This window comes from Canis lupus, chromosome 12 (assembly GCF_048164855.1).
Source record: "Canis lupus baileyi chromosome 12, mCanLup2.hap1, whole genome shotgun sequence".
Classification (NCBI taxonomy): Eukaryota; Metazoa; Chordata; class Mammalia; order Carnivora; family Canidae; genus Canis; species Canis lupus.
This window is the reverse complement of record NC_132849.1, coordinates 25,550,721-25,675,686: the sequence shown is the minus strand read 5'-3', so window position 1 is coordinate 25,675,686 and position 124,966 is coordinate 25,550,721. Positions and strand designations below refer to the sequence as shown.

General features: G+C 48.6%; 5 protein-coding genes and 1 long non-coding RNA gene across 14 annotated transcripts; 1 reads left to right on the top strand and 5 right to left on the bottom strand.

Annotated features, from left to right (window-relative positions):
- Positions 1–20,334: 20,334 nt before the first annotated feature.
- LOC140600678 (antimicrobial peptide NK-lysin-like) lies at positions 20,335–24,184 on the bottom strand. The gene is made up of 5 exons (XM_072768906.1): positions 24,014–24,184; positions 23,380–23,486; positions 22,838–22,921; positions 21,571–21,739; positions 20,335–20,505 (listed from the first exon to the last, which is right to left on the bottom strand). The coding sequence occupies exons 1-4, from the start codon at positions 24,063–24,065 to the stop codon at positions 21,575–21,577; spliced, it is 408 nt and encodes a 135-aa protein (XP_072625007.1). The 5' UTR covers positions 24,066–24,184; the 3' UTR covers positions 20,335–20,505; positions 21,571–21,574.
- Positions 24,185–32,310: 8,126 nt separating this feature from the next.
- On the bottom strand, positions 32,311–36,189 carry LOC140600677 (antimicrobial peptide NK-lysin-like). The gene is made up of 5 exons (XM_072768905.1): positions 36,026–36,189; positions 35,381–35,487; positions 34,840–34,923; positions 33,542–33,710; positions 32,311–32,480 (listed from the first exon to the last, which is right to left on the bottom strand). Exons 1-5 carry the CDS (start codon positions 36,075–36,077, stop codon positions 32,398–32,400), a joined length of 495 nt encoding a protein of 164 aa, XP_072625006.1. The 5' UTR covers positions 36,078–36,189; the 3' UTR covers positions 32,311–32,397.
- An 8,367-nt stretch (positions 36,190–44,556) lies between these two features.
- LOC140600676 (uncharacterized) lies at positions 44,557–45,947 on the bottom strand. Its single transcript, XR_012003849.1, has 2 exons — positions 45,790–45,947; positions 44,557–44,726 (listed from the first exon to the last, which is right to left on the bottom strand). It is a non-coding gene; the product is annotated as an uncharacterized lncRNA (long non-coding RNA).
- An 8,655-nt stretch (positions 45,948–54,602) lies between these two features.
- LOC140600675 (prosaposin-like) lies at positions 54,603–71,352 on the bottom strand. Of its 2 annotated transcripts, XM_072768902.1 has the most exons (8): positions 71,121–71,350; positions 70,497–70,603; positions 69,900–69,983; positions 68,587–68,755; positions 59,015–59,121; positions 58,472–58,555; positions 57,164–57,331; positions 54,606–56,235 (listed from the first exon to the last, which is right to left on the bottom strand). In XM_072768902.1, exons 1-8 carry the CDS (start codon positions 71,170–71,172, stop codon positions 56,119–56,121), a joined length of 888 nt encoding a protein of 295 aa, XP_072625003.1. In that variant the 5' UTR covers positions 71,173–71,350; the 3' UTR covers positions 54,606–56,118. The 2 variants fall into 2 exon arrangements, with proteins under 2 accessions (XP_072625004.1, XP_072625003.1); XM_072768903.1 differs by lacking the exon at positions 69,900–69,983 and having other exon boundaries at positions 54,603–56,235; positions 71,121–71,352.
- A 9,790-nt stretch (positions 71,353–81,142) lies between these two features.
- SFTPB (surfactant protein B) lies at positions 81,143–124,536 on the top strand. Of its 7 annotated transcripts, none has more exons than XM_072770053.1 (11): positions 81,143–81,248; positions 115,338–115,465; positions 115,824–115,895; positions 116,280–116,405; positions 117,028–117,177; positions 117,431–117,520; positions 119,617–119,800; positions 119,972–120,123; positions 120,998–121,078; positions 121,587–121,671; positions 124,059–124,536. In XM_072770053.1, exons 1-10 carry the CDS (start codon positions 81,185–81,187, stop codon positions 121,647–121,649), a joined length of 1,110 nt encoding a protein of 369 aa, XP_072626154.1. In that variant the 5' UTR covers positions 81,143–81,184; the 3' UTR covers positions 121,650–121,671; positions 124,059–124,536. The 7 variants fall into 7 exon arrangements, with proteins under 7 accessions (XP_072626154.1, XP_072626155.1, XP_072626152.1 ...); XM_072770054.1 differs by lacking the exon at positions 124,059–124,536 and adding an exon at positions 122,657–123,956 and having other exon boundaries at positions 119,686–119,800; XM_072770051.1 differs by lacking the exon at positions 124,059–124,536 and adding an exon at positions 123,535–123,956.
- On the bottom strand, positions 94,805–98,655 carry GNLY (granulysin). Of its 2 annotated transcripts, none has more exons than XM_072770061.1 (5): positions 98,387–98,655; positions 97,776–97,906; positions 97,192–97,275; positions 95,907–96,075; positions 94,805–94,974 (listed from the first exon to the last, which is right to left on the bottom strand). In XM_072770061.1, the coding sequence occupies exons 1-5, from the start codon at positions 98,436–98,438 to the stop codon at positions 94,892–94,894; spliced, it is 519 nt and encodes a 172-aa protein (XP_072626162.1). In that variant the 5' UTR covers positions 98,439–98,655; the 3' UTR covers positions 94,805–94,891. The 2 variants fall into 2 exon arrangements, with proteins under 2 accessions (XP_072626162.1, XP_072626163.1); XM_072770062.1 differs by having other exon boundaries at positions 97,776–97,882; positions 98,387–98,632.
- Positions 124,537–124,966: the final 430 nt, after the last annotated feature.

Here is a 124,966-nt window from a genome sequence, read left to right as displayed (position 1 = left end):
CATTGGCTTCCCCAGGGCCCAGCTCTTTTCTGACTGAATCTGAGATGTCTGTTGTCACTTCTGGTCCTGGGTATTCTGCAAGCTTGCCCAGCTCACCCCCAGACCTCACAGCTGGTCTGGCCACCTAAACTGCTGCCCTCACCCCACGAACACCCCCTCCTCCTCTAATAAGGGAGGACCCTGGCGGATTCAGCTATAAGCTTCACTGGCCACTTGCTCCCAGCAGGGCTCCCAGAATCCCTTCTCTCAGAGCTTCTCAGAAGCCTAGGAGGAAGGACATAAATCAGGCACCTGGGGAGGGTGGAGAAGAGTCGACAGAGGTAAGTGGCTGTTCTTTTGAATAGGACAGGACAGGGTGGGCACCTGGTAGCTCCCCACTAATCAGATGACAGTAGGCAGAGGAGATACAGGAATTAGGAAAGAATGAAAGATGGAGTGATGATGATGATGATGATGATGATGATTTTAGAAATATGCTTTGCCTTTTTGGGCCATTCAATAGCCCAAGTGAAAGCTGTTGGAATGTCCTCAACTCCCTGCAGGCCCTGAACAGCCCAAATGTGGAGAGCATGTTGAGGTCCCATGCACATGGGTCCGTGAGAATAGTACACAACTCACAACACCAAATGCAGACGCATCACAGACCTCCAAGCACTCCCCTTCAGGTCATTTTCTCCCCTCATACTCCGGGGCTTCGGGCCAAAGTCTTCAAGATGCAGAATGGCTTCTGTTTCCTGACCTGCCCTGACCCTAGCTTCAGGATCTCTCTGCTGTCTGGCTCTGAGCTCCAGCCTCCTCTCACCCCCAGCCTTGTGTTCCCACTGACTCTCTTCCTACTCTCCAGCCCAGCGCTGACCCACACAGAGAACTCAGCTGCTGCCTCCCCGGATTCCCCCCAAGGACAAGGCCGTAGACTTCACAGGAGGCCTAGAGGTGACCAGAGGAGTTCCACCTCACACCAACATCAGATAGGATGAAATGTCAGGCACAGGGATTCTTAAAAGTTCCTCTATTGCTCTTCCCCCACCCTTCTCAGTCCCAGCCCTGCTTTGTGAGCTCTGCTAAAATGAAGGTCATCTACTCTAGCTTGTGAGCATCAGCAGAACAAAGACCAGCCAGACACCTTGAAGTTTCCACTGTGCTTTCTCTACTTTCCATTAGCCTCTATAAATAATAAAGGATTGGTATAGAGAATGGTTTCCCTGCCACCCCTGTGTCATCCTCCCTTAGATGGAAAATTCAAGTGTACTTTGTATACCCTTAATTCTTTTCCCCCACTCTACTAGAGTTGGTGCTTGAAGTGTCTATAACTGACTCTGAACAATATTTTAGGGTGGTTGTGTGTATTTGTTATCAACTGCTGTATAACAAATTATCCCAAACTTAGCTGCTTAAAACAATAAATGTTTATTATCTCATCATCTCTATGGGTCAGGAACTGAGTGACTTAGTGGGATGGTTCTGGTTCAGGGATTCCCATGAGGTTGCAGTCAAGATGTTGGGGGGAACTATGGTCATCCAAGGACTTGCCTGGAGCTAGGAAATCTGCTTCTGAGATGGCATCCTCAGAAAGCTGCTGGCAGGAGACCACAGGCCTCAGAGTCATCACATGGCCTTTCCCTAAGGCTGCTTGAGTGTCCTCATGGATGTGTCCCCTAACTTGCCCCGGAGCAAGTGATCCAAAAGACCGAGCACTTATGATCTAGTTTCAGAAATCACAACTGTCAGTCCCTTCATATTCTACTCATTGGTAATGAATCACTAAGTCTAGTCCACACTCAAAGAGAAGGGAACTAAGCTTCCTCATTTGGAGAGAGGAATATCAAGGAATTTGTGGGTGTATTTTTAAATCGCCAAAATGTGAAAAGAATACAGGATGAAGAGTCAAAATGTTTATGCTTTAATTCTATTTCTAAAGTGCTTCAGGACAGGGCACTTGGGTGGCTCAGTGGTTGAGCATCTGCCTTTGGCTCAGGACATGATCCTGGGGTCCTGGGATTGAGTCCCACATCGGGATCCCCACAGGGAGCCTGCTTCTCCCTCTGCCCATGTTTCTGCCTCTCTCTGTGTGTCTCTCATGAATAAATAAATAAAATCCTTTAAAAAAATAAAATAAAATGCTGAGAGACTTAGGGGCACCTGGGTGGCTCAGTCAGTTAAGCATCTTACTCTTGGTTTTGGCTCAGGTCATGATCTCAGGGTTGTGAGATTGAGCCCTCTGACAGGCTCTATACTCAGAGGGGAGTCTGCTGGAGATTCTCTCTCTCCCTCTGCTCCTCTTGTCTCTCTTTATCTCTCTCTCTCTCACACACACACACACACACATACACACACAGAGATAGATGATAGATAGATAGATAGATAGATAGATAGATAGATGATAGATAGATAGATGATAGATAGATAGATAGATAGATGATAGATAGATAGATAGATGATAGATAGATAGATAGATAGATAGATAGATAGATAGATGATAGATAGATAGATAGATAGATGATAGATAGATAGATGATAGATAGATAGATAGATAGATGATAGATAGATAGATAGATGATAGATAGATAGATAGATGATAGATAGATAGATAGATAGATAGATAGATAGATAGATGATAGATAGATAGATAGATAGATAGATAGATAGATAGATAGATGATAGATAGATAGATAAAATAAATCTTTAAATGATGAGGGGCTTAAGCACATCCCTTCACCTTTCTGGATCTGTTTCCCCATCTGCAAAGTAAGAAGAATGACCTTAATGACCATTAAGGTTTCATATTCAGTTAGTATGTGTCTCAATGTTCCAGTACCCAGGACCCTGGGCCTTGACCCCAGAGCTCAGGCAGCCTCCATCTCCTCCCAGCAAGCTTCCATGGCCCAGGTCCTAGATGCAGCTGCCACCCATCAGCTCCCAAGTCATCCCTGAGTTCATCAGCACCTGTAGGGTGGGAACCAGGCATCAGTAGGTTTTTACAGCTCCCCAGTGATTCCACGTGTGCAGCCACAGTTGAAAACCACTGCTCTAACTGGAGGAGCTCCTCACACAGAGAATCTTTCAACAAATAAAATAACATTGAAGGTGACTAATTAGTGATCTGCCCTTTCCTTTGATGTCTATGTAGTTTAAGGGTCTTACATGGCCCAGAGGACAGGTACTTCCTTTTCAGTTACTTGTATTTGGGGTCTGATTTCTCTAAGAGGCTGTTTTACTCTGTGTCACTTCAGAGAAATAGAGAAGTTCAGAAAATTAGAGAAGTTTAGAAAAATTTTTCACAGTCAGTATAGGACTCTATAGAACTGTTTCCCTTGTTCAGAGTTTCTCATCATGGTATTGTTTCTGTGGGAAAATTGATCCAATTTTTATCTTTTTTACTTACACCACCTTTTCCTAGAATATAACCTGCTATAAGTTTAAACAATGCCTGCCTTTTTTTAAAACTTGTGTATGTGCATGTGTGGGTGTGAGAAAAGTCAACATTCTCCAAGACAGGGCAGAGCCCAGTGCTGAGAGACATGCAGGATTTGGAACACCCTGGTAAGAGACACCGCTAAAAGGCTGCAGGTGCAGGGCTTAGGTAGGTACGAGAAGCAGTCAGTAGGACTCTTCTGATTCCTGACTTAGTGTCTTCCCCCATATGTGCTCCACCTCAGGTAAGCTGCTGTACAACACAGCCATCTGTCCCAATTTGCCTAGGACTGAAGAGTTTCCTGGGATATAGGACTTCCAGTACTAAAATTGGGAAAGTTCCAGAAAACCAGGACAGCTGGTCACCTTCCAAGGGTTGTGTACCTATGGGCACCACTTCCATCTTTCAATACTACTAGAAGCTTCTGATACACAGGATGATCCAAAGGCCTCCCAACTTGGTGAATGCCTGCTGACAGCCTGAATGCCTAGTGGAGATGGATTCAGAGCTGCCCTGATAAGAGATTAGGTGGCTTCACTGACAGAAATAAGGGTAGAAACAGAACCCCTCTGCCCCATGAGGTCCTTAGATGCCATTTTGCAGAGCCCAAGGTCCAGGTAGTGGAGCAAGATCTGTCACATTGACTTCCATTAGCCATCCTCAAATATCTCAGTGCCTGTCATGGAGAAGGGGGGATGACCTGTTGTCTGTCCTGAGACCAGTGATTTGAAGCCCGTAGATGCACTTGGGAATCACCTGGGGAGTTTATAGCCCACCCCCAGAGATTCTGATTTCAGTGGTCTGGGTTTGGGCCCAGGTTCGCACACACATAGACATTTCTTGACCTTTCCCCACTGATTTCTTTCTGAGCAGAAAATGTATTGCTCTTAAACTTCTCTAAATCTGTCTCTGAGGTGATCTGGAGCAAAAATGCCTTTAGGTGAAATCAGAACTTTTTGCTATATCAATGGCAATCAGATTATAGATTCCCTTCAAGGGAAATTCTAACTTAACCACTCTTCATTGTGAGAAAATTGTCCAGTTCACAGGTGTAGATGCATGGTCTAGATTCCCATTTCTTCCCAGCTTTGTGTTGAGCTTCTACTCACCTGGAGCCCCAGCGGGGAGGTTTCCTTGGTGTTGCCCCCCACCCCATCCTCCACTTCCGGCTCTGCCTGACCTCCTGGCCCCCATATTTCCCTTGTTTTTATGTTTCCCATCTGGGATGCAAGAACTCTCCCCTGCCATGGCTCCTCAGAAGTGGAGGGCTTCCACTTTGCTATTTTGAACCTCCTTCACCTGGCCAAGCCCAGTGGATGGGGTATGAATCTCTGGCCAGCCTCATCCAACAACTCCCTCTCTCTCCCTAGGATCTAGGGCTTACCCACAGGGTCTCTGAGGAGCTAACTTCGTGTACTATATCTGGAAGGTCATGAGTGTCAGAGTGAGGTTGCCAGATGGGAAAAAACCATTTGAGGCTGAAGCAGCAATGATCACAGTGGGAGACCAGGTCTGCAGACACAACAAAGACCCAGGTGACCAGACGGCCCAGGTGAGGAGGGCTGAGGCACCAACCTGGAACCTGACTTCGTTCTGCAATTTTCCTGGTTCCCATTCTCATCCTCCTAGTACCCCTCACATTCTGTGAGATCTTTCCCCTAATTTCCTCTTTAGCTAAACTAGCATTAATAGATTTCTTTTTTCTAAGATTTTATTTATTTATTCATGAGAGACACACAGAGAAAGGCAGAGACACAGGCAGAAGGAGAAGCAGGCTCCCTGCAGGGAGCCCGATGCGGGACTCCATCCCGGGACCCCAGGATCATGACCGGAGATAAAGGCAGATGCTCAACCACTGAGCCACCCAGGTGCCCCAGCATTAATAGATTTCTATCACTTGTCACCAACCAACCCCTGGGAGAGTCACCAATGTCCATTGCTCCTCATAGACACTTTCTTGAAATATAAGTCTGGGCCTTTCCTGCTCCAATAAGATCCCCTGAGCCCATTACTCTTCGGGCTCCCTTTCGAGTCCACAGGGGGCTGGCTCCCACCTCCCGTGTGAGGCCTTTTCCCCAGGAGTTAGAGGAGTGATAGCCTTTTCATGAATTCAGCCTTCCTCACTGAGGCTTCTGCAGAGCCCTGGGTAGGGTCCTTGCTCATATCTCCAGTTCCCATAGTCCAGGCCTCAACTCCTCCATTGTCCTCTACCTAGACACATTTTCGAACACACTTCAGTGGAACACTTTTGAAAAGAGAGTAAACAGTGGTTTCCTCATGTTCCTGTCAGGCTTTGTTGTCCAAGATAAAGAGTCTTAAACTGGAGAGCTCCTCCACTTCCCCACACTGCCTTCCCCGGCTCTCAGTTCTACATGGCCCTGAGGGTGCGGGGGTTGCTGCTTAGGATTGCCGGCTAGGCTTTCAGCATCTGCCTCTGTTGTCTCCCTCAGCCCTACTCTAACACTGGAGTGAGAACCAAAGCTGAGTGACAGACCCCGGCAGTCAGGGTCCCCAGCAGAGCAGTCTTGATGCTAGCGGCACTCTTACCCTCTACTCCGCCCTGTGTCCTCCTGCCACAGCCCCGGTCAGACTCCCAGGGCAGCATCCTCAGCTCCGTCACCACTTTGTCCCAACTAGGTCCCAGGGACCTGGCTTCTCCTCTTCTAGGATGTAGTGTGGGCCTCAGGGGAGAGCTAGAACAATGCAGGGCCCCTTATCAACAGCTAATCCCATCCTGGCCGGCTCCTGGACTTCCCTTCTCAGAAATGCCAACTCTTATTTTAACACATGGCCTGTTCACTTCTGAGTCACCTCAGCCCTAATTGTGTGCAGCCAGAGCAGCGACAATCCCTCCCCAACACCTCAGCCAAGCTCTTCCGCAGAACTAAAAGCAAACACCTTCAAGTCCATCCGGAACAGGCCTGGCTTCCTTCTGCCTGGTCACGAGCTCCTGGCGCCACAAAACGCAAGAGCCGGAAGACACCCTAGAAATCACCAGACCCCACTCCCTTGTTCACGTCTAGGTTCACCAAAGCTGAGGGACAGAGTCCTGCTCAAGGTCACACAGCAAGGTCAAAACTCCTGGTCTATTCCTTTACTTCCATAACTTCTTAGAAGACACGAGGAAGGAAAATCTGGGGAGGCTGTGGCTAATTCAAGTTTGTTTTCTGTTTACATTTCCATTCTATACTTGCTCAGAAGAAATGCTTGGTCCACCTCGGGGGTCAGCACTGGGGTCCCATTTGGCAGCAGAAGCAGTCTCAAGCACTCCAGGTATCAAGGATGACTTTGCCTAGAAGAGGGAATATCAGGATATCATGAGTCAGAACCTCCAAGTGTCCCAGTTGTGGCACTTAACAGGAGAAAGTGTGCAATGGCTGGATAAATGGCTAATAATAAAAGAGTTGGTATCATGGGGGAAGTCCACATGCCACTGCATGTGCCTTATCCAACCATATCTACAACCCCAGAAAAATGAGAGCCAGGTCCCCCAGGGGCCCTGCAGGTGCTTTATCATCACTGATCTTCCATCCTGAGACTCGGTGAGAAGGATTTACACCAAACCCAAAAGGTATTGGAGGCTAATCCCCAGGTAACTTTCCTATTAGTACCCCACAACTCAGCCCCTCACCCATTGTACATTCTCTTTCATCATAACATGATCTCTGGAGGCAGTCTGGCTGGGTATATGGAATAGACCCTTCCTCCAGCATTTGGAACACTGCCTGGCATGTGATCACTTAGCTACAATATGATCATCATAACTATTTCAAGCCCTCAGCAGATATGATCTGCTTCCTCTAGCCTCTTAAGTGTAACACCTATGGGCCAGCATTGTGAAAGCAGGAAGAGTAAGTCCTGTAGTCCTCAAGCTCAAGCTGGGTGCAGTTCTGGGGACATCTGTGAAATGTCAGAACATAAACCAAGAGCTGTGGTCAGGATATTCCAGAACTGGAATGGAAGATTTGGCCAGTCTGATGAGTGTTCTATAATTTAGCTGAAACACCTAATGAATATTTACGTATGTGTTCCTCAGTATTTGCCCAAATATTTCCCTTCTTTGTACTTCTGGGTTGTAACAAATATAGAAGTCAAACAGAGATTTTCATCTGACAGAATAAGAGACCAAAAACCAGAGAATTTGGGTTCTGGCCTGGGGGTTTCAAACTTTTGGTCAGCTAAAACTTGATTCACCTTATAATGCTTTCTCAAAAGCATTTTTTAAGCTGTATGTACTCCATTGCACACTTATTTTTTATTTTTTTGTTTTGAGATCTTAGACTTTAAAACATTGCAAAAAGAGTACAAAAATTCATATATACTCTTCACCTAGCTTCCCTAATAGCATCTTATATAGTCACAGTATCATGATCAAAACCAGGATATGAACACTGATACAACAGTGTTAACTTCTTTTCAAACCTCATTCCTACTTTTTCCATTGTCCCACCAGTGTACTTCTGTTCCAAGATAGTTCAACCTAGCATCTCACACAGTGTAGATCATGTCTCCTGGGTCTCCTCCAGCCTGAGACAGTCCCTTGGTCTTTGTCTTCCATGAGTGCAACATTTTTGGCCCATTATTTTGTAGGATGTCCCTCATTTTGGGTGTACCTGGTGTTTTTCCATCATTAGACCAAGGTTATACATTTTGGGCATGGACGTCACAAAAGGAATGTTGTGCCCTCCAGTTCTTCGTGAAGCATGCCAGAGTTACATGCAGCTGATACATCTCATTCTTGGTGAGAGGAATTTTGACCGCTTGGATACAGTGGTGCCTATCAGATTCATTCACTGCAAAATCACTATTTTTCCTCTTGCAATGAAGTAAGTATCTTGTGGGGAGAGAGCTTGAAACCATGAGCATGTCTTGTTTCTTGTCACACTTTTACCCACTAATTTTAGTATTCATCGATTGTTCTTGCCTGAGACAATTATTACCATAATGTCAGCCAAATGGTGGTTTCCTATTTCCAACATTCTTCTACCTTTATTAATTGGAATTATACCATAAGGAAGAGCTTTATTTATTTATTTATGCAATTACTTATTTCTACCAACATTATATTTGGTCATGGATATTTGCTTCATTCTATGAGTTATAATCTACTACTATCATTATTTATTTTGTCACTAAATTTGTCTCAGTTTTGGCCATTAGGAGCCCCTTCAGTGTGGCTTTTATGTCCTTTTGTAATGTATTCATTGTTTCTGAGCACTTTTTCTAGTTTTCCAAGCTCCTTTATATTATTCCTGCTCCAGCCCTAGAATTAGCCATGTCTCCAAGGACCCTTGATTCCTTGTTTCAGAGAATGGTACTTAGAAACCAAGATCAAGGAGCGAGTATGCTCATAGCTACTTCAGCAACATCATTTCCAGTTCCTCTCACAGGACAAAGCTAGGAAATACACATCCATATGCACATGTACACATACACCTGTATCTATTTCTAGTTCTGCGTCTCAGCCTCTGTGTGTATAAAGTCATGAGTTCACACGGATTCCTCTGCCTCCAAACCAACACCACCAGACACATTCTAATCTCCTTTTCTATTTTACTTACTCCGTTTCAACAGTGAAAAACCTGGCTCTCACTATCCATCACACATTTACTTTTTTCCCTAATTGTGAAATACACTTGAAATATTTTCAGAATCCATAATGCCTTTTCTTTTGAGTTTGTGTAATTTCAGCCAAATCATGAAATGCTCATGATGCAAGTTTTGGGGAAAGGGGAAGCAATGCAGCCTAATGCTTAATTGAGTGAGCTCTGGAAGCAGGAAATTATTTATTTCTCTGAATCTCTCCTTATGTATAAACTAGAGATAATAACAGTATCTAGCTCACAGGCTTACATTGAGAATAAAAGAGTTAATGTATGTGAAGTGCTTAGTACCCAGAAAGCCCTGGATAAATAGTAATTTTATTAGCTATTAATTAGGAAATAAAGAAATTTTTCCACTGATATCTAATGGTTTTTATGAAATGTTGACCCATGATGCCAGTTGATATGAGGGAAACAAGAAAGAGATTGGACACTTTCAGGTTTGTCGAAATACTTTTCATACTATTGTGGTGAAAGTTAATTTTCCTCCAGCAGATGGCAGCACTTGTACCATAGCCTGTGAGCAGGGTCTTGGTAATAAAGTCATCTCAGTAGATGACCTGAGCCTGCTGAAGACAGGAAGCAAGTTCTGAATTGACAGCTTCAGACAAAATGTGAAAAGTCATCCACAACTTTTAAAAAAGCAAATTAAAAATTCCCCAAGTCGAAGCCCACTTGTGAAGAACCGGCAGGGAATTCAAACAAGCTTGCTCAAACCTGCTACAGGCCACAGGGCACCTCCTTGCCCACATGGGTATCACCCAGACCCACCAGGCCTCCAAATGCCATCTCTGGAGTGATGTTTAGGATGGGGGGCAAACTGGACAGGACTTACTGAAGGTTCTACAGCCTGGAAAAAAGCTGGAACATATTCTTAGGACCCTGCCCCTGTCTGGGGTCCCAGGGACTTACAGAGGGATATGAACCCTCACGTGTACCCCCATCACCTGGGGCTAGAGAAATGAGAGTCTGGAACTGAGGCAAGAAACATAGACATACCTGACCTCGCCAAAGAAGAACTGGAGAGGACAGTGGGACCCCACAGTGGAATCTGGTGGCTGTCCAACCACAGAAGACATTCAGACTCAGGAAACCAAAGTGGCTACATGGAGTCACCGTCTCTTGTTGCTAACATGACCAATCCTGCTCCTTTGAGTGGCAGGAGAGGGCAAGATATGGCCTGGGCTCTAATTCTAGAGCTACCAATTCCTATCTATGGGCCTTGACCAAGTTGTTTTCCCTCTCTATGCCTTAGTTTCCTTATCTGGAAACTTTGCAGGCCTTTCAGGTTTTCACGAGGACTACATGAGAGAATACTGTAAAGCATCTAGAGTGGGGCCCAGCAGATAGATAATGTGTAACAAAAGTTAGCTTTTATTTTTATTACCACAAGTATTCTTGTTATTATTTACATTTCTGTTAACCGCTTCCTTCTGGTTTCTGGTCCTCCATAATTCCTGCTTGCTTGCTTATAGCCATCATGGCTGTCCCAGCCCCAAGACTAACTTTTGGCAGTCTCCTCCCTCTGGGTCTGTTAGGTCCAATTCCAGAGCCAGCTCTCTGATGGGTCCAGCACATTACTGTGCTCCACGTGCCAGGCTAGGCCCCACCTATGTGGGTGGACCCCTCCCTGGTCCAGTCAGATTTGGCTGAAGGGGATGGAAGTTACAAAGCCATTGAGGACAACCAGCATTGTGGCAAGGGTCTCTCCCCAAAGAGTAGACTACCAGAGTAAAGTCTTAACCTACCGATAAAATGTTTTCCAAGACATATACATGCCATTGTGAATAAAATATAAATTCATTTAAAGGTATTATTGAACATAGTAATTTTCTTAATTATTAATATTACTAATAATATCATTTCTATTTTATACAATATTATTTTATCAATATGTTACATATTTGCTATTGTAATACATATTAATTAATTATTATTACTAAAGATGTAAAACCTACCATGTGGTCTCTGTAAAATGTTTTAATTGTAAAGAGTTCTTATCTTCAAAAATTTGAGATACAATCCCCCTATAGTGCACTGGGCTACTTCAAGTCCAGTTTCTTTCTTTCTTTTTTTTTTTTTAAGATTTTACTTATCTATTCATGAGAGAGAGAGAGGCAGAGACACCGGCAGAGGGAGAAGCAGGCTCCATGCAGGAAGCCCAACGTGGGACTCCATCCCAGGTCTCCAGGATCACGCCCTGGGCTGAAGGCGGCGCTAAACTGCTGAGCCACCTGGGCTGCCCTCAAGTGCACTTTCAAAGCATCTGAATGAGCCTCAGATCCCTGGAACAGTGCACACTCCCATCCTGCCCCCTCTCCGGAGGTCCCACCAGCCTGGAGTCCATACCCCTCCACCCCTGCCCATGAGCACTCAGCCTGTAGTGCCTGGGTTGAACTGAAGACAGAGTCACTGCCTGGTGCACTGATTTTTAGAGCACCTATAGGTGTTTTCCTTGAACATCATCTCCACTCTCAGAAAAAGCATTTCTTTGGGTGGATGACCTGGTGGTAGATGAGGGGCATCCAATGATTCTGAGGACACAGTAGCTGGTCCTTAGGAGGACACTCTAGCAGTCATGGCATCTAAGGCAGAAACATAAGACAAGCATGTAGGATGAATCTTGATCTGCAGGACAGGAGCCCACCTTTATGCTCGGGGTTCCAGGAATTGGGGTACAAGGTAGTAGCCCAACTATTAGAACAGGGACTGAGTCTACAGCAAGGCAAGTTGATGGCTCCAACTTCTCTCTGGGGTACAGCTTACAGAGGAGAATTGTCTTATGAATTATAGACAATTACAATTCTGTTCACCTCATCATCTGCCTAAAAATTTTTACCGGCTGCCCAGAACCTTATAGGTAATGCCTCTACCTCTCGGCACAAATCTAGGCATACATGTAAATTTTCTCAACAGAGCATCACTGGAGTCTTATAAGGCAAGATTGTTGGTTTTCTGCATCAGATAAGGAAGCCAGAGGCAGAGCAGCTGGCCAAGATGGACACTTATAACAGTAGCAGCAGAATGAAACTCATGCATGTCTGGGGGCTTGAGCTGTGCCCCAGGCCACAGGCTGAGGCTCTAGCCATTTGGATGGACCCCTTCACAGGCCAAGACTGGACCCTGAGGAGGCCTAAGAACTTCATGGGACTCTGTCCCCTGAGGGTGTTGCTAGAGAGGAACATGGGCCCCCCAGACAGTATTCCTACTGCTGGAAGAAGGTTCTCTCTGAGGCTTGGTTACTGACTAAAAGTGGCATGAGGGAACTCTCTGAAGTGATAGAATTATTTATTCTGTGCTTCACAGGGATGGTGGATACTTAGTACAGACATTGTCAAAACTCAACCTAACAGAGCACTTAGACAAGCTTTTTAAAAAATTTAATTTTTATTTAGTTGTTTATTTAAAAAGTAATCTCTGCCCCACGTGGAGCTTGAATTCACAACCCCGAGATCAAGAGTCACACCATCCACCAAATGAGCTGACCAGGCACCCCAAAGCTTTTTTTTTTTAAATAAATCACCCACAAATTCTGGGACTTCAGCTCTAAGTAGTAACACATCCTTGCAGTCCCTCAACTTAAACCTTCACTCATGTTGTGCCACAGAGCACCAAGGTTGAGAGCATTGCCCCCAGGATAGGAACCATCTCCTGCTGGTTCACAGATGGCACTCAGGATGTCTGTTGAGTAAACTCCAAGGTTCTCAGCCAGATTATATAGGAAAACACATCTTACTTAAGGGCAGTCAAACCTTAGAACCAGGAATATGTGGTTTTTTATTCCTGTTAGTGACGTGTTTTCCTATTTGGCAGTACCACAGGCATAGCACCTATCTGTCCTTATAAAGTAGGCTGGACATTTGACATGGTTTGGCCATATACCATCTACTCCTCTTTTTAACATAACTCTAATTTCCTTTAGGGTATTATCTGGCACCTACCATGTACAGTTTTGGTGGACAGTAATTCACCCAAGGATCCATTCCCCCTACTTCACTAGCCACAAAGGTCATTCAGATCTTCTGCTGCCTGACTTCTCTTTCATGACCTTAGAACAACAACCAAATGCAGATATCTGATCCAAGCTTGACCAATTGGACTCTTTCCTAGGAATTTGGCTTTGTAGCAAAAAACACAAGGGCAGAGGAATGGAAGTTCCTTTGTCCCAGTGATTGTCCTGGGCAAGACCATGGTGCTGTCCCTATTTCCAAGACCCTCTGAGCTGCATGGCTCCTGTCTTTAAGCTTGGTTCTAGGCCACTACTTCCACCCTGTGGCATCCATCGTTGTCCAATCACTTCCCAGTTCTTAAATTAGCCTGAATCAGTTTTGATTGCTTACCATCAATGAACTCATCTGCTTCACCAGTTCATCCTAAAGAATTCCCCATTTCTCCTCTGTAGGGAAGTCCAATGTGGGACCCTTCTACCCTGAGGGAATAAACTTCCCATGATTCTTAATGAAAAGAGAAGAGGAAGAAGAGGGGGAGGAGGAAGGGGGAGGGGGAAAAGTTGTTTATATAATTAGCTAAACCTAGCCATCTGCCACCTGGCAACATCTGATCAGAACATGGAAAACCAGGGATCCCTGGGTGGCGCAGCGGTTTAGCACCTGCCTTTGGCCCAGGGCGCGATCCTGGAGACCCGGGATCGAATCCCACGTCAGGCTCCCGGTGCATGGAGCCTGCTTCTCCCTCTGCCTGTGTCTCTGCCTCTCTCTCTCTCTGTGTGTGTGTGACTATCATAAATAAATAAAAATTAAAAAGATTATGTTAAAAAAAAAAAGAAAAGAAAACAGAACATGGAAAACCAAGTTTACCTGAGAAAGTTTTGCCATCTATTATGAAAGGGATGGGAGGGGTAAAATTTCAAGTGTTTATTCAACACACAAGAAAAGCCAATGATTACTCTCTATTGTATCATTCCTCGGATTTGTGTTGGCAACAGTGCAGGGTCAAGCTCACAGCATCAGAGGAGGGAAGAAATGATCAACTTGGTCCATTTTGGTTTCCTGTCCCTAACCATTTCCAATTGTATCAGAGCCTTCCAGTCTTGCTGTCCCTGAAGGACACATGTCCTGTTTACTTACTGTGATGGACATTTATTCTAAGTTATAAGGTGTTAAAAAACAAAATTCAACCAAGTAAATTAAAAAGATCTTATTGGCTTTACCAAAATATGGAAAGATCCCAGATGTCCATCAGCAGATGAATGGATAAAGAAGATGTGGTATGTATATATAATGGAATATTACTCAGCATCAAAAAGAATGAAATCTCGCCATTTGCAATGACATGGATGGAACTAGGGGATATTATGCTAAGCGAGATAAGTCAATCAGAGAAAGATAAATACTATATGATTTCACTCATATGTGGAAATTAAGAATTAAAACGGATGAACAGAGGGGAAGGGAAGGAAAAAGAAAAGAAGATAAAAATTGAGAGGGAAGCAAACCATAAGAGACTCTTAACTATAGCAAACAAACAGGGTTACTGGAAGGGAAGTGGGGGAGGAAGGAGTAACTGGGTGATGACATTAAGGCAGGCACTTGGTGTGATGAGCACTGAGTGTTATATGCAACTGATGAATCACTAAATTATATCTTTGAAACTAATTTTTTTAAAAAAAGATCTTATTCAACAATTCATGAATGAGACAGCAGCAGCATCCCAGCTGGCAGACAGGAAGAACCTCCAAAGATGTGTACGAAATAAAAGATTTGTATAGGTAGAAGGGGGCAGGACAAGGAAGTTACTAGGAAAGAGTGGATTGGTTTAGGCAAGGTCACATTCCTTTGGGAGATGGCAGAGGTCTGTGAGGCAGATGCCTTCTGTAGTGCTGACCAGCTAATGCCAGATTGACTGGTTTAAGTTTCCATTCCTGGGAGAGATTGAAACTGGAATTAAGTTAGGTATTAAGTTTTGGTTTGGTGATGTGGGCCTGCTGTCTCTTTTTTAACAAATGGAACCCAAACCCCTAACCCTTGAAGAAAGGCAGGATTGTGTGGAAGTACAGACCCAACTGCCTAGGTTCAAATCTCGAATTTGTCAAGGCTATGGGACCTTCCACATGTCCTTTAATCTCTCCATGCTTCAGTCTCCACATTTGTAAAACTGGATCCTGGGTGAATATGTGGGAAGCACCTAGAGTTGGCACCTAGAATTGGAAACATTACCCTGCATTACTGTGATCCTGACCTTGCCACAGTATGGCAAAAACCAACCTCTATGCACTGCAGCAGATATATGCAACTCAAAGACAGAGATTGGGATAAAGAGGAACACTAGCTATATTGCTTTGCCAGGCAAAGGAGGCTGCAGCAGGTTATAGCCTTCAAAACTGCAAGCCTACCTGGAGAACTCAGTTGAGAGGAATTAATAGGGCAATACAGGATCTAACTGGTTTTGAAAGGAATTGTGTACATGCTGCCAGCCTCCTTAGTCATATCTTTAAGGTGGTACCAGGTTCATGAAACAAAAGGCTAATTAATAAGGGAGGAGGAGAGATTTACAGAGGAGAAAAAGAAGGTGACTTAGTTTAAAATCAAACTTCATGGGCGCCTGGGTGGCTCAATCGGTTAAGTGTCCACCTTTGGCTGAGATCACAATCGAGTCCCACATCAGGCTCCCTGCTCAGTGAGGAGTCTGCTTCTCTCTCCTCCCTGCTCATGCTCTCTGTCACTTTTGCTCTCTCTCTCTCAAATAAATAAATAAAATCTTTTTAAAAATTTAAAATCAAATCAAATCAAGCTTCACTGAAGCATTAGTGCAGCTATTTTGGCTTCTGTTCAACTTTATGCTTTTAAGTGGTTTTGATAGCATCAGGCCACTTAACAGTAAGCAACCAACTGAAGCTGTATGACCTGCCTTCTATGGTTCATCTGCAGTTACACTTGTCAAAAGAAAACATTCAAGGCGGTTTCACATCTGGCATAAATAGTATGAAATGCTCCGTGGACCCATGACCCAGAGAAAACAGTGAAAATTATTTTTAAAGCAACCATCTAGATTTTCTGGAATCTGACTAAGTGCATAGAGCAAATGAAGAAAGGTTTATTACAGAAAATCTACTAAAACTCAGGAAGAACTACATGGAGTCTGTGGTATTTGAACCAGGACCCTCACCTACTCCCTCCCCTTGCAGCTCAGCAAGATGGAAACCCCACTCTTGTCTGGTACAGACAAGAACTCAGGCTTCCCTCTTCTCCCAGATCCCAGCCATAACGCTATCTTCCCAGTAGAGACAAACTCAAGCACTTGCCATCATGCCCCCAGCTACCTGTTGCTGAGACTAAGTCTCAGGTGAGGGTAGCTAAGAGGTGGGAGCTGTCTTCTCAGACCCTACTGGTAGGATGGATGCTGTGTTGAGCGTGGCAGGGCTGAGAATACGGGACCCACTTTCCTCTTGGATAGCTCATGCGCAAGGAATTCCCACCAGGACATGCAAGCCGAGGAGGCCTGGGGTTGCAGCCTCCTGATCCATGAGCATTCAGATGCTGGAATCGGGGTGTCACTCAGAGATAAACACATCACTGTGAGACAGGAAAACTGAAGGGACCCCGTGAAAGACTCTTTTGCTACCTCTTCTTGCTAGAACCTAAACTGCCTCACTATACATGCCTTATGGGACAGGTAATGCACGTCCTCCTCATAAAGGTCAAAGATTTAATGATATCTTTGGAGTCTTCCAGCACAATAGATGACATCTAAGAAATGACCAAGTCATCATATTCAAGGCATAAGAGACTTAGGGAGAATACCTAAACACTCCTCTTTATTTTGATGAGTTCCTAGATGCCTGAGAAGCCAGTATACCAAATCATCATCCTCCATAAAAACTCCAGACCCCAAGAAAAGACAAGGTTCATGCTCCTTTCTTTCTGAGTCTTTAAGATGCTCTGTCTTCAATAAACTCTACTTTTACTTCCTCTCAGCTTGAGATTGATATCCATCCTGCATGAAGCCAAGGACTCTCTTGGCTGGTCCTGCAGGACCTGCTCTGGGGTCTCAGACCCAGCCAGCCTGCATCAATTGTCCCCACCACCAATACAGAGCCTTGACTCTAAGATTTCCTCCAGGAGGAAGAAACAACGTAAACAGAGGACTCTAAACTCCTCCCGAAAAAACAAACAAACAAACAAACAAAACAAGGTGACTTCATTTGCAACAGATTGTAGAGAGTTGCAAGCTTCAGAGCTCTTAAAAACAGTGGAGGTTACAATGAAAGACATTTGTTAGGAGATTGATGGATTTATTTAAAATACAGACTAAATGTAAGCAGGTTAATTTACTGGAGAGAAATGGGGAAAGAGGAGACTCTGAAGGGGCCTCCGAGGGTAAAAACCTCGAAAACCACAAGCACTATCCCTACAAAGAAACTTTGATTTGATTGAATATCACCACAAGGAATTTATTCCCTGAGGCATGTTGAAAACAGTAATCAGTCATGAATCTGTGGAGCTTATCAATTTGATTTTGTTAGAGAAAGAGACAGAGGGCCTTACCCCAAACATCCCTAAGCAATAGTAACTGTGGGCATCCTCAAGGCAGTCCCCCTGGAGGTGTACCATCAGAGGCCTCCTCTGAGAGGCAGTGCTGGGCTTCCACAAAAATTAATTCTGCAGGCCCTAAACAAGTAAACTGGAAAATAACTGTGTTCTATAGTTTTTAGAGTATAGATCCTTTACCTCCTTGGTTAGGTTTATTCCTAGGTATCTTATGCTTTTGGGTGCAATTGTAAATGGGATTGACTCCTTAATTTCTCTTTCTTCAGTCTCATTGTTAGTGTATAGAAATGCCACTGACTTCTGGGCATTGATTTTGTATCCTGCCACACTGCCAAATTGCTGTATGAGTTGTAGCAATCTTGGAGTGGAGGCTTTGACCATCCACTGGAAAAAAAGACAGTCTCTTCAATAAATGGTGCTGGGAAAATTGGACATCCACATGCAGAAGAATGAAACTAGACCACTCTCTTGCACCATACACAAAGATAAACTCAAAATGGAGGAAAGATCTAAATGTGAGACAAGAGTCCATCAAAATCCTAGAGGAGAACACAGGCAACACCCTTTTTGAACTCGGCCACAGTAACTTCTTGGAAGATACATCCACGAAGGCAAAGGAAACAAAAGCAAAAATGAACTATTGGGACTTCATCAAGATAAGAAGCTTTTGCACAGTGAAGGATACAGTCAACAAAACTAAAAGACAACCTACAGAATGGGAGAAGATATTTGCAAATGACCTATCAGATAAAGGGCTAGTTTCCAAGATCTATAAAGAACTTATTAAACTCAACAGCAAAGAAACAAACAATCCAATCATGAAATGGGCAAAAGACATGAAGAGAAATCTCACAGAGGAAGACATAGACATGGCCAACATGCACATGAGAAAATGCTCCACATCACTGGCCATCAGGGAAATACAAATCAAAACCACAATGAGATACCACCTCACACCAGTGAGAATGGGGAAAATTAACAAGGCAGGAAACCACAAATGTTGGAGAGGATGCGGAGAAAAGGGAACCTTCTTACACTGTTGGTGGGAATGTGAACTGGTGCAGCCACTCTGGAAAACTGTGTGGAGGTTCCTCAAAGAGTTAAAAATAGACCTGCCCTACGACCCAGCAATTGCACTTTGGGGATTTACCCCAAAGATAGAGATGCAGTGAAATGCCGGGACACCTGCACCCCGATGTTTCTAGCAGCAATGTCCACAATAGCCAAACTGTGGACGGAGCCTCGGTGTCCATCGAAAGATGAATGGATAAAGAAGCTGTGGTCTATGTATACAATGGAATATTCCTCAGCCATTAGAAACGACAAATACCCACCATTTGCTTCAACATGGATGGAACTGGAAGGTATTATGCTGAGTGAAGTAAGTCAATCGGAGAAGGACAAACATTATATGTTCTCATTCATTTGGGGAATATAAATAATAGTGAAAGGGAATAGAGGGGAAAGGAGAAGAAATGGGTGGGAAATATCAGAAAGGGAGACACAACATGGAAGACTCCTAACTCTGGGAAACGAACTAGGGGTGGTGGAAGGGGAGGAGGGCGGGGGGTGGGGGTGAATGGGTGACGGGCACTGAGGGGGGCACTTGACGGGATGAAGCACTGGATGTCATTCTGTATGTTGGCAAATTGAACACCAATAAAAAATAAATTTATTATTTAAAAAAAAAGCACACCCTTCCTCATTCTCTCCAAGTCCAACATCTAAATATCTATTACTGTTCATGGATTCTACGTTACACAATGAGGGACAACCTACTGTTGTCCTTACCCATTTTAATACTCCATTTGCCCCAGATTTCACCATTGAGAGTCTCTTTGAACTGTTATTGGGTTGAATCTTGGTGGATGCACCATTGCTTTTGGTGATGGCCAATATTCACTCCCTCTCTAGTTACCATCCCTTTCCAGGTACCATGTCCATTCTCCCCTGAGTGACTGAGGAGGATAAACCCCGCTTCCGCACCAGAGGTGTGTCCTGACTTGGCTCATGCTATCCTGTCGCCCAGGCCCTGGGAACCGGGGGATGGATTCCAAATAGGTTGCCTGGCCCACTCCAGTCAGTGCGAACAGAGATGTCTAATGGGGCTTCTGGAAAAGAAGCCTCCATTCTCCTCACTGGGAGCAGGTAAAACATAGAATCAGCAAACACTCTCTTTCTGTCTGGATGACACAGTATAAAATGACAAGTGTGATGAGGCCATTGCTGCTGCCCAGATGGAAGCTAGCCTGAGATCAATCTCACTATACAGAGGTGGGAGGAATGTAGACAATAGCAGAGATAACAGGACTGAAGCCTGGTGACGCTACTCATTTCTGGATCATCCTGTGCCTGAAGCCAGCTATGGACTGCTTAATGATTTCAACCAATAAATTGTCTTATTCATTTAAGCCTGAAGGACCTAAGATTTCTCTTGCTTCCCAAGCAAAACAATCCTAAATATTAAACTTCCCAAAGCAGCAACCGAAGCAAAGAATGCATTTCAGCTCCTTAGGACCAAGAGCCCTCTTAACTACAAGCCTCTTGTTCTCCCCCGCTGGTCTGAGAGCTTCTGGGGTATATTCACTGTGTCCCCGGCTCTGAGAGGAGTGTGTATCTCTACTGAGGGCATCATAAGCATCTCATGTATATGTGGAAAACCTGCAAACGTTGTATTGTCCACCGCTACTTCCTCAGCTTCTACAACAGAGTGTGGGACTTGCAATAAACATTCACTGAGGGAGTGCATAAGTCACCCAAGCCTGTCTCCGAGCCCCTCCCCTCCAATCCCCCAAAGGAACAGAAGCTGTGGCCAAAAGCTTGCAAGACATTTTATTCTCCTGCCAGGGGACGACACTGCAGGGAGCTAGCTGAGAGAAACCGGAGGGTCAGTCCTGGATTTAGGAAGGCAGGAGCTGGCGGTGCCTGCTGGAGACTCTGTGCTTCTCCCCGGGGTGGAGTAAGGTCCCAGCTCCTTGCACACCTGGAGTGGGGAGAAGAAACAGCTGTGGCAGGTGTGGGGTCCCTGCAAATGTGCACTACAGCCACCTGCCCCTGCTGATCACACCCAGAGTTACATCCTGGAACCCAGTCAGGAGCCTGAGGGGGTTAGGGGTTCTGGAGATGGAAATCACACGCTCCAGTGACAGGAAGTGGTGGGGACCTCACATTACAAGGTGACCCCAGATCTGCCAGCATCAAGTCCCAAAGCTTCAGTCAAGGCAAGACTGGCTGCCAGAGCCACTCAGGGGCCCTTCTCCGCCCCCAGTCCCACCACCCTGGCCTGATCTGTGGGTGCAGCCTGGGCAGCCCTGGAGGGAGAGGCTGCAGAGCCCTCCCTGCCAGCGGGGTTCCCGAGCCCAGCTCTCAGGCCCCGGGTGTCCTGGGCTAGATGGTGCCTGGTTCCTGTTCCCAGGAACCGCTGCTGGGCTGGGGACAGGAGTCAGTCAGGGCTCTGTCGTCTATGCCTAGCCCAGTCTGAGGCCACTTCCTTGGTGGTAACCTCCTTACGCATAATCATCTCACTCAAGCGTTACTCAAAATAAGAAATCAGGATTATTATCCCCTTCACAGGTAGAGACGCTCAAGTTCACAGGCGTTAAGCTACTTGCTCAAGTGCATGGCTGACCAGGGATGGAGCCCTGATGTCACCCAGGGTTGCCTGGGAGAAAACCCAAATCCCTTGGGGCACCTGGCTGGCTCAGTGACTCACCTGGGCCTCTGGCTCTCAGGATTGTGAGTTGAAACCCCACGATGGATGTAGAGATTACTTAACATTTTTTTTTAATTAAAAAATTTTAAAAGCCCAGATTCTTCATGAGTATTTTGCAACCTTTTTGTTACAGCCCACCTGCCCAACTTCTCCAGACTGCCACACAGTGGGGGGAGGAATGTGTCACAACAAGGGCGCTAGGAGGGACATGTAGGAGTTGCTTATGAACTTCTCTATGACAGATGTATTTCCATGTTTTTACACCATGTTGCATATAATTGAGGATGAGATCTGGACCTTCTAGGAAGGGGTCCCTGCTGTTACCTCTGTACTCACCTACTTAAGATTTGCACATCCTGAGTGTCACACAGATATCACTGTAGGGATAACCATTCAGGATAAACTGGGCAATGCCATTCAAAATTCCGGTGATGATTTTTTGGCAGACATTTTCCACCGCTGGAATCTTTGAGCACACCGCTGTTGCAGCCTTCTGAATGGCTTCCTGAAGCAGCAACAGCACCATGACCAGAGACAAGAATTAGCTGTGCTCTGCCCCAACCACCCCCACAGATCCCAGCAGCTACTGTCCCTGGGCACCTCAAACCGTGGGCATGCTGGGAGGAGGCCCTGGTGCCACGTGTCCATGGAAGCAGAGGCTGGAGAGAGCAGGATCGGCCCTCATTCCCAGGCCCAAAGCCCTGATGCAGGCCTGGCCAGGATGGGCTCAGGAGACAAGGACAGTTGGCTCTGTCCTGTGTCAGTCCCTAGTGCATCATCACCCCAGGCCCACTGTCTTGTGTGTGGAGCACAGTGCCCACTGCTGCTAGACCCACAGTCAAGTTTGCCTACAGAGTCTCCTGGGTCCCAGGCCTGGCAGGGCTCAGGCTCAGGTGTGGTGAGGAAGGCTAGGAGAGAGACCTTGAAGCCTTGGCACGTTCCATTTTGCAGTATCGTCTACTGCAATCGCAGAGTAGAAGGCTACAGCTGAGTTCCCAGGGTTGAGGGTGGGCCCTGCAGCACCCAGAAGCTGAGCAGGGTCAGGGAACAGAGGAGAAGGAGGGAGGGAGGGTGAAACGAGGCTTCCTGGGAGGAACACATCCACTTGTTCAGCACTTGCTCAGGGCCAGATGGGGAGCTCAGCACATCCCACCCCTCAGCTCAGGAAGTGGTTGGGGGATTAATATCTATCCCATTGCACAGAGAAGGAAACTGAGGCTCAGAAAGCATTAGCACTTGGCCCAGGCATGCAGCTAGAGGTGACACATCTGGGGTTCATCAACCCTGACCCAGATGCCCTTGGATCCAGCCTCATAGGCTCTCCCGTGGGCACATGCAGTACGACCACAGGGGAAAGGTTCCTACCTCTCCTGACTACAAGTTTCCTTTGAGAATGAAAGAGAAAGCATCCTTGCCTGCTCCCAGAGCATCCCAATTTCAAATGATTCTCTGTAGTCCCTCCCCAGACACAGGAGGGGACCTCAGATGCCCTGTTGAGAAGGTCTGGCCCAAACAGGGATCAGCTTCTCCCCAGGTGCCAGCCCCCAGCCCCTACTACCACCCCAGATGGACGTGCAGATGGTTCCTCAAATCTGAAGATCACCTGAATCTTCGACGGTCCCACGCAAGTCCTCAGCCAACTAATGATCTTTCGACAAAAATTACATTGGTTGAACCGCGGGTCACCCTGTCAGAAAAAGAAGATCCTCAGAGTGGTCTCTCAGAAATCCCTAGAATCCTGAGCAGAGATTCAGAAAGGAGCCCTTGCATCCTCCTAGGCCACCACGATGACCAATGATCTTTCTGTCCTTTAGGGTTAGGACCAGCTAGCTGCCTGGCCCGAGCTCACCTTCTTGGTGGGCTTAGCGGGGTGACGCACCCAGAACCTGTTCCACACCCAGTGCACCTTCTCCATTCCAACACCTGCCCCCCTTGTGTTCTCTGCTCAGACCCCAGAGGGGCCTCTCAGGGGAGGGCCCAGACAGACCAAGGTAGCCCCCCTGAGCCAGGCACAAGTGCGCACAAGAGCAGCCTCTTCAGCCCACTGCTCTGTCCCCCGCACCCCCCCAAAAGAGATGTGCAGCTATCGCCTGGTGCTCCCTGGATGCAGAAAACGAGGAGGTGAGCAGGGAGCCAGCAAAGAACCTGGGCAGCCTCCTGGGCCAGTCTCCTGAAGAACTGCTCTTCCTGACAAATGTCGGCCGTGGACAGGTCATCATGGTCCTCAGGGATCAGACCAGAATAGGTCAGACCTGCAAAGACACAGCATCAGCATCTGTCCACACGTGGAAGAGGAGGGGAAGTCAGAACTCCTGGCTGCTGGGGAGCCCAGGAGGTGGCCAGAGCCCCGGACAGGAGTGGGGCTTGGAGAGGGGCCCAGGAGGCCTGTCCTCACACTGCCCTGGGGCTGCCTTGACCCAGGATCTGTGAAAAGACATGCTCTTAAGACCTTTCTGGAAACAGGAAGAGAAGATAATATCTCTCCAACATTACCATCTGTACAAAACTATCTGTCTACCAGTGCCTCTATCTCTATTCTCTCTCTCTGTCTCTCAAAACACACACACACAAACACACACACACACACACAAACATGCGTGCAAATTTTCAGAATGCACTAAAATGAAAAAAATCTCATCCCTTCCCAAGCTTGTCTTTCTTTCCCTCTTGCCTTCCGCAAAGACTTCATATTAGGTGATCAAGTCCAAATCACTCTCCAGAACTGTCCCAACCCTCAGCTAAAGAGGAGCTGCCAGGATCACGTAGGGAATGTCCTTACCTGGGGTGACCAGGAGCACTGAGGCGAGGAGCAGGAGGGCCCAGGAGGTCATGGTGAGGCAGCTGCTGACACACCCTCAAACCCCCTTAATGCAGGCAGGACACCTCCCATCTGAACTGCCAGCTCCTGCTCCTCTTCTAGGCCACCTCCCCAGGTCCCTGGGTTTACCACAAACACCACCAGTTTGTGTAGAAGTGGGGGGAGGAGAGGCTCCACACTATCTCTCTTCCCTCCCCCCACACAGAGCTTTCCTAGCTGAGTGCAAGGTGGCTGGAGGGCACAGCTCCCATGATGCCCCCACCCTGCCCCGGATGTGGTCATGGAAGAGCCATCCTTGCACCTGAGGGCTCAGGGAACACCTCTACCATGAGCTCCCATCCTCCCCTCCCCCCCCCAATTCCAAGACGTCTGTGCAGGTGTCCCTCCCCCAGCCATCCCCATTTCCCTGCTCTCCCCCAGCCATTTCAGCCCAGTAGCTCTAGCAGACTCCACCAGATTTAAAGACAGGTGCTTGGGGCAGATGCTGACAGCTCCTCCCAGCCCTGCCTTCTAGGGTGGGGGACACCCAGCATGAGCTCAAGGACTCCCTGTGTCCCCAGCCCCTCACCAGCCTGCTGGCCAGCATCGTGGAGGCAGGCTCTTCCCTCAGAGCCACCTTCAGCCCCGCCTGTCAGGGCCCTGGGCCACAGGGAGACACAGCCCGTGGGAAGGAGGAGAGTCCCGGCCAGGGGTCTAGGCCCAGCTCCCGGGCCCCTGACTCCCCATCTGTGCACCACGGTCACGGCCCTCATCCGTAATAACCGTGGCGGCTGCCCACTTAACAGCCAGTATCAGATAAGTAAGAGACCATCGTTTAGGGTAAGTCGGTCCCAGACATTGTGCAGAACATCCTCCTGCTACGGCGTGTGCCCTCCTTACCTGACACCCACATTCAACTGGGCATCCCCTCATTTGTGTGGCGCCTTCACCCACCTCCTTCATGCCTCAGACCAGGACACTGGGTGCAGATAGCGGGGGACCTGACCTGTGCTACCAGGCATGCGGGGGACACTGCGGGCACCAGAACTCGCCTCCCAACTCTTTTGGGGTCTTCCCCCCCGGCTGCTGAGATGGCACAGCCACCCAAGCAGGAACAGCTGACAGGGTTCCCTCACAGCCCCAGCCCTGCATCCCCCTCATTGTGGCTCTGAGGACTGCACCCCTTGCCCCTGCCTCGGAAACCCATCGTGGGCTGACAACCTTGTTCTTTAAATCACTCTACTTTCCTGAGCCTAATCAGAGCAATGCTCTCCACTCAGCTTCTGCTGAGAAGGGAAGAGGTTGGGGTCCCAGGCAAGCCGGCCTCTGACAAGCTGAGGCTCTAGAACAAGGGTCACCGTCTCTTGGAGCTTCAGTTCTTTTTTTATAAAATCGTATAGTGTCTCCTGTTCAAAGGGCTCCCATGTGGCACGTCTTTGTGCATGTGGAAGCTTTACAGCCTGTGCTATGCTGGCAGAGGGAGGATGGTGTTAGGGCATCCTTCCCCAAGGTGGCTTCTGTGAGTGCTGCTCCTGTGGGAGGGTAACTGGTGCTGTGCCGGGGAGTGGAAAGTGAGATTTCTGTGCTCAGGAGGAAATGCCAGGCTCAGAAAGTGCCACAGCCCTCCTCCCCATGGGACTCCTCAGCACCCTCAACATGGTAACATGTCTTACCCTATTATTAGCATCAGAAACGCAAAAATGAACATTATGACCACTCTTACAGGGAAGATAACTTTTATATTACGAACAATTGTATGCCAATAAATTAGAGAACTTACATTGAAATGGACACATCCCTAGAAGGATACAAACTACTGAAACTGGATGAAAAGAATGCAAAATTCAAATAGACCTATAATAAGGAAAGAGATGGATTTGTAATGCAAACTCTACCCACAAAGAAAAGCTCCAGGCCAGATGTCTTCACAGATTTATTCTACCAGAAATTGAGCAAAGAATTAATACCAGTTCTTCCCGCACTCCTCCAAAAAGACATGCCCTATGTTAATACAAAAAAGAAAACTCAAAAACACAAAGACCAATATTTCCCAGGGTCCTGAATCGAGCCCCTCTTTGAACTCCACACTTCGGTGGGAGTCTGTTTGAAGAATCTCTCCCTCCCCCTCTACCCCTTCCCAGCTTGTTTGCTCTTTAGTGCTCTCTCTCTCTCTCTCTCTCTCTCACTCTCAAATAAAGAAAGAAAGAAATCTTTTTAAAAAGAAAGCAATGGACTGAAGATATGAATAGACACTTTTCCAAGGAAGACATCCTTGGAAAGGATGAAAGAACACTCAACACCACTCCTATTCAGGGAGATACAAACCAAAACCACAAGGAGATATCACCTCACACCAGTCAGAATGGCTAAAATTAGCAACACAGGAAACGACAGGTGTTGGAGAGGATGCAGAGAAAGGGGAGCCCTCTTGCAAAGTAGGTAGGAATGAAAACTGGTGCAGTCACTCTGGAAAACACCATGGAGGTTCCTCAAAAGGTTCAAACTAAAACTTCCCTACAACCAGCAATTGCACTACTAGGTGTTTACCCAAAGAATACGAAAACACAGATTGGAAGGGGTACATGCACCCCAATGTTCATAGCAGCATTATCAACAAATAGACAACCTATGGGAAGAGCCCAAATGTACATTGACAGATGAATGGATAAAGAAGATGTGGTATAGGGGCACCTGGGTGGCTACTGGTGGAGTGACCCCTTTGGTTCAGATCCTGGTCCTGGAATCCTGAGATCAAAAGTCCCATCAAGCTCCCTGCAGGGAGGTTGATTCTCCCTCTGCCTGGTTTCCTTCTGCCTATGTCTCTGCCTCGTTCTGGAGTCTCTTATGAACAAATAAATAAAATCTACTAAACAACAAAAAAAGGAAGATGTCATAGATATACACGATGTAATACTACTCACTCATTAAAAATCTGAGTAATTCACAACCATGTGGATGGACTAGAGAGTATTATGCTAAGTGAAATAAGTCAGCCAGGAAAAGACAAATACCATATGATTTCACTCATATGTGAGATTTAAGAAACAAACAGATGAACAAAAGGGGGGAAGGAAGATAAAAGAGAAATGGATAAAAACGATGAAAAAAAAAGAAATAAACCATGGGAGATTATTACAAATAGAGATAAAAATGACAAGAGATGGAGGAAGGTGGGTGGGGGATGGGCCAGATGGGTGTTGTGTATTAAAGAGGGCACTTGTTGTGATGAGCACTGGGTATTAAATGTAAGTGATGAATCATGGAATTCTACTCCTGAAACCAGCATTGCACTGGTTCTGGTAACTAACTAGAGTTTAAATAAAAATTTTGGGGAAAGGGTATCATAAGAACACTTTCCACTCATAAGAACATCCAAACATGTGGACCACTTTGGAGAATTTTGCCCTCCTGCTAACTGTCTTCTACAATACCATACGTAAGAAGGTGTTCACTAAAGGAATCGAGATTCTTCAACAAATGGTGCTGGGAAAACTGGAGAACCCATACTACAGATTGAAAGTAGACCATTACCTTCCACCATACATGAAAAGTCAATAGAACTGGATTAAACTTTTACATGGAAGACCAAAAATTATAATATCATTAGACTAAAGCATTAGGGGAAGCCGAATGACATTGGACTTGGCAATGATTTCTTCGGTATGACTTCAAGAAATGCAGCAAAATGGACAAAACTTTCATCAAACGTAAGAATTTGAGGTATCCAGTGACATAGTCGGAGGTGAAAGGCGATTTATGGAAGGGTAAAAATATTTACAAATCATTCCCTAATAATGGGTTAATACCCAGAACACACAAAGAACTGTTAAAACTCAGCAACAAATTGCTCTAGTAAAAAGTGACAAAGGACTTTGAATAGACGCTCTCCCTACAAAATATACAAATGACTAACAAGCATATGAAAAGATGCTCCTCATCAATAATTGTTAGGGAAATGCAAGGCAAAACCACAATGAGATAGCACCCCATTCCCTGTAACCTGGCTCTTATCAAAAAACAGAAAATTACAAGTGTTAGTGAAGATGTGGAGAAAGTGTGCACTGTTGTTGTAAAATCATGAAACCGCTATGTAAAGCAATATGGTGGTTCCTCAAAATATTAAAGGTAAAACCACCACAAGAGCCAGAAAACCCACTTAAGGCGTTTTATACAAAAGAATGGTTTTCCACGTCCATGTTCTTAGTAGCACTATCCACAATAGCCAGGAGGAGAAAGCCCCCAAATGTCCATGGACAGAGAAATGGATAAATAAAAGGCAACATAAGTGTATATATGTTATTAACCTTAAAAAGATAAAATCCTGGGGATCCCTGCGTGGCTCAGCGGTTTGGCACCTGCCTTAGGCCCAGGGCATGATCCTGGAGTCCCGGGATCGAGTCCCACATCGGGCTCCCTGCATGGAGCCTGCTTCTCCCTCTGCCTGTGTCTCTCCCTCTCTCTTATGAATAAATAAATAAAACATTTAAAAAAGAAAAAAAGATAAAATCCGGTTGAATGTCAGAACATGGATAGACTATGAGAGCATTAACCTGAGTGAAATTAGCCAAATACAAATAGGCAAATAATGTATGATTTCACTTATATGAGATGTCTAGGAAATCAAATTATTAGAAACATCAAATAGAATGTTGGTTCCCAGGCTATGGGTCATAGAAACGGAGAGTCATGGCTTAACAATGAGAATGGAGCCTCAGCTCTGTGGATAAAAACTCCTAGATGCCTGTGTTACAAGAGTGAGAATATACTCAACACTGCTGAGTGGACATTTAAACATCATTAAAATTGTAAATTTTGTGTAGTGTGTTTTTTACATGTAAAGAATAGTGATCCCTGATAAAGGAGGTAGTTGGGCTCACGACTCAGTCACCCAAGCACTTTACCTTGATGTAAGCAGCAGACCTCTCTGTGCAACACAAGTGTCTACGCATACTTCCTACCTCATCACCCAAAACACAATGAAAACATGTATTCATGCGATATCATTTAATAAAATTGATAATTTTTCCTTCTTGTACAAACAGAGGGGATTTAGGGTGCTAGACTTATTTCATGTGACATTACCAGTATTAGGTAGATTGCCAGTTGATTGAGGGAAGTGTCTCCTTCAGGTGTTCCCTAGCCTGACACCAAGATGTAACACAGAGCAGGGACTCTGTCCAGAGGCCTGTGAGAAGCCACTGGAAGGTGAGGAGATGTGGTTTGTAGTTTGGAAAGAGCCTGGGGATGCCCTGTACAGAAGGGACCCAGGAGCAAAGGCAGAAGGAAGTCTGAAGATGTCCAAAGAGGGATGCAGAGCCTGGCCAGGGCTAAGCTGGTTTGCACTAGGATGAGGCTACTCCAAATTGCCAGGAGGGGGGGGGTCATCATTCGCCCCAGCTGGGGTCAGAGAACTAGGAAGTGGCCAGGAGGGAGGGATGTCACATGACACCAGCTAGAGGCCTGGGTTGCCCAGGTGTGTCAAGAGGAAAGTTAGAGAACTGAGAAGGGCCTGGGGGAGAGAGGGTACCCCAGAGGAGTCTGTATTAGGACTCAAGTGCACCCATGCTCATCCTGACAGGTGACCAGAGTTGGCTTGTGCCCTGCCCTTTACTAGCTGTTACCCCTAAGACTGAGGCCACCTTCTTCTGCTCCCACCTTTAGAAGTCCCTGCTCACCCTCCATCGTGCCCTGGACCCTTCCTCTCCCTTCCCAAGGCCTCCCCTGTGGCTATTCCTTGGGTCTCTCCTACACTGTGGGCCTCGGACCTCTCCCGGGACCATTGTCATCCATGTGGACACACACCTTACACACAGACCCCACCTCTACTCTCACATGGCCTGTAGCTCTGCCCCACTTGGCTCCAACTCTTGACAGGAGCCCCCTCCTAAAGCCATCCCCGCCTGCTGACATCACCCTTTCAATCCCAGTGCACATGGCTGTTGTGCACTGAAACCATCTGACTAAGGTCCCCAAGGCCCAAAAGCACCCAAATCCAGGGACCGAATTTCCTCTGTCTTCTTCTTTCTTACTATCTCAGTGACCCTGGACAAGCCCAGCCATTCCCTAGAGCCTGAAACATTTGGTTCTCTTGGCTCCTTAGCCCCATGTCTGGTTTCCCCTGTGCCACTGGCTGCCTCTCCACAATCTCCTTGGTGCTTTGCTCCTCCTCCACCACCACCAGCCGCCACAGGTTGACTAGCCCCTCCTGTCCTCAGACAGGAATGTTCTCCTTCTGCACTGTCTCCCTGCCCTTCACACCCAGTTCAAGGACTTCAAATTGGGCTTGGCCCAGACACCCCCTCCCCATCCACCGACCTGCATAGGGAATAGACACAGTCTTAGGGTCAAAGAAGAACCCTTCCTCATTCTCTCCAAGTCCACCCATCTAAGTGTCTTTCCCCCTTAGTACATATCACACCACCCATCCAGGTGCTAAGGCCAAATTACTACAAGTCTTTTCTCTTTATTTTTAAATCATGTCAGATTTCTGGAAAACTTGTAAGACTAGAACAAACAGCTCCCGTTCACCTTAACCAGATTCCCCCACTGGTAACATTTTACTACACGTATGTGCTGTGCTGTCTCGTCCTGGTGTTTCTGAGTGTACATGTTACCATTCTGCTAACTCACTGGCAGTGCATTGCGGACGTGATGCCCCACGACCCCCTAATACTTTAGCGTGTGTTTCCTTACAAGAAGGACGCTGTCAATCATAGGGTGGCACTGCCATCCACATCAGGACGCTACCATTAGCACAATATTATCATCCCAGGCTGCAGTGAGTTTCCCAGATCACACCAGCCGTGTCTTTTGCAGTCTTGATACACGCCAGGCTCATCTGTTACAATTACATCAAGCATCTTCCTAGTTTTCTTTGAATCGGAAGAGATGCTCCATCCCTTCTCCTCTTTCATGATCTTGGCATTTTGAAGAGTACAGACCAGCTGCTGTGCGGAAAGTCACTGTGGGTTTGTCTGATGTTCCTCAAGATTAGTGCATGGGCAGGGGAGGGGGCAGAAAACATTAATCACCTGTCTGCCATGTCTCCACTGTCACCCTAACTAATAATGCCATTTAGTAAGTAATTCCCATCTAGTAAATCTTTGTGGGAATACAGTTTGCAACTTTGACTACATTTATTATGTGGTATTTTGAGGTAACACTTTCCTTTTTCCCTTATTAATTATGATTATTTATATCTATATGGTTCTTGGATTCTACGTTACACAATGAGGGACAACATACTGTTGTCCTTACCCATTTAAATACTCTACTTGCCCCAGATTTCACCATTGAGAGTCTCCTTGAACTGCTATTGGGTTGAATCTTGGTGGATGCACCATTGCTTTTGGTGATGGCCAATATTCACTCCCTCTCTAGTTACCATCCCTTTCCAGGTACCATGTCCATTCTCCCCTGAGTGACTGAGGAGGATAAACCCCGCTTCCGCACCAGGGGTGTGTCCTGACTTGGCTCATGCTATCCTGTCGCCCAGGCCCTGGGAACCGGGGGATGGATTCCAAATAGGTTGCCTGGCCTACTCCAGTCAGTGCGAACAGAGATGTCTAATGGGGCTTCTGGAAAAGAAGCCTCCATTCTCCTCACTGGGAGCAGGTAAAACATAGAATCAGCAAACACTCTCTTTCTGTCTGGATGACACAGTATAAAATGACAAGTGTGATGAGGCCATTGCTGCTGCCCAGATGGAAGCTAGCCTGAGATCAATCTCACTATACAGAGGTGGGAGGAATGTAGACAATAGCAGAGATAACAGGACTGAAGCCTGGTGACGCTACTCATTTCTGGATCATCCTGTGCCTGAAGCCAGCTATGGACTGCTTAATGATTTCAACCAATAAATTGTCTTATTCATTTAAGCCTGAAGGACCTAAGATTTCTCTTGCTTCCCAAGCAAAACAATCCTAAATATTAAACTTCCCAAAGCAGCAACCGAAGCAAAGAATGCATTTCAGCTCCTTAGGACCAAGAGCCCTCTTAACTACAAGCCTCTTGTTCTCCCCCGCTGGTCTGAGAGCTTCTGGGGTATATTCACTGTGTCCCCGGCTCTGAGAGGAGTGTGTATCTCTACTGAGGGCATCATAAGCATCTCAAGTATATGTGGAAAACCTGCAAACGTTGTCTTGTCCACCGCTACATCCTCAGCTTCTACAACAGAGTGTGGGACATGCAATAAACATTCACTGAGGGAGTGCATAAGTCACCCAAGCCTGTCTCCGAGCCCCTCCCCTCCAATCCCCCAAAGGAACAGAAGCTGTGGCCAAAAGCTTGCAAGACATTTTATTCTCCTGCCAGGGGACGACACTGCAGGGAGCTAGCTGAGAGAAACTGGAGGGTCCGTCCTGGATTTAGGAAGGCAGGAGCTGGCGGTGCCTGCTGGAGACTCTGTGCTTCTCCCCGGGGTGGAGTAAGGTCCCAGCTCCTTGGACACCTGGAGTGGGGAGAAGAAACAGCTGTGGCAGGTGTGGGGTCCCTGCAAATGTGCACTACAGCCACCTGCCCCTGCTGATCACACCCAGAGTTACATCCTGGAACCCAGTCAGGAGCCTGAGGGGATTTGGGGTTCTGGAGATGGAAATCACAGCCTCCAGTGACAGGAAGTGGTGGGGACCTCGCATTACGAGGTGACCCCAGATCTGCCAGCATCAAGTCCCAAAGCCTCAGTCAAGGCAAGACTGGCTGCCAGAGCCACTCAGGGCCCTTCTCCGCCCCCAGTCCCACCACCCTGGCCTGATCTGTGGGCACAGCCTGGGCAGCCCTGGAGGGAGAGGCTGCAGAGCCCTCCCTGCCAGCGGGGTTCCCGAGCCCAGCTCTCGGGCCCCGGGTGTCCTGGGCTAGATGGTGCCTGGTTCCTGTTCCCAGGAACCGCTGCTGGGCTGGGGACAGGAGTCAGTCAGGGCTCTGTCGTCTATGCCTAGCCCAGTCTGAGGCCACTTCCTTGGTGGTAACCTCCTTACGCATAATCATCTCACTCAAGCCTTACTCAAAATAAGAAATCAGGATTATTATCCCCTTCACAGTAGGGACGCTCAAGTTCACAGGCGTTAAGCTACTTGCTCAAGTGCATGGCTGACCAGGGATGGAGCCTGATGTCACCCAGGGTTGCCTGGGAGAAAACCCAAATCCCTTGGGGCACCTGGCTGGCTCAGTGACTCACCTGGGCCTCTGGCTCTCAGGATTGTGAGTTGAAACCCCACGATGGATGTAGAGATTACTTAACATTTTCTTTTAAGTAAAAAATTTTAAAAGCCCAGATTCTTCATGAGTATTTCGCAACCTTTTTGTTATAGTCCACCTGCCCAAATTCTCCAGACTGCCACACAGTAGGGGGAGGAATGTGTCAAACAAGGGCGCTAGGAGGGACATGTATGAGTAGCGTATGAACTTGTCTATGACAGATGTATTTCCATGTTTTTACACCATGTTGCATATAATTGGGGATGAGATCTGGACCCTCCAGGAAGGGGTTCCTGCTGTTACCTCTGTACTCACCTACTTGATGTCTGCACAACCTGAAGGTCACACAGATATCCCTGGAGGGATCACTATTCAGGAAAAACTGGGCAACACTACACAAAACTCTGGTGAGGATATCTTTGCAGACTTTTTCCACCGCTGGAATCTTTGAGCACACCGCTGTTGTAGCCTTCTGAATGGCTTCCTGAAGCAGCAACAGCACCATGACGAGAAACAAGAATTAGCTGTGCTCTGCCCCAACCACCCCCACAGATCCCAGCAGCTCCTGGCCCTGGGACCCTCTGACTGTGGGCTTGCTGGGAGGAGGCTCTGGTGCCAGGTGGCCATGGAAGCAGAGGCTGGAGAGACCGGGATGGGCCCTCATGCCCAGTCCCAAGGCCCTGATCCGAGCCTGGCCAGGAGGGGCTCAGGAGACAAGGACAGTTGGCTCTGTCCTGTGTCAGTCCCTAGTGCATCATCACCCCAGGCCCACTGTCTTGTATGTGGAGTACAGTGCCCTCTGCTGCTACCCCACAATCAGGTTCTGCCTACAGAGCCTCCTGGGTCCCAGGGCTGGCAGGGCTCAGGCTCAGGTGCGGCGGGGAAGGTTAGGAGAGAGAGCTTTGAGCCTTGGCACATTCCATTTTGCAGTATCGTCTACTGCAATCGCAGGAGAGAGGCTACAGCTGAGTGCCCAGGGCTGAGGGTGGGCCCTGCAGCACCCAGAAGCTGAGCAGGGTCAGGGAACAGAGGAGAGGGAGGGAGGGAGGGAGGGTGAAACCAGGCTTCCTGGGAGGAACACATACACTTGTTCAGCACTTGCTCAGGACCAGATGGGAAACTCAGCTCATCCCACCCCTCAGCTCCTTCCAAAGGATTAAGGAAGTGGTTGGGGGATTAATATCTATCCCATTGCACAGAGAAGGCAACTGAGGCTCAGAAAGCTCAGAAACTGAGGCTCAGAAACTTGGCCCAGGCATGCAGCTAGAGGTGACACATCTGGGGTTCATCAACCCTGACCCAGATGCCCTTGGATCCAGCCTCATAGGCTCTCCCGTGGGCACATGCAGTACGACCACAGGAGAAAGATTCCTACCTCTCCTGGCTACAAGTTTCCTTTGACAATGAAAGAGAAAACATTCTTGCCTGCTCCCAGAACATCCCAATTTCAAATGGTTCTCTGTAGTCCCTCCCCAGACACAGGAGGGGACCTCAGATACCCTGTTGAGAAGGTCTGGCCCAAACAGGGATCAGCTTCTCCTCAGGGTCCTGCCCCCAGCCCCTACTTTGACCCCAGATGCACGTGCAGTTGGTTCCGCAAATCTGAAGATCACCTGAATCTGGGACGGTCCCACGCAAGTCCTCAGCCAAGTCATTATCATTCGACAAATATCACATTGGTTGAACTGCTGGTCGCCCTGTCAGAAAAAGAAGATCCCCAAAGTGGTTTCTCAGAAATCCCTAGAATCCTGAGCAGAGATTCAGAAAGGAGCCCTTGCATCCTCCTAGGCCACCACGATGACCAATGATCTCTGTCCTTTAGGGCCTAGGACCAGCTAGCTGCCTGGCCCGAGCTCACCTTCCTGGTGGGCTTAGCGGGGTGACCCACCCAGAGCCTGTCCCACACCCACTGCACCTTCTCCATTCCAACACCTGCCCCCCTTGTGTTCTCTGCTCAGACCCCAGAGGGGCCTCTCAGGGGAGGGCCCAGACAGACCAAGGTAGCCCCCCTGAGCCAGGCACAAGTGCGCACAAGAGCAGCGTCTTCAGCCCACTGCTCTGTCCCCCCCACCCCCCCGAAAGAGATGTGCAGCTATCGCCTGGTGCTCCCTGGATGCAGAAAACGAGGAGGTGAGCAGGGAGCCAGCAAAGAACCTGGGCAGCCTCCTGGGCCAGTCTCCTGAAGAACTGCTCTTCCTGACAAATGTCGGCCGTGGACAGGTCATCATGGTCCTCAGGGATCAGACCAGAATAGGTCAGACCTGCAAAGACACAGCATCAGCATCTGTCCACACGTGGAAGAGGAGGGGAAGTCAGAACTCCTGGCTGCTGGGGAGCCCAGGAGGTGGCCAGAGCCCCGGACAGGAGTGGGGCTTGGAGAGGGGCCCAGGAGGCCTGTCCTCACACTGCCCTGGGGCTGCCTTGACCCAGGATCTGTGAAAAGACATGCTCTTAAGACCTTTCTGGAAACAGGAAGAGAAGATAATATCTCTCCAACATTACCATCTGTACAAAACTTTCTGTCTACCAGTGCCTCTATCTCTATTCTCTCTCTCTGTCTCTCAAAACACACACACACAAACACACACACACACACACACACACACACACAAACATGCGTGCAAATTTTCAGAATGCACTAAAATGAAAAAAATCTCATCCCTTCCAAGCTTGTCTTTCTTTCCCTCTTGCCTTCCGCAAAGACTTCATATTAGGTGATCAAGTCCAAATCACTCTCCAGAACTGTCCCAACCCTCAGCTAAAGAGATGCTGCCAGGATTACATAGGGAATGTCCTTACCTGGGGTGGCCAGGAGCACCGAGGCGAGGAGCAGGAGGGCCCAGGAGGCCATGGCAAGGCAGCTGCTGATACACCCTCACAACCCCTTTATGCAGGCTGGACACCTCGCATCTGACCTTGCCGGCTCCTGCTCCTCTTGTAGGCCACCTCCCAGGTCCTTGGTTTACCACAAATGCCACCAGTTTGTGTAGAAGTGGGGGGAGGAGAGGCTCCACACTATCTCTCTTCCCTCCCCCCACACAGAGCTTTCCTAGCTGAGTGCAAGGTGGCTGGAGGGCACAGCTGCCATGATGCCCCCACCCTGCCCCGGATGTGGTCATGGAAGAGCCATCCAGCACCTGAGGGCTCAGGGAGGCACCTCAGCCACGAGCTCCCATTCCCCCACTCCTTCCCCCACCTCCCAGGGGTCTGTGCAGGTGTCCCTCCCCAGCCATCCCCATTTCCCTGCTCTCCCCCAGCCATTTCAGCCCAGTAGCTCTAGCAGACTCCACCAGACTTAGAGACAGGTGCTTGGGGCAGATGCTGGCAGCTCCTCCCAGCCCTGCCTTCTCGGGTGGGGGACACCCAGCATGAGCTCAAGGACTCCCTGTGTCCCCAGCCCCTCACCAGCCTGTTGGCCAGCATCGTGGAGGCAGGCTCTTCCCTCAGAGCCACCTTCAGCCCCGCCTGTCAGGGCCCTGGGCCACAGGGAGACACAGCCCGTGGGAAGGAGGTGAGTCCCGGCCAGGGGTCTAGGCCCAGCTCCCGGGCCCCTGACTCCCCATCTGTGCACCACGGTCACGGCCCTCATCCGTAATAACCGTGGCGGCTGCCCACTTAACAGCCAGTATCAGATAAGTAAGAGACCATCGTTTAGGGTAAGTCGGTCCCAGACATTGTGCAGAACATCCTCCTGCTACGGCGTGTGCCCTCCTTACCTGACACCCACATTCGACTGGGCATCCCCTCATTTGTGTGGCGCCTTCACCCACCTCCTTCATGCCTCAGACCAGGACACTGGGTGCAGATAGCAGGGGACCTGACCTCTGCCACCAGGCCCGCGGGGGACACTGCGAGCACCAGAACGCGCTTCCCACCTCCTATTGGGTCTTTCCCCGCCAGCTGCTGAGATGGCACAGCCACCCAGGCAGGACCAGCTGACACCCAGCCCTGCATCCTCCTCAGTGTGTCTCTGACGACTACACCCCCTGCCACCTGCGCGGGAATCCCATCGTGGGCCTACAGCCTTGTTCTCTAAATCACTCTACTTTCCTGAACCTATTCAGAGCCATGCTCTCCACTCAGCTTCTGCTGAAAAGGGAAGAGGGTGGGATCTCAAGTAAGCAGGCCTCTGTAAAACTGGGGGCCCTATAGCAATGGTCTCTGTTCTTGAAACCTCATTTCCCTTTCTAGCAAATGGATAATAGTGTCTCCTTCATATAGGGCTCCCATGTGGCATGTCTTTGTGCATGAAGAGCCCATAAGCTTGTGCTGTGCTAGCAGAGGGGAGCTGCTGGCTGGGACAGCCAAGGTGGCCTCTGTGAGTGCTGCTCCTGTGGGAGGGTAACTGTGCCAGGGTGAGTGGAGGGAGTGGGTTATGTGCTCAGGAGGAAATGCCAGGCTCAGAAGGTGCCACAGGCCTCCTCCCCATGGGACTCCTCAGCACCGTTAACATGGTAACGTGTTTTACCCTATTATTAGCTTCAGAAACACAAAAATGAACATTATGACCATTCTTAGGGGAAGATAACTCTTTTATTACGGATAATTGTATGCCAATAAATTAAAGAATTTCCATTGAAATGGACACATCTCTAGAAGGATACAAACTACTGAAACAGAAGGAAAAGAATGCAAAATTCAAATGGACCAATAATAAGGAAAGAGATGGAACTTGTTTTGTTTTGTTTTTTTAAAGATTTTATTTATTTATTCATGAGAGACACAGAGAGAGAGAGAGGCAGAGACACAGACAAAGGGAGAAGCAGGCTCCATGTAGGGAGCCCGATGTGGGACTTATTCCCGGTCTCCAGGTTCATGCCCTGGGCTAAAGGCAGTGCTAAACCCCTGAGCCTCCAAGGCTGCCCAAGAGATGGAATTTGTAATGCAAACTCTACCCGCAAAGAAAACCTCAAGGCCAGATACCTTCACAGATTAATTCTACCAAAAATTGAGCAAAGAATTAATACCAGTTCTTCCCACACTCTTCCAAAAAGACATGCCCTATATTAATACAAAAAAGAAAACTCAAAAACACAAAGACCAATATTTCCCAGGGTCCTGGATCGAGCCCCTCTTTGAACTCCACACTTCGGTGGGAGTCTGTTTGAAGAATCTCTCCCTCCCCCTCTACCCCTTCCCGGCTTGTTTGCTCTTTAGTGCTCTCTCTCTCTCTCTCTCTCACTCTCACTCTCAAATAAAGAAAGAAAGAAATCTTTTTAAAAAGAAAGCAATGGACTGAAGATATGAATAGACACTTTTCCAAGGAAGACATCCTTGGAAAGGATGAAAGAACACTCAACACCACTCCTATTCAGGGAGATACAAACCAAAACCACAAGGAGATATCACCTCACACCAGTCAGAATGGCTAAAATTAGCAACACAGGAAACGACAGGTGTTGGAGAGGATGCAGAGAAAGGGGAGCCCTCTTGCAAAGTAGGTGGGAATGAAAACTGGTGCAGTCACTCTGGAAAACACCATGGAGGTTCCTCAAAAGGTTCAAACTAGAACTTACCTACAACCAGCAATTGCAGTAGTGGTGTTTACCCAAAGAATACGAAAACACAGATTGGAAGGGGTACATGCACCCCAATGTTCATAGCAGCATTATCAACAAATAGACAACCTATGGGAAGAGCCCAAATGTACATTGACAGATGAATGGATAAAGAAGATGTGGTATAGGGGCACCTGGGTGGCTACTGGTGGAGTGACCCCTTTGGTTCAGATCCTGGTCCTGGAATCCTGAGATCAAAAGTCCCATCAAGCTCCCTGCAGGGAGGTTGATTCTCCCTCTGCCTGGTTTCCCTCTGCCTATGTCTCTGCCTCGTTCTGGAGTCTCTTATGAACAAATAAATAAAATCTACTAAACAACAAAAAAAGGAAGATGTCATAGATATACACGATGTAATACTACTCACTCATTAAAAATCTGAGTAATTCACAACCATGTGGATGGAGCTAGAGGGTATTATGCTAAGTGAAATAAGTCAGTCAAGGAAAGACAAATACCATATGATTTCAGTCATATGTGAGATTTAAGAAACAAACAGATGAGCAAAGGGCGGGAGAAGGAAGATAAAAGAGAAATGGAAACAAACTAAAGGGAAAAAAAGGAAACAAACCATAGGAGACTATTAAATGCAGATATCTCTATTTATCTCTATTAAATAGAGATAAAAATGACAAGGGATGGAGGAAGGTGGGTGGGGGATGGGCCAGATGGGTGTTGTGTATTAAAGAGGGCACTTGTTGTGATGAGCACTGGGTATTAAATGTAAGTGATGAATCACGGAATTCTACTCCTGAAACCAGCATTGCACTGGTTCTGGTAACTAACTAGAGTTTAAATAAAAATTTTGGGGAAAGGGTATCATACCCTTTCCACTCATAAGAACATCCAAACACGTGGACCACTTTGGAGAAACTTTGCCCTCCTGCTAACTGTCTTCTACAATACCATACGTAAGAAGGTGTTCACTAAAGGAATCGAGATTCTTCAACAAATGGTGCTGGGAAAACTGGAGAACCCATACTACAGATTGAAAGTAGACCATTACCTTCCACCATACATGAAAAGTCAATAGAACTGGATTAAACTTTTACATGGAAGACCAAAAATTATAATATCATTAGACTAAAGCATTAGGGGAAGCCGAATGACATTGGACTTGGCAATGATTTCTTCGGTATGACTTCAAGAAATGCAGCAAAATGGACAAAACTTTCATCAAACGTAAGAATTTGAGGTATCCAGTGACATAGTCGGAGGTGAAAGGCGATTTATGGAAGGGTAAAAATATTTACAAATCATTCCCTAATAATGGGTTAATACCCAGAACACACAAAGAACTGTTAAAACTCAGCAACAAATTGCTCAAGTAAAAAGTGACAAAGGACTTTGAACAGACGCTCTCCCTACAAAATATACAAATGACTAACAAGCATATGAAAAGATGCTCCTCATCAATAATTGTTAGGGAAATGCAAGGCAAAACCACAATGAGGTAGCACCCCATTCCCTGTAACCTGGCTCTTATCAAAAAACAGAAAATTACAAGTGTTAGTGAAGATGTGGAGAAAGTGTGCACTGTTGTTGTAAAATCATGAAACCGCTATGTAAAGCAATTTGGTGGTTCCTCAAAATATTAAAGGTAAAGCCACCACAAGAGCCAGAAAACCCACTTAAGGCGTTTATACAAAAGAATGAAAGCAGGGTCATGAAAAGGTTTTCCACGTCCATGTTCTTAGTAGCACTATCCATAATAGCCAGGAGGAGAAAGCCCCCAAATGTCCATGGACAGAGGAACGGATAAATAAAAGGCAACATAAGTGTATATATGTTATTAACCTTAAAAAGATAAAATCCTGGGGATCCCTGCGTGGCTCAGCGGTTTGGCACCTGCCTTAGGCCCAGGGCATGATCCTGGAGTCCCGGGATCGAGTCCCACATCGGGCTCCCTGCATGGAGCCTGCTTCTCCCTCTGCCTGTGTCTCTCCCTCTCTCTTATGAATAAATAAATAAAACATTTAAAAAAGAAAAAAAGATAAAATCCGGTTGAATGTCAGAACATGGATAGACTATGAGAGCATTAACCTGAGTGAAATTAGCCAAATACAAATAGGCAAATAGTGTATGATTTCACTTATATGAGATGTCTAGGAAATCAAATTATTAGAAACATCAAATAGAATGTTGGTTCCCAGGCTATGGGTCATAGAAACGGAGAGTCATGGCTTAACAATGAGAATGGAGCCTCAGCTCTGTGGATAAAAACTCCTAGATGTCTGTGTTACAAGAGTGAGAATATACTCAACACTGCTGAGTGGACATTTAAACATCATTAAAATTGTAAATTTTGTGTAGTGTGTTTTTTACATGTAAAGAATAGTGATCCCTGATAAAGGAGGTAGTTGGGCTCACGACTCAGTCACCCAAGCACTTTACCTTGATGTAAGCAGCAGACCTCTCTGTGCAACACAAGTGTCTACGCATACTTCCTACCTCATCACCCAAAACACAATGAAAACATGTATTCATGCGATATCATTTAATAAAATTGATAATTTTTCCTTCTTGTACAAACAGAGGGGATTTAGGGTGCTAGACATCTTCATGTGACATTACTAGTATTTGGTAGATTGCCAGTTGCTTGAGGGAAGTGTCTCCTTCAGGTGTTCCCTAGCCTGACACCAAGATGTAACACAGAGCTGGGACTCTGTCCAGAGGCCTGTGAGAAGCCACTGGAAGGTGAGGAGATGTGGTTTGTAGTTTGGAAAGAGCCTGGGGATGCCCTGTACAGAAGGGACCCAGGAGCAAAGGCAGAAGGAAGTCTGAAGATGTCCAAAGAGGGATGCAGAGCCTGGCCAGGGCTAAGCTGGTTTGCACTAGGATGAGGCTACTCCAAATTGCCAGGAAGGGGGGGTCATCATTCGCCCCAGCTGGGGTCAGAGAACTAGGAAGTGGCCAGGAGGGAGGGATGTCACATGACACCAGCTAGAGGCCTGGGTTGCCCAGGTGTGTCAAGAGGAAAAGTTAGAGAACTGAGAAGGGCCTGGGGGAGAGAGGGTACCCCAGAGGAGTCTGTATTAGGACTCAAGTGCACCCATGCTCGTCCTGACAGGTGACCAGAGTTGGCTTGTGCCCTGCCCTTTACTAGCTGTTACCCCTAAGACTGAGGCCACCTTCTTCTGCTCCCACCTTTAGAAGTCCCTGCTCACCCTCCATCGTGCCCTGGACCCTTCCTCTCCCTTCCCAAGGCCTCCCCTGTGGCTATTCCTTGGGTCTCTCCTACACTGTGGGCCTCGGACCTCTCCCGGGACCATTGTCATCCATGGTGACATACACCTTACACACAGACCCCACCTCTACTCTCACATGGCCTGTAGCTCTGCCCCACTTGGCTCCAACTCTTGACAGGAGCCCCCTCCTAAAGCCATCCCCGCCTGCTGACATCACCCTTTCAATCCCAGTGCACATGGCTGTTGTGCACTGAAACCATCTGACTAAGATCCCCAAGGCCCAAAAGCACCCAAATCCAGGGACCGAATTTCCTCTGTCTTCTTCTTTCTTACTATCTCAGTGACCCTGGACAAGCTCAGCCATTCCCTAGAGCCTGAAACATTTGGTTCTCTTGGCTCCTTAGCCCCATGTCTGGTTTCCCCTGTGCCACTGGCTGCCTCTCCACAATCTCCTTGGTGCTTTGCTCCTCCTCCACCACCACCAGCCGCCACAGGTTGACTAGCCCCTCCTGTCCTCAGACAGGAATGTTCTCCTTCTGCACTGTCTCCCTGCCCTTCACACCCAGTTCAAGGACTTCAAATTGGGCTTGGCCCAGACACCCCCTCCCCATCCACCGACCTGCATAGGGAATAGACACAGTCTTAGGGTCAAAGAAGAACCCTTCCTCATTCTCTCCAAGTCCACCCATCTAAGTGTCTTTCCCCCTTAGTACATATCACACCACCCATCCAGGTGCTAAGGCCAAATTACTACAAGTCTTTTCTCTTTATTTTTAAATCATGTCAGATTTCTGGAAAACTTGTAAGACTAGAACAAACAGCTCCCGTTCACCTTAACCAGATTCCCCCACTGGTAACATTTTACTACACGTATGTGCTGTGCTGTCTTGTCCTGGTGTTTCTGAGTGTACATGTTACCATTCTTCTAACTCACTGGCAGTGCATTGCGGACGTGATGCCCCACGACCCCCTAATACTTTAGCGTGTGTTTCCTTACAAGAAGGACGCTGTCAATCATAGGGTGGCACGGCCACCCACATCAGGACGCTACCATTGGCACAATATTATCATCCCAGGCTGCAGTGAGTTTCCCAGATCACACCAGCCGTGTCTTTTGCAGTCTTGATACACGCCAGGCTCATCTGTTACAATTACATCAAGCATCTTCCTAGTTTTCTTTGAATCGGAAGAGATGCTCCATCCCTTCTCCTCTTTCATGATCTTGGCATTTTAAAGACTACAGACCAGCTGCTGTGAGGAAAGTCACTGTGGGTTTGTCTGATGTTCCTCAAGATTAGTGCATGGGCAGGGGAGGGGACAGAAAACATTAATCACCTGTCTGCCATGTCTCCACTGTCACCCTAACTAATAATGCCATTTAGTAAGTAATTCCCATCTAGTAAATCTTTGTGAGAATACAGTTGCAACTTTGACTACATTTATTATGTGGTATTTTGAGGTAACACTTTCCTTTTTCCCTTATTAATTATGATTATTTATATCTATATGGTTCTTGGATTATACGTTACACAATGAGTAAAACCTACTGTTGTCCTTACCCATTTTAATACTCCACTTGCCCCAGATTTCACCATTGAGAGTCTCCTTGAACTGCTATTGGGTTGAATCTTGGTGGATGCACCATTGCTTTTGGTGATGGCCAATATTCACTCCCTCTCTAGTTACCATCCCTTTCCAGGTACCATGTCCATTCTCCCCTGAGTGACTGAGGAGGATAAACCCCGCTTCCGCACCAGAGGTGTGTCCTGACTTGGCTCATGCTATCCTGTCGCCCAGGCCCTGGGAACCGAGGGATGGATTCCAAATAGGTTGCCTGGCCTACTCCAGTCAGTGCGAACAGAGATGTCTAATGGGGCTTCTGGAAAAGAAGCCTCCATTCTCCTCACTGGGAGCAGGTAAAACATAGAATCAGCAAACACTCTCTTTCTGTCTGGATGACACAGTATAAAATGACAAGTGTGGACCTGATGAGGCCATTGCTGCTGCCCAGATGGAAGCTAGCCTGAGATCAATCTCACTATACAGAGGTGGGAGGAATGTAGACAATAGCAGAGATAACAGGACTGAAGCCTGGTGACGCTACTCATTTCTGGATCATCCTGTGCCTGAAGCCAGCTATGGACTGCTTAATGATTTCAACCAATAAATTGTCTTATTCATTTAAGCCTGAAGGACCTAAGATTTCTCTTGCTTCCCAAGCAAAACAATCCTAAATATTAAACTTCCCAAAGCAGCAACCGAAGCAAAGAATGCATTTCAGCTCCTTAGGACCAAGAGCCCTCTTAACTACAAGCCTCTTGTTCTCCCCCGCTGGTCTGAGAGCTTCTGGGGTATATTCACTGTGTCCCCGGCTCTGAGAGGAGTGTGTATCTCTACTGAGGGCATCATAAGCATCTCATGTATATGTGGAAAACCTGCAAACATTGTCTTGTCCACCGCTACTTCCTCAGCTTCTACAACAGAGTGTGGGACATGCAATAAACATTCACTGAGGGAGTGCATAAGTCACCCAAGCCTGTCTCCGAGCCCCTCCCCTCCAATCCCCCAAAGGAACAGAAGCTGTGGCCAAAAGCTTGCAAGACATTTTATTCTCCTGCCAGGGGACGACACTGCAGGGAGCTAGCTGAGAGAAACTGGAGGGTCCGTCCTGGATTTAGGAAGGCAGGAGCTGGCGGTGCCTGCTGGAGACTCTGTGCTTCTCCCCGGGGTGGAGTAAGGTCCCAGCTCCTTGGTCACCTGGAGTGGGGAGAAGAAACAGCTGTGGCAGGTGTGGGGTCCCTGCAAATGTGCACTACAGCCACCTGCCCCTGCTGATCACACCCAGAGTTACATCCTGGAACCCAGTCAGGAGCCTGAGGGGGTTTGGGGTTCTGGAGATAGAAATCACAGCCTCCAGTGACAGGAAGTGGTGGGGACCTCGCATTACGAGGTGACCCCAGATCTGCCAGCATCAAGTCCCAAAGCTTCAGTCAAGGCAAGACTGGCTGCCAGAGCCACTCAGGGGCCCTTCTCCGCCCCCAGTCCCACCACCCTGGCCTGATCTGTGGGTGCAGCCTGGGCAGCCCTGGAGGGAGAGGCTGCAGAGCCCTCCCTGCCAGCGGGGTTCCCGAGCCCAGCTCTCGGGCCCCGGGTGTCCTGGGCTAGATGGTGCCTGGTTCCTGTTCCCAGGAACCGCTGCTGGGCTGGGGACAGGAGTCAGTCAGGGCTCTGTCGTCTATGCCTAGCCCAGTCTGAGGCCACTTCCTTGGTGGTAACCTCCTTACGCATAATCATCTCACTCAAGCCTTACTCAAAATAAGAAATCAGGATTATTATCCCCTTCACAGGTAGAGACGCTCAAGTTCACAGGCGTTAAGCTACTTGCTCAAGTGCATGGCTGACCAGGGATGGAGCCTGATGTCACCCAGGGTTGCCTGGGAGAAAACCCAAATCCCTTGGGGCACCTGGCTGGCTCAGTGACTCACCTGGGCCTCTGGCTCTCAGGATTGTGAGTTGAAACCCCACGATGGATGTAGAGATTACTTAACATTTTCTTTTAAGTAAAAAATTTTAAAAGCCCAGATTCTTCATGAGTATTTCGCAACCTTTTTGTTATAGTCCACCTGCCCAACTTCTCCAGACTGCCACACAGTAGGGGGAGGAATGTGTCAAACAAGGGCGCTAGGAGGGACATGTATGAGTAGCTTATGAACTTCTCTATGACAGATGTATTTCCATGTTTTTACACCATGTTGCATATAATTGGGGATGAGATCTGGACCCTCCAGGAAGGGGTTCCTGCTGTTACCTCTGTACTCACCTACTTGATGTCTGCACAACCTGAAGGTCACACAGATATCCCTGGAGGGATCACTATTCAGGAAAAACTGGGCAACACTATACAAAAATCTGATGAGGATATCTTTGCAGACTTTTTCCACTGCTGGAAAATTTGAGCACACCGCTGTTGTAGCCTTCCGAATGGCCTCCTGAAGCAGCAACAGCACCATGACGAGAAACAAGAATTAGCTGTGCTCTGCCCCAACCACCCCCACAGATCTCAGCAGCTCCTGGCCCTGGGACCCTCTGACTGTGGGCTTGCTAGGAGGAGGCTCTGGTGCCAGGTGGCCATGGAAGCAGAGGCTGGAGAGACCGGGATGGGCCCTCATGCCCAGTCCCAAGGCCCTGATCCAAGCCTGGCCAGGAGGGGCTCAGGAGACAAGGACAGTTGGCTCTGTCCTGTGTCAGTCCCTAGTGCATCATCACCCCAGGCCCACTGTCTTGTATGTGGAGCACAGTGCCCCACTGCTGCTACCCCACAATCAGGTTCTGCCTACAGAGCCTCCTGGGTCCCAGGGCTGGCAGGGCTCAGGCTCAGGTGGGGTGGGGAAGGTTAGGAGAGAGAGCTGGGAGCCTTGGCACATTCCATTTTGCAGTATCGTCTACTGCAATCGCAGGAGAGAGGCTACAGCTGAGTGCCCAGGGCTGAGGGTGGGCCCTGCAGCACCCAGAAGCTGAGCAGGGTCAGGGTACAGAGGAGAAGGAGGGAGGGAGGGAGGGAGGGAGGGAGGGTGAAACGAGGCTTCCTGGGAGGAACACATCCACTTGTTCAGCACTTGCTCAGGGCCAGATGGGAAACTCAGCTCATCCCACCCCTCAGCTCCTTCCAAAGGATTAAGGAAGTGGTTGGGGGATTAATATCTATCCCATTGCACAGAGAAGGCAACTGAGGCTCAGAAAGCTCAGAAACTGAGGCTCAGAAACTTGGCCCAGGCATGCAGCTAGAGGTGACACATCTGGGGTTCATCAACCCTGACCCAGATGCCCTTGGATCCAGCCTCATAGGCTCTCCCGTGGGCATGTGCAGTACGACCACAGGAGAAAGGTTCCTACCTCTCTTGGCTACAAGTTTTCTTTGACAATGAAAGAGAAAGCATCCTTGCCTGCTCCCAGAACATCCCAATTTCAAATTTCAATTTTCAAATGATTCTCTGTAGTCCCTCCCCAGACACAGGAGGGGACCTCAGATACCCTGTTGAGAAGGTCTGGCCCAAACAGGGATCAGCTTCTCCTCAGGGTCCTGCCCCCAGCCCCTACTTTGACCCCAGATGCACGTGCAGTTGGTTCCGCAAATCTGAAGATCACCTGAATCTGGGACGGTCCCACGCAAGTCCTCAGCCAAGTCATTATCATTCGACAAATATCACATCCATTGAACTGCGGGTCACCCTGTCAGAAAAAGATCCCCAAAGTGGTTTCTCAGAAATCCCTAGAATCCTGAGCAGAGATTCAGAAAGGAGCCCTTGCATCCTCCTAGGCCACCACGATGACCAATGATCTTTCTGTCCTTTAGGGTTAGGACCAGCTAGCTGCCGGGCCTGAGCTCACCTTCCTGGTGGGCTTAGCGGGATGACGCACCCAGAACCTGTCCCACACCCACTGCACCTTCTCCATTCCAACACCTGCCCACCTTGTGTTCTCTGCTCAGACCCCAGAGGTGCCTCTCAGGGGAGGGCCCAGACAGACCAAGGTAGCCCCCCTGAGCCAGGCACAAGTGCGCACAAGAGCAGCCTCTTCAGCCCACTGCTCTGACCCCCATCGCCCCGAAAGAGATGTGCAGCTATCGCCTGGTGCTCCCTGGATGCAGAAAACGAGGAGGGGCTCCGGAGGTGAGCAGGGAGCCAGCAAAGAACCTGGGCAGCCTCCTGGGCCAGTCTCCTGAAGAACTGCTCTTCCTGACAAATGTCGGCCGTGGACAGGTCATCATGGTCCTCAGGGATCAGACCAGAATAGGTCAGACCTGCAAAGACACAGCATCAGCATCTGTCCACACGTGGAAGAGGAGGGGAAGTCAGAACTCCTGGCTGCTGGGGAGCCCAGGAGGTGGCCAGAGCCTCGGACAGGAGTGGGGCTTGGAGAGGGGCCCAGGAGGCCTGTCCTCACACTGCCCTGGGGCTGCCTTGACCCAGGATCTGTGAAAAGACAATGCTCTTAAGACCTTTCTGGAAACGGGAAAAGAAGATAATATCTCTCCAACGTTACCATCTGTACAAACTTTTCTGTCTACCAGTGCCTCTATCTCTATTCTCTCTGTCACTCTCTCTCTCTCAAAACACACAAACACACACAGACAAACACACACACACACAAACAAGCGTGCAAATTTTCAGAATGCACTAAAATGAAAAAAATCTCATCCCTTCCCAAGCTTGTCTTTCTTTCCGTCTTACCTTCCGTTAAGACTTCATATTAGGTGATCAAGTCCAAATCACTCTCCAGAACTGTCCCAACCCTCAGCTAAAGAGGAGCTGCAAAGATCACATGGGGAATGTCCTTACCTGGGGTGGCCAGGAGCACCGAGGCGAGGAGCAGGAGAGCCCAGGAGGTCATGGTGAGGCAGCAGCTGATACACCCTCACAACCCCTTTATGCAGGCTGGACACCTTGCATCTGACCTTGCCAGCTCCTGCTCCTCTTCTAGGCCACCTCCCAGGTCCCTGGGTTTACCACAAATGCCACCAGTTTGTGGAGAAGTGGGGGGAGGAGAGGCTCCACACTATCTCTCTTCCCTCCCCCCACACAGAGCTTTCCTAGCTGAGTGCAAGGTGGCTGGAGGGCACAGCTGCCATGATGCCCCCACCCTGCCCCGGATGTGGTCATGGAAGAGCCATCCAGCACCTGAGGGCTCAGGGAGGCACCTCAGCCACGAGCTCCCATTCCCCCACTCCTTCCCCCACCTCCCAGGGGTCTGTGCAGGTGTCCCTCCCCAGCCATCCCCATTTCCCTGCTCTCCCCCAGCCATTTCAGCCCAGTAGCTCTAGCAGACTCCACCAGACTTAGAGACAGGTGCTTGGGGCAGATGCTGGCAGCTCCTCCCAGCCCTGCCTTCTCGGGTGGGGGACACCCAGCATGAGCTCAAGGACTCCCTGTGTCCCCAGCCCCTCACCAGCCTGCTGGCCAGCATCGTGGAGGCAGGCTCTTCCCTCAGAGCCACCTTCAGCCCCGCCTGTCAGGGCCCTGGGCCACAGGGAGACACAGCCCGTGGGAAGGAGGTGAGTCCTGGCCAGGGGTCGAGGCCCAGCTCCCGGGCCCCTGACTCCCCATCTGTGCACCAAGGTCACGGCCCTCATCCGTAATAACCGTGGCGGCTGCCCACTTAACAGCCAGTATCAGATAAGTAAGAGACCATCGTTTAGGGTAAGTCGGTCCCAGACATTGTGCAGAACATCCTCCTGCTACGGCGTGACCCTCCTTACCTGACACCCACATTCAACTGGGCATCCCCTCTTTTGTGTGGCGCCTTCATCCACCTCCTTCATGCCTCAGACCAGGACACTGGGTGCAGGTAGCAGGGGACCTGACCTCTGCCACCAGGCCTGCGGGGGACACTGCGAGCACCAGAACGCGCCTCCCACCTCCTATTGGGTCTTTCCCCCTCAGCTGCTGAGATGGCACAGCCACCCAGGCAGGACCAGCTGACACCCAGCCCTGCATCCTCCTCAGTGTGTCTCTGACGACTGCACCCCCTGCCACCTGCCCGGGAATCCCATCGTGGGCCTACAGCCTTGTACTCTAAATCACTCTACTTTCCTGAACCCATTCAGAGCAATGCCCTCCACTCAGCCTCTGCTGAGAAGGGAAGAGGGTGGGGTCCCAGGCAAGCAGGCCTCTGACAAGCTGGGGGCTCTAGGGCAAGGGTCTCCATCTCTTGGAGCTTCAGTTTCTTTTCTATCAAAAGGGTAGAGTGCCATTTGTTCATAGGGCTCCCCTGTGGGGTGTCTTTGTTCATGAAGAAGCTTTACAGGCTCATGTGAGCACTGCTCCTGTGCGAGGGTAACAAGTGCTTTGGGGGGGGGGCGGGGAGTGAGGGGCTTCCTGTGCTCAGGAAGGTGCCAGGCTAGGAAGGTGTCCTAGATCTCCTCCCCATGGGACTCCTACGCAACCCTAACATTTGAATGTTCTTACCCAATTATTAGCATCAGAAACAACAGAATGGACATTATGACTGATCTTCCAGGAAGAATAATGGTTATACTGTGAAAATGCTAATAAATTGGACAACTAATGTTGAAATGGACATATCCCTATAAAGACACAAACTGCGAAATAGACCAAAAAGAATGGAAAATCCATACGGACCTATAATAAGTAAAGCCATGGAATTAATAATGCAAACTCTACCCACAAAGAACGGCCCAGGCCAGATATCTTCACAGATGAATTCTACCAAACATCAAAAAAAGAATTAATATCTCTTCTTCCCAAACTCTTCCAAAAACTGGAATAGGATGCCCTATAGTCAATACCAGAAAAAGGTAACCCAAGAGTACCAATATCCTATCAATATGGTTGCAGTAATCCTCGACAAAATCCTCACCAATGTAGAACATATAAAAAGAATTGTACACCGTAACCAAGTAGAATTTTTCAGGAATGCAAGATTATTTAACACCTAAAATTCATTCATGTGATTCACTATAGCAATAGAACAAAACATAAAAACCACATGATCCTCTCCATGGACACAAAAGCATCATTTGATAAAACTCAACATCCATTCACATTAAAACACTCACCAACTAGAAATGAAAGGGAAATCCTGCAACCTAATAAATTGCATCTATGTAATCCCCCAGCTGACATCATACATCTTGATGACAAACTAAATACTTTCCAACAAAGACCAGGAGCAAGACATGGATGCCTGCTGTCTCCACACCTATTCAGTATTGCACTAATGATACTAGCCAGGAAAATTAAGAAACAAAATGACAAAATACATCCATGAGCAAGGAAGATGTATGCCTATCTCCATTGGCAGATAACATCTCCTGTGTAGGTAAATACTAAAGGATTAAACAAAAAAAATGAATCCATTCTAAGGTGTATCTAGACGCCATAGACCTCCATTATCAAATGATTCAAAGGTGCAATACTAGATTTTACTAGATCAAAATTCATGCATGGATGGAACTAGGTATTTACCGTTTTTTATGTGAGTAAACTTGATCAGTCTCAGTGGCAGGCTGTTTTGTGTAATTATTGTAAAATCTCTGTAAAAGCATGCTAGGAGGCTGTTCTTAAAAAGTTTCATAACATTTCCACTTGTAAGAACATCCAAACATGTGGACCACTTTTGAGAAACCGCTCTTGTGCTAACCATCTTCTATAAGATCATATGTAAGAAGATGCTCACTAAATGGGATTAAAACTCTTAAACAAATGGTGCTGGCAAAATGGAGAGCCCATGGAAAACACTGAAGGTAGACCTTACTTTCCACCATATACGAAAAGTCACTAGAAATGGATTCAACACCTACGTGTAAGACCCAAAACTACAATATCATTAGACTAAAACGTAAGGAAAAGCTGCATGACATTGGACTTGGCAATAATATCTTTCTGCCCGTTATAGCAAAATGAAAATGCAGCAAAATGGAAAATTTGAATTTCATCAAACATAAGAATATATGCATCCAATGACACAGGCGGAAGTGACTAGCGATTTTTGGAAGGGTAAAAATATTTACAAATCATTCTCTAATACTGGGCTACATTCCAGGATAATCAACAACAAACATCAAATCACTCAATTTAAAAAAGTGAAAAGGACTTTCAATACACTCTCCCTTCAAGATATAGCAATGGCTAAGAAGCATATGAAAAGTTGCTCCTCATCAATAATTGTTAGGGAAACGCAAGGCAAAACCACAATGAGGTAGCACCCCATTCCTGATAACTGGGCTCTTATCAAAAACAAAAAAACAAAAAAAAAATTACAAGAGTTGCTGAAGATGTGGAGAAAGTGTGCACTGTTGTTGTAATATCATAAAACCACTATGTAAAGTAATATGGTGGTTCCTCAAAAAATTAATAATAGGCTACTACATGCTCCAGCAAGCCCACTTCTGGATATTTATTCACAATATGAGAAAAGAGAATCTCAAAGAGGTGTTCACACGCTCAGGATCATAGCAGTCCTATTCACAATAGCCAAGAGGTGAAAGCAACCCGAATGTCGATGGACACATGATGGATAAATAAAATGCATTATAAATATATGTGTGTGTGTGTGTGTGTGTGTTATTAATCTTAAAAAGATAAAATCCTGTTGAATGTCAGAACATGCATAGACTTTGAGGACATTAAACTGAGTGAAATAAGCCAGTCACAAGTAGGCAAATACTGTATGATTCCATTTCAATGAGTAGTCTAGAGGTGTCAAATTTTGGAAACATCAAAAAGAATGGTGGTTTCCAGGCTTTGGGTCAAGGGAAAAATGAGAGTCATGGCTAAACAGTGAGTGTAGAGTCTCAGTTCTGTAGGTTAAAAGTCCTGAATGTCTGTGTCACAACAGTGAGAATATACTCAACACCGCTGAGTGGACATTTAAATATTATTAAAATTGTAAAGCATGTGTTGTGTGTATTTTACAATGTAAAGAACAGCGATCCCTGATAAAGGAGGTAGTAGAGCTCACAACTCAATCACCCAAGCGCTTTTCCTTGAGATAAGCAACAGACCTCTCTGTGCAACACAAGTGCCTAGGATACTCCTATCTCGTCACGCAGAACACCATGAGGACATGTTCTCAGGACACACAATATAATATTTATAAGTACTTTTTGTTTTATCTTCAAACAGAATTTGGGGTGCTAGACATCTTCATGTGACATTACTAGTATTTGGTAGATTGTCAGTTGCTTGAGGGAAGTGTCTTCCTTCAGGTGTTCCCTAGCCTGACACCAGGATGTAACACAGAGCTGGGACTCTGTCCAGAGGTCTGTGAGGTGCCACTGGAAGGTGAGGAGATGTGGTTTGTAGTTTGGAAAGAGCCCGGGGCTGCCCTGTACAGAAGGGACCTGGGAGCAGAGGCAGAAGGAAGTCTGAAGACGCCCAAGGAGATGGTTGCAGAGCCTGGCCAGGGCTAAGCTGCTTTGCACTAGGATGAGGCTACTCCAAATTGCCAGGAGGGGGCGGTCATCATTTGCCCCAGCTGGGGTCAAGGAACTAGGAAGTGGCCAGGAGGGAGGGATGTCACATGACACCAGCTGGAAGCCTGGGTTGCCCAGGTGGGTCACAGAGGAAATGTTAGAGAATTGAGAAGGTCCTGGGGGAGAGAGGGTACCCCAGAGTTCTCTGTAATAGGACTCAAGTGCACGCATGCTCGTCCTGACAGGTGACCAGAGCTGGCTTGCGCCCTGCCCTTTACTAGCTGTTACCCCTAAGACTGAGGCCACCTTCTTCTGCTCCCACCTTTAGAAGTCACTGCTCACCCTCCATCGTGCCCTGGACCCTTCCTCTCCCTTTCCAAGGCCTCCCCTGAGGCTGTTCCTCGGGTCTGTCCTACACTGTGGGCCTCGGACCTTTCCCGGGACCATTGTCATCCACGTGGACACACACCTTACACACAGACCCCACCTCTACTCTCACATGGCCTGCAGCTCTGCCCCACTTGGCTCCAACTCTTGACAGGAACCCCCTCCTAAAGCCATCCCTGCCTGCTGACATCACACCCTTCAATCCCAGTGCACATGGCTGTTGTGCACTGAAACCATCTGACTAAGGTCCCCGAGGCCCAAAAGCACCCAAATCCAGGGACCGAATTTCCTCTGTCTTCTTCTTTTGTACTATCCCAGTGACCCTGGACAAGCTCAGCCATTCCCTAGAGCCTGAAACATTGGGTTCTCTTGGCTCCTTAGCCCCATGTCTGGTTTCCCCTGTGCCACTGGCTGCCTCTCCACAATCTCCTTGGTGCTTTGCTCCTCCTCCACCACCACCAGCCGCCACAGGTTGACTAGCCCCTCCTGTCCTCAGACAGGAATGTTCTCCTTCTGCACTGTCTCCCTGCCCTTCACACCCAGTTCAAGGACTTCAAATTGGGCTTGGCCCAGACACCCCCTCCCCATCCACCGACCTGCATAGGGAATAGACACAGTCTTAGGGTCAAAGAAGAACCCTTCCTCATTCTCTCCAAGTCCACCCATCTAAGTGTCTTTCCCCCTTAGTACATATCACACCACCCATCCAGGTGCTAAGGCCAAATTACTACAAGTCTTTTCTCTTTATTTTTAAATCATGTCAGATTTCTGGAAAACTTGTAAGACTAGAACACACAGCTCCCGTTCACCTTAACCAGATTCCCCCACTGGTAACATTTTACTACACGTATGTGCTGTGCTGTCTTGTCCTGGTGTTTCTGAGTGTACATGTTACCATTCTGCTAACTCACTGGCAGTGCATTGCGGACGTGATGCCCCACGACCCCCTAATACTTTCATAAGTAAGGAAGCATGTGTTTCTTTACCCGAAGGACGCTGTCATTCTTAAGGTGGCACTGCCATACACATCAGGACACTACCATTGGCACAACATTATCATCTCAGACTGAAGAGAGAGTCCCAGATTACACCAACCATGTCCCTTGCAGTCTGGATACACACCAGGCTCATCTGTTACAATCACACCCAGTATCTGCTTAGTTTCCTTCTATCTGGAACAGATCCTTCATCTCTTCTTGTCTTTCATAATCTTGCATTTTGAAGAGTACAGACCAGCTCCTGTGCTGAAAGTCAATTTGGGTTTCTCCAATGTTCCTCAGGATTTGTGTATTTGGGTCAGGAGGGGTAAAAAACACTCACCACCTGCCAGGTCTCTCTACTGTCATCTTAACTAATCACTATTTTAGTAATTAATTGCAGGGTGGTATTTGTGGGAATATAGATTGCAATTGTGTCTACATTCATATTTGGCATTGTACAGTAATATAACACCTTCCCCTTTCCCTTATTTTCTTTTTAAAGTTTTATTTATTTATTCACAAGACACACAGAGAAAGAGGCAGATACATAGGCAGAGGGAGAAGCAGGCTCCATGCAGGGAGCCCGATGCAGGACTCGATCCCGGACTCCAGGATCATGCCCTCGACCAAAGGCAGATGCTCAACCGCTGAGCCACCCAGGCAACCCCCTTTCCCTTATTGATTTATTTATCTCTACATGATCACGGATTCTACTTTACACAATAGATGAGAATCTACTACTGTCTTATCCATTTTAATACTCCACTTGCCCCAGATTTCACCATTGAGCATCTCTTTGAACTGCTTATTAGGTTGAATCCTGGTGGATGCACCAGTGCTCTTGGTGATGGCGAGCATGAATTCCCCTCTTTTCAGTAACAATCTCCTCCCAGATTTTCATGTCCACTCTTACCCAAGTGACTGTAAGATATAAATTCGGCCTCAGCACCTGGGATGTGCTCTAAATGGCTCAGGCTAATCTGCGTATCTCATGCCCACAGAACAAAAGATTGATTGCAGCACGGCACCTGCCTATTCAGGCCATAAAAACCCAATTAATGTTTGATGAAGTTTCTTGGGAAAGAAGTTTCCATTCATCTTCAAGGGAAGTGCTGGAAGAGAGGCCACCAAAGAACTCTCTTTCCCTCTGGATGACATAGTATAAAATGTCAAGAATGGACCTGATGGGGCCATTGCTGCTGCCCAGATGGATGCCTCAGAAGGAAGCTAGCCGGAGATCAATCTCACTATACAGCTGTGGGAGGACCTGAGAGAATGGTAGAGAAACAGGACTGGAGCTCTGGTGACAGTACTCATTTCTGGATAATTCTGTGCCTGAAGCTATCTATGGACTGTTTAATGATTTCATCCAATAACTTGCCTTATTCATTTAGGCCAGAATGACCTAAGATTTCTGTTGCTTCTAAGCAAAACAATCTTAAATAATACACTCCCCAAAATACCAACAGAAGCAAAAGATCGGTTTCTGCTCCTTAGGAACAAGAGCACTCTTAACTACAACTCTGTGGTTCTTTCCGCTGGTCTCAGAGCTCCTGGGGTATATTCACTGTACACTCCCGGCTCTTAGAAGATTGTGTGTCTCTAGTGAGGGCTTCATAGGCATTTCATGACTTTATGTGGAAGAGCTGCTAAGGTTGTCTTGTCCACTACATCCCCAGCTTCTACAAAAGAGTGTGGGACATACAATAAACATTCATTGAGTGAGTGCATAAGTCATCCAAGCCTGTTTTTGAGACCCTCCACTCAAATCCCGCAAAAGAAACAGAAGCTGTGGCCAAAAGCTTGCAAGAGATTTTATTCTCCTGCCAGGGGACAGCACTGCAAGGAGCTAGCTGAGAGAAACTGGAGGGTCTGTCCTGGATTTAGGAAGGCAGGAGCTGGCGGTGCCTGCTGGAGACTCTGTGCTTCTCCCCGGGGTGGAGTAAGGTCCCAGTTTCTTGATCACCTGGAGTGGGGAGAAGAAACAGCTGTGGCAGGTGTGGGGTCCCTGCAAATGTGCACTAAGCCACCTGCCCCTGCTGTTCACACCCAGAGTTACATCCTGGAACCCAGGCAGGAGCCTGAGGGAGTTTGGGGTTTTGGAGATGGAATCCACAGGCTCCAATGACAGGAAGTGGTGGGGACCTCGCATTACAAGGTGACCCCAGATCTGCCAGCATCAAGCCCCAAAGCCTCAGTCAAGGCAAGACTGGCTGCCAGAGCCACTCAGGGGCCCTTCTCTGCCCCCTGTCCCGTCACCCTGGCCTGATCTGTGGGCGCAGCATGGGCAGCCCTGGAGGGAGAGGCTGCAGAGCCCTCCCTGCCAGCGGGGTTCCTGAGCCCAGCTCTCTGGCCCCAGGTGTCCTGGGCTAGATGGTGCCTGGTTCCTGTTCCCAGGAACCGCTGCTGGGCTGGGGAGTCAGTCAGGGCTCTGACATCTATGATAACCCAGTCTGAGGCCACTTCCTTGGTGGTAACCTCCTTACACATAATCATCTCACTCAAGCGTTACTCAAAGAAGAAATCAGGATTATTATCCCCTTCACAGTAGGGACGCTCAAGTTCACAGGTGTTAAGCTACTTGCTCAAGTGCATGGCTGACCAGAGATGGAGCCTGATGTCACCCAGGGTTGCCTGGGACATAAGCCCAGGCTCTTAGTGAGTATTTCTCAGCCATGTCTAGCTACAGCTCACCTGCCCAACTCCTGCTCAATTTCCACACAGTTCGAGGAGGAATGTGTCTCAATAAGGGGACCTGGAGGGACAAGTATGAGGTATTGCTGACATCTCTATGACAGACAAATATCTCTGTTTTTTTTTAACGATGTGGCACCTGCTTGTGGATATGACCTGCACACTCTAGGAATGACTCTCTGCTTCACCTCTGTACTTACCTGCCTAGGGGAGCATATCCTGAGTATCACACAGATTCGCTTCGCAGGTTCAACATTCACGATGCAGTAAGTGATTTCCCCCAGAAATTTGCGGATGGTTTCTTTGCAGTGATTTTCCAGGAACGGAAACTTTGAGCACACCAGTGATGCAACTTTTTCAAAGGCTTTCTGCAAGAGCAACACCACCATAACCAGGGACAGGAATTAGCTGAGTTCTGCCATGCACAGACCCTTGAAGCCCCCAGCTGCTCCTGGCCCTGGGCCCCTCTGACTGTGGGCATGCTGGGAGGAGGCCCTGGTATCAGATGGCCATGGAAGCAGAGGCTGGAGAGACCGGAAAAGGCCCTCATGCCCAGTCCCAAGGCCCTGATCCGGGCCTGGCCAGGAGGGGCTCAGGAGACCAGGACAGTTGGCTCTGTCCTGTGTCAGTCCCTGGTGCATCAACACCCCAGGCCCACACTGTCTTATGTGTGGAGCACAGTGCCCCCTGCTGCTAGACCCACAGTCAAGTTCTGCCTACCGAGCCCCCTGGGTCCCAGGCCTGGCAGGGCTCAGGCTCAGGTGGGGTGGGGAAGGTTAGGAGACAGACCTTGGAGCCTTGGCACGTTCCATTTTGCAGTATCGTCTACTGCCATCACAGGGGAGAAGGCTACAGCTGAGTGCCCAGGGCTCAGGGTGGGCCCTGCAGCACCCAGAAGCTGAGCAGCGCCAGGGAAGGAGGACAGAGAGGGAGGGAGGGAGGGTGAAACGAGGCTTCCTGGGAGGAACACATCCACTTGTTCAGCACTTGCTCAGGGCCAGATGGGGAGCTCAGCACGTCCCACCCCTCAGCTCCTTCTAAAGGCTTAAGGAAGTAGTTGGGGGATTGATATCCATCCCATTGCACAGAGAAGGAAACTGAGGCTCTGAAAGCATTAGCACTTGGCCCAGCCATGCACCTAGGAATTGGCAGATCTGGGGTTGGTCAGCTCTGACCCAGGTCCGCCCAGACCCAGCCTGGAAAGCTTTGCCTAGATATACCCAGTGAGGATAGAGCGATAGATTCCCACTTTCCGGGAACAAGTTTCCTTCAACAATGTATTGGAAACCATGCACACTCTTCTTACTACTTTCCTGCTCCCGGAGCACACAATTCAGGGAATTCTCAGAAGTCAACCCCCAGATAAACCAGGGCCCCACACATCCCCTGCTGAGAAGCTCTGGCCCAACAAGGGATCATTCTCTCCCCCAGCTCCCCAAACCGGTTGTGCCCCAAACCAAACACTATTGACCAACCAGCAAGTTGTTCCCCAAACCATAAAGTCTCACCTGAATTAGGTTACCACCTAGGCAATTCTTCAGCCAGTTAACTATCAATTTACATAAATCGCATTGGTCGAACTGAGGGTCACCCTGTAGAAAAGGAAGAACCCCAAGGGTGATCGCTCAGAAACCCCAAGAGCACCTGAGAGACTCCTGAAGGGACTCTTAGAGCCTCCTAGGACAACAGGATTATCTATGGACTTCCTATTCTTTAGGATTGAAGCAGGTTGGCTGGCATCTGCCCACCCTCCTGCTAGTCCCAGAGGGCTGATGCACCCCACAACCTGCCCCATACTCACAGCACCTTACCCACCCCAGCACCTGCCCCTCTTCTGGTCTCTGGTCAGACCCCAGAGGAGCCTCTTAGAGTGGGAGAGGGGAGCTGCCACCCAGACCAAGGTACTCCCCTCCCTCAGCTAGATACAGGCCAGGCACAAGCATCTTCAGCCCACAGCCCTGCCTTCCCTCCAGCTGATGGATACGTGCAGCTCCCAGGGCAGAGAAAATGGGAAGGGGCTGTGGGAAGTAAACAGAGGGCCAACAGTGAACCTTGGCTGCCAGCTGGGCCAGGACCTCGAAGAAGTGCTCTTCCTGACACATGTCAGCGGTGAATAGGTCATCATGGTCCTCAGGAGTCAGACCAGATAAAGTCAGACCTGGGGAAGAAACATTTCAGCAGCCCTCCACAGGTGGAAGAGGACGGAAAGTCAGAACTCCTGGCTGGTGGGGAGCCCAGGAGGTGGCCAGAGCCCCAGACAGGGGTGGCGCTTGGTGAGGGGTCCAGAAGGCCTGTCCTCACACTGCCCTGAGGCTGCCCTCACCCAGGCTCTGTGCAAAAGTCACGCTCTCAAGTTCTTTCTGGAAAGCAAGTGGAAAGGTTATACAGCACCACAACCATTCAAGCAACCCCTTCTCTCTCTCTGTCCCCCATGTCTCTTTCTCACACAAACGCACACACACGCACAGATTTGACCTAAAAGGAACCTTTCCTCAACTCCTCTCTTAGGTCTTTCCTGTCTCTTGTTTTCCCCTAGAGAATCAACACAGGGTCCAGCCCAACCCACTCTCCAGAACTGTCCCTACCTTCAGCTAAGGTGGAGCTGCCAGGATCACGTGGGGAATGTCCTTACCTGGGGTGGCCAGGGGCACGGAGTGAGGAGCAGGAGGGCCCAGGAGGTCATGGCGAGGCAGCTGCTGACACACCCTCACACCCCCTTTATGCAGGCTGGACACCTCGCATCTGACCTTGCCGGCTCCTACTCCTCTTCTAGGCCACCTCCCCAGGTCCCTGGGTTTACCACAAATGCCACCAGTTTGTGGAGAAGTGGGGGGAGGACAGGCTCCACTATCTCTCTTCCCTCCCCACACACAGAGCTTTCCTAGCTGAGTGCAAGGTGGCTGGAGGGCACAGCTGCCATGATGCCTCCACCCTGCCCTGGATGTGGTCATGGAAGAGCCATCCTTGCACCTGAGGGCTCAGGGAGGCACCTTGACTATGAGCATCCCATCTCCCACCCCTTCCCCCACCTCCCAGGGGTCTGTGCAGGTGTCCCTCCCCCAGCCATCCCCATTTCCCTGCTCTCCCCCAGCCATTTCAGCCCAGTAGCTCTAGCAGACTCCACCAGATTTAAAGACAGGTGCTCAGGGCAGATGCTGACAGCTCCTCCCAGCCCTGCCTTCTAGGGTGGGGGACACCCAGCATGAGCTCAAGGACTCCCTGTGTCCCCAGCCCCTCACCAGCCTGCTGGCCAGCATCGTGGAGGCAGGCTCTTCCCTCAGAGCCACCTTCAGCCCCGCCTGTCAGGGCCCTGGGCCACAGGGAGACACAGCCCGTGGGAAGGAGGTGAGTCCCGGCCAGGGGTCTAGGCCCAGCTCCCGGGCCCCTGACTCCCCATCTGTGCACCACGGTCACGGCCCTCATCCGTAATAACCGTGGCGGCTGCCCACTTAACAGCCAGTATCAGATAAGTAAGAGACCATCGTTTAGGGTAAGTCGGTCCCAGACATTGTGCAGAACATCCTCCTGCTACGGCATGTGCCCTCCTTACCTGACACCCACATTCAACTGGGCATCCCCTCATTTGTCTGGTGCCTTCACCCACCTCCTTCATGCCTCAGACCAGGACACTGGGTGCAAATTGCAGGGGACCTGACCTCTGCCACCAGGCCTGCGGGGGACACTGTGGGCACCAGAACGCGCCTCCCACCTCCTATTGGGTCTTTCCCCCCCAGCTGCTTAGATGGCACAGCCACCCAGGCAGGACCAGCTGACAGGGTCCCCTCACACCCCCAGCCCTGCATCCCCTTTAATGTGTCTCTGACGACTGCACCCCTGCCACTTATCCGAGAACCCCATCGTGGGCCAACAGCCTTGTTCTCTAAATCACTCTACTTTCCTGAGCCTATTCAGAGCCCTGCTTTCCACTTAGCCTCTGCTTAGAAGGGATGAGGGTGGGGTCCCAGGCAAGCAGGCCCTTGACAAGCTGGGGGCTCTAGAGCAAGGGTCTCTATCTCTTGGAGCCTTAGTTCCCTTTCTTTCAAATGCGTGTAGTGTATCCTGTTCATAGGGCTCCCATGTGGCATTTCTTTGTGCATGTGGAAGCTTTACAGCCTGTGCTGTGCTGGCAGAGGGAGGCTGGTGTTAGGGCATCCTTCCCCAAGGTGGCTTCTGTGAGTGCTGCTCCTGTGGGAGGGTAACTGGTGCTATGCGAGGGAGTGGAAGGTTTGGGTTCTGTGCTCAGGAGGAAATACCAGGCTCAGAAGGTGCCACAGGCCTCCTCCCCATGGGACTCCTCAGCACCCTCAACATGGTAACATGTCTTACCCTATTATTAGCATCAGAAACGCAAAAATGAACATTATGACCATTCTTACAGGGAAGATAACTTTTATATTACGAATAATTGTATGCCAATAAATTAGAGAACTTACGTTGAAATGGACACATCCCTAGAAGGATACAAACTACTGAAACAGAATGAATAGAGTGCAAAATTCAAAAGACCTATATATAATAAGTAAAGTAATAGAATTAGTAATGCCATGTATACCCAGGAAGAAGACCCTAGGCCCGATATTTTTACAGATGAATTCTATCAAACATTAAAAAAAGAATTAATACTAATTCTTCTCAAACTCCTCCAAAATATAGAAGAGGTTGCTCTGATGTCAATACTAGAAAAATACAACAGGAAAATTACAACTGGGAAAAGTACAGACCAGTATCTCCTATGAATATGGATGCAATATTCCTCTACAAAACCCTAGCAAACTGGATCCAGTAACATATCAAAGAATTCTATACCATGACCAACTAGAATTTATCTGGTAATGCAAAGTGATTTAACACCTAAAACTCATTTATGTGATTCATTATAGCAATAGAATAAATAATATAAAGTGCATGATCCTCTCCATGAACACAGAAACATCATTTGATAAAACTCAACCTCCATCCACGTTAAGACACTCACCAACTAGAAATGGAAGGAAGTCCTGCACCTAATACATTGCATCTATATAATCTCCTAGCTGACATCATACTTCATGATGAAAAACTAAATACTTTCTCCCAAAGGTCAGGAGCAAGACATGGATGTCTGCTCTCGATACATCTATTTAGTGTTGCACTCATGACACTAAGTATAAAATTAAGAAAGAATGGGCAGCTCGGGTGGCTCAGTGGTTTAGCGCCACCATCAACCTAAGGTGTGATCCTGGAGACCCAGGATCGAGTCCCATGTCAGGCTCCCAGCATGGAGCCTGCTTCTCCCTCTGCCTGTGTCTCTCCCTCTTTTTCTCTCTGTGTCTCTCATGAATAAATAAATAAAATCTTTAAAAATAAAATAAATAAAATTAAGAAATAAAATGAAAAAAATCCATCTGTTAAAAAAGAGGATGTATGGTTATCTCTAGTTACAGATGACATCTCCTGTACATAGAAATACTGAAAAATTCCACAAAATGAATCAACACTGAGATGTGTCTAGACCTGCATTTTCAAGTGATTCAGACTGCCCAACACAACTTTCATAGATTAAAATTAATTCATGGTAGTGTTAGACCTCTAAGTGTATTTTATGTAAATTGATTAATCTGAGTTGGAGATTGTTCTTGTATAATTATTCTAAAATCTCTATAAAAGCATGCTAACAGGCTGCACTTAAAAAGCGTCATACCCTTTCCACTCATAAGAACATCCAAACATGGGCAGCCCGGGTGGCTCAGCAGTTTAGTACCACCTTCAACCCAGGGCCTGATCCTGGGGACCTGGAATCGAGTCCCATGTCGGGCTCCCTGCATGGAGCCTGCTTCTCCCTCTGCCTGTGTCTCTGCCTCTCTCTCTCTCTGTATGTCTCTCATGTATGAATAAATAAAAATCTTTAGGGATCCCTGGGTGGCGCAGCGGTTTGGCGCCTGCCTTTGGCCCAGGGCGTGATCCTGGAGACCCGGGATCGAATCCCACATCGGGCTCCTGGTGCGTGGAGCCTGCTTCTCCCTCTGCCTGTGTCTCTGCCTCTCTCTCTTTCTCTCTGTGTGACTATCATAAATAAATAAAAATTAAAAAAATAAAAAAATAAAAATAAAAATCTTTAATAAAAAAAAGAACATCCAAATATGTGGGCCACTTTTTAGAGACTTTGCCTTCACGCTAACCATCTTTTATAAGATTGTATGTAAGAAGGTACTCACTAAAGGAAATTAAGATTTTCAATACATGGTGCTCAGAAAACTGGAAAACCCATGGAAAAGAATGAACTTTTCACCACATACAAAATGTCATTAGAAATGCATTAAAGGGGGCAACCCGGGTTGCTCAGCAGTTTAGCGTTGCCTTCAGCCCAGGGCGTGATCCTGGAGACCCAGGATCAATCCCACGTCGGGCTCCCTGCACAGAGCCTGCTTCTCCCTCTGCCTGTGTCTCTGCCTCTCTCTCTCTCTCTCTCTCTCATGAATAAATAAATAAATAAATCTTAAAAAGAAAGAAAGAAAGAAAGAAAGAAAGAAAGAAAGAAAGAAAGAAAGAAACGCATTAAAGGGCAGCCTGGGTGGCTCAGCAGTTTAGCACTGCCTTCATCCCAGGGCGTGATCCTGGAGACCCAGGATCGAGTCCCATGTCAGGCTCCCTGCATGGAGCCTGCTTCTCCCTCTGCCTGTGTCTCTGCCTCTCTCTCTCTCTCATGAATAAATAAATAAATAAATCTAAAAAAAAAAAAGGAAAGAAAGAAAGAAAGAAAGAAAGAAAGAAAGAAAGAAAGAAAGAAAGAAAGAAAGAAAGAAACGCATTAAAGGGCAGCCTGGGTGGCTCAGCGGTTTAGCACTGCCTTCATCCCAGGGCGTGATCCTGGAGACCCAGGATCGAGTCCCATTTCAGGCTCCCTGCATGGAGCCTGCTTCTCCCTCTGCCTCTCTCTCTCTCTCTCTCTCTCTCTCTATCTCTCTCTCTCTCTCCCTCTCTCTCTTTCTCTGTGTCTCATGAATAAATAAATAAAACCTTTTTTAAAAAAAATCTTATTATAAAAAGGAATGGATTAAACACTTAGTGTAAGACTCAAGACTATAAAATTTCTAGAAGAAAACCCAAGGTGAAAGCTACATGACATTGAACTTGGCAATGGTTTCTTGGATATGATACTGAAAGCACAGCAAAATGGGCAAATACCATTTTATCAAACATAAAAACTTTGTGTGTCAAATGGCACAATTGACAAAGTAAAAGGGCGATTTATGGAATGAGAGCAAACATTTGCAAATCACATTTCTTATACTGGACTAACATCCAGAGTATACAAAGAACTGTTGAAACGCAACAACAAAACATCAAAACACTCAATTTTATACATTTCATTTTTTTTAAGTAGACTCCTACCCAACATGAGGCTCATACTCATGACCCCAAGAAAAGGGACACATACTCTACCCACTAAGCCAGCCAAGTGCCCCTCAAATCACTCAATTTTGAAAAGGGCAAAAACACGTTGAATAGGCAGTCTCCCCACAAGATATAGCAATAGCTAAGAAGTATATGAAATGATGCTCATCATCAATAATCATTAGGGAAATGCAAGGCAAAACCATAATGAGATAGCATCCCAAACCCAATAACCTGGCTCTTACCAAAAACTGAAAATTACAAGAGTTGCTGAAGATGTGCAGAAAGTATGCACTGTTGTTGTAAAATCGTTAAAACCACTATGTAAAGTAATAAGTAAATAATAAATGATAAATAAATAATAAACCCACTTCTGGATATTTATTCACAAACTAAGAAAGCAGAATCTCAAAGAGGTATTCACACACCCATCTTCATACCAGTACTATTCACAATAGCCAAGAGGTGAAAGCAACCTGAATGTCCATGGACAGATGATAGATAAATACAATGCAATATAAATATTTATGTGTGTGCTATTCAATCATAAAAAGATCAAATCCTGTCGAATGCCGGAACTTGTATGGACTTTGAGGACATTAAACTGAGTGAAATAAGCCAGTCACAAATAGGCAAATACTGCATGATTTCATTTCAATGAGTAGTCTAGAGGTGTCAAATTAATGGAAACATCAAATAGAACAGTGGTTTCCAGGCTTTGGGTCAAGGAAAAAAGAGAGTCATGGCTTAACAATGATTATGGAGTCCTGGTACCGTAGGATAAAAACTCCTAGATGTCTGTGTCACAACAGTGAGAATATACTCAACACTGCTGAGTGGACATTTAAATATTATTAAAAGTGTAAATTTTGTGTTGTGTATTTTTTACAATGTAAAGAATAGCGATCCCTGATAAAGGAGTTAGTTGGTCTCACAACTCAATCACACAAGCGCTTTTCCTTAAGATAAGCAACAGACCTCTCTGTGCAACACAAGTGTCTATGCATACTCCTATCTCGTCATGCAGAACACCATGAAGACATGTATTCATGCGATAACATTTAATAAAATTGATAATTTTTGCTTCTTGTACAAACAGAGGGGATTTAGGGTGCTAGCATATTTCATGTGATATTACTAGCATTTGGTAGATTGTCAGTTGCTTGAGGTAAGTGCTCCTTCACTTGTTCCCTATCCTGACACCAGGATGTAACACAGAGCTGGGACCCTGTCCAGAGGTCTGTGAGAAGCCACTGGAAGGTGAGATGTGGTTTGTAGGTTGGAAAGAGCCCAGGGCTGCCCTGTACAGAAGGGACCTAGGAGCAAAGGCAGAAGGAAGTCTGAAGACGCCCAAGGAGATGGTTGCAGAGCCTGGCCAGGGCTAAGCTGCTTTGCACTAGGATGAGGCTACTCCAAATTGCCAGGAGGGGGGGGTCATTCGCCCCAGCTGGGGTCAGAGAACTAGGAAGTGGTCAGGAGGGAGGGATGTCACATGACACCAGCTAGAGGCCTGGGTTGCCCAGGTGGTTCCCAGAGGAAATGTTAGAGAACTGAGAAGGGCCTAGGGGAGAGAAGGTACCCCAGAGGAGTCTGTATTAGGACTCAAGTGCACGCATGCTCGTCCTGACAGGTGACCAGAGCTGGCTTGCGCCCTGCCCTTTACTAGCTGTTACCCCTAAGACTGAGGCCACCTTCTTCTGCTCCCACCTTTAGAAGTCCCTGCTCACCCTCCATCGTGCCCTGGAGCCATCCTCTCCCTCCCCAAGGCCTCCCCTGAGGCTGTTCCTCGGGTCTCTCCTACACTGTGGGCCTCGGACCTTTTCTGGGACCATTGTCATCCACGCGGACACACACCTTACACACAGACCTCATCTCACATGGCCTGCAGCTCTGCCTCACTGGCTCCAGTTCTTGACATGAACCCCCTCCTAAAGCCACCCCCGCCTGCCAACATCACACATATCAATCAATATGTGTTTTGTGGGAACGTATTTTGCAGCTATGTCTACTTATATAAGTTGGCATCTATACTAAAGTAATACTTCTCCTTTTCCCTTATTTGATTATTAATTTATTATTTAAATCTCTATGAATTCATGGATTCTAATTTAATCAATGCATTATAATCTGATATTGCCCTTATCTGTTTTGATACTCAAATGCTTCCAGATTTCATCGCTGGGAGTCTTGAATTGCTCTTATGATTAAGTTCAGACCAATGCACCATTGCTTTTTACGCTGACCATGATGCCTTTCCCTGCCCCAGCAATGATCTCCACCCAGGTATTTGTGTCCATTCCCTCTCAAGTGATTAGGTAACAGAGTTGTGCCTGACTTGGCTCACACTAATCTATATATCCATTGCACTTGGAACCTATTGATTATTCCCATAGGGAAACTGGCCTATTGGACTAATGAGAACATTGGAGATATCTGATTGGGCTACGGGGAAAGAAGTTCCATTCTTTTCTAAGGGAGCTGCTGGAAGAGAGGCTACCAAAGAATTCTCTTTCTTTCTAGAAGACATAGTATAAAAAGTCAAGTTTCGATCTGATATAGTTATTGCTGCTACCCAGAAGGAATCAATCTCAGTATGCAGTTGTGGGAGGACCTGAGAGAATAGCAGAGAAACAGGACTGGAGCTCTGGTGACACCACAAATTTCTGGATCATTGTGTGCCTAATGGTATAAATGGACTCCTTAATGATTTGAGCCAATAAATTGTCTTATCACTAAAGCCAGAATGACCTTGTTGTTTCCAAGCAAAATAATCCTAAATAATACACTCCCCAAAGAACAGCAAAGGTTGCCTGCAGACAGAAGTGAGTATGGGTTTCTGTTTTTTAGGACAAAGAGCATTCTTACCTACAACCCTATTGTTCTTCCCCACTGATCTGAGAGCTTCTAGAGATATATTTACTGTGTCCCCAGCTCTTAGGGAACTGTGTATCTCTAGTGAGGGCTTCATAAGCATCTCATGACTATATATGGAGGAGCTGCTAGCAAAGTCTTGTTCACCACTACATCCCCAGCTTCTAGAACAGTGTGTGGAATATACAATAAACATTCATTGAGTGAGTGCATAAGTCACCCAAGCCTGTCTCCGAGCCCCTCCACTCAAATCCAACAAAGGAACAGAAGCTCTGGCTAAAAGCTTGCATGATATTTTATCTCCTGCCAGGGGACCGCACTGCAAGAAGCTAGCTGAGAGAAACTGGAGGGTCTGTCCTTGATTTAGGAAGGCAGGAGCTGGCGGTGCCTGCTGGAGACTCTGTGCTTCTCCCCAGGGGTCACAGGGCTCAGAGGCTCGGACACCTGGAGTGGAGAAGAGCCAGCTGTGGCAGGTGTGGAGTCCCTGCAAATGTGCACTACAGCCACCTGCCCCTGCTGATCACACCCAGAGTTACATCCTGGAACCCAGTCAGGAGCCTGAGGGAGTTTGGGGTTCTGGAGATGGAAATCACAGGCTCCAGTGACAGGAAGTGGTGGGGACCTCGCATTACGAGGTGACCCCAGATCTGCCAGCATCAAGTCCCAAAGCCTCAGTCAAGGCAAGACTGGCTGCCAGAGCCACTCAGGGGCCCTTCCCTGCCCCGGGTCCCTGTCCAGAGGTCTGGCCTGTCTGTGGGCGCAGCCTGGGCAGCCCTGGAGGGAGAGGCTGCAGAGCCCTCCCTGCCAGCGGGGTTCCCGAGCCCAGCTCTCGGGCCCCGGGTGTCCTGGGCTAGATGGTGCCTGGTTCCTGTTCCCAGGAACCGCTGCTGGGCTGGGGACAGGAGTCAGTCAGGGCTCTGACGTCTATGATAACCCAGTCTGAGGCCACTTCCTTGGTGTAACCTCCTTACACATAATCATCTCACTCAAGCGTTACTCAAAGAAGAAATCAGGATTATTATCCCCTCCACAGTAGGGACGCTCAAGTTCACAGGCGTTAAGCTACTTGCTCAAGTGCATGGCTGACCAGAGATGGAGCCTGATGTCACCCAGGGTTGTCTGGGACATAAGCCCAGGCTCTTAGTGAGTATTTCTCAGCCATGTCTAGCTACAGCTCACCTGCCCAACTCCTGCTCAATTTCCACACAGTTCGGGGAGGAATGTGTCTCGATAACGGAGCCTGGAGGGAGAAGTATGAGCTGCTAATGACTTTCTCTATAACAGATGTATTTCCAAGTTGTTATACCGTGTTGCACATGCTTGGGGACATGACCTGGGCCCTCCAGGAATGAGTCTCTGCTGTCACCTGTGTACTCACCTATATCAGGTCTGCACATCCCGAGTTTCATACAGATTGCCTGAGGGGATTTGTCATTCAGGATACGCAGGGTGATGTCACTAAGATATTTAGTGATTATTTTGTGGCATAAATGGGTCAACACAAATGTCTCCTCGCACAGGAGAGATGCAGCATGCTTGATGGCTTCCTGGAGGGGCAGAACCACAGAAAAACAGGAATCCGGTAAGTTCTGCCCCACCCAGACCCCTGAAGCCCCCAGCAGCTCCTGGCCATGGGCATGCTGGGAGGAGGCCCTGGACTGTGGGCATGCTGGGAGGAGGCCCTAGTGCCAGGTGGCCTTGGAAGCAGAGGCTGGAGAGGCCGGGATGGGCCCTCATGCCCAGTCCCAAGGCCCTGATCCAGGCTAGGCCAGGAGAGGCTCAGGAGACAAGGACAGTTGGCTCTGTCCTGTGTCAGTCCCTGGTGCATCATCACCCCAGGCCCACTGTCTTGTGTGTGGAGCACAGTGCCCACTGCTGCTAGACCCACAGTCAAGTTCTGCCTACCAAGCCCCCTGGGTCCCAGGCCTGGCAGGGCTCAGGCTCAGGTGGGGTGGGGAAGGTTAGGAGAGAGAGTTTGGAGCCTTGGCACATTCCATTTTGCAGTATCGTCTACTGCCATCGCAGGGGAGAGGCTACAGCTGAGTGCCCGGGCTCAGGGTGGGCCCTGTAGCACCCAGAAGCTGAGCAGGGTCAGGGAACAGAGGAGAGGGAGGGAGGGAGGGAGGGAGGGTGAAACGAGGCTCCTGGGAGGAACACATCCACTTGTTCAGCACTTGCTCAGGGCCAGGTGGGGAGCTCAGCACATTCCACCCCTCAGCTCCTTCAAAAAGATTAAGGAAGTAGTTGGGGGATTAATATCCATCCCATTGCACAGAGAAGGAAACTGAGGCTCAGAAAGCATTAGCACTTGGCCCAGCCATGCAGCTAGAAGTGACAGATCTGGGGTTGGTCAGCCCTGACCCAGGTCCCTCCTGGCCTCACAGAGCTTTCCCGTGGACACATGCGGTGGGGCTACAGGGGAGAGGGTCCTACCTTCTCAATGAATAAGTTTCCTTTAACAATGTGTTAGAAACCATGCACACTCTTCTTCATCATCCATGCTCCCAAAGCTTCAAGATTTCATGGGATCCTCTGAATTCCCTCCCCAGAGAGGGGAGTGGGGCCCACAGATCCCCTGCTGAGAAGCTCTGGCCCAACCAGGGATCAACCCCTCCCTCAGAGCTGCCCCCCCCAAATCCCCACTCATGCCCTTGACCACCCTCAGGTGGATCCCCAACCATAAGGCCTCACCTCTGTGATATACTCTCCCAGGTATTTCATCAGCAACCTGATTATAATCTTACAAGGTATACAGGTGAAGATCATCTGGTCATCCTGTCAGAAAATGATGCCCCCTGAGGTGATCTCTCAACACCCCCCATAACCCATGGCAGGGCCCCACGAAGGGGCTCCTCAGTGCCTTCTAGGCCAGGAAGATCACCTATGATCTTTTGGTCCATTAGGGCCTGAACCCAGCTGGCTGGCACCAGCCCACCGTCCTGCTAGTCTTAGAGGGGCTGACAGCCTAGAACCTGTCCCATACCCATAGCACCGTACCCACCCCAGCACCTGCCCCTCTACTGGACTCTGGTCAGATGCAGAGGAGCCACCTGGTGGGAGGGAGCAGTCAGCCAAACCAAGGTACCCCCCACCTCAGGCAAGAGTATCCACAAAATCAGTATCTTGAACCCACACACCTACCTCCCCTCCCACCAGGAGAGCACTAGGAGCCCTGCCTAGTGCTCCTAGGGAGGAGACACTGGCCCCAGCCCAGGGTGGGGGGGGGTGCGGTTGGCGGGGAGGGTGAAGGAGGTGCCGAGGGAGGTGAGCAGGGAGCCAGCTGCTTACCTTGGATGCCTCCTGAGCCGGGACCTCAAAGAAGTGCTCTTCCTGACACATGTCAACCGTGGACAGATCATCATGGTCCTCAGGAGTCAGACCAGAAAAGGTCAGACCTGGGGAAGAAACAGCATCAGCATCTGTCCACAGGTGGAAGAGGACGGAAAGTCAGAATTCCTGGCTGCTGGGGAGCCCAGGAGGTTGCCAGAGCCCCAGACAGGGATGGGGTTTGGTGAGGAATCCAGGAGGCCTGTCCTCACACTGCCCTGGGGCTGCCCTGATCTAGGCTCTGTGCAAAAGGCAGGCTCTCAAGTTCTTTCTGGAAACAAAAGGAAAAGATTAGCCCCCCATCACCTGTGAACCTCTTTTCTGCTCTGATTTCTCTCTTCTGCTGGTCTTTGTTCTTTCTCTCTCTAAACATACACACACACACACACACACACACACACAGAGAGAAATTTGCAGACTGCTCTGAAAGGCTACTACCCTTTATCTACTTTCAAAGGATGTCTTCCTTTGTCTCTCACATTCTCCAAAGAATTCAAGTCAGGTGCCCAGGCAACCCCCTCTCCAGAACTGTCCCTACCCTCAGCTAAGGAGGAGCTGCCAGGATCACGTGGGGAATGTCCTTACCTGGGGTGGCCAGGAGCACCGAGGCGAGGAGCAGGAGGGCCCAGGAGGTCATGGCGAGGCAGCTGCTGTGACACCCTCACACCCCCTTTATGCAGGCTGGACACCTCGCATCTGACCTTGCCGGCTCCTGCTCCTCTTGTAGGCCACCTCCCAGGTCCCTGGGTTTACCATAAACACCATCAGTTTGTAGAGAAATGGGGGGAGGAGAAGTTTCACACTACCTATCTTCTCCCTCCCCCACACACACTGCTAGAGCTTTGTGAGCTGATTGGCTGGGATAGGAGGGCAGTAGCTGCTATCAGCCTCCCCGCCTCACAGGATGTGGTGGTGGCTGTTCTGGAGCAGCCTTCTCCAGGCAGCTTGTAAGCACTGCTCTGATGCGAGGGTAACAGGTGCTGTGGAGGGGAGTGGGGAGTGGGGGAGTTCCTGTCCTCAAGATTAAATCCCAGGCTAGGACGGTACCACAGGCCTCCTCCACATGGACTCCTCAGCACCCTTAACACACCAGCGTCTCCTCTGTAGCCCCCAATTTCTCACCCTTTCCTAACCTCATTGGTCACAAAATTTTCTGGTTCAGGAGCTATTAGAGGGATTGAGAGACACTAGCTGACCTAGTCACCGGCTTGGGATGTGCGTGCATGCGGCCTGCTGGCCTGGCAGCTTGTGGAGCCTGAGGGGCAGCTGACATGGAGACTTCTCACAGACACCCAGACACAGTCCCCTGCCCCAGACTGTCAGATGAGGTCCTCCTTATACTCACTTTCTTTCTACTCCAAGTGGGCAGAGTAGAGAGCGGGCAAAGCAGCTCTCTCTTTGCTTTGCATCTCTCTGAAGATGCAAAACATCTTCTCATCTCCTATGTCCAACTCCACACCCCGGACTCACAAGTACCCACAACCCAACCTTCTGGTTCTTTCTTTGACTCCACTTGGATCCCCACTTCATGATCTATAGCTGGAGAGGCCCTTCTCTGCTCTATCATCAACAAATTGCATTTAAATTTTTGGCCTGTATTTATGAATAGCATAAGGATATTTCTAAATTGCTTTCCTTACAAAAAGCAGAAGGACACAGATATAACGGCCCCCACCTGCCCACCTCCCCCCAGTTCTCCACTATTCCATGGTCTCAATCCTCAGGAAAAACTACTGTTAAAACTTGCTTTTTTATCTTTCTGAACAAGCATAGTATATATGCATTGCTCCACTCTTAGTTACAAAATGTAAAACATATTCAAGGATGTGCACAAAGCAAAAGGGACAGCTCGGTTGCTGCCTCTGAACGAAGCACCCATGTCACCACAACCCAGGCTAAGAACCCTGCCAGCGCCCCAGAAGCCCACTTACCTCCCCTCTCCTCCCCGAAGATGACACTAGCCTGGCCTTAATGATACTCACCTCCTTGCTTGTCTCTGTAGAAATCATCTGAGCACATGCTCTTAAACACTGTAGGCCCATTTGCTCTACTCTTGCAATGTAAGTAAATGGAACAAGACATGCTACATTCTCTGTGTCCGGCTGACTGTGATTAGCATTAATGTGTGAGAGATTCATGCGTGTTGTTGGGTGCAGGAGGCATTTGTTCCTTTCGTGTTCCTGGGGTTGCCTGTGGGGCAACTACGCCATTGTGTTAAGTTTCCTTAATTAATTGATTCTCCTACTGATGGATGTTTTGAGCTGGTATCAGTTTTGACCGTCTGATGCACACTCATTATCTTTCTTTTTTACACCTTTATTAAGATATGGTTAAAGTACACTCACCTGCATGCATTGATAGTGTACAACCTTGACTATCAATGACACTATGGTAGCTATCAAGAAGGTGGACATGTTCATCACTTCCTTGTGTCCTTTTGATAAATGAATCGATACATGGTGGATGGATGGACAGATGATGGATGGATAGATAGATAAAGGGAAGGATTAATAGTGGGTGGATGGATGGATGCAGTTGGTGCAGAATGAAGAAGTGAAGGAAGGAGACCTGAATGATACATGGATTGGTTGGATGCATGGATGGATGGATGACTGGAAAGAGCTCCACATGATATAGCTTCCTCTCACTTTGTGGATGCACCTCCCTGGATACCTTCTAAACTACTTGTTAACAGGTACACTTCCTGCATCAACTGACCCCAGGGGCTCCTTCCAGTGCCACGATAGCCTGCTGATGCTGGAACCTGACCAGTGGTTGAGAAATGATGGACATACCTGCTTTGTGTTTTGGATAGAAGCTCCTGAATGCAGCACTCTGGACAACTGAACAGATCAGATGGGGAGAACTGACTCACAAACCTCTCATTGATGTTCCCGATCAAAGCTGAGGTCAGACTCCTGACCACAAGGCTGCCACCACTTGAGTGATATCTTAGATAATGACACAGAGGAGAGATCAGAAGTTTCTCAAAGTCTTAGAAAACATCATCAGAACTACCCAAGACCAGTGTCTCAAGTTCCCAGGCCGCAAGACGGGCCCAGCTTCACCAAGGGCTTTGCTCTCAGATGTTACTGTTTTTATATCACAGTCTCTCCCCGTATCTACTCGTGCTCGATGCTCAGTGAAATAAGCCAAACACAAAACAATTACTATGTGACTCCACTCATAGGAGTCACGGAGGGTAGTCAAATCATAGAGATGGGATGTACAGTGGTAGTTGCCAGGGGCTGGGAGGTTAGGGAGTCATTGGTTTCTTTTTCCCTCTTTTTTTTTTTTCTTCTTTGATTAGAAGTTTTTATTTAAATTCTACTTAGCTAACATGTATGGGAAAATTGGTTTCAAGGGAGGTATTTGTTTTTGATGAATACAGACTTTATTTTGAAAGACCAACAAGTTCTGGAGATGGATGATCATGATGGTTACACAATAATGTGATTGGACTCGACACCACTGAACTGGACACTTAAGAATGGTTATGATGAGGGCAGCCCGGGGGGGTGCTCAGCGGTTTAGCACCACCTTCAGCGCAGGGCATGATCCCGGAGACCCCGGATCGAGTCCCACCTCAGGCTCCCTGCATCCCTGCATGGAGCTTGCTTCTCCCTCTGCCTGTGTCTCTGCCTCTCTCTCTCTCTCTCTCTCTGTCTCATGAATAAATAAATAAAATCTTAAAAAAAAAAGAAAAGAATGCTTATGATGGGAAACCTGCACAGATACATTTTGCGATTCAGAAAGAATGGCTCACAATCCAGGGAGAAGAAAGACACCCACTCCTTCATGAGAGTAAAGGTCAAAAGGACATCTTTAGAGCTATTTTACACTGGCCTTTCAAAACTGTAAAATAGGGGCAGCCCCGGTGGCTCAGCAGTTTAGTGCCGCCTTCAGCCCAGGGTGTGATCCTGGAGACCCGGGATCGAGTTCCACGTCAGGTTCTTTGCATGGAGCCTGCTTCTCCCTCTGCCTGTGTCTCTGCCTCTCTCTCTCTTTCTCTCTCTGTCTCTTTCTGTCTCTCATGAATAAATAAAATATTTTAAAAAACTGTAAAATATACACAATAGACATCCATCCTTTCAGTCAGTCTTAGACTGAACCTAGTTTAAAAAAGTCCTAACAAAAAAAAAAAAAAAAAAAAAAAAAAAAAAGTCCTAACAAGCCCACAAACACAGATGTGAAGGGGATTCTTTGAGACATTGTTCCTCTTCCAAACACTTGAAAGTAATCCATCACTGGGGCAATGAGTACAGACTATGGTAGTACATAAAATGAAACTTATGCAGCCGGGGAAGAGTTAAAGCCCTGTTCTCTAACTCGGAAAAGAGCAACAGGCATAAGAGAGTCTCTGTTTTAGGAAAAGATGGCTCTCTATTTCATTAGTGTTCTATTCCATCGACCAGATCACAAACTGGCTGGAAACAATACCCACTTAGGACCTCACAGTTCTAAGACCAGAAACCTGAGTGGGCCACAAGGCCCAGCCTGGACTCACTGCTGGAGGCTACTTCCCAGTTAGCAGAGCCCGCTCTGAAATTGGGGCCCCCCGGGGCCTTCCCCATCTAACGTGCCCACTGCTCATGGATTTCCTGCAGGAACCCTGTCACATGGTTCTCAGTGTTTCCTCCCACTATCTGCTCCCCTATCCATGTCACTGCCAAACTTTCAGGACGCTGACCCTCCCTCTTTTCAGCCATCTGAAGGGAGAGATTCCACCTGCGGACAGCCAGTCAGTGTATCCCACCACCCTGCCACACGCATGGGCTCGAGGATGGGCCTCCACCCCAGTTTGAACAATGAGATATGAGGTGTCTGCTGTGGCTTCAGGGAAGAAAGGCTCCCTCTGGCCAAGAGCAGGGCTACCAGAGGAGCCCCCATCCTGCCTCGACAGAGCCGGGTGAGCTGTGACATCTGGACTGGCTAACACAAGTCACTCCTATGGGGAGAGAGACACAGCTGCAGGAAAAAACCCTACAAAGCAGAGGACGGCAACAGAGAGAAGCCTGATCTTGGTGTCAGAATGGGAACCTATGCATCAAGCTTTGCCAACAACTACTTGATCTATTTCTGACTCTTTCTGGTATAAGTATTAGAACCAATTTTGCTCTTGTTCTTTAAAAAAAAGTAATACTAATCCTGATATACATATTTTTGCAAACAGAAATTCATTAATGAACACAAGGTAAGAGAAATGTTCCCCAAAGTCAAACTGTCTCTTGCTACTCTGACATCCTAGCCTCTCCCAACCGTGTTAGGGGGACATGTCTCTACTCTCTCCTTTCCTACAACTCGGCCTCAGTCCAGGGGGCAGGGCTGGGCCGAGGAGTGGCCAACACCTTGGGAGCTCAGGTCCCCACACCTTTCGTCGGGATTCTGAGGCTTTGTCAGAGGGTCAAGCCTGGCTGGCTGACTCCCTCATCCCTCAGGAGAAGAGTCTCCCAGACGCTCCCCAGACCTCTGCTCTGTTCATCCCGGGGCTACCATCCCAGGACAAGGGCAGGACAGAGTGTGTGTGGAACCCAGGAGGGTCATTCTGAGGCTCAAGCTGTGGCCCCCAAGCCAAAGTTCATGCAACTGCGCCAGTGCTGAGACATGTCACTAAGGACAGATGTCCATGGGGGCAAGAGGACGGAAGATGGACTCCACTAGGGACAAACTGGGAGACCTCCTTTGAGGATATGGAATTTAATCTACATTGAAAGGATGGAAAGAATCCACTGACTTCCTTCTTCCCTTGCTTCCTCCCGACTCCCTTCTTCGCTGGCTTCTGCCTTTGGCTAAGATGATTTGGGCTGCACACAAGAAAATATCTGACTAGAAATTGTATAAGCAGTAAAAAGAGCCCGGAAGTGTAAATGGGCACCTCAGCCAGCTCAGGCTTCTGAACTGCTTCTCTGGGCTTCTCGTGTTTCTCCCTTCTTGGGACACAATGGCTACATCACATCCTTGCATGGGAATGTCCAAAAGGAGATAGGGACATCTGTCCCCATCGGTCTCTTAACCAGGAGGACACATTGCCGAGACATACACCCACCCCTGCAGCCCCCAAGCAGGCTTCTTTCTGCTGGACCAGAACCTGAACACATACTTACTCCAAAGTAATTACTGGCAAAGGCCAATGGCGTGGCCTAACCTTGGAGCGTCCACAGAGCTGGCGCCTAGACTCAGCTCTCCTAACACCTAGACTCTGTGCTCTTCTCAAAGGCCTCTTCCGCCATCAGACCCTTGGTCACCGGAAACAACAACGCTGATGGCAGCATTGACCAGTACGGTGCCTCCTTGTACGTGGCAGCTCTTAATTCAGATCTGCAAAACATGGGCATAGGCTGCTGGTGTAGGGACGGAAAAACGGAACACGTTGTATATGGTGGGCAACTGGAGTGCTTTGGTAGAGCCCCTTACGCATTACCAAACTGAGGGACTTAAAACGAAAGAAATGGATTCCCTCTCCGGGCTGGAGGCTCAGAGGCCACCCATTACCCCACACTGAGGACCCCCATCCTGAAGTCACTACTGGGAAGGGGGCCCCAGGTGCCTCCTCCATCAAGCAGGAGCCAATAACCCCAGTGCTCTCCCTCTTGGGTCTCTGCAGGAGCCACTCCCTCCACCCACAGCACTTACCCAATCTCAGCCTTCAAAAACTGCCCAACTGCTAGACTCCCTGAAATCCCTGCCCAGCTGTCCTGTGCCCACCTCGCCCCCCAGATCTCCCATCTCCCACCCAAACCCCCAGATCTCCCCTCTTCCAGGGCAGTGCCCCACTCTGGTTACCGGTCTGTGCTCCCAAGGCACATGAAGTCCACCAGGGCAGTGAGCCCTGTGCTCCCACCTCCCAGACTACTCACTGGTATTGGGTCAAATCAGTGCATGGGTGAGAGCTAAACTCCAAGCCCCTACACCCCCCACCCCCACCCAGGGGAAAAGAGCAGTGCCTGGAAGGGCTCCCATGAGGCCTCCCAAGTTGCCATTTGCCAGGCACTCCCTGGGTTTTACCGCCAAGCCCCACACTTCAGTGGACAGTGTCAAGCCCAGAGCAGAGATTGGCTTGGTCGTGGGCCTGGGGAGGGAGGGCAGTCTTAGGCCCTTGGGGAGCAGCCCCAGGAGGATGTCCAGAGACACAGCCCAGACCCAGAGGAGTGACGAGGAAGAGGGCTCTTCACCTGCACCCCTCCAAGGAGACCCCGGAGATCTCCGCGCTGACCCCTGACAACACCCCTGACCCCTGTCCCAGCCCCCCAGTCCCCTCCACCCAGAATCTGCCAATCTCTCTCCACAGTCACACAGACAACCAAGTCTGGCAACTCCACTGCAGTAAGAAATGAATCCATTTACAAAAGAAAGGAGAAAAACAAACTTTGCCCCACCCCACCTGGCTTCTTTATCCCTTCTCTCTCTCTCTCTCTCTCTCTCTCTGTCTCCTTCCTGCCCTCCATTCTTCAAAATTAAATATACACAAACACTATTTTTACAATTTGTAAGTACATCACTCAGTGGCAGGAAGTACACTGAGGACTTTCTGAAGAACTGTTTTGCACATACTGCTTTTCCAGCCAATGTGCCTCCTCCCCTTCCCACCAGTAATGCACTGGGGGGCGGGGGGGGGGCATTCTCCACATCCCCACCAACACTTGGCTCTGCCTGCTTTTCCTAAGCCATCCTTGAGCCTGGGAAGAGTGGCTTTTTTGCTCCAGGCCACTGAGCTCAAGAGTCCAGCATCCTGTCGCAAGCACCATGAATGGACCACTCTTCACACCTTTGCTTCTCTGCTGCCCCAGGAATGCAGCTCTGATCTCCCAATTCAAACTCCAGTTGTCTCCACCAGGTCTGTGGATTGATTCGCTTTGGGGTAGATGTCACCCTGGACCCAGGGGTCGAGTGAGGGGGTCCTGGGGCCTTCTAATGCCAGGAGGGTGGCAAGGCAACCTTCTGGTTGCTTGGTCTGTTTGTTTTTTATTTCATTTATGTGTTTTGAGAGGCAGAACAGTGGGAGAAGGGGCAAGGGAGAAGAACAAGCAGATTCCCTGCTGAGTGTGGAGAGACACTCAGGACTCCTTCCCAGGACCCAGAGACCATGACTTGAGTGGAACTCAGATAGAGGCTTAACAGAATGAGCCACTCAGGCATGTGTGAAGCCACTTTCCTGCTGCGGGCAGGCAAGAACAGACTGGCCCCATGGGGACCGAGGCCAGCTGCGGACACACTGCTAGGCAGGAAGCACGAGTGGAAAGAGCATGGGCAGGAGAGACTGTCCCGCAGAACTATCCACCGTCCACGCACCCGTAGGGGAGCCATCGCATCAACAAACTCAAGTTCACGAAGCTCCAGACCTTGGGAAGCCAACAGTGTTTGCGTTGGTTGGTTGGTTGGTTGGTTGGTTTGTTGGTTTTTCCCAGAATAACTCTTTCTTCACTTACAGTGAGAAATAGATGTGCCAGCAGGTCAGGAGACTGATCTGTGCCGGCTGTCTCAATGTCCGTGTCCCTTGAAAAGCCCAACTTTGGGATCCCTGGGTGGCGCAGCGGTTTGGCGCCTGCCTTTGGCCCAGGGCACGATCCTGGAGACCCAGGATCGAATCCCACGTCGGGCTCCTGGTGCATGGAGCCTGCTTCTCCCTCTGCCTGTGTCTCTGCCTCTCTCTCTCTCTCTCTGTGACTATCATAAATATATAAAAATTAAAAAAAAAAAAAAAAAAAAAAAAAGAAAAGCCCAACTTTGCTCAGAGTTCGTGGTGACAGTTGTGTTTGGAGCGATGGGAACCAGAGACCCATCCAGGGACCATGAGGCTGAATTCCTCCTTTGCCTCCAGCGCCAGGGCTCTCTGGAATGGCTGGCTGGCTCTCCGGGTTTCTTTATTTTATGCTCTTGGATGACACAGCTCAGCAGTGGGGAGAAGCCGACCCCTCTTCGAGGATTTGATGGGAGCCACAGAGCCGCTATACAGCAAACCCCAGGAAACACACAGCTCTGTGTTGGCTGGGCTGGATGGGAGAGCATGCCGTGTGTCCCACTCCATTCCCCTTCCCCCGGGGACACGGGAATGCTACATCTGCCAGCCTGCCATGGGGGTCAGCAGGAACCTGGCCTGGTTCTGGACAGTGAGCTGACGGCACAGATGAAGACACCCCTCCCGGGAATGGCCCTCGAACCTCCCTCCTATCTTCCAGGCTTCCTCTCTGTGCCCTGCCAGCAGTGACAGAGGATCCAGGGCAGGGCTCCAGCCCTGGGGGATGGCAGGCAGGCAGAGAGAGGAGCCCAGGCCCCTGAGGGACCTTATGAACCCCAGTCTGTCTGCCCTGGGACAGGGCAACCTGTCTGCCCTGGGATGGGAGTGAGACATGTCTCATGGGAAGCCACGGGCCTCGAGGGATCTTTGTTACAGCTGTGAGGCTACCTTGACCAGTGTACCCAGGGGCCAGCCGTCCACAGACCCTGCTCTGCGGCTCCCTCATCGCTGTCTGTATCCAAACCAGGGGCATCCAGCCAGCTCAGTTGTTGCACACTTAGTAAACCTTTAGCACATTCCAGTTCCAGCTTCCTGATCGGACCCAGCCGCCCTGCTCCTAGGCTTTCCTCCCACATTGACACAGGCTCCCCTCATGGCAACTGACTTTCTCATACTGACAAGCTCTTGAGCCAACAGACTACACGAATCGCTGGGTGCCCTCCAGCGTGTCACCAGACCAGCCTGTGTGCAGGGGCACTAACCCCCGCCCTGCCATCCCCATGAGTATCAGGGGAGCTTCCTGGAGCACGGATGCTGGCAGCCTCCACTCAGTCAGCAGATACACTGATCTCCAGGTGGTGACAAGGAGCTAAGGCTCTACTCCTTGCACAGTAGAGAAGTGTCTGCCCCTTGGTGAGTCTGAGCTTGTCCCCAGGTGTGCCCCGCCAGTGGGTCCCACCCTGCAGCCTCTACCCCTGCCAAGGACACATTCTTTCTCCTAAACCTCCAGCTGTGCCCCACCCCTACCCTGGATGGGGTGCTGAGGTGCCACAAGCAGCATGGCTGGTCTGGGCTACTCAGAAGCCACTCTGGAAATCGTGTCCCCACATTCTTGTCCCAGACTCTTGGGCACTTGTGGGGTTGGTTGGTTTCATGGAAAGGTTCCTCTGAGGAATGACAATCACGTGTCCATAGAATCTCTGGGGAAAGGGGAAGGAGAGGGTGGCAGGTAGGAGGTCCAGGAGTATCCCGGGATTGCCCCTCCAGAGCAGGGCAGGAAGCTCTTAAGTGCATTGCTCAGGAGTGGAGGAGGCTTAGGGGCTGGGGAGGCAGGGGAGGGGGCTCATTCTGGCTACCCTGAGCTGCCTCTCTTTCCACCCCCAACAGCCCAGAGACATGGGGTCACATGTGGACACTCCAAAGCCCCCTGCTTACAGGCCGCCAAGAGACCATGCCCATGGGACTGACAGCAGGAAGAGAGAGGCAGCAGGAACCAGGCAGCAGGCAGGAGATGGTGGGTGGGCTGGGAGAGCGTCACTGCTCAGAAGAGGTAGGGATCAAAGTGCCTGGAGGGCTCTCCAGGACAAAGGCAAACACTGAGGTCCCTGGGCCTCCCATACACCCTGTCCCCACACATCCCTGGTCAGGTATAAGGGCCCCCACCCAAGCAAGGTATCCAGGCTGTGGAGGTGACATGGCCGAGTCACACCTGCTGCTGTGGCTGCTGCTGCTCCCCACACTGTGTGGCCTGGGTGCTGGTGAGTCTCCCCAGCCTCTCCTCACCTCCCTCTCACCTGGGTCCAGGTGTGGAGGAGACTTCCCGTCCATCTCCAGGTTTCCTGGGCTCTGGCTCTGAGCCAACCATTATCCCTACTTTGTACAATATCCTCATTTCAAAATGAGGAAGCTGAGGCGCAGAGAGGCTACTGGGCTTGTCCAAGGCTATTGAGAACATAGAAAACCTAGTTTACCTGACAAAGTTATGCCACCTCTTATGAAAGGAATGGGAGGGGTAGAATTTCAAGTGTTTATTCAACTCACAAGATAAGCCAATGATTACCCATTCTATTGTATCATTCCTCAGTATTGTGTTGGCAACAGTGCAGGGTCTAATTCACTGCATCAGAGGAGGGAGGAAATGATTAGCTTGGTTCATTTCTTTGTTTTTCTGTCCCAAACCATTTCCCCCTGTATCAGAGCCTTCTGGTCTTGCTGTCCCTGAAGGACACGTGCTTCGCTTACTCACTGTGATGGACATTTACCCTAAGTTATAAGGTGTTAAAAAACAAAATTTAACAAGTAAGTTTTAAAGATCTTATTGGCTTTATTCAACAATTCATGAGTGACACAGCAGCATCCCAGCTAGCATACAGTAAGGAGATCCGTAGTGATGTACAATATAAAAGACTTTTATAGTTAGAAGGGGACAGCAGTAGCAAAGAGTGGATTGGTTTAGGCAAGGTCTCGTTCCTTTGGGAGATGGCAGAGGTCTGTGAGGCAGACGCCTTCTGTAGTGCTGACCAGCTAATGCCAGATTGACTGGTTTAAGTTTCCACTCCTGGGAGAGGTTGAAACTGGAATTAAGTTAGGTATTAAGTCTTGGTTTGGTGACGTAGGCCTGCTGTCTCTTTTTTAACAAATGGAACCCAAACCCCTAACCCTTGAAGAAAGGCAGGATTGTGTGGAAGTACAGACTTAATTGCCTAGGTTCAAATCTCGAATCTGTCAAGGCTATGGAACCTTCCACATGTCCTTTCATCTCTCCATGCTTCAACCTCCACATTCGTAAAACTGGCTTCCAGGTCAATATGTGGGAAGCAACTAGAATTGGCATCCAAAATTAGAAAAGTAGTTACCCCAGATAACTAATCAGGACCTTGCCATGCATTGGGCCATTAAACACTAAGCAACCAACTGAAGCTGTATGGCCTGCCCTCTATGGTTTATCTGCATTTACACTTGTCAAAAGAAAACATTCAAGGCAGTTTCACTCACGTCTGGCACAACAGCGTAAGATGCTCTGTGGATTCACGCCTCAGAGAAACCAGTGAGGGATCCCTGGGTGGCGCAACGGTTTGGCACCTGCCTTTGGCCCGGGGCGCGATCCTGGAGACCCGGGATCGAGTCCCACGTCGGGATTCCTGCATGGAGCCTGCTTCTCCCTCTGCCTGTGTCTCTGCCTCTCTCTCTCTGTGTGTCTATGAATAAATAAATAAAATCTTAAAAAATAAAATAAAACCTTTTTTTCAAGCTTCCTTGAAAAAAATAGTAAAAAAAGTTAAACTCAACATAACTGATTTCTTTACACAGAATCTTTATTTTTACTTACTTTTTAAAAGATATTTTTACAGAATTTGGTTTTTTTAAAGATTTATTTTAAAAAAAGATTGATTTATTTATGTATTTATTTGAGACAGTTTCGCAGAGGGAGAAAAGCAGACTCCCTGCTGAGCATGGAGCTGGATGTAGGGCTTGATCCCACAACCCTAAGATCTCCTGAAATCTGAGATCATGACCTGAGCTGAAATCAAGAGTCAGATGCTCACCTAACAGAGCCACCCAGGCACCCCAACAGTGGACATCTATTTTTAAGTAATCTCTATACCCAGTGTGGGGTTCAGATTAAGAGATTGAGTCACATGCTGTACTGACTGAGCCAGGGGCCCCTACACAAAAAATTTTTTTAATGATTTTTTATTCATTTATTCATTGAGACACAGAGAGAGAAGGAGAGTCAGAGGCACAGGCAGAGGTAGAAGCAGGCTCCATGCAGAGAGCCCGATGTGGGACTCGATCCAGGTCTCCAGGATCACGCCCTGGGCTGCAGGCAGCACTAAACCGCGCCACCGGGGCTGCCCCCTACACAAAATTTTTAAACAGGTTTATTGAGATGTAATTCACGTACGATGCAATTCACCCACAACATGTGTTCAATTCAATGTCCTTTAGCATATTCACAGATAAGGGTGACTATCACCACCATGAATTTTAGAACATTTTCATCAACTCAAAAAGAAGACCCAGCTTGATGGGAGAAGTTGCAGCCATGTTGCAAAGGGGCATGCATTCAGGAATGAAAGGAATGTATGACTGTCAAAAAAAAAAAAAAATCTATTGGACTGCCTGAGTGGCTCAGTGGTGGAGCATCTGCCTTCAGCTCAGGGGATGATCCCAGAGTTCTGAGACTGAGTTCCACATTGGGCTTCCTGCATGGAGCCTGCTTCTCCCTCTGCCTGTGTCTCTGCCTCTCTCTCTCTCTCTGTGTGACTATCATAAAAAAATAAAATAAAATAAATAAAATAAAATAAAATAAAATAAAATAAAATAAAATAAAATAAAGAAACCAGTGAAAATTGTTTTTAAAACAACCACCCAAATTTTCTGGAATCTGACTAAGTGCATAGAGCAAATGGAGAAAGATTTATTCAAGAAAATCTACTAAAACTCAGGAAGAACTACATGGAGTCTGTGGTATTTGAACAAGGACCCTCACTGACTCCCTCCCCTTGCAGCTCAGCAAGATGGAAACTCCACTCTTGTCTGGTACAGACAAGAACTCAGGGTTCTCTCTCCTCCCAGATCCTAGCCATAAGGCTATCTTCCTGGCAGAGACAAACTCAAGCTCTTGCCATCTTGCCCCCAGCTACCTGTTGCTGAGACTAAGTCCCTTGTGAGGGTAGCTAAGAGGTGGGAACTGTCTTCTCAGGTCCTACTGGTGGGACAGATGCTGTGTTGCACATGGCAGGGCTGAGAATACGGGACCCACTTTCCTCTGGGATAGCTCATGCGCAAGGAATTCCCACCAGGACAGGCAAGCTGAGGTGACCTGGGGCTGCTGCCTCCTGATCCACTGAGCATTCAGCTGCTGCAGTGGGGGTGTCACTCACAGAGAAGCAGCCCATCATTGTCATCACCCCCAACACCAGAGCTTTGGCTCCTGGATTTCCCCCAGGAGGGAGAACAGGCCACAAAGAGAGGCCATCAACTCCCCTCTAAGGGAACTGACTTCATTTGCAACAGAATAGAGAGAGATGCAAGCTTCAGAGAGCTCTCAAAAATGGTGGATTTCTTGTGGAAGACATTTCTTAGTAGATTGACAGACCCATTGACAGACCCTATGGGACAGACCCAAAAGCCACACTGTAGATGGGCTTACTTGCTGGAGTGAAACAGGGAAAGACACAAGTGAATAGACTTCCCTAGGTTGGACAAAATCTCAAACACTGACCTCAGGCACTATCCCTACAAAGACACTTGGATTTGATTGGATTCCACTGTAAAGCAATCTGTTCCCTGAGGAATTGCTGAAAACAATAGAGTAATCAGCCTTGAATTTGTGCAGTTTAACAACTGGGTATTGTTAGAGAAAGAGACTGAGAGCCCTGCCCAAACATCTGTCAGCACAAAGGTGGCATCCTCAAGGCTGCTCCCCCTCCAGGTGTAACACCAGAGGTGTGGAGGCACTTTACTAGCATAATTCTGCAGCCACTAAACAACTAAACAAGCAAATAACAATAACAACCGTGAGGTGAGGGTGGGTGGTTAACCACTAGTCGGATTTGCTAAAATATATTATCTAAAATACCCAATTTTCAACAACAACAAAATATAATACATAAAAGAATAGGAAAGAATGACCCCCACTAGAGGGCAAAGCAAAACAAAACCCCAGAAACAGAAACTGCTTGTGAAAGCAACCAGATATCATCATATTTAACAAAGACTTCAAAGTAACCTTTGTAAATATATTTAAAAAACTAGAGAAAACCATGATTAAGGAAAGGAAGGAAGGCATGATGAGTGTCACATCAAATAGAAACATTAATTAAGAGATAAAATGATTTATAAAATCAGTTGGAAATTCTGGACTTGAAAAAGACAGTAACTAAAATTAAAAATCAATGGTAAATGTGAATAAGTGGAAGAAGGAATTAGCACACTCGATGATAGATCAATAGGAACTATGAAATCCAAAGAATGGAAAGTAATTAGAATGAAAAAAAAAAAAGTGAACAGAGCCTCAGAGAATAATGGGATCTCCTAAGTGCAACAGCTCATGCATAATAGAAGTACCAGTAGAGGAGAGAGAAAGTAGCAGAAAAACATTTGAAGAAAAATGACTGAAAATTTTTCAAAATTTGTTGACAAACAATCCACACATCCAAGAAGCTCAGGAAACACAAAATAGGATACATACAAACAGATCCACAAATCCACACATCATATTCAAAATGCTGAATGCCAAAGACAAGGAGAAAATTATGAAAGCAGGAAGAGAAAAACAATTTCAAGAGAATCCAAATAATATTCACAGCTGACACCACATCATAAACAGTGGAATGGTCAACTAATATTCGATAAAGGAGGAAAGACTATCCAGTGGAAGAAAGACAGTCTCTTCAATAAATGGTGCTGGGAAAATTGGACATCCACATGCAGAAGAATGAAACTAGACCACTCTCTTTCACCATACACAAAGATAAACTCAAAATGGATGAAAGATCTAAATGTGAGACAAGATTCCATCAAAATCCTAGAGAAGAACACAGGCAACACCCTTTTTGAACTCGGCCATAGTAACTTCTTGCAAGATACATCCACGAAGGCAAAAGAAACAAAAGCAAAAATGAACTATTGGGACTTCATCAAGATAAGAAGCTTTTGCACAGCAAAGGATACAGTCAACAAAACTCAAAGACAACCTACAGAATGGGAGAAGATATTTGCAAATGACATATCAGATAAAGGGCTAGTTTCCAAGATCTATAAAGAACTTATTAAACTCAACACCAAAGAAACAAACAATCCAATCATGAAATGGGCAAAAGACATGAACAGAAATTTCACAGAGGAAGACATAGACATGGCCAACAAGCACATGAGAAAAAGCTCCACATCACTGGCCATCAGGGAAATACAAATCAAAACCACAATGAGATACCACCTCACACCAGTGAGAATGGGGAAAATTAACAAGGCAGGAAACAACAAATGTTGGAGAGGATGCGGAGAAAAGGGAACCCTCTTACACTGTTGGTGGGAATGTGAACTGGTGCAGCCACTCTGGAAAACTGTGTGGAGGTTCCTCAAACAGTTAAAAATATACCTGCCCTACGACCCAGCAATTGCACTGTTGGGGATTTACCCCAAAGATACAAATGCAATGAAACGCCGGGACACCTGCACCCCGATGTTTCTAGCAGCAATGGCCACGATAGCCAAACTGTGGAAGGAGCCTCGGTGTCCAACGAAAGATGAATGGATAAAGAAGATGTGGTTTATGTATACAATGGAATATTACTCAGCTATTAGAAATGACAAATACCCACCATTTGCTTCAACGTGGATGGAACTGGAGGGTATTATGCTGAGTGAAGTAAGTCAGTCGGAGAAGGACAAACATTATATGTTCTCATTCATTTGGGGAATATAAATAATAGTGAAAGGGAAAATAAGGGAAGGGAGAAGAAATGTGTGGGAAATATCAGAAAGGCAGACAGAACGTAAAGACTGCTAACTCTGGGAAACGAACTAGGGGTGGTAGAAGGGGAGGAGGGCGGGGGGTGGGAGTGAATGGGTGACGGGCACTGGGTGTTATTCTGTATGTTAGTAAATTGAACACCAATAAAAAAAAAAAAAAAAAAAAACAGTGGAGACCAGGTTACAGTGAAATGAAAACATTCAAAGGGATCACAGAAAACAACTGTCAACCAAAAGTTCTATAGCCAGTAAAGCTGTCTTACAAAAATGAAGGCAAAGTAAAGACATTCTCAGATAAACAAAAAACAGAGAATTGTTGCTAGCACACCCACCTTACAAGAAATACTAAAACATGTTCTTCAGGCTGAAAGCAAGTACACATTCACATGAAACAATAATGAGACAAGATAAGTAATTATGAAAGTTTAAATGCGCATTTCCTCTCCCCTCCTAACTGATTTAAAAAAAAAAAATTGTTGCGGCTCCTGGGTGGTACAGTTGGTTAAGCATCCAACTGTTGCTTTTGGCTTAGGTCATGAGATATATATATATATATATAATCACAAAAAGGGGTAAAAATAGAAAATAGCTGCACAGGAGTAACATTTCTACATCTAGGGGATCCCTGGGTGGCTCAGAGGTTTAGTGCCTGCCTTCCGCTCAGGGTGTGATCCTAGAGTCCCGGGATCAAGTCCCACATCAGGCTCCCTGCATGAAGCCCGCTTCTTCCTCTGCCTGTGTCTCTGCTTCTCTCTCTCACTCTCTCTCTCTCTCTCTCTCTCGAATAAATAAATAAAATCTTAAAAAAAATTTTTTTTCTACATCCCACTGGAGTTGAGGTCACATAAGTCTGAAGCTGTTTCTGATAAGGTAAGATATACAGGCTAACACCTAGAGCAACACTCAGAAAATAACTCAGAGAAATGAATAGTGAGAAAATCATTAAGGAAATTAAAAAGCTACATTGGGAAATACTTATCTGATGCAAAAAGAAAGCAATAAAGGAGGGGTAGAAGGAAAACAACATGAGACATGTAGAAAACAAAAAGTAAAGTGACAGATTTAATTCATCTATATCAATAGTAACATTAAATGTATTAAACAATCCAATTAAAGGCAAGGATGGTCAGAATAGATTAGGGAAAAGCAAAACAGGAACCAACAATATATAGAGGGAGATATATTTTAGATTTAAACAGAAGAATATAAAAAAATAAAAAGTAAAAAAAATAAACAGAAGAATAGGTTGGAAGTACGAAGATGGATAATGACACAACACGCAAGCCTCAAGAAAGCGGGACTGTACCAATAAAAGACAAAATGGAACTGAAAAGAATAATTTTACTAGAGATTTTTAAAAGGACATCTTCTAAGATAAAAGGGTTAATCCATCAGGAAGATACAGCAAGTGTAAACATAGACGCATCTAAACACAGAGCACCAATATACATGAAATGAAAGGTGACAGACAAGAAGGGAGAAATAGAGGATTCAACAGTAATAGTCAAGGACTTCAATATCCAAGCTTCAATAACAGAACAATGAGGCAAAAAAGACAATGAGGAAATAGAAGATCTGAACAACACTATAAACCAACTAGACTCAGCAGACATCTATAGAACCCAATAACCACCAACAAGCAGAGTGGGTATTCTTAACCACACATGGAACATTCTCCAGAACAGACTACAAGCCAGTCCATTAAAAACCTTTAATCAGTTTAAAATGATAGAAATGACACAAAGTATATTTTCCAAACAACAGAATAAAATTAAAAATCAAGGGCACCTGAATGGTGCAGTAGGTTAAGTATCTGACTCTTGATTTTGGCTCAGGTCATGGTCTTGGGGTTGTGAGATCAAGCCATGTTTCAGGCTCTACACAGAGTCTGCTTAGGATTCTCTCTCTCTCTCTCTCTGCCCCTCCTTCCTGCTCTCTCTCTCACTCTCTTGCTCTCTCTCACAAGGAAATAAAATCTTTAAAGAAATCAGGTGAAAAATTAGAAAGTACTTTGAAAGAATAAAAATAAAGACACAGGGGAGCTTGGGTGGCTCAGTCAGTTAAGCAGCTGCTCTGGTCATGATCCAGGGTCCTGGGATTGAGCCCCACATCGGGCTCCCTGCTCAATGAGCAGCCTACTTCTCCCTCTCCACTGCTTGTGCGCTCTCTCTCTCTCTCTCTCTCTCTGTTTCTCTCTCAAATAAGTAAAATCTCAAAAAAAAAAAAAAAAAAGACACAACAGATGAAAACTAAGGGAAGCTCTAAAGCAGCACTTATGGGGAAATCCTGGAGTTTATATAATATAAAGGCCTATACTAAAAAAGAAGATCTCAAAGCAGAAGGAAGGAAATAACAAAGATAGACTAGAAATGAATTAAACCAGGGATAGAGAAACATGAAAGAAGACAATGAACCCCAACTCTGGTTCCTTGAAAAAAAATCAGTGAAAGTGACGATTTTTGTTAAATTTGCTATAAAGAAGAGAGAGAAGACCCAAATAATTATGTTCAGAAATAAAAGAGGGATGTTATGCCTAGCCTTACAAAGAGAAAAATGATTATCCTATAAACAATTGTATGTCATTAAAGTAGACAACTTAAAATGGACACATCTCCATAAAGATACCATCCGCTGAAGCGCAGTGTTCAGCACTAGATTTTACAGCATCAAAATTAAATCACAACTCTCTGGGCTCAGACCTAGTTTGTGGCAACATGGCTAAACACATCAGGGAGGTCAGAATTGTTGGTAAACACAGGACCCCTGGTGATGCCTCCCTCAGCAAAATGGTAGAGAAGATTGAAATATGCCAACATACCAAGTATACTTGCTCATTCTGTGGCAAAACCAAGATGAAAAGATGAGCTGTGGGGGTCTGGCCTTATGGTTCCTGCATGAAAATGGGGATAACTGGGGATGCCTGACCCACAGTAACTTCTGCCGTCACAGTAACATTGGCCTTCAGAAGACTGAAACACCAGTAGAAGCTCCACCATTTGAAACATCGCTAGCCTATAATAAACGGGTTAGTTTATGTAACAAAAACTAAACAAAACAAAATTAAGTCATAGCTGAAACTAGGTCTTTCATTGTATTTTATGTGAGTAAAGTTGACTAAGTTACTTGAAGACAGCTTTTGTGTAATTAACATAATATCTATATAAACAGAATGCTAAGAGCTCAGTCCTTTAAGCACCCGACTCTTGGATTCAGCTCAGGTCGTGATCTGAGGCTTGTGAGATGGAGACCCACTTCAGGCTCCATGCTAGGTATGGAACCTGCTTAAGATTCTCTCTCTCCCTTCCTGCCTCCCCATCCCCCGACTCACATGTACATGCACTCTCTGTCTCTCTCTGTCTCTCTCAAAAGGACAAAAGAAACTCATGCTAACAGGCTGCACATCAATATTACAGTAGCCCTTCTACTCATATGAATGCCCAAATATGTGGATGAGTTTTGAGAAACTCTGCCTGCCTGCTAACCATCCTGCAAGACCATATGAAGAAAGTGTTCATAAAAGGGGATTTAAGCATCTTCAACAAACAGTGCTGGGAAAACTGGAGAGCCACATGGAGAAGAATAAAGGTAGACCCTTATTACCTTCCACCACATACTAAAAGTCACTAGAAGGGGATTAAAGGCCTAAGTGGAATACCCAAACCTACATAAACTATAAAGCTGCATGACAGTGGATTTGGCAACGATTTCTTCGATATGACACCAAAAAAATGCAACAAAATGCAATAGAACAAGTGAGACTTCATCAACCTTAAGAACTTTTTTTCTATTAGATTTTATTTATTTATTCATGAGAGACACACAGAAAGAGAGGCAGAGACACAGGCAGTGGGAGAAGCAGGCTCTATGCAGGGAGCCCGATGTGGCAGTAGATTCTGGGACTCCGGAATCACACCTTGAGCCAAAGGCAGGCATTCAACCAATGAGCCACCCAAGCATCCCAAATTTAAGAACTTTTTGCATCAAGCGATACAATTGACAAAACTGAAAAGGCCATTTGTACAATGAGAGAAAATGTTTGCAAATCATCTATCTGATAATGGACAAATATCCAGAATATACTTTTTTTTTTTTTAATTTATTTACTTATGATAGTCACAGAGAGAGAAAGAAGCAGAGACACAGGCAGAGGGAGAAGCAGGCTCCATGCACCAGGAGCCCGATATGGGATTCGATCCCGGGTCTCCAGGATCGCGCCCTGGGCCAAAGGCAGGCGCCAAACCGCTGCGCCACCCAGGGATCCCCAGAATATACTTTTTTAAACTACTATAACTTGGTAATAAAAAATCAAATAACTCAAATTTTTAAAAAGATTTATTTATTCATGAGAAACAGAGAGAGAGAGAGAGAGAGAGAGAAGCAGCGATGTAGGCAGAGGGAGAAGCAGGCTCTTTGCAGGAGCCTGATGCGGGACTCAATCCCGGATCCCTGGATCACAACCTGAGTCGAAGGCAGCCACCCAACCGCAGAGCCACATTTGGGCGTCCCCAAATAACTCAATTTTAAAATGGCCAAGGACTTGAATACACACTTCTCCAAAGAAATGTACAAATGGCTAACAAGCATATGAAGAGATGCTCAACATCAGTGATCATTAGAGAAATGCAAGGCAGAGCCACACTGAAAGATCACCCCATACCCATTATAATGGCTGTAAGCAAATAAACAGAAAATAGTAAGTGTTGGTGAGAATATGGAGGGGTGTGTAAAGTGTTGTAAAATCATAAAGCCACCTGCAAAGCAGTAAGGTAGTCCCTCAAAAATTGAAAGTAGAACTACCAAATGATCCAGCAATCCCACTTCTAGGTATTCATCCAGAAGAACTGAGAGCAGGATCCCAAAGATGTTTTCAGTCCCATTCACGGCAACACTATTCGCAATAGTCCAGGGGTAAGCAATTAAAATGTCCATGGACAAATGAATAAATAAATAAAATATCACACACGCACCCATCCAACTTTACAAAGGAAATAAATCCTGTCAAATGCCAGAACATGGAGGAACTTTGAGGGCATTATGCTGAGTGAAGTAACCCAAATAGGCAACATTTATATGAGATGTCTAAGGTGGTCAAATTAACAGAAACATCAACTAGAATGGTGGTTTCCAGGCTTTGGAACAGGGGAAAGGGAGTCACGGCTTAACAATGAGTATGGACTGTCAGGTCTGTAAGATAAAAAGTACTGAATGTCTGTGGCACAACAATGAGAATATACTCAACACTGCTGAGTAGACATTTAAACATCATTAACAGGGGCAGCCCAGGGGGCTCAGTGGTTTAGCGCTGCCTTCAGCCCAGAGCGTGATCCTGGAGACCCAGGATCGAGTCCCACGTCGGACTCCCTACATGGAGCCTGCTTCTCCCTCTGCCTGTGCCTCTCTCTCTCTCTCTCTCTCTGCGTGTCTCTCGTGAATAAATAAATAAAATCTTTAAAAAAAAAAAGTAAAAATCATGAAGACTGTAAATTTTGTGTTGTGTGTTTTTATAATGTAAAGAACAGCGTTCCCTGATAAAGGAGTTAGTTGGTCTCACAACTCAATCACACAAGTGCTTTTCCTTGAGATAAGCAACAAACCTCTCTGTGCAATATAAGTGTCTATGCATACTTCCTACCTCGTCATGCAGAACACCATGAAGACATGTATTCATGCAATAACATTTAATAAAATTGATAATTTTTGCTTCTTGTACAAACAGAGGGGATTTAGGGTGCTAGACATATTTCATGTGATATTATTAGTATTTGGTATATTGGCAGTTGCTTGAGGTAAGTGATCCTTCACTTGTTCCCTATCCTGACACCAGGATGTAACACAGAGCTGGGACTCTGGCCAGAGGTCTGTGAGAAGCCACTGGAAGGTGAGGAGATGTGGTTTGTAGGTTGGAAAGAGCCCGGGGCTGCCCTGTACAGAAGGGACCTAGGAGCAAAGGCAGTAGGAAGTCTGAAGACGCCCAAGGAGATGGTTGCAGAGCCTGGCCAGGGCTAAGCTGCTTTGCACTAGGATGAGGCTACTCCAAATTGCCAGGAGGGGGGGGGTCATCATTCACCCCAACTGGGGTCAGGGAACTAGGAAGTGGCCAGGAGGGAGGGATGTCACATGACGCCAGCTGGAAGCCTGGGTTGCCCAGGTGGTTCCCAGAGGAAATGTTAGAGAACTGAGAAGGTCCTGGGGGAGAGCAGGATCCACAGAGGAGTCTGTATTAGGACTCAAGTGCACCCATGCTCGTCCTGACAGGTGACCAGAGCTGGCTTGCACCCTGCCCTTTACTAGCTGTTACCCCTAAGACTGAGGCCACCTTCTTCTACTCCCACCTTTAGAAGTCCCTGCTCACCCTCCATCGTGCCCTGGACCCTTCCTCTCCCTCCCCAAGGCCTCCCCTGTGGCTGTTCCTCGGGTCTCTCCTACACTGTGGGCCTCGGACCTTTCCCGGGACCATTGTCATCCATGTGGACACACACCTTACACACAGGCCCCACCTCTACTCTCACATGGCCTTCAGCTCTGCCCCACTTGGCTCCAACTCTTGACGTGAACCCCTTCATAGAACTGTTGATACCTGCTGACGTCACACGTATCAAATGAGTATATGTTCTGTGAGAAAATATCTTGCAGCTACGTCTACTTGTATGAGTGGCGTCTACAGTAGGTAACACTTTCTTTTCTCCGTTGTTTGACTATTAGTTTGTTATTTAAATATCTGTGAATTCAGGGATTTTAATTTACTCAATGGCTTATAATCTGATATTGCCTTACCTATTGTGATGCACTCAGCCCTTCTCAAATGGCTCCAGGTTTCATCACTGGGAGTCCTTGAACTGCTTTTATGATTGAGCCTGGACAAAAGTCCCACTGCTCCTGTTGATGGCCACCATGCCTTTCCCTCTCCATGCAATGATCTCCAGTCAGGTATTCATGTCCATTCTCACTCACGTGATTTGGAACTGCAACCCCTCCCTACTGGAGAGGTGCACCCTGACTTGACTCATGCTGATCAGGGTAGCCCAAGCTGCTGGAACATACTCCTTGGTTCCACATGGCATCTGCTCCATTCTGGTAATGAGAACAAGGAGATATCTGATGGGGCTTCTAGGAAAGAAGTTTCCATCTTCTTCCAAAGGAGCCACTGGAACAGGGGATACCAAAGAACTCTCTTTTCCTCCTGATGACATAGTGCAAAATGTAAAGGGTCAACCTGATGCAGCCCCTGCTGCTTCCCAGAAAGAAGCTATCCTGAGAACAATCTCAGTATGCAGAGATGGGAGGAATGGAGAGAAAGACAGAGATACAGGACTGAAGCTCTGGTGACACCACAAATTTCTGCAGTCTTCCATGCCTAATGCTCTCATTGGCCTGCTTACCTATTTGAGCCAATCAATTACCTTTTTAATTTAAACCAGAGTGAAGTTTCTGTGGCTAACAATAAAAAGAATCCTAAATAACACACGACTTCAAAACTAGAAAAAAACAATTGGCTCCCTGCAGAGAGAAGCAGAGGCTGGGTTTCTGCTCCTAAGGACCAAGAGCCCTCTTATCTACAACCCTGTTGTTCTCCCCCACTGGTCTGGGAGCTTCTAGAGGTATATTCACTGTATCCCCAGGCTTTGAAGGAGTGTGTGTCTCTAGTGAGGGCTTCATAAGCATCTCATGACTTTATGTGAAAGAGCTGCAAACGTTGTCTTATCCACCACTATATCCCCAGCTTCTAGAACAGTGTGGGACATGCAATAAACATTCATTGAGTGAGTGCATAAGTCACCCAAGCCTGTCTCCGAGCCCCTTCCCTCAATCCCCCAAAAGGAACAGAAGCTGTGGCCAAAAGCTTGCAAGACATTTTATTCTCCTGCCAGGGGACGACACTGCAGGGAGCTAGCTGAGAGAAACTGGAGGGTCCGTCCTGGATTTAGGAAGGCAGGAGCTGGCGGTGCCTGCTGGAGACTCTGTGCTTCTCCCCGGGGTGGAGTAAGGTCCCAGCTCCTTGGTCACCTGGAGTGGGGAGAAAAACAGCTGTGGCAGGTGTGGGGTCCCTGCAAATGTGCACTACAGCCACCTGCCCCTGCTGATCACACCCAGAGTTACATCCTGGAACCCAGTCAGGAGCCTGAGGGGGTTTGGGGTTCTGGAGATGGAAACCACAGGCCCCAATGACAGGAAATGGTGGGGACCTCGCATTACGAGGTGACCCCAGATCTGCCAGCATCAAGTCCCAAAGCCTCAGTCAAGGCAAGACTGGCTGCCAGAGCCACTCAGGGGCCCTTCCTTGCCCCAGGGTCCCGCCACCCTGGCCTGATCTGTGGCGCAGCCTGGGCAGCCCTGGAGGGAGAGGCTGCAGAGCCCTCCCTGCCAGCGGGGTTCCTGAGCCCAGCTCTCGGGCCCCGGGTGTCCTGGGCTAGATGGTGCCCTGTTCCTGTTCCCAGGAACCGCTGCTGGGCTGGGGACGGGAGTCAGTCAGGGCTCTGACATCTATGATAACCCAGTCTGAGGCCACTTCCTTGGTGTAACCTCCTTACACATAATCATCTCACTCAAGCGTTACTCAAAGAAGAAATCAGGATTATTATCCCCTTCACAGGTAGGGACGCTCAAGTTCACAGGTGTTAAGCTACTTGCTCAAGTGCATGGCTGACCAGAGATGGAGCCTGATGTCACCCAGGGTTGCCTGGGACATAAGCCCAGGCTCTTAGTGAGTATTTCTCAGCCATGTCTAGCTACAGCTCACCTGCCCAACTCCTGCTCAATTTCTACATAGTTCGGGGAGGAATGTGTCTCGTTAAGGGAGCCTGGAGGGACAAGTATGAGCTGCTAATGACTTTCTCTATAACAGATGTATTACCAAGTTGTTATACCATGTTGCACATGCTTGGGGACATGACCTGGGCCCTCCAGGAATGAGTCTCTGCCGTCACCTCTGTACTCACCTATCTCAGGTCTGCACATCCTGATTTTCACACAGATTTCCTGAGGGGATTTGTCATTCACGATACCCCGGGTGATGTCATTAAGATATTTATTAAATAATGTGTTGCATAACTCGGTGAACACACGCGTCTGGTGACACACCAGGGATGCAGCCTGCTTGATTGCTTCCTGGAGAGGCAGCACCACAGAAAAACAGGAATCCGGTAAGCTCTGCCCCACCCAGACCCCTGAAGCCCCCAGCTGCTCCTGGCCATGGGCACCATGGACTGTGGCACGCTGGGAGGAGGCCCTAGTGCCAGGTGGCCATGGAAGCAGAGGCTGGAGAGACCGGGATCGGCCCTCATGCCCAGTCCCAAACCCAGATCCAGGCCTGGCCAGGAGGGGCTCAGGAGACAAGGACAGTTGGCTCTGTCCTGTGTCAGTCCCTGGTGCATCATCACCCCAGGCCCTCTATCTTGTGTGTGGAGCACAGTGCCCCCTGCTGCTAGACCCACAGTCAAGTTCTGCCTACCGAGCCCCCTGGGTCCCAGGCCTGGCAGGGCTCAGGCTCAGGTGGGGTGGGGAAGGTTAGGAGAGAGAGCTGGGAGCCTTGGCATATTCCATTTTGCAGTATCGTCTACTGCCATCGCAGGGGAGAGGCTACAGCTGAGTGCCCGGGCTCAGGGTGGGCCCTGCAGCACCCAGAAGCTGAGCAGGGTCAGGGAACAGAGGAGAGGGAGGGAGGGAGGGAGGGAGGGAAGGTGAAACGAGGCTCCTGGGAGGAACACATCCACTTGTTCAGCACTTGCTCAGGGCCAGGTGGGGAGCTCAGCACATCCCACCCCTCAGCTCCTTCAAAAAGATTAAGGAAGTGGTTGGGGGATTGATATCCATCCCATTGCACAGAGAAGGAAACTGAGGCTCAGAAAGCATTAGCACTTGGCCCAGCCATGCAGCTAGAAGTGACAGATCTGGGGTTGGTCAGCCCTGACCCAGGTCCCTCCTGGCCTCATAGAGCTTTCCCGTGGACACGTGCGGTGGGGCTACAGGGGAGAGGGTCCTACCTTCTCAAGGGATAAGTTTCCTTTAACAATGCGTTGGAAACCATGCACACTTCATTCTACATTCATGCTCCCTTTTCTGGAGATCCTCTGAAGTCCCTCCCCAGACACAGACCCACAGATCCCCTGCTGAGAAGCTCTGGCCCAACCAGAGATCAGCCCCTCCCTCAGAGCTACCCCCCCCCCCAAATCCCTAGTCATACCCTGACCACATTCTGGTGGATCCCCAACCATAAGGCCTCACCTGTGAGATATCTTGTCCCAGGACTTTTCTCAATATCTTGATTATAAACTTACAGGGCTTACAGGTGAAGATCATCTGGTCATCCTGTCAGAAAATGACACCCCCTGAGGTGATCTCTCAGCACCTTCAACAGCCCCTGGCAGGGCTCCAGGAAGGGGCTCCTCAGTACCTCCTAGGCCAGGAGGATCACCTATGATCGTTCCGTCCTTTAGAGCCTGAAGCCAGCTGGCTGGCCCCAGCCCACTGTCCTGCAAGACTTAGCGGGGCTGACACTGCAGAACCTGCCCCACACCCACAGCACCTTACCCACCCCAGCACCTGCTCCTCTACTGGACTCTGGTCAGATGCAGAGGAGCCACCTGGTGGGAAGGAGCAGCCAGCCAGACCAAGGTACCCCCCACCCAACCAAGGAAGGAGTATCCACAAAATCAGCATCTTCAGCCCACACTCCTACCTCCCCTCCCACCAGCACAGGGTGCTGCCCTGCCTAGTGCTCCTAGGGAGGAGACACTGGCCCCATGGGCAGAGGGGCAGGGAGGGGGGAGAGGTTGCTCAGGGAAATGAGCAGGGAACCAGCTGCTTACCTTGGATGCCTCATGGTCCAGGGCCTCAAAGAAGTGCTCTTCCTGACACATGTCAGTGGTGAATAAGTCATCATGGTCCTCAGGAGTCAGACCAGAAAAGGTCAGACCTGGGGAAGAAACACCATCAGCATCTGTCCACAGGTGGAAGAGGAGGGAAAGTCAGGACTCCTGGCTGCTGGGGAGCCCAGAAGGTGGCCAAAGCCCCAGACAGGGGTGGGGCTTGGTGAGGGGTCCAGGAGGCCTGTCCTCACACTGCCCTGAGGCTTCCCTGACCCAGGCTCTGTGCAAAAGACATGCTCTCAAGATCTTTCTGGAAACAAGGGGAAAGGTTATACACCACCACAACCATTCAAGCAACCCCTTCTTTCTCTCTGTCCCCCTATGTCTCTCTCTCTCTCTCTCTCTCTCACACACACACACACACACACACACACACACACACACAAATTTGACCTAAAAGGAACCTTTTCTCAACTCCTCTCTGAGATCTTTCCCTTCTCTTGTTTTACCCTAGAGATTCAACACAGGTGTCCAGCCCAATCCACTCTCCAAAACTGTCCCTACCCTCAGCTAAGGTGGAGCTGCCAGGATCACATGGGGAATGTCCTTACCTGGGGTGGCCAGGAGCACTGAGGCGAGGAGCAGGAGGGCCCAGGAGGTCATGGCGAGGCAGCTGCTGAAACACTGTCACACCCCTTTTATGCAGGCGAGACACCTCGCATCTGACCTTGCCGGCTCCTGCTCCTCTTGTAGGCCACCTCCCCAGGTCCCTGGGTTTACCACAAATGCCACCAGTTTGTGGAGAAGAAGGGGGAGGAGAAGAGGCTCCACACTATCTTCCACTTCCAACCACACACATGCTAGAGCTTTAGATCTGAGTGTGAGGTGGCTGGAGGGCACAGCTGCCATGATGCCCTCACCCTGCCCCGGATGTGGTCATGGAAGAGCCATCCTTGCACCTGAGGGCTCAGGGAGGCATCTTGACTATGAGCATCCCATCTCCCACCCCTTCCCCCACCTCCCAGGGGTCTGTGCAAGTGTCCCTCCCCCAGCCATCCCCATTTCCCTGCTCTCCCCCAGCCATTTCAGCCCAGTAGCTCTAGCAGACTCCACCAGATTTAAAGACAGGTGCTCGGGGCAGATGCTGACAGCTCCTCCCAGCCCTGCCTTCTCGGGTGGGGGACACCCAGCATGAGCTCAAGGACTCCCTGTGTCCCCAGCCCCTCACCAGCCTGCTGGCCAGCATCGTGGAGGCAGGCTCTTCCCTCGGAACCACCTTCAGCCCCGCCTGTCAGGGCCCTGGGCCACAGGGAGACACAGCCCGTGGGAAGGAGGTGAGTCCTGGCCAGGGGTCGAGGCCCAGCTCCCGGGCCCCTGACTCCCCATCTGTGCACCAAGGTCACGGCCCTCATCCGTAATAACCGTGGCGGCTGCCCACTTAACAGCCAGTATCAGATAAGTAAGAGACCATCGTTTAGGGTAAGTCGGTCCCAGACATTGTGCAGAACATCCTCCTGCTACGGCGTGTGCCCTCCTTACCTGACACCCACATTCAACTGGGCATCCCCTCATTTGTGTGGCGCCTTCACCCACCTCCTTAATGCCTCAGACCAGGACACTGGGTGCAGATAGCAGGGGACCTGACCTCTGCCACCAGGCCTGCGGGGGACACTGCGGGCACCAGAACGCGCCTCCCACCTCCATTGGGGTCTTTCCCCGCCAGCTGCTGAGATGGCACAGCCACCCAGGCAGGACCAGCTGACAGGATCCCCTCACACCCCTAGTGTGGCTGCATCCCCCTCAGTGTGGCTGCATCCCCCTCAGTGTGGCTCTGACGACTGCACCCCCCGCCACCCCGGGTATGCCATCGTGGGCCAAGAGCCTTGTTCTCTAAATCACTCTACATTCCTGAGCCTATTCAGAGCCCTGCCCTCCACTCTGCCTGTGCTGAGAAGGGAAGAGTGTGGGGTCCCAGGCAAGCAGGCCTCTGACAAGCTGGGGGCTCTAGGGCAGCCCCAGTGGCGCAGCGGTTTGGCGCCGCCTGCAGCCTGGGGTGTGATCCTGGAGACCCAGGATCGAGTTCCACATCGGGCTCCCTGCATGGAGCCTGCTTCTCCCTCTGTCTGTGTCTCTGCCCCTCTCTCTCTCTGTGTCTATGAATAAATAAATAAAAAATCTTTAAAAAAAAAAAAGATAAAAAAAAATAAAAGTCAACGAGCTTTAAAAATTAAAAGATGTATGAAAAATTAGAAGGGAAACTATTCACATTTACAGCAACACATAATTTGTACACAAGCAATTTTCCAAAAAAAACAAAAAAAAAAAAAAAAACAAAAGCTGGGGGCTCTAGAGCAGGGGTCTCTGTCTTGGGGCACCTGGGGGGCTCAGTGGTTGAGCATCTGCCTTTGGTTCAGGTCATGATCCCGGAGTCCTAGGATCAAGTTCTACATCAGGCTCCCCATATGGAGCCTGCTTGTCCCTCTGCCTATGTCTCTGCCTTTCTCTCTGTGTCTCTCCTGAATAAATAAATACTTTAAAAAAAAAGAAATATTCTCCATCTCTTGGAGCCTCAGTTCTCTTATCTGTTAAATGAGTATAGTGTCATCTGTTCATAGGGCTCCCATGTGACACGACTTTCTGCATGAGGAAGCTTTACAGACTGTGCTGTGCTGTGCTGGCAGTGAGAGGCTGGGGTCTGGGACAGCCTTCTGCAAGGTGGCTTCTGTGAGAGCTGCTCCTGTGGGAGGGTAATAGGTGCAGAGGAGGAGAGTATGGCGTTTCCTGTCCTCAGGACAAAATCCCAGGCTAGGACGGTGCCACAGGCCTCCTCCACATGGACTCCTCAGCACCCTTAACACACCAGCGTCTTCTCTGTAGCCCCCAATTTCTCACCCTTTCCTAACCTCATTGGTCACAAAATTTTCTGGTTCAGGAGCTATTAGAGGGATTGAGAGACACTAGCTGACCTCGTCACCAGATTGGGATGTGCGTGCATGAGGCGTGCTGGCCTGGCAGCTTGTGGAGCCTGAGGGACAGCTGACATGGAGACTTCTCACAGACACCCAGACACAGTCCCCTGCCCCAGACCGTCAGATGAGGTCCTCCTTATACTCACTTTCTTTCTACTCCAAGTGGGCAGAGTGGAGAGCGGGCAAAGCAGCTTTGCTGCACCCCATAATGGGTCAGCTGAGCCAAGGAAGTGGGGGCCCCTGACCTCTCCCCAACCCCAGGAGGTCTGATGCACCCACACACTTGCCACACACACACTCACATCACAGGCTTTACACACTCACAGTGACTCACACACTCTCCAAAGCACTAAGTCACAGACCACACACACACGTGCACACTCATTGACCCTAGACACACATACTCCCAAACACTTGCACACGTGCACAGATACCCACATAACGTCTTTATTCCTGCCCTTTCTGGATGCCACCCACGCCAGACTGAGGAGCATGGAATTTCAGCATTTTAAGTACTTTTGTTTCCAATGTACTTTTTGTGAAAAATGTTTTAATCAGATAAAAGATACAAATACAACCACCTATCGGTTCATCAATCCGATATAATAAGCCTGTCGAAGATTTACAAGGATATCCACTTGCACTTTTAAATGGATAGTTTTCAAAGTAAGTGTAATTTTATGTATAATTATATACCATAAAATACCTATTTTTAAACCACTTTTTTATCTCAACTAAATATCATGAATATCCTTCCATGTCAACCTATGTCGAGCTCCTTCATCACTACCACTGGTTGCTTACTGTTCTACTTTAGGGATGAGCTATAACTGGAGTCCTTTGATCCTGGGACTCCTATGTCCACATGAGGCTTTCCCTGGCACAGCACATGCTGGGAAAAGCCCTCTGACGGCTCCTGCAATAGCCTATGTGAGTAACAGAAATGTCTTCTTCAGATAGGGTGCCTCATGATGAAAGATGGCTGCTGTAGCTCCTCTAGGGCTCAGGGCCTCATCCCAGGTGGGAAAATGGAAAGAGTGAAGCAGGATGGGGTGGCACCTATTTAAGAAAAGCACATTTTCCCAGAAACCTTCAGCTTCCATCTCATGCATAAGCTTCAGTTGCTCCCTGCAGCCACCAAGGGCTATGAGGTAGAAAGCCTCTTGCTGGCCTTTTGTTGTCACTTTGAACAAAACTGGACTTTTCAGGAAGGATGAGAAGGAATGGGAATCGGGCAGGCTACAGCGGTATGAGCTGCAGGAGGACTTCTTGCTGAAAGGCGTTTGGTAGGAGGACTTGATGGACTTTGTAGCTAATTGGACACAGGAAATAGAGGGGAGAGGAGGCCAAAGTTTTATAATATTTTGGGCCTGGGAGGCCAAGAGCCTGTTGTGAAGCAGGAACAGTAGGAAAAGGAGCTTGTCTGTGAAAAATTACGTTGAGGTATTGCATTGGGTGCCACTATCTGCGGACCATTCCAGGGCAGGGTTGCCTGTCCTGAACCCGGGCTTGGTTGACTCCAAAGTCCGAGGTTTACCCCAACCTGCACTGTCGCTCCATCTACCTGTGCAGAGTGGAGCTGTCACCCCTCCCCCAGCCAGCCCCAGCATTGCCTCTCCCTGCTCTCAGCAAGCCCCTGTGCTCTAACCACTTGGAGAGACCTTGGTCTAATGTGTGAAGACCACATTAATGAAGAAGAAAATCCTCTGGAGGCTGACTCATATCTGCTTTATTGTGGGGATGTGGTAAGACCAGATATTCCAGTAAGTTCTTGCTTGGGGAGCTGAGGGGTTATATGATGAGGTTCCCGGAGTCAGTCACAAGCCTCCACCCAGGTTTCTAAGGTCCCAGTGAAGAGTACCTGGGCAGGTCCTACCTACTCGTAGAATCCCATGGATGGCGAGTCAAGCCCAGGCCCTCCAGGATTTCCTGTCTGAAGCCTACTGCTTTTTATATCTTGAAGAAGGTCTTGGCTTTCTCTAAGGCCATGAAGGAAACCTCTTGTTTTCTTCTAGTTTTATAGTTTTTAACTTTGATATTTAGGCCTATGATTCATCTCAAGTGAGCTAGGTTGAGGTTCCCTAGGTTCAGATCAGAAAAAAAGATTTTCCTTTTCCCACTGAATTGCTCTGGCACACTTTGAACTGGGGGGAGGAGGTGCGGGAGGAGGTACAGAAGCAAACACCAAATATTGGTGAGGATATGCAGCAACCACTGCTCCTGACATTGTTGGTGGGAATATAAAATGGTCAATCACTTTGAAACTTGGAGTGATGGCTTTTCATAGTTAAGCCTTACTTGCCCTATGACACACCGATGGCATGTCTACATTTTTACCCGCACTAAATGAAAACACGTACATACAAAGGTTACACTAGAATGTTCATAGATATATGACCCAGAAATTACACTCCTAGATATATACTCAAAAGAATTGAAAACAGGGATTCAGACAGATGTTTGTACATCATTGTAGGAGCATCATTCACAATAGCCAAGTGGAAATAATCCAGCTGTCCATTGACAGATTAATGGATAATGAAATGTGGTATATACATGCAATAAAATATTATTCAGCCATAAAAAGAAACAAAGTTCTGACGCATGCTACACATGGATGAAACTGGAACGTATTATTCTAGGTGAAAAAAGCCAAACATAAAAAGATAAATACTGTGTTATGCCACTTACATGAAATATCTAGAATAGACAAATTCATAGGGACATAGGGACAGGAAGTAGATTAGCGTTACCAGGGGCTGCGGTAGGGGAAATGAGGGAGTTATTGTTTAATAACTACGGTTTCCATTTGGAGTGATGAAAATTTTTTTGCAAATAAATAGTGGTAATGGTCGTACTACATTTTAAATGTAATCATTGACAATGAATTGTACATTTACAATGGCTAAAATGGCAAATTTTGTTATACATATCTTACAAGAAAAAATTCCAAAAAAAGAGTATGTTCACAGAAATTTTTATAAAGCTAAAAATTATAAGTACCTCAAATGCCCATCAACAAGGAAATAACTAAACAAATTAAGGTATAGCCATACTATATAATACTACAGGACAATAAAAAGAAATACATTACTGTCCTATACAAAAAAACCAGATGTATCTGAAACACTGAGCAAAAAGACTACATTCTGTATGACACCTTTTATTAGTATGAAGTTCTAGAACAGGCAAAATTCACCTGTGTTGTCAACAGACAGAACAAGGGGAGGAGACCAGAGGAGGGGGCAGGCATCTGGGAAGAGGCAGAGGGTCGGGGTGGGGGTCACATGCCTAGGTGATGACAACGTTTGTGTCTTGTTCAGGCTGGGAATTGCCTGCGGGGTGCGCATCTAGCAAATCTCCTCCAACTCTACAGTGGCCGCTTATGCATTGCCCTCTATGGACGCCAGACCATGAGCTTATCTCACAAATCTCCAGTTATAAACAATTTCATGGCTCCTAATGAACGTGATCAAATATTTTCCAAATGGATTGTATCAGCTCACACCCCCACCCCAGCACCAGTTCCCTGCACTCTCACCAGCATTATCAGAGTCTTTATTTTGCAAATGCAAGGAAAGAAATTAGCAACCATTTTTAATTTTCACTTACAACTGCAAATTAAGTTCATTATTTTCCTATGTGTTTGTTCACTATTAAATTTATTTGGGAGGAAGTGTCTTCTTATGTCCTTTATCCGATATCTATCAGACTCTACATTTTTTTCCAATTTGTAGAAATTCTTTAAGGAATAAATATATTAATGGTATGATATATTAGTTTCAAATACCCTATGATCTCACTTACATGTGGAAGCTGAAAAACAAAACCAATGAATAAACAAATGAAAGGCAGAATCAGATCTACAAATACAGGGAACAAACCTCACTGTTGCCATAGGGGAGCAATCCGGGGAGATGGGCAAAATGATAAAAGGGGAGTGGGAGGTCCAGGCTTCCAGGTATGGAATGAATAAGTCTCAGGAATAAAAGGCACAGCATAGGAAATGTGGTCAGTGGTGTTGTAATAGCGTTGTATGGTGACACTTGGCAGATACATTTGTGGGGAGGAGCTTGGCATAACCTATAGACTTGTCAAATCACTATGCTGTACACCTGAAACTAATGTAACATTGTGTATCAACTAAACTTAAGAAAAGTAAATAAATAAATATATAAAACTGTACATTTCAGATATTTTATATACTCTTATAATTTATATACCAAAAGTACATATAAAGCATACTTTATAAACTAAATATATACTAACTACAAAGGTAACACCCATGCCTTTGAAATTATGTCACTAACTAAATATCACTTGGTAATTCTCATTTTAAATTTTGTGGGAACTAAAAATTCATAGGAAAAAGTTTATGCCTTTATAGTTGCTTTTCCAAACATGAGCATAGCATGATCTTCTGTTCTTCCAAGTCATCTTTTGATCTCTCAAAAATGTTATAGGAAGAACTTTCAAGCACAGGAACCACGCTCAAGCAGTATGAACTGCCCCCAGTGTCTCCCAGGCCAGGCCACAGAGCAGACCTGCCTTCCAAGGAAGGCCCAGCTGCTAGGAATCCTACCCCATCCCGCACTGGGGGACCTACTGCTTTCGTCATGTGGCCTTTAGCTATAACAAAACAAAGGCAGGGAACCAGAAGAAAGATAATTACAGGCAGAAAAAAGGACATAAAATTGGAAGATCGTCAGCAGAAAGACCCAGCAGAGAAAGTAGAGGATGGTTCCATTTGTCACCTGGAAATGCTACTTTGTTCCACTTACAGTTCATGATCTTGAGCAAATTGAAAAGCCTATATGAATAATAATTTGTGAATGATTTGATAAATTAGTTTTAACCTTAACACTGATCAAAACTTAAAACTACACTAGGAATCCATTGTAAAATTGGGAAAGAATGATGACTTGACACATACAAAAAATGAACTCAACTGAAGGTTTCCGACCCTCTACACTTCATACTTTTTCAAAATGTGTTTGTGGGGCTATAATACTCTTTATTAAACTGTGTTTTCTTTTACAAACAAAATAATTCTAGGAAAAGTGTTAAGACCTGCCTGGGAACACTATATTACCATTGTTAATTTGAAATTAACACATCAGGGAAATGAGTTAACACCTAGCCATACTGATGTTTGTGCTACCCAAAAAACTACTCCATCCAAGCTTTACGTAATATGAGATTCACTGCTAATGTTACGAGGTAAACTTAAAGAAACATTTTTATCAAGAAAACAAAAACAAACACAAGAATTTTCCATGGCAGCTTACATCTAAAAGCTATCGTTTATAGTTTATATCTAAAATATAAACGAGAGAAGAAAAAGCAAAACCCAAAGACCTACAGGTGGCTACTGTGGTTAGACTCACTCACCCTTCATGTTTCCCTCCTCTGGCTAAAGAGCTTGAAAAGTTGCACTCACGCTTCCCAGCATTCATTGCAACCTGGGTCTGAGATGCACCCAGGGGGGGTTGGGAGGCTGGCCCCAGGACCACCTGTCTGTCCCCTTTTTACTGTTTCTCGGCTGGTAAGCAAAGTCCAGGAAATGTGAGGTTTGGGAACAAGAGCCATGCCAGGGCCAAGAGACTTCCTAAGGGGGCTTTCCAATCCCTTCATGGCAGCTCTGGCTGTGTGTCCTTGAACTCTGAGCTTCAGGGACAACCGAAGAGACAACTATGTGGGCAAGTGCTTACTGCCCTGGGCTATCCTTGAGGCCCAGGCAGTACAACTCCTCTAGCTGCCCTACTTGCAGTTTTTCAGGACTTGCTTCTTTCTTTTAGATCCCTTCCTCTTGAAATCTTCAGGCTTTTTGGCACTGACTGACTGAGACCGCTTTCACGGTCCTGGTCTTCCTCCCGTAAAAGTGGCAGGGAGTCTAATTCACTCTACCAAAAATGAGCATCTCTGTCCTTGCACTGTGCCCTGTGTATCTTTGGGGTACCTTTGGAGCCTGGCAGACACACACACATTTGTGCTGTTAACCCCATGGTCAAAACCGCCAGGGCTGTGGTCAGCAGGCTGTCGCTGTATCTCTGAGTAGATCAGTGTTCGAGGTGACTCAGATTGTCCTGGGAGGCCAAATGTCAGCCTTTCCCACCACTCCCTGTATCCAGCTGGCGTTGGGGCGATAATGCAGCCTCTCAGTGTCCTTCTAGAATTTCTCTCCATTTTAGTCCCAGGAGACCCTGAACCATAGAGCGTTCTCTCCTCTAAGGACCCCTTAGACAGAAGGGAGAAGAAATGGGTAGGGAATATCAGAAAGGGAGACAGGACATGAAGACCCCTAACTCTGGGAAACGAACTAGGGGTGGTGGAAGGGGAGGAGGGCCGGGGGTGGGGTTGAATGGGTGACAGGCACTGAGGGGGGCCCTTGATGGGATGAGCACTGGGTGTTATTCTGTATGTTGGCAAATTGAACACCAATAAAAAATAAATTTATTATTTAAAAAAAAAAGGACCCCTTAGGCAGTAGGGTGATAAACCACTTCCGTTGCCCACATCAGCCCATGGCTCTATTGCTTTTCTCTGGCTGCTGTAGCAATGACCATAAACAGAGAGGCTTAACACAACACCCGTTTAGTCAGCAGAAAGACCCAGCAGAGAAAGCAGAGGATGGTTCCATTTGTCACCTGGAAATGCTACTTTGTTCAACTTACAGTTCATGATCTTGAGCAAATTGAAAAGCCTATATGAATAATAATTTGTGAATGATTTGCTAAATTAGTTTTAACCTTAACACTGATCAAAACTTAAAACTACACTAGGAATCCCCTTCACATGTGTGTTTGTGGGCTTGCTGGGTCTTTTATTAAGCTAGGTTCAGTCTAAGACTGGCTGAAAGGATGTCTATTGTGTATATTTTACAGTTTTGAAAGGCCAGCATACTTACACTTAAAATATCTCCAAAAATGTCCTGTTGACCTTTGGTCTCATGAAGGAGAGGGTGTCTTTCTTCTCCCTGGAATTGTGAGCCATTCTTTCTGAATTGTAAATGCACTGAGAAGGTTTGCCATCACAACCATTCTTAAGTGTCCAGTTCAGTGGTGTCGAGTCCAGTCACATTATGTGCAACCCTCACGACCATCCAGCTCCAGAATTTGTTGGTCTTTCAAAAGAAAGTCTGTATTCATCAAAAACAAATACCTCCCTTGAAACCAATTTTCCCATACATGTTAGCTAAGTAGAATTTAAATAAAAACTTCTAATCAAAAAAAAAAGAGGGAAAAAGAAACCAATGACTCCCTAACCTCCCAGCCCCTGGCAACTACCACTGTACATCCCATCTCTATGATTTGACTACCCTCCGTGACTCCTATGAGTGGAGTCACATAGTAATTGTTTTGTGTTTGGCTTATTTCACTGAGCATCGAGCACAAGTAGATACGGGGAGAGAATGTGATATAAAAACAGTAACATCTGAGAGCAAAAGCCTTGGTGAAGCTGGGCCCGTCTTGCGGCCTGGGAACTTGAGACACTGGTCTTGGGTAGTTCTGATGATGTTTTCTAAGACTTTGAGAAACTTCTGATCTCTCCTCTGTGTCATTATCTGAGGTATCACTCAAGTGGTGGCAGCCTTGTGGTCAGGAGTCTGACCTCAGCTTTGATCGGGAACATCAATGAGAGGTTTGTGAGTCAGTTGTCCCCATCTGATCTGTTCAGTTGTCCAGAGTGCTGCATTCAGGAGCTTCTATCCAAAACACAAAGCAGGTATGCCCATCATTTCTCAACCACCGGTCAGGTTCCAGCGTCAGCAGGCTATCCTGGCACTGGAAGGAGCCCCTGGGGTCAGTTGATGCAGGAAGTGTACCTGTAACAAGTAGTTTAGAAGGTATCCAGGGAGGTGCATCCAAAAAGTGAGAGGAAGCTATATCATGTGGAGCTCTTTCCAGTCATCCATCCATCCATGCATCCAACCAATCCAGGTATCATTCAGGTCTCCTTCCTTCACTTCTTCATTCTGCACCAACTGCATCCATCCATCCACCCACTATTAATCCTTCCCTTTATCTATCTATCCATCCATCATCTGTCCATCCATCCACCATGTATCGATTCATTTATCAAAAGGACACAAGGAAGTGATGAACATGTCCACCTTCTTGACAGCTACCATAGTGTCATTGATAGTCAAGGTTGTACACTATCAATGCATGCAGGTGAGTGTACTTTAACCATATCTTAATAAAGGTGTAAAAAAGAAAGATAATGAGTGTGCATCAGACAGTCAAAACTGATACCAGCTCAAAACATCCATCAGTAGGAGAATCAATTAATTAAGGAAACTTAACACAATGGCGTAGTTGCTCCACAAACGAAAGGAACAAGTGCCTCCTGCACCCAACAACACGCATGAATCTCTCACACATTAATGCTAATCACAGTCAGCCGGACACAGAGAATGTAGCATGTCTTGTTCCATTTACTTATATTGCAAGAGTAGAGCAAATGGGCCTACAGTGTTTAAGAGCATGTGCTCAGATGATTTCTACAGAGACAAGCAAGGAGGTGAGTATCATTAAGGCCAGGCTTGTGTCATCTTCGGGGAGGAGAAGGGAGGTAAGTGGGCTTCTGGGGTGCTGGCAGGGTTCTTAGCCTGGGTTTCTTCATTCAGAGGCAGCAACTGAGCTGTGCATTTTGTTTTGTGCACATCCCTGAATATGTTTTACATTTTGTAATTAAGAGTGGAGCAATGCACATATACTATGCTTGTATGGAAAGATAAAAAAAGCAAATTTTAACAGTAGTTTCCCCCGAGGATTGAGACTATGGAATAGTGGAGAACTGGGGGGAGGCGGGCAGGTTGGGGCTGTTATATTTGTGTTCTTGTGCTTTTTGCAAGTAAAACAAAAATTTCCTCATGCTATTCATAAATATAGGTCAAAAATTTAAATCACAATTTGTTCATGACAGAGCAGAGAATGGCCTCTCCAGCTACAGGTCATGAAGTGGGGAATCCAAGCAGAGTCAGAGAAAGAACCAGAAGGATGGGTTGTGGGTGCTTGTGAGTCCGCATGTGTGGAGTTGGACATAGGAGATGAGAAGATGCTTTGCATCTTCAGAGGATGCAAAGCAAGGAGAGACTGATCCACTCTTGCTGGCTTTAAGGCTGGAGGGATAATGAGCTGGGGAATGTTAGTAGCCTCTTGATGCTGAGAATGACCCTCAGCCGATAGCCAGTAAGTCTAGGGGAACTCAGCCCTACAGGCACGTGAAACTGATTTCTGCCAACAACCTGAGTGACCTTGGAAGTAGATTATTCCCAAAGAGTGTGAGCAGCCACCACGTTGATTTGGTCTTATGAGATCCTGAGCAGAGGAACAGGTTGACTCCACCTAGACCTGAGACCTACAGAACTGCCAGCCCGGAAGTGTAAATGGGCACCTCAGCCAGCTCAGGCTTCTGAACTGCTTCTCTGGGCTTCTCGTGTTTCTCCCTTCTTGGGACACAATGGCTACATCACATCCTTGCATGGGAATGTCCAAAAGGAGATAGGGACATCTGTCCCCATCGGTCTCTTAACCAGGAGGACACATTGCCGAGACATACACCCACCCCTGCAGCCCCCAAGCAGGCTTCTTTCTGCTGGACCAGAACCTGAACACATACTTACTCCAAAGTAATTACTGGCAAAGGCCAATGGCGTGGCCTAACCTTGGAGCGTCCACAGAGCTGACGCCTAGACTCAGCTCTCCTAACACCTAGACTCTGTGCTCTTCTCAAAGGCCTCTTCCGCCATCAGACCCTTGGTCACCGGAAACAACAACGCTGATGGCAGCATTGACCAGTACGGTGCCTCCTTGTACGTGGCAGCTCTTAATTCAGATCTGCAAAACATGGGCATAGGCTGCTGGTGTAGGGACGGAAAAACGGAACACGTTGTATATGGTGGGTAACTGGAGTGCTTTGGTAGAGCCCCTTACGCATTACCAAACTGAGGGACTTAAAACGAAAGAAATGGATTCCCTCTCCGGGCTGGAGGCTCAGAGGCCACCCATTACCCCACACTGAGGACCCCCATCCTGAAGTCACTACTGGGAAGGGGGCCCCAGGTGCCTCCTCCATCAAGCAGGAGCCAATAACCCCAGTGCTCTCCCTCTTGGGTCTCTGCAGGAGCCACTCCCTCCACCCACAGCACTTACCCAATCTCAGCCTTCAAAAACTGCCCAACTGCTAGACTCCCTGAAATCCCTGCCCAGCTGTCCTGTGCCCACCTCGCCCCCCAGATCTCCCCTCTCCCACCCGAACCCCCAGATCTCCCCTCTTCCAGGGCAGTGCCCCGCTCTGTGCTCCCAAGGCACATGAAGTCCACCAGGGCAGTGAGCCCTGTGCTCCCACCTCCCAGACTACTCACTGGTAGTGGGTCAAATGAGTGCATGGGTGAGAGCTAAACTCCAAGCCCCTACACCGCCCACCCCCACCCAGGGGAAAAGAGCAGTGCCTGGAAGGGCTCCCATGAGGCCTCCCAAGCTGCCATTTGCCGGGCACTCCCTGGGTTTTACCGCCAAGCCCCACACTTCAGTGGACAGTGTCAAGTCCAGAGCAGAGATTGGCTTGGTCGTGGGCCTGGGGAGGGAGGGCAGTCTTAGGCCCTTGGGGAGCAGCCCCAGGAGGATGTCCAGAGACACAGCCCAGACCCAGAGGAGTGACGAGGAAGAGGGCTCTTCACCTGCACCCCTCCAAGGAGACCCCGGAGATCTCCGCGCTGACCCCTGACAACACCCCTGACCCCTGTCCCAGCCCCCCAGTCCCCTCCACCCAGAATCTGCCAATCTCTCTCCACAGTCACACAGACAACCAAGTCTGGCAACTCCACTGCAGTAAGAAATGAATCCATTTACAAAAGAAAGGAGAAAAACAAACTTTGCCCCACCCCACCTGGCTTCTTTATCCCTTCTCTCTCTCTCTCTCTCTCTCTCTCTCTCTCTGTCTCCTTCCTGCCCTCCATTCTTCAAAATTAAATATACACAAACACTATTTTTACAATTTGTAAGTACATCACTCAGTGGCAGGAAGTACACTGAGGACTTTCTGAAGAACTGTTTTGCACATACTGCTTTTCCAGCCAATGTGCCTCCTCCCCTTCCCACCAGTAATGCACTGGGGGGGTGGGGGGACGTTCTCCACATCCCCACCAACACTTGGCTCTGCCTGCTTTTCCTAAGCCATCCTTGAGCCTGGGAAGAGTGGCTTTTTTGCTCCAGGCCACTGAGCTCAAGAGTCCAGCGTCCTGTCGCATGCACCATGAATGGACCACTCTTCACACCTTTGCTTCTCTGCTGCCCCAGGAATGCAGCTCTGATCTCCCAATTCAAACTCCAGTTGTCTCCACCAGGTCTGTGGATTGATTCACTTTGGGGTAGATGTCACCCTGGACCCAGGGGTCGAGTGAGGGGGTCCTGGGGCCTTCTAATGCCAGGAGGGTGGCAAGGCAACCTTCTGGTTGCTTGGTCTGTTTGTTTTTAATTTCATTTATGTGTTTTGAGAGACAGAACAAGTGGGAGAAGGGGCAAGGGAGAAGAACAAGCAGATTCCCTGCTGAGTGTGGAGAGACACTCAGGACTCCTTCCCAGGACCCAGAGACCATGACTTGAGTGGAACTCAGATAGAGGCTTAACAGAATGAGCCACTCAGGCATGTGTGAAGCCACTTTCCTGCTGCGGGCAGGCAAGAACAGACTGGCCCCATGGGGACCGAGGCCAGCTGCGGACACACTGCTAGGCAGGAAGCACGAGTGGAAAGAGCATGGGCAGGAGAGACTGTCCCGCAGAACTATCCACCGTCCACGCACCCGTAGGGGAGCCATCCCATCAACAAACTCAAGTTCACGAAGCTCCAGACCTTGGGAAGCCAACAGTGTTTGCGTTGGTTGGTTGGTTGGTTGGTTGGTTTTTCCCAGAATAACTCTTTCTTCACTTACAGTGAGAAATAGATGTGCCAGCAGGTCAGGAGACTGATCTGTGCCGGCTGTCTCAATGTCCGTGTCCCTTGAAAAGCCCAACTTTGGGATCCCTGGGTGGCGCAGCGGTTTGGCGCCTGCCTTTGGCCCAGGGCACGATCCTGGAGACCCAGGATCAAATCCCACGTCGGGCTCCTGGTGCATGGAGCCTGCTTCTCCCTCTGCCTGTGTCTCTGCCTCTCTCTCTCTCTCTCTGTGACTATCATAAATATATAAAAATTAAAAAAAAAAAAAAAAAAAAAAGAAAAGCCCAACTTTGCTCAGAGTTCGTGGTGACAGTTGTGTTTGGAGCGATGGGAACCAGAGACCCATCCAGGGACCATGAGGCTGAATTCCTCCTTTGCCTCCAGCGCCAGGGCTCTCTGGAATGGCTGGCTGGCTCTCCGGGTTTCTTTATTTTATGCTCTTGGATGACACAGCTCAGCAGTGGGGAGAAGCCGACCCCTCTTCGAGGATTTGATGGGAGCCACAGAGCCGCTATACAGCAAACCCCAGGAAACACACAGCTCTGTGTTGGCTGGGCTGGATGGGAGAGCATGCCGTGTGTCCCACTCCATTCCCCTTCCCCCGGGGACACGGGAACGCTACATCTGCCAGCCTGCCATGGGGGTCAGCAGGAACCTGGGCCTGGTTCTGGACAGTGAGCTGACGGCACAGATGAAGACACCCCTCCCGGGAATGGCCCTCGAACCTCCCTCCTATCTTCCAGGCTTCCTCTCTGTGCCCTGCCGGCAGTGACAGAGGATCCAGGGCAGGGCTCCAGCCCTGGGGGATGGCAGGCAGGCAGAGGGAGGAGCCCAGGCCCCTGAGGGACCTTATGAACCCCAGTCTGTCTGCCCTGGGACAGGGCAACCTGTCTGCCCTGGGATGGGAGTGAGACATGTCTCATGGGAAGCCACGGGCCTCGAGGGATCTTTGTTACAGCTGTGAGGCTACCTTGACCAGTGTACCCAGGGGCCAGCCGTCCACAGACCCTGCTCTGCGGCTCCCTCATCGCTGTCTGTATCCAAACCAGGGGCATCCAGCCGGCTCAGTTGTTGCACACTTAGTAAACCTTTAGCACATTCCAGTTCCAGCTTCCTGATCGGACCCAGCCGCCCTGCTCCTAGGCTTTCCTCCCACATTGACACAGGCTCCCCTCATGGCAACTGACTTTCTCATACTGACAAGCTCTTGAGCCAACAGACTACACGAATCGCTGGGTGCCCTCCAGCGTGTCACCAGACCAGCCTGTGTGCAGGGGCACTAACCCCCGCCCTGCCATCCCCATGAGTATCAGGGGAGCTTCCTGGAGCACGGATGCTGGCAGCCTCCACTCAGTCAGCAGATACACTGATCTCCAGGTGGTGACAAGGAGCTAAGGCTCTACTCCTTGCACAGTAGAGAAGCGTCTGCCCCTTGGTGAGTCTGAGCTTGTCCCCAGGTGTGCTCTGCCAGTGGGACCCCACCCTGCAGCCTCTACCCCTGCCAAGGACACATTCTTTCTCCTAAACCTCCAGCTGTGCCCCACCCCTACCCTGGATGGGGTGCTGAGGTGCCACAAGCAGCATGGCTGGTCTGGGCTGCTCAGGAGCCACTCTGGAAATCGTGTCCCCACATTCTTGTCCCAGACTCTTGGGCACTTGTGGGGTTGGTTGGTTTCATGGAAAGGTTCCTCTGAGGAATGACAATCACGTGTCCATAGAATCAGAGGAGTTCTCTGGGGAAAGGGGAAGGAGAGGGTGGCAGGTAGGAGGTCCAGGAGTATCCCGGGATTGCCCCTCCAGGGCTTGCCCTGGGTCAAGAGCAGGGCAGGAAGCTCTTAAGTGCATTGCTCAAGAGTGGAGGAGGCTTAGGGGCTGGGGAGGCAGGGGAGGGGGCTCATTCTGGCTACCCTGAGCTGCCTCTCTTTCCACCCCCAACAGCCCAGAGACATGGGGTCAGATGTGGACACTCCAAAGCCCCCTGCTTACAGGCCGCCAAGAGACCATGCCCATGAGACTGACAGCAGGAAGAGAGAGGCAGCAGGAACCAGGCAGCAGGCAGGAGATGGTGGGTGGGCTGGGAGAGCGTCACTGCTCAGAAGAGGTAGGGATCAAAGTGCCTGGAGGGCTCTCCAGGACAAAGGCAAACACTGAGGTCCCTGGGCCTCCCATACACCCTGCCCCCACACATCCCTGGTCAGGTATAAGGGCCCCCACCCAAGCAAGGTATCCAGGCTGTGGAGGTGACATGGCCGAGTCACACCTGCTGCTGTGGCTGCTGCTGCTCCCCACACTGTGTGGCCTGTGTGCTGGTGAGTCTCCCCAGCCTCTCCTCACCTCCCTCTCACCTGGGTCCAGGTGTGGAGGAGACTTCCCGTCCATCTCCAGGTTTCCTGGGCTCTGGCTCTGAGCCAACCATTATCCCTACTTTGTACAATATCCTCATTTCAAGATGAGGAAGCTGAGGTTCAGAGAGGCTACTGGGCTTGTCTAAGGCCACACAGCTCCCAGGCACTGGTGCATGTGGAACCCTGCTGCCTCTGACTCCCGCACGTTTAAGGGCAGGTGCTCCTCGTAAAATTAGAGTTGGGGTTTGGGTGAAGTCAGAGTGCCAGGAGTGGCTAAAGTTCCAGGGATGCTCTGCCCCAAACTACAGCTGACTGGAGTGCCCCATCCTTGGCTTGTGCCCGGGGCCCCGCATTCTGGTGCCAAAGCCTGGAGCAAGCACTGCAGTGCAGAGCCCTGGGTCACTGTCTACAGGAAGTCTGGGGCAATGCAAGAGCTGTGAGTACCACCCGTGGATGCACTGGGACTGAAGGTCTGGGATAGAGGGTGTTGGGCAATCCTGACGGAATAAGCCCCCTTTAGGGAATGGGATGTGATGAATGATAAGAGAGGATGGGATGGGATGGGATGGGATGGGATGGGATGGGATGGGATGGGATGGATGGGTTGGATGGGTTGGATGGGTTGGATGGGTTGGGATGGGATGGGATGGGCTAGGATAAGATGACATGGATGGGATGGGGTGGGATGGAGGCAGTTGCCTGTGCCTTGGAGCACTCTATCAGCCTCACGCACTAGAGCTGGGAGCCCACCCCCCATCCCACTCAAGTGCCCCACCTTGGGGCCCCCTCCCCAGGATGACCTCTGCCAGGAATGTCAGGACATCGTCCGCATCCTCACCAAGATGACCAAGGAGGCCATCTTCCAGGTAATGCCCAGATAATGGATGAAGTTTGGGGGCCAGGAGGTGGGGGACAGAACAGGGCACAGAGGTTAGCCCCATAAAGAGACCATCTCCAGACCAAGAGTGAGGCCTGGATTTGCCTGGAGATTCCAGGAACCTCCCAGCTAGAAGAGGATCCTGGGAATGAGCTCAGCAACACAGCCAGAGATGGTCTCTCCCAACGGGGAGGATCCTCCCTATAGCCTACTACTTCACTCCTTGGCGTTCTCTGAACTCTGGTGCCCTGGGAGAGGGTGGCCAGTCTGTCTGGTGGTAGCCATGCATCCAGGGACTCAGGCGGGATAGACCTCAGAGAGGCCAGCCTGACTGTCCCTTCTACAACCTCATTGTCTCCTCACTGTCTCCTAGGACATGGTGCGGAAGTTCCTGGAGCATGAGTGTGACGTTCTCCCCTTGAAGCTGCTCACACCCCAGTGCCATCACATGCTTGGCACCTACTTCCCAGTGGTTGTTGACTACTTCCAAAGCCAGATTGTGAGGGCCCAGCAACCTCGCCTCCAAGCTGCCTCCCTGCACAGTCCCCATGTCCACCCACACCAGAGTTACCCCCACACACAGCCCGACACACACACACACACACACACACACACACACCCCTACCCGTGACCAGTCCAGAAAACACAGTGGCCCACAGCCAAGTGCCCCGCAGCCCTACCTGCTCAGCTGTACAGAGACGGCCCACACATGGGCTTACAAAACACCCACCACACACCCCCACACCCTTCACATCGCATACACTCATTCACATACTCATACCACACACTCAGTCTCATGAAGAACTTACACCATCCCACACTCACATACAAGCACACTCTCATACCCATGCTTGCTCTCATCCATTCTCACAGACATACATGCCTGTGCTCATTCACACATTCCCAGACACCTGCCCAATAGACCCTACGGGGCCCCACCTCTGCCTTTTGGCTGCCCCCACCCTCACCACAGAACCCCAATTCATAGCCCCCATCTAGCCTGTTGCCCCCCATTCCAGGCCCAGAGCCGGTGGCTTTAGGGCAAGCCTTTGAGCCAGGCTAGGCAGGAATGGGTTCCCTCCCACATCCTGACCACCCCCTCACCCTGCATTGTGCCCTAGAACCCAAAGATCATCTGTAAGCACCTGGGCCTGTGCAAGCCTGGGCTTCCAGAGCCAGAGCAAGAGTCAGAGCTGTCAGATCCGCTGCTGGACAAGCTGATCCTCCCTGAGCTGCCTGGAGCCCTCCAGGTGACTGGACCTCATACACAGGTGACAGAGGTCCCCCGCCCCACTAGCCCCTCATACCCAAGAGAGGTGGGACTCCAAGACAGCTCAGGCCACTGCCAAGACCCATAGGCACCTACCCCAGAAAGGGCAGACCCAGAAAGGGGATAAGAAGCTCTAAGCAGGGCCTAAGGCAGGAGGGGTAAAGGGGAAGAGGAGGCAGGGGAGGCAGAGCCTGGAGGATGCCTTCTCCCAGTGCTCAGCCTGGCCTCACCTAAGGGGTGATTCTCTCCCCCAGGATCTCTCTGAGCAGCAGTTGCCCATCCCCCTCCCATACTGCTGGCTCTGCAGGACTCTGATCAAGCGGATCCAAGCTATGATTCCCAAGGTGAGACATCCAGGAATAATGGAGCTCAGCAGGGACTTCCACAGTTCCACCCTCCCCTCCCCTTCCCTCAAATCTCTGTCAGGGGCCAACTGGCTGCCCAAAATAGGAAGGAAGCCATCTGTGCATTGCCCCCACACAAGGGACCCTGGAGTTCAGGCTCAGGCCCCATGGGTGCCAGGCCTAGAGTTTATTCAACCATCATAAAGCCCTCACTATTAAATGCCAGGCATCATGCCAGGCTCAAAGAACAAAAATGAACAAGACTTGGGTCTTGTCCACCAGCAGCTCATCATCGGATGGCACAGAATCCCAGTTGTCTCTTTAGAAAAGGTGCTTTAGTTTGTCAAAAGGAGAATTTCTGCAGATGGATTCTCCACCCCTGCCTGCACCAAACTTGGGAGTCTTTCAGACCTGTAGTGACCATTGCCCCAGACTCCCCTGAGCCCAAGGCTGCCCTGCCTTGACATGGGATACAACGTGGGGAGGCCCTGCCCCATCAGCCCTTCCATCTGGGGAGGCCACCCAGCCTCTCAGATGCCACCCAGCCCCTTGCAGGCCACCCAGCACTGAGAGCTCACAGCAGCAGACAATGTCCTCTCTTTCTGGAGTTGGTATTGTGGGGGGAGAGGGTTTTTTCACTGATAAGTTCAGAGCAGAGAATTAAAACAGCCAGTAAGAGGGTTGAGCTGGTTGGTCAAGGAGAGTCTCTGGGGAGTGGGGATTCAGAGGATGATGCTCTGGTGGACAAAGGACCGTGATCAAGATGGGGCATGGCAAGCCTAAGGAACGGAGAGCCAGAGTGGCCGCGGCAGGCTGGCCAGGGCAGAGCGGTCAGAGCAGGGGACTGAGGGGCAGACACTGCCTGGCCATGCAGAAATGTCTAAGCCAAGTTAGGAAACACTGGCTTCTATTCATTTAAGATTTTGTTTATTTATTTATTTATTTATTTATTTATTTATTTATTTATTTATTTATTTGAGAGAGAGCAGAGCGAGAGAGAGCATGAGCAGGAGTGACAGAGGGAGAAGCAGACTCCCCGCTGAGCAGGGAGCCTGATGCAGGGGCTCGATCCCAGGACCCTGAGGTCATGACCTGAGCCAAAATCAAGAGTTGGACACTCAACCAACTGAGCCACCGGGCACCCCAACAAGGGAGGCTTTTAATGACAGAAGCCATCTTAGCATGTTTGTGTGCCGATGAGACTGGCCAGCAGATGGGAGAAGCAGTGAGGTGGGGAGAGAGGATAATGCAGGGAAGAGTACTTGAGAGGGTGGCGGCAGGGTTCCAGTGCACGAGTAGGCAGGCAGGCCTTGGACAGAGCAGGGACCACTCCTCTGTCATTGAAGTGGGCAGGTGACGCTGAGTGTGGGTTCTGACACAAGCAGGTGCAAGCATTTGGGAGATGTACCCATTTGGAAGGTAATGTGCCCCAGAGACAGACAGTTCACCATGTCCTACTCCCACCGGCACCTTCCCAGCACTGGGGTCAACGGGGCCACAAGCAGGGCTGGAGCCAAGGCCAGCCTATGGCATGCAGGTGCTTTACACGTGTGGGTTGGATGAGTGAGGGAGTGAGCAAGAGTGCTTGCCACCTCTGCCTCTGTCCTTGTCCTTCAGCTCGGAGGTTGAGTGTGGAATCAGGGTAGCCTGGGGAAACTTCTCACTTCCCTCAAAGGCTCCTGAAACCAGGGACATGTTGGCTCCAGGAGCCACAGATGAAAGCCAACCCACCTGCAGGGAAATGTGGCAAGCCCTAGGTCTGCAGGGAGAAGACGCAGGTCCGGTTCCACCTCTGCCCCAGGCCACTATGTGGCCTCGGTGATGCTCACCTTTGTGGTCTGGCTATGCTCCTTTTGGCAATTCCAGAGCCTTCGGACTTAGAGTTGGGATGGCAGCCTGGCTCCTGCACTCACCTAGTGACTGGCCAGGCCCCTCGGACTCTCTGATGCCCAATGTCCTCATCTCTAACCAGCATAATCATTCTCCCTCCCAGAAGGGAACAGGGCAAAACTACAAACGCCTGCCGGTGCCAGGCACACAGTAGATCTTGCCAGGGAAGGTCCCACTCTGCCCTCTCTCCATGCCCCCGTCCCCAGGGTGTGCTGGCTGTGACTGTGGGCCAGGTGTGCCACGTCGTACCCCTGGTGGTGGGCGGCATCTGCCAGTGTCTGGCCGAGCGCTACACTGTCCTGCTCCTGGATGCGCTGCTGGGCCGCATGCTGCCCCAGCTGGTCTGCGGCCTCGTCCTCCGGTGCTCCCACGAGGACAGCGCTGGGCCAGGTGAGCCTCCCGCACCACCCCCCCTCCACTACCCACTCTCATCTGCCCCTCCCCCTGGCCTTGCACTGCCCTCTCCCTCTCCTGTCCCCCTGCACTGCACCAATTTGGACAGACAAGAACTGGATACCTCTGCGGGGGAAGTCTTGACAGTTTTCTCTCTATTCCTCACAGCTCTGGCGTCTCTGCCCAGTGAATGGTCACCCCAAGAGTCCAAGTGCCAGCTCTGCATGTTTGTAACCACCCAGGCAGGGAACCACAGTGAGCAGGCCACACCACAGGCAATACGCCAGGCCTGCCTCAGCTCCTGGCTGGACAGACAGAAGGTGAACCTGGGCAGGCACATGGGGAACCTGGGACACTGGGCCTGCCCACAGTGGAGGGCGGAGCCCAGGAAAGTCTTCCAGGTCAGAGACACACAGAGTGGTCTGACCCCTGCCCATGGGGAACTCAAACAGACAGGACACGAACCAAAAAACACGGAACAATAACACAGGGTGAAACCTGCTAAGGTCAGGGGTCACCTTTGGACAAGAGCATGGGCTCCAGAGGACCTTCAGGCCTCCCTCGCAACCAAAAAATAAAGTCCAGTTATCTATGAGGACACGAATAACACCAGGCCCACTGGAACTAGGGAGCGCCTGGCCTTCTCTCCAGGGTCTCCATCCTGTCTTCGCCCCATCCCTCCTCTCAGTGTCACTCCTGGGGACAAATCCACCCATGGACAGGGCTAGGCTTGAAGGTCCTAGGGTCCCAGGACTCAGGGGCCCTACAGTGAATTCCCTCCACAAAGTCCTGAGGCAAGCCACTGATGCCCTGCCCAGGAGGCAGCTTTCTGCATAGTACTCCCCAGCTCAATGACGTTTAGGGCTCCCCAGTGACTGCCACATCAGGTTACCAAGGCCAGATGAGCTTTAAGATTTCTAGAACTGAAATTTGAGGGGAATGAGAAGGTGGAGGCTAAGATTTGGCCCGTGCACCTGAGTTCCAATACCCTCCATCTCTGTTGTCTCTGGCTTTCCCAACAGAAACCCTCCACTTCAGCCTCTGCCAGCTGATTCACAGCCAGAGCTGCTCCGTGGGGGCGAGGGCTGGACCTCCCCCGGGTCAGGAGGGGGCACTGGGGAGGGGCCAGGGTGGGTAGGTGGCAGAGTCCTGCAGCGGCCGGTGCCACCTCACGTGGTCTTTCTCCTTCCTCAGTGCGAGCAGTTTGTGGAGCAGCACATGCCTCGGCTGCAGACCCTAGCATCCGGGGGCAGGGATGCCCACACCACCTGCCAGGTACTCTCGCCCCCATAGCAGTGCTAGGACTTTCCTCAGCTCCCCAAGCCCCCACCCTCTCTGGTGCATGATCATCAGAGGCCCTGCTCCTCTGGTCCAGGGCAACCCCAGGGGTGTAGGCCCAGGATGGCAAGAGTCCTCCGATTCTATTTAACGTGGGTCAGGGAAAAGCCACAAAAGAATGATCAAGGAGACATAAAGGAAAGGAGGGGGCAGTTTTAAGGAGTGTGGTTTGATACTCATTATGGAATGGGGCTTGTTCGTTGAGCAGCGTGTGCTGCAAAGTGGGTGTTCTGGAGTGAGCCTCCTACCTCCTTGGGCTCTGAACCTAGAAGGCCCATGGCTCAGGAGTGCCTCAAGAGGTCTACAAGGTCACACCAAGAGTACCCATCAGGTGGCAGGCGAGGTGAAAGCGGCCCCTTCCAGCAGGAGCTTCCCGTCTGGCCTCTGAGCTGGGAATGGGGAACAGGGTGCGAGGCCTCAGGCCCTAATGCTGTCCTTATGGCAGGCCCTGGGGGCGTGTAGGACCACGTTCAGTCCTCTCCAGTGTATCCACATTCCTCACTTCTGACAAGGACTCAAAGCCATGCCAGGTGAGTCTAGGCTCCCAGTTGAGGGGAATAAGAGGTGGATGGGTCCTGCACCAATCAGGACAGGGGTCCCTGTGTTCCCCAAGCAAGAAGAGGTCATCACTGCTGCTAGCTATCCCATCTTCCCCCGTAGGCCACAACTCAAAGCTCCTGAGGGATCCTGACAGCACCATCTCAAGAATGGCCTCTCTCACTCCCTCTCCTCAGAATCCCACCCCCCCATCCCACCCCCACCCCTGTGCTAGGCCCAGCTCCCACCTCCCTAGCCCTGCCCCCAGCCTCAGGGGGATCTGCAGCTGATCTTCAGGATTTGATATACCCAGGCCAACCTGTCCTGAAGTGCAGGGGAGACCAGACTTTGCTGCACAATGATGCTGTCCCCTTGGAAGCCAGGAACCCCAACATCATGACTCCTTCTTCCTGAGACACATTTCTCTCTTCCTGGCTGTCATTGTCTAAGTCAGAAATAGTACCTTAGGATGGAGCAGTAGTCAGATGCAGCCTCTGTGACCAGGGGCCTCGGGACAGGGAAACAACCCTGAGAGGAACAGACATAGCAATTGTGGGCCAGAAGAATCCCTGAAAGCAAACTTGGCCCACTTCACCATTTGCTCAGAGCCATCTCCTAACATGGTGGTCACATTCATCCTGTTCACTCATTTTTTTAAAATGTAATGGGTACCTATGGAATGGCCACGTTTTAGGGGCAAGGTCTATTAACAGCTGTGAATAAAACAATGAACCCCGTGTCCCCCTGGAGCTCGGGCCCAGGTCCAACTCTTCTACCTGAGTGGGGAAGCCCAGGCTTGCTCCTGAATCTCCCTAGAATTGCAAGCCCCTGTGGGAGGCAGTCGGGGGGGGAAAGTGTCTGCCCTCAGACCTATCCCACAGGGACCAAATTAACGCTTTCCCTCTACCCTGATGACAGCTACGGGAACCCAGGGGCTGGGGAGCTGCCCAGGAGATCAAGGCAGTCTCCTTTCTCCAGCTCCTAGGGCTTCCAGCACCAGAAGATCTGGGCCTTCCATCCCTGTTGAAACAGGAAAAGCAATGGATTGGCCCAGAAGGCCCGGGCTCTGGTTCCAACTCTGCCATCAACTGACCATGGGTCCCCAGCCAAGATAATGTTGCCCCCTCTCTGGCTTTCATTCTCCTCAGCAGCAAAGTGGGGATCAAATACGGTGGTTTCTGGGATTCTTGGGCTCTTTCACATGACAAGTCTCCTCCTCAAGCTCCCTTGCCCTCTGCCCACACTGGGAAGAAGCCTTCACTCCCACGGTCACCTTTCCCACCTCCTTCAAGCTGATGGGCCACAAGCCCAGAGGTTGTAACCTCATTCCTGTTATTATTCTCACCCCTCCTATCTCTAACCACAGCCCAAACCAGAGCCACTTCCTTGTGAGGTGCAGCCAAGGCAGCACCCTCTGGAGGAGATCCGCAAGAGGGGACTTCCGGCCTGATAACTTCCGGCCAGAACTCACACCCAACTGGAGCCAGGCCAGCTCCCGTAACCCCCCAGGGCTGGGTCCAGGGAACACATCAGCCACATGGCCCTTCCCTGGCTTGATTCCCTTTCATCTCCATGTGCATAAGACACTAGCTTTTACAGTTATTTTGCTAATACTTTCATAAAACTTAAATTCAGGAGAATAAAAAATGGGACCATGAAGTACCGTAGAAGATAGATATACGAGAGCAAACTTTTCTTTAAAAAAATCAGGACATGCCTGACGTGTCAAGAACAGACACAGCAGGGCTCAAGCAGGGTCAGGAGATGACTGGACAAACTTTCATATCTGAAATGTTCTGCTGCGTATAAGCTATCACTTTAAGATGTAAAAAAGGGTTTTCTTTTTATCTTTTTAGAAGGCGAGCTTCCAAGTTTTGGTCGAAATTCCATGTGATTCCATTTCTGCTATAGCTTATGTCTTCAAAATTCAGTTGGGGCACACACTAAAAATTAGTTCCTGTGTAATCCAATGCCTGTAACAATACTAATAAAACCTATTGCTTCATAATAAAAGGAAAAAAGACAGTCATTTAAAATGTCCCTGAACCCATGGCTGGACCAGGCAGCAACATCACTCTCCTCCTTAGGAGAAAAGTAGGCACCCCCATTGCCTCTCCCTCTGATAACTGCTTCTGGCACAGCCCCTGCCTCTCACCCTCCCCTCTCCCAAAGAGCCCATTCACTGTGATGAGATGAGGTAGTTAGGGTACCAAAAAAATCAAAATATACAACAAAAACAACAACAAAATTAAATAAACCTTTAACTTTAAAGACTGCAGTGCCTGGAAATGTCCCTTTACTTACAAAAGAACTTTTTTTTTTTATTATATGTCTTATTATGAAAGAAATACGTGTTTATTATAGAAAATTCAAACTGCAGATCAAAAAGAAGAGGAAATCACCCACAATCCTACCAATCTCAGGAGAGGACTAGAGCACACTTTGGCATTGAACTACAGATATTTCCAATCCATTTCCCCCACATCTCCACCATTCAAGCTCCAGGGGGAAACTTTCTATACAACGTGCTCTTGCAGAAAGGATGTTGTACACAAATCCTTAGACTCTGCATTTGAACATTTAAGTGGATTTTTGTAAATCGATAGCAGACTCTTGTCTTGGAAACCATTATTTCAATTGTAAGATCAAAATCCCTGAGAGAAAAGTGTTTTAAATTTTTTAAAAACTTGGGGAGCCTTGGTGGCTTAGTGGTTGAGCATCTGTCTTTGGCTCAGATCATGATCCCACGGTTCCACATTGGACTCCCCACGGGGAGCCTGCTTCTCCCTCTGCCTATGTCTCTGCCTCTCTCTGTGTTTCTCATGAATAAATAAATAAAACCCTTTTTAAAAAAAAAATTGTTTTAACTTGGCTGGGAAAATGACGAGACAGAGCCTGGGGTGAGGCAAGCATGGAGATGAGTTCCTGAGGATGGAAGAGAAGCTTTCATTCAACAGGAGTCAAGAAGGGACCAGCTGGTGAGAGGAGAGAACTGCAGGAAGTGGCTATGGCTGACACTCAGGGGGTCCCTGAGACATGCCCAGCATCCTGCACCTCCAGAGCAGGGTGGAAAGGAAAAGCCCCAGGAGGTGTGACGGCCTAAGAGCAGAGAGGACTTATTCTTCACTTTTCAGGGCATGAGGAGAATACAAGTCCCTTAGAGATGGCAGCATGACATCAGAAAGAGTGCAAAAAATAGCCTTAACGAGGGACTTAGCAGACAGGCCTGGGGACAGCCTCAGAGAGTGCCCCCTGCATGATGCAGAAGAGCAACCACACCCTCATGGC

What these genes read in the sequence shown, in the direction of transcription:
- GNLY (XM_072770061.1), bottom strand. Translation starts at nt 98,438, where the DNA reads ATGACCTCCTGGGCCCTCCTGCTCCTCGCCTCAGTGCTCCTGGCCACC. An exon ending in AGTGCTCCTGGCCACCCCAG is followed by an intron (nt 97,907 to 98,386) that starts GTAAGGACATTC and finishes ACCTGTGGACAG; the next exon opens with ATGCTGATGGTGTTTCTTCC. An exon ending in GATGTGCAGACCTGAGATAG is followed by an intron (nt 94,975 to 95,906) that starts GTGAGTACAGAG and finishes TCCCCACTCCAG; the next exon opens with GTGACCAAGGAGCTGGGACC.
- LOC140600677 (XM_072768905.1), bottom strand. Translation starts at nt 36,077, where the DNA reads ATGGCCTCCTGGGCCCTCCTGCTCCTCGCCTCGGTGCTCCTGGCCACC. An exon ending in TGGCCCAGGAGGCTGCCCAG is followed by an intron (nt 34,924 to 35,380) that starts GTTCTTTGCTGG and finishes TTTTTCTGACAG; the next exon opens with GGCGACCAGCAGTTCAACCA. An exon ending in GTTGTGCAGACATCAAGTAG is followed by an intron (nt 32,481 to 33,541) that starts GTGAGTACAGAG and finishes TCCCCACTCCAG; the next exon opens with GTGTCCAAGGAGCTGGGACC.
- LOC140600675 (XM_072768902.1), bottom strand. Translation starts at nt 71,172, where the DNA reads ATGACCTCCTGGGCCCTCCTGCTCCTCGCCTCGGTGCTCCTGGCCACC. An exon ending in TAGGTGGTAACCTAATTCAG is followed by an intron (nt 57,332 to 58,471) that starts GTGAGACTTTAT and finishes TTGCTCTTGCAG; the next exon opens with AAAGCCTTTGAAAAAGTTGC. An exon ending in GGATATGCTCCCCTAGGCAG is followed by an intron (nt 56,236 to 57,163) that starts GTAAGTACAGAG and finishes TCCCCACTCCAG; the next exon opens with GTGATCAAGAAACTGGGACC.
- SFTPB (XM_072770053.1), top strand. Translation starts at nt 81,185, where the DNA reads ATGGCCGAGTCACACCTGCTGCTGTGGCTGCTGCTGCTCCCCACACTG. An exon ending in TCTGGGGCAATGCAAGAGCT is followed by an intron (nt 115,466 to 115,823) that starts GTGAGTACCACC and finishes CCCCCTCCCCAG; the next exon opens with GATGACCTCTGCCAGGAATG. An exon ending in CGAGGACAGCGCTGGGCCAG is followed by an intron (nt 119,801 to 119,971) that starts GTGAGCCTCCCG and finishes TATTCCTCACAG; the next exon opens with CTCTGGCGTCTCTGCCCAGT.
- LOC140600678 (XM_072768906.1), bottom strand. Translation starts at nt 24,065, where the DNA reads ATGACCTCCTGGGCCCTCCTGCTCCTCGCCTCAGTGCTCCTGGTCACC. An exon ending in AGTGCTCCTGGTCACCCCAG is followed by an intron (nt 23,487 to 24,013) that starts GTAAGGACATTC and finishes GTGTCTTTGCAG; the next exon opens with GTCTGACCTATTCTGGTCTG. An exon ending in TGGCCCAGGAGGCTGCCCAG is followed by an intron (nt 22,922 to 23,379) that starts GTTCTTTGCTGG and finishes TTTTTCTGACAG; the next exon opens with GGTGACCCGCGGTTCAACCA.